The sequence below is a fragment of the Urocitellus parryii genome, chromosome 3, assembly GCF_045843805.1.
Source record: "Urocitellus parryii isolate mUroPar1 chromosome 3, mUroPar1.hap1, whole genome shotgun sequence".
Classification (NCBI taxonomy): Eukaryota; Metazoa; Chordata; class Mammalia; order Rodentia; family Sciuridae; genus Urocitellus; species Urocitellus parryii.
In genome coordinates this window covers 117,692,621-117,836,799 of record NC_135533.1, presented here as the reverse complement: position 1 = coordinate 117,836,799, position 144,179 = coordinate 117,692,621, and the positions used below count along the sequence as shown (strand labels likewise).

At 36.7% G+C, this 144,179-nt stretch overlaps 2 protein-coding genes and 3 pseudogenes across 3 annotated transcripts; 3 read left to right on the top strand and 2 right to left on the bottom strand.

Moving 5' to 3' along the window:
• Positions 1-28,317: 28,317 nt before the first annotated feature.
• LOC113177522 (protein phosphatase inhibitor 2-like) lies at positions 28,318-32,751 on the bottom strand. Its single transcript, XM_077796449.1, has 3 exons — positions 32,747-32,751; positions 29,455-29,555; positions 28,318-28,958 (listed from the first exon to the last, which is right to left on the bottom strand). Exons 1-3 carry the CDS (start codon positions 32,749-32,751, stop codon positions 28,318-28,320), a joined length of 747 nt encoding a protein of 248 aa, XP_077652575.1.
• An 8,359-nt stretch (positions 32,752-41,110) lies between these two features.
• LOC144248986 (zinc finger BED domain-containing protein 4-like) lies at positions 41,111-42,183 on the top strand (annotated as a pseudogene).
• Positions 42,184-42,960: 777 nt separating this feature from the next.
• Positions 42,961-44,523, top strand: LOC113177523 (zinc finger BED domain-containing protein 4-like; annotated as a pseudogene).
• Positions 44,524-74,196: 29,673 nt separating this feature from the next.
• LOC113177524 (solute carrier family 5 member 4-like) lies at positions 74,197-132,587 on the bottom strand. 2 transcript variants are annotated; one of them, XM_026382073.1, is made up of 15 exons: positions 132,423-132,587; positions 131,651-131,722; positions 129,990-130,094; positions 127,968-128,027; positions 124,864-124,968; positions 104,257-104,362; positions 98,711-98,791; positions 92,908-93,128; positions 87,196-87,331; positions 85,528-85,635; positions 84,426-84,576; positions 79,787-79,955; positions 79,342-79,557; positions 76,744-76,843; positions 74,197-74,411 (listed from the first exon to the last, which is right to left on the bottom strand). In XM_026382073.1, the coding sequence occupies exons 1-15, from the start codon at positions 132,558-132,560 to the stop codon at positions 74,197-74,199; spliced, it is 1,983 nt and encodes a 660-aa protein (XP_026237858.1). In that variant the 5' UTR covers positions 132,561-132,587. The 2 variants fall into 2 exon arrangements, with proteins under 2 accessions (XP_026237858.1, XP_026237857.1); XM_026382072.1 differs by having other exon boundaries at positions 76,723-76,843; positions 132,423-132,560.
• LOC113177525 (cell division control protein 42 homolog pseudogene) lies at positions 99,513-100,071 on the top strand (annotated as a pseudogene).
• Positions 132,588-144,179: the final 11,592 nt, after the last annotated feature.

The following is a 144,179-nucleotide window of genomic DNA, read 5'->3' as shown; positions in this document are numbered from 1 at the left end:
AAGGGGGGAAAGTAGTCAAAGAGGATAACAAATCAGGTTTAGTAACATCAATAAATAAATATGGCTAGAAGAACAAACCATATCTCAATAATAACTCTAAATGTTAATGGCTTAAACTCACCAATCAAGAGACACAGGCTAGCAGAATGGATCACAAAACAAGACCCAACAATATGCTGCCTACAGGAGACGCATCTGATAGGAAAAGATATTCATAGACTGAAGGTGAAAGGTTGGGAAAAATCATACCACTCATATGGACTGCGGAAACAAGCAGGAGTGGCCATACTCATATCTAATAAAATAGATTTCAAACCAAAGTTAATCAAAAGGGATAAAGAAGGACACGTCATACTGCTCAAGGGAACCATACACCAACAAGACATAACAATCATAAATATATATGCCCCAAATAATGGCGCAGCTGTGTTCATCAAGCAAACTCTTCTCAAGTTTAAGAGTCTAATAGACCACCATACAATAATCATGGGAGACTTCAACACACCTCTCTCACCACTGGACAGATCTTCCAAACAAAAGTTAAATAAGGAAACTATAGAACTCAATAACACAATTAACAATCTAGACTTAATTGACATATATAGACTATACCACCCAACATCAAGTAGTTACACTTTTTTCTCAGCAGCACATGGAACCTTCTCAAAAATAGACCATATATTATGTCACAGGGCAACTCTTAGACAATATAAAGGGGTAGAGATAATACCATGCATCTTATCTGATCACAATGGAATGAAACTGAAATTCAATGATAAAAGTAGGAAGGAAAAATCAAGCATCACTTGGAGAATGAACAATAGGTTGCTGAATGATCAATGGGTTTTAGAAGACATCAAGGAGGAAATTAAAAACTTCCTAGAGTTAAATGAAAACACAGACACAACATATAGGAACCTATGGGACACATTGAAAGCAGTTCTAAGAGGAAAATTCATTGCTTGGAGTTCATTCCTCAAAAAAAGAAAAAACCAACAAATAAATGATCTCATACTTCATCTCAAAATCCTAGAAAAAGAAGAGCAAAACAACAGCAAAAGAAGTAGAAGGCAAGAAATTATTAAAATCAGAGCTGAAATTAATGAAATTGAAACAAAAGAAACAATTGAAAAAATTGACAAAACTAAAAGTTGGTTCTTTGAAAAAATAAATAAAATTGACAGACCCTTAGCCATGCTAACAAAGAGAAGAAGAGAGAGTACCCAAATTACTAGTATACGGGATGAAAAAGGCAATATCACAACAGACACTTCAGAAATACAGAAGATAATCAGAAATTATTTTGAATCCTTATACTCCAATAAAATAGAAGATAGTGAAGGCATAGATAAATTCCTTAAGTCTTATGATCTGCCCAGATTGAGTCAGGAGGATATAGACAACCTAAACAGACCAATAACAATAGAGGAAATAGAAGAAACCATCAAAAGATTACGATCTAACAAAAGCCCAGGACAACTACTCCATTCACAATATCCCCCCAAAAAATAAAATACTTGGGAATCAACCTAACAAAAGAGGTGAAAGACTTATACAATGAAAATTACAGAACCCTAAAGAAAGACATAGAAGAAGACCTTAGAAGATGGAAAAATATACCCTGCTCATGGATAGGCAGAACTAACATCATCAAAATGGCGATATTACCAAAAGTCCTATATAAGTTCAATGCAATGCCAATCAAAATCCCAACAGCATATCTTGTAGAAATTGATAAAAGAATCATGAAATTCATATGGAATAATAAAAGACCCAGAATAGCAAAAACAATACTAAGCAGGAAGTGTGAATCAGGCGGTATAGCGATACCAGACTTCAAACTATACTACAGAGCAATAGTAACAAAAACAGCATGGTACTGGTACCAAAACAGGAGGGTGGACCAATGGTACAGAATAGAGGACACAGTAACCAATCCACAAAACTACAACTATCTTATTTTTGATAAAGGGGCTAAAAGCATGCAATGGAGGAAGGATAGCATCTTCAACAAATGGTGCTGGGAAAACTGGAAATCCATTTGCACCAAAATGAATCTGAATCCATATCTCTCGCCGTGCACAAAAGTTAACTCAAAATGGATCAAGGAGCTTGATATTAAATCAGAGACACGGCATCTGATAGAAGAAAAAGTTGGCTATGATCTACACGCTGTGGGATCGGGCTCCAAATTCCTCAATAGGACACTCATAGCGCTAGAGTTAACAAATAGAATCAACAAATGGGACTTACTCAAACTAAAAAGTTTTTTCTCAGCAAAAGAAACAATAAGAGAGATAAACAGGGAGCCTACATCCTGGGAACAAATCTTTACTCCACACACTTCAGATAGAGCCCTAATAACCAGAATATACAAAGAACTCAAAAAATTAGACAATAAGATAACAAATAACCCAATCAATAAATGGGCCAAGGACCTGAACAGACACTTCTCAGAGGAGGACATACAATCAATCAACAAGTACATGAAAAAATGCTCACCATCGCTAGCAGTCAGAGAAATGCAAATCAAAACTACCCTAAGATACCATCTCACTCCAGTAAGACTGGCAGCCATTAGGAAGTCAAACAACAATAAGTGCTGGAGAGGATGCGGGGAAAAGGGCACTCTTGTTCATTGCTGGTGGGACTGCAAATTGGTGCAGCCAATCTGGAAAGCAGTATGGAGATTTCTCGGAAAGCTGGGAATGGAACCACCATTTGACCCAGCTATTCCCCTTCTCGGTCTATTCCCTAAAGCCCTAACAAGAGCATGCTACAGGGACACTGCTACATCGATGTTCATAGCAGCTCAATTCACGATAGCAAGACTGTGGAACCAGCCTAGATGCCCTTCAATAGATGAATGGATAAAAAAAATGTGGCATTTATATACTATGGAGTATTATTCTGCATTAAAAAATGACAAAATCATAGAATTTGGAGGGAAATGGATGGCATTAGAGCAGATTATGCTAAGTGAAGCTAGTCAATCTTTAAAAAACAAATACCAAATGACTCCTTTGATATAAGGGGAGTAAACAAGGACAGGGTAGGGACGAAGAGCTTGAGAAGAAGATTTACATTAAACAGGGATGAGAGGTGGGAGGGAAAGGGAGTGAGAAGGGAAATTGCATGGAAATGGAAGGCGATCCTCAGGGTTATACAAAATGACATATAAGAGGAAAGGAGGGGTAAGACAAGTTAATACAAATGGAAGAAATGATTTACAGTAGAAGGGGTAGAGAGAGAAAAGGGGAGGGGAGGGGAGGGGAGGGGAGGGGGGATAGTAGAGAATAGGACAGACAGCAGAATACATCAGGCACTAGAAAGGCAATATGTCAATCAATGGAAGGGAAACTGATGTGATACAGCAATCTGTATACGGGGTAAAAGCGGGAGTTCATAATCCACTTGAATCAAACCGTGTAATATGATGTATTAAGAACTATGTAATGTTATGAACGACCAATAAAAAATTTAAAAAAATAAAAAAAGAAGGAGCAGAAGGAAACCACAAAAAATTGAAAACAAGTCATTGATTTGTTTTGAACTTATGGCCATTATTTTCAGCATGTCAGGAGATTTCTAATGATTTGTGGCAATATCAGCAATTTTTTTTCTTTTGGTTTGATTTTCTTTCTTTTCTTTTTTTTTTTTAATTTGCCCCCCTCTCCTTTGTTTTGGACCCTTAAGAATTTTATTTTTAAAGGAGATTGAAGCCATAGAACTCATATTGACACTCAGCTGTTTTACAAAAGCTTTTCATTATCCAACGACAAAACCGAGAAAAAGCCAAAATTACCATTGCTTCCTGCAGCTTGTCAGAAACACGTGGCTTGAACCCACAGGGATGTCAACGTTAATGCCACATTTGGAGTACACATTTGGCACCTAAAAGGCACGTGTGCAAAGTAATCGTCATTCAGGCCCAACCCTTAGGTTTAAAAAGAATGTCTTTCCATTTGGGTTCACTGAATGGAGAAGCACATACAGTAATGGGAGAAAAGGAAGAACCCCGCGTGTCCTTAGGCACAGACCCAGGCCTGTGCACCCAGCTTCCCACTGGGAAAGGAATGCCCTGGGCATTGCCATACAGCAAGCACGGGCTCTGCCACCAGTCCTCTGTGCCCCAAACCTTGAGGCTTGGTGATGTCTTACAAGCTGAGCACCAGACTGTTGAGATAAGTCAGGTGTCAGTGACCAAGAAGTGGGGTAAACTGTAGTGACATTGGTGATTACTCTGTTCTGTAGCAATCAAGTCTGAAAAGTGACATTAGCTGTTAAGGAAGGAAATAATGGTACAGATTCGTTTTCTGTCTATCAAAACTATTTGATCCAAGTGAAATTTTTAAAAAAAGCTATCAAACCTGTCAGTAGTGTGGCATATAAAGGCACATTGATGGACACACTTCAAAAGTAAAACATGGCAAAAAGAAGAAGAAGAAGAAGAAGAAGAAGAAGAAGAAGAAGAAGAAGAAGAAGAAGAAGAAGAAGCTCCTATACTGCCCTCAAAAAGGAGCCTGCAATTAATGTCAGTCAATATTCATCTTTGCAAAAAAATCTTATTTCCACATTCAGCCAGTGTAGCCAGCAGAAATTTCTGATCCACAATGCATGGATTCCTTTAAAGAAAAAAAGAAAAGAAAAAATCATAAAAACAAACTTTTTATTCAAAAATAACAAAGTTCTTGTAAATAATGTATTTAGCATGAAGCATGAATTATTTTCATATAAATATAGAAAATAGAGAAAAGGCTATGCCTCTAATTTTTAAGTCTTAAGCTTAGAGGTTCTTTGTTTTCCTCCTTTTTTTCTTTATTTCTCTTCCTTGTTTCTTTTTCTTTCTTTCTTTTTTTCTTTTTTTCTGGGTTTTTGTTTTGTTTTGGTTTGGTTTTTTGAAGCAGGTGTTTACAGTTTAATCTTCTTCAGGGACAAATTCTGACTGTTGGGGAACTTACTCTGCAATATAAAAATCTCTTCATGCTCTGGTAGGGCTTGGATGGTTGACTCTGCACTGCCTTGTCTGCACTCAGCCCGACCCCTCTGATTCTCTACTGGAGAGCATGTGCTTTCTCTTTGCCTGTACATGTTTAACATGACGCAATAATTCGAGGGCAAACTTCGTAGTGAGTGTATATGATAGAATCAAGAGAATTATGGGATGCTTCCTTGAGAAAACCATGACCATGAGTTGGTTCTAGGAAAAATCAGTGAATATATGCAAATTCACCAGAAGGGGAAACATGCTAATGGGCCTTATTGGGTGAGGGAGGAAGTGATAGAGGGTGAGAAAGGCCAGCCCCAGGTGTTTCATTGGGACAATGCCATTTCAAAGTAAGAGAGGGGGCCTCTACCACCTCAGCACACTAACAACCTGGAATTGGACCACCTAGATTGTGAGAGCTGAATTTTGACAACCAGACGATATCACAAAGACCAGAAACTTATCTTTGCCTAAAAAATGTGTGTGTGTGTGTGTGTGTGTGTGTGTGTGTGTGTGTGTGTGTTGGAGATCCAAAGAAAAAAATCTGAAGAATATCATCTTCCATCCAAATGGAGGGAAGTGTTTAAAACAAAAGCACCTACTATCATGGCTCAGGATCTGGTGGTCGGGGACAGGGAGGGGACTAAGGGGATCTTGAATTTTTACACCAGGACTCTTGTGAGCCAAAGTCCAAGCCCCTGGGCCAGCACAGGCTACCGTCAGGAACTCTATCAGCCAGAATGCTCCCATCCCTGCCTTTCTCTAGGATGCTGATGAGAGAACCTGGAAGACATGTCCATGTCGTGGCCCAGGCTCCTTCCCCTGCACTGAGCCTGAGTGCGTGCCCGGTGCTTGTTCAGGATTAGGTGGGGACACAGATCTATCTTTGCAGTGCTCCGTCCCCTCGTTCTCCCCAGACATCAAACACCCTAAAAGCCATGCACAGCTATGGAACCTGAGCCACACTTCAATTTGTGTTGTCACCTGATCACACCCAAAAGACCACCACCTCGATCCCCCAAACCCAAGACGATACAATTCAGACTTCTCTCTGGAAAGGCAGAGGTAAACATCAGCACTGTTTCTGGCAGGGGACTTCTTCCAAGGAAAACCCCACAGTGGGCTGTCTCCCCTCATTTCATTTTTCTAAGGGGGCAGATGCCTTTCTTAGAAAATAATAAAATGCAATGTGTGTGATTTACTTTTCTGATCTCTTTTGAGAAATAGATAAATATAAGTGTGTTCTTAACTCCAGAACCACTCTTTTTGCATAAGTGTTATTTTCCTGAGTCTCTCTCGGCACCTTCATTGGATCTTCTGGAAGACTTGTTGGGGAAACTTTAGTTAGGGTACTTTTTTCTATTTTTCTTCTGTTTTTGGAGGCATACACATTATGCATAACCAAAACAATGGCTCAATTGTGTTTAACTTTGTATTTTGATTGTTGAGGGAAAAAAATATATTGATGTGTATGTGGCTGTTTGTAGTGAATTCACGAGGTTGTCCGTGTCCTTAACAAGCCAAGGGGCAGGAGTGCGGCACGCTCTCTTAACCTCTCCTCCAAGAGCAGTAGAGAATTTAAGCACAAGCCTATTTGTGAAAGAATATTTTGCTTAAATGCCAGTCACTATTTAGTCTTGGAATTCCTTCCCAAATGTCAGATGTTCTTTTAGCTTCCAAACTAGCATATGTATCCATTAGTCTGACCGATCGCCTGAGCACCATCATGGGATGTGGTGGTGCGCTTTCATTTCTCCTGCTGGGAAAAGTGGCGGTTTGTGTGTCATTTCAGTATCTCACATACTCACTGGGCGGGGGGAGGGGGAGATGGGGAACTATAGCAATATTTAAGATGCTTTGGAGAACAACCTTGAACCCATCAGCACCGTGACATCTGCAAGTGCTTGCTATTGGCCCTCGGACACATTTAAGAGAAAGAGATCAGATCGTAGCTCTTTTTTCTTAAATGATATGCACATAGACAGTTATTTTTATCCTACTGTAATTGTTTGCATCATAGGTTTTTTTCCCAGCCTTCCAATATACCACAAGCTCCTACTTCCCCCACCCCAGTGAATATAGTTCTTTGGCAAGGCCATCTATCTGAAACTCAAAATGAACCAAACCCGTCCTTAGATGGTGGTTTGAGAAAACCATAGCCAACACAACTGTCAGGGGTTTCAGTCTCGGATCTCAGTGTTTAAGAAGGAATGTGTCAGAGGCCTTTCCCAAGAATGGATTTTTTCTCCCAAGAGGCAGTCTGCATGTCTAGTGCTTGCTGGTCACAGTAGTCACTACCACAAGGCATTCTGGAAGAGACCATTATGTTGAATGGTGCCCCTCCCTGGGGGACAGCGTCAGGCAGTGGACTCGAGTGAAAACCGTGTACAGATGGCTGTTGGGCCCAGCTTGGAGTCCAGCATACCAGGTCTGCTCAGCGACAAGTGCAGGTGATCAGCATCAATGCCTCCACTCTTCAGGGCCCTCTGGCGAAAGGGCTCTGACAGAAACCGGAGATCTGTGCAAGCGATGGACATGGGAGGGTTTTCCACATGGGATCCAGTTCAGTTTGATGTGTTTCTCTTTCCCTTTCAACTGTACTCAGGTTGGGACTGGTTTCTTTCTGGTGGATCACAGCTGCCCAGATGTTGCAATTTATTTTTATGTTTCTATAGAGAAGTCTTTCTTTTCATCTTCAGAATTTTTTTTATTTTTATTTTTTGCCACCAAAAGAAAACATCAGAACTCTGTGTCCCCTCTAGATTGTGACTTACCAGTGTTGACAGTTAAGTCTTTAGTGTTGTAGCTCCCGGCCCACCAATACTATATCAGACACTTATGCCTATGGTGCAGCACTGTGATCTAATTTAAATAATACTTTTTTATTATTTATACTACTATATATAATATACATCAACACTTTTGCTATATAACCTAAATGATAAACCCCTTTTAGTTACCTGCCAAACTCTGGACTTTGGTTTATATTGCAGTTAACACAGTTACAAAGTTGTAATGGCGTCTCTCTCTCTTTCTCTCTCCGTCTTCCTCTGTGTAATGGAATGTGTAAATCAAAAGTGTGTACATTGTGTGGTGTTCCTGTTTCCTGGAATCTCATGAGGATTTACACATGGCGATCAGTGTTCTGTATAGACCTGCCTCTCTTTGGGAACTCCTCTGTGACCTTTGGTCTTGGCGGCTAACCCCATGTATCTTCTCTCCTGCTGGTTACTCTTGAATTAAGCACAGACTCCTCAGCTTTATCATGAATAATGTATGTGACCTTGGCATTCTTCCACAGTTCAGCAAACAAGTGCTAGCTTCACTGACCAAAAAAATTAAGGAAGGAAAACACCATTTTGAAAATGATCCATCTTTTAACGGCCGAAAAACCGATGTGTCTATGGTGCTGCATCTCTGTTGTGCTTCTGAAATCATACCGGTGTGAAAGATCCTGACTTCCTCACAAGTACCCTTCCTGTTGTTTTGTTAGTGTTGAAATTTAAGACTATTTATTTGGAATATATACAGCAGTGTTTTTCCACTGTATTTCATTTGCAAAAGCGGAGAAATGCCTTCTCTACCTTTTGGCAAATTGTTGATATTCCATATTGGATTCTCACAGACTTCGAAATGGTGAATCTGTCAAACTTAGAAATTGTATTTTATCCTTCCTTTCATGACTGTGGCCTGAGTTCCCCATGCCCCCTTTTTTAGAAGAAACCAAATTAATTTAAAAAAGTAATAATTTTTCAGAAGCCAACTTTTTTTTTTCTTTATTTTCTGTCTGAAACTGCCAATATCAAGAATAGAAAGGGAGAACTGTAAAGGAGGAAGAAATCGATGTTCAGTTGTGTTTGTGTCAACCTAAAGAAGCAGTGTGGAGACAGGCGCAGTTAGCCGAACTCTAGGGGTGTGGTGGTGTTGCTTTGGGGGCGTATCATATTCGAATTTTGCATTCTTCATATGTAATCATATTGCCAAAGACAAACTATTTCATCATTTATTGTAAATAACACTTTTCCCCAGACCTATCATAAAGTTTCTATGATGTATTGTCTTCCAGTTGCAATAAAAATTACTGAGTTGCATCAATTGAAAAAAATAGCCAAAAAAGGAGAAACCATATATTTGCTTATCAACTATTGAATAAATGAACAAGTTTGGAATATTCATATAAAACAATACTTTATAGAAAACAAAATGAATAACCACATAAATATTATAGGTGAAATTTACAAACAATGCTTTGCAGAAAATTTTCAGCCCCAAGTATAATAAGACAAATAAACTTCTGTTTTAAAGCAACAGAGAATTGATTGAGAAACTCCCTTCCTTTTGAATGTACCTCAATTGAACAACATCTTTTGAGAACTAAAAACAACATTGCAATATGCATGAATAGTATTGAAAAGTTTAGGATTATTGCTCCCTTGCTTTAAGCTGCATATCTCTACTTATGCAGTTTTGAATGGCTTGATTAATAAAGAAATATAAGAAGATTTTTAAAAAGATAAGAAAAGACTTTATAATCTTTGGTTCACTTATATTAGAGAGGTGAAGCTAAATTAAAGTGGTTGACATTAAGATAGTACTAATCTTTCATAGAAAGAGAGAAAAATATTTCTTAGGAAATTTGATTGTGTGGATTTATATTGTGATCATTGATTGAACTTTTCCTGTATGTTGGGAGCACTTTACATTGTGTGTAATACTATGCTAACAAAAAATAAAAACTTGGGAAGGTGGTCCCCGATTTCAGTGCAGTCAGCACAGATGGAAGGTGGAGCAGAAAGCAGAGGCCTTGCTCCTGGGTCACCAGACCGAGCTCTGAACACAGCACAAGAAATGGCAAAATAGAGCCTGGGAAGCCACCGCAGATGGGTGGAGTTGAGCACCAGGGAGATCTGGCAGAGTAGAGACGTAGGCTAACAGATCCTTTAAGATTAGAGCACACCAGACTGCAACCCATGTCACTGCAGGGCACCAAACTTAAGGCCATACTGGAGACATAGCGGATGAACAGCCTAGCCCCTCTCCCACCTCACCAGACACCCCGGCGTGGAAACGAGTGGTCACCATCCTGGAAAATCTGCCACATCAGCTTTTGGTGGATGTAGCAGACAGCAAGATTGGGGTCTGAACAGGTGTGTGAGTCCCAGCCTCCCAGTCCCAGCTGCGATAACTCAAAACCTTTCTCACCAGCTCTCTCTCAGTGGGTGTGAATAGCAGAGCCAAGAAAAAACTGAAAAGGTGCCTGATCTCCAACTCCCCCTCCCCCAGCTGTGACACCTAAAACTTTTCTCGCCAGCTCTCGGTGGGCGTGGCTATCAGAGGAAATAGGACAAAACAGGTTTCCGGTTTCCAACTCCCCCTCTCCACAGCTGGGGATGACTTGGAGACTACCCAACACAGAGGTAGCGCTCAGTTGATCAGGAGCGCAGAGCCGCCAGGGTGCTGCAAGCCCAGAGTGAACCCAGGGCTGTGGAGAAGAGTAATTGGGGCCTGATGGGCAGGAGAAGTGAGGGAGATAGAGACCAGGAGCAACCCAAAGAGACCAGGATTGGAGAGGCACCCAGCAGGGGAGGGAGAGCCACCTCACAGGGATTGCTTCCCCCACCCTGAGGGCAGTGATTCAGCCTGGAATGCACAACGCCACCTACTGGAAGAGAAGAAAATAGAATTCTAAGAGTGAATTTTTTTCTTTTACCTTCTTTCCTTTTTTCTTTTAATCTTTCTCTTCTCTTTTCCTTTCTCTTTTTTCACTCCTTTTTCTCTACCTCTTCCCCCTGTTTTTTCTTCTTCTTTTGTTTTTACTTTTCTTCCTCCTTCTCTTCCTCTCCAATCTCCCAAGTGCTACTATTTCTACTATGTGTAAATTACTAAATGCAAATAGATGATTGTTTCTATGCTTCTTATTGTCCTCCCATGTACTTAGCCACCCTAAAATACCTCCTGTCTATTCTCCTATTAATAACCCCCTTCATTAGAATTTTCCTCCAAAATAGCTAAGATATATTAACACCCGTACCCTCACATCTTTCCCCCTAAACATAAAGTCCTATACCCGATCCTCAGTTCTCTATATGCCACGAGAATCTGTATGCCTTTGATAAAGCTAATGAATATATTTTAAACTATAATTGAACCCAACATCTCTAGACAATGTCTCCCATCACAAAGGAGAGTTCTTGGAACTATACAAGAGCAATATAAATATATAGGAGAAAAATAATAACACAACAGTCACACAGAGCTGGAAAGAAATGTGAGAAACATGAAGAAACAAGGAAAGAAAGGGCCACAAACAATGCAGGACAACTCAAAAATAGAGGAGATAATAGCTATAGCATTAAAAAATGTCAGATAAAGATTTTAAGATATACATGGTTCAGATGATCTGGAGTCTTAAGGAGGACTTTAGACAGCAAATGCATACAATGAAAGATCACTTTGACAATAATTACATAAACAAATCCAAGAAGCAAAAGATTACAGGGAGATAGAGGTTATACAAAAAAAAAAAAAACAGAAATCCTGGAAATGAAGAAAATAATAAATCAAATTAAAACTTAAATGAGAGCATCACCACCAGAATAGAACACTTAGAAGCCATAACATGAGACAATGAAGACAAAGTATATCATCTTGAATAAAGTCTATACAGCTCAGAAAGGATGATAAGAAACCACGAGCAGAACATCCAAGAAATATGGGATAATTAAGAGATCAAATTTAAGAGTTATTGGGATAGAGGAAGGTATAGAGGTCCAAACCAAAGGAATGAGCAACCTCTTCAATGAAATAATTTTAGAAAACCTTCCAGACATGAAGAATGAAATGGAAATCCAAATCCTACAAGCCTACAGGACGCCGAATGTACAAAACCACAAGAGACCCACACCAACACACATTACAATGAAAATGCCCAACATACAGAACAAGGAAAGAATTTTAAAATCCACAAGAGAAAGGAAGCAGATTACATTTAAGGGTAAAACAATTACGTTAACAGCGGATTTTTCAACACAGACTCTGAAAGCTAGAAGATCCTGGAACAACGTATTTCAAACGCTGAAAGATAATGGATTCCAATCAAGAATCTTGTATCCAGCAAAATTAAGTTACAGGTTTGAAGATGAAATAAAATCCTTCCACAATAAACAAAAGGTAAAAGAATTTGCAGCTACAAAACTGGTGCTTCAAAGCATCATTGGCAAAACATTACATGAAGAGGAAAATAAAAATAACAATGAAAATCAACAGTGGGAGGTAGTACAGTAAAGGAAAAACTAATCAAAGAGGAAAAACAAATCAAGTTAAATAACAAAAATAAACAAACATGGCTGGAAGTACAAACCATATCTCAATAGTAACCTTAAATGTTAATGGCTTAAACTCATCAATCAAAACACATAGGCTAGAAGACTGGATTTTTTCAAAAAGATCTAAAAATATGCTGCCACAGGAGACTCATCTGATAAGAAAAGACATACACAGACTGAAGGTGAAAGGTTGGGAAAAATCATACCACTCACATGGACCTCAGAAGCAAGCAGGGGTGTCCATACTCATATCAAATAAAATAGACTTCAAGCCAAAGGTAATCAAAAGGGATAAGAAGGACACTACATACTGCTAAAGGGAGCCATTCACCAACAAGACCTAACAATCATTAATAGATATGCCCCAAACAATGGTGCAGCTATGTTCATCAATCAAACTCTTCTCAAGTTCAACAGAAAATAGACCACAACACAATAATCATGGGTGATTTTAACACACCTCTATCACCACTGGACAGATCTTCCAAACAAAAGTTAAATAAATTAATAACTTAGACTTAATTGACATATATAGAATATATCAACCAACATCAAGCGGATACACTTTTTTCTCAGAAGCACATAGATCCTTCTCAAAAATACACCACATATTATGTCATAGGGCAACACTAGCAAATACAAAGGAGTAGAGGTATTACCATGCATTTTATCTGATCATAATGGAATGAAATTGGAAATCAATGATAAAATAAGGAATAAAAATTCCTACATCACATGGAGAATAAACAATATGCTACTGAATGAACAATGGGTTACAGAAGACATCAAGGAGGAAATTAAAAAATTCTTAGAGGTAAATGAAAACAGACACAACATATCGAAATCTCTGGGACACTATGAAAGCACTACTAAGAAGAAACTTCATTGCATGGAGTTCATTCCTTAAAAGAAGAAAACCCAACAAATAAATGACCTCACCCTACATCTTAAAGCCCTAGAAAAAGAACAAATCATCAGCAAATGCAGAAGAAGGAAAGAAAAAATTAAAATCAGAGCTGAAATCAAGAAAATTGAAACAAAAGAAATAATTGAAAAAACTGACAAAACTAAAAGTTGGTTCTTTGAAAAAATAAATAAGATTGACAGACCCTTAGCCATAATAATAAAGAGAAGAAGAGAGAGAACCCAAATTACTAGCATACAGGATGAAAAAGATAATATCAAAACAGACACTACAGAAATACAGAAGATAATTAGAAATTATTTTGAAACCTTATACTCTAATAAAATAGAAGATAGTGAAGGCATCAATAAATTCCTTAAGTTATGTGATCTTCCCAGATTGAGTCAGGAAGATATACACAACTTAAACAGACCAATATCAAGTGAGAAAACAGAAGAAGCCAACAAAAGATTACCAACCAAGAAAAGCCCAGGATCAGACAGATATATAGCCGAGTTTTATAAGACCTTTAAAGAAGAACAAATACCAATACTCTTCAATCTATTTCAGGAAATAGAAAAAGAAGGAGTATTTCCAAATACATTCTATGAGGCCAATATCACCCTGATTCCAAAACCAGACAAAGATACCTCAAAGAAAACTTCAGGCCAATATCTCTAATGAATATAGATGCAAAAATCCTCAATAATTCTGGCAAATTGGACACCAAAACATATCAAAAAGATCATGCTCCATGATCAAGTGGGATCCATCCCTGGGATGCAAGGTTGGTTCAACATACAGAAATCAATAAATGCAATTCATCATATCAATAGACTTAAAGACAAGAACCACATGATCATCTCGATAGATGTAGAAAAAGCATTTGACAAAATAAAGCACCCCTTTATGCTCAAAACACTAGAAAAACTAAGGATAACAGGAACTTACCTCAACATTGTAAAAGCTATCCACACTAAACCTCAGGCCAGCATCATTCTAAATGGAGAAAAACTGAAGGCATTCCCTCTAAAATCTGGAACAAGTCAGGGATGCCCTCTCTCACCACTTCAATTCAACATAGTTCTTGAAACGCTGGCCAGAGCAATTAGACAGCCGAAATAAATTAAAGGAATAACTATCGGAAAAGAACTTAAACTAGCACTATTTGCTGATGATATGATTCTATACCTAGAAGACCCAAGAAACTCTACCAAGGAACTTCTAGAACTAGTAAATGAATTCAGCAAAATGGCAGGATATAAAATCAATACCCATAAATCAAAGGCATTCCTGTATATCAGTGACAAATTCTCTGAAATGGAAATGAGGAAAACTACCCCATTCACAATATCCTCAAAAACAAATAAAATACTTGGGAATCAACTTAACAAAAGAGGTGAAAGATCTATACAATGAAAACTATAGAACCCTAAAGAGAGAAATAGAAGAAGACCTTAGAAGATGGAAAGATTTACCTTGCTCATGGAGAGGCAGAATTAATATCATTAAAATGACCATATTACCAAAAGCACTTTACAGATTCAATGTAATTCCAATCAAAATCCCAATGGCATTCCTCACAGAAATAGAAAAAGCAATTATGAAATTCATTTTGAAAAATAAGAGACCCATAATAGCTAAAACAATTCTAAGCAAGAAGAGTGAAACAGGTGGTATCACTGTACCAGATCTTAAACTACAGAGCAATAGTAACAAAAACAGCATGGTACTGGCCCAAAACAGGCTGGTGGACCAATGGTACAGGACAGAGGACACAGAGACTAACCCACAAAACTACAACTACCTTATATTAGACAAAGGTGCTAAAAGCATGCACTGGAGAAAGGATAGCATCTTCAACAAATGGTGCTGGGAAAACTAGAAGTCCATATGCAACAAAATGAAATCGAATCCCTATCTCTCACCATGCACAAAAGTTAACTCAAAATGGATCAAGGATCTAGGAATTAAACCAGAGACTCTGTGTCTAATAGAAGAAAAAGTAGGCCCTAATCTCCATCATGGGGGTTAGGCCACAATTTCCTTAATAAGACACCTATAGCACAAGAATTAAAACCAAAATCAACAAATGGGATGAATTCAAACTAAAAAGTTTTTTCTCAGCAAGAGAAATAATATGTGAAGTGAATAGGAAGTCTACATCCTGGGAACAAATTTTTACCCTTCACACATCAGAAAGAGCTCTAATCTCTAGGGTATACAAAGAACTCAAAAAGCTAAACACCAAAAAATAAATAAATACCCCAATCAAAAAATGGGCCAAGAACCTGAACAGACACTTCTCAGAAGAGGATAAACAATCAATTAACAAATATACAAAAAAAAAATGCTCACCATCTCTAGCAATCAGAGAAATGCAAATGAAAACTACTCTAAGATATTATCTCACTCCAGTAAGAATATCAGCCCTGATGAAGACAAACAACAACAAGTGCTGGTGAGGATGCAGGGGAAAAAGGTACACTCATACACTGCTGGTGGGACTGCAAATTGGTGCAGCCAATTTGGAAAGCAGTATGGAGTTTCCTTGGAAAGCTAGGAATGGAACTGCCATTTGACCCAGCTATTCCTCTTCTCAGACTATACCCAAAGGACCTAAAAACAGCATACCACAGAGACACAGCCACATTAAAGTTTATAGCATCAAAATTCATAATAGATAGACTGTGTAGCCAACCTAGATGCCCTTCAATGGATGAATGGATTGAAAAAATGTGGCATATATACGCAATGTAATATTACTCAGCACTAAAAAATAATAAGGTCATGGCATTTGCAGGGAAATGGATGGCATTACAGCAGATTATGCTAAGTGAAGTTATCCAATCCCAAAAAAACAAATGCCAAATGTCTTCTCTGATATAAGGGGGGGTGACTCAAAATTAAGAAGAGAGGAAGAACATGGGAAGAAGATTACCTCTACTTAGGGAAGAGGGGTGGGAGGGAAAGGGAGGGAGAAAGGGAATTGCATGGATGGTGGAAGGAGACTCACATTATTATACAAAATACATGTATGAAGATGTGAGGGAAAAAAGAATAGCATTACCCTAGATTAGATAGAGAAAAGTGATGGAAGGGGAGGGGAGGGGTTGGGGAGATAGGAAGGATAGTAGAATGAAACAGATCTTATTATTACTATATATATGAATGCATGACCAACGTGATTCTGCAACCTGTATACTCAGAAAATTGAGATTGTATATCCCATCTGATTCAAATGTATGATATGTCAAGGTCATTGTACTGTCATGTGTAACCAATTAAAACAAATTAAAAAATAAATAAAACCAATTTTCAGATTAAAAAAATTCACTGAGATTTCGTCTAACTCCAGTCAGAATAGAAATTGTCAAGAGTACAAGTAACAATAAATATTGGTGGGGATATCGGGAGAAAGGTACTCTCATACATTCTTGGTGAGACTGAAAATTGGTGCAACCACTCTGGAAAGCAGTATGGAGATTCTTCAGAACACTTGGAATGAAACCACCATTTGACTCAGTTATCCCACTCCTCAGTCTATGACCAAAAGACTTTAAAACATTCTACAGTGATGCAGCCACATCTATGTTTATACCAGCTCAACTCACAATAGCCAAGCTATGGAAACAACCCAGGTGGCCTTCAACATATGAATTGATAAAGTAACTGTGGTATATATACACAATGGAATATTAGCCATAAAGAGGAATGAAATTATAGCATCTACTGGTAAATGAATGGAGTTGGAAAATATGCTAAGTGAAATAAGTATATCTCAAAAAAATAAGGGCCAAATTTTTTCTCTGATTTGTGGATGATAACCCCAAACAATTCATTGGATTAGACAAAGGGAAATGAAGGGAAATGAGTGGGGAGGGGAATAGGAAAGACAGTAGAATTAACTGGTCCTAACTTTTCTAGCCTTGTATTTTATACATAACCAGAGTAACTCCATATTATGTAAGACCACAAGAGTGGGAACTTAAATAGAATAAGTTATACTCTACATATATATACTCTGCCAAAATACAGTCTACTGTCATGTATAACTGAAAATAATTTTTTTAAAATTAGGAACTTTAAATGACTGGACAGGAAAACTTGACTCAGTACCAGTTTTGACACTAATTTATGATGTAAATTCAGCTAAGTCATTTTCAATAACTTGAGTTCTAGGTTGATGAGCTATAAAATGGTTTGGGCCAAACCAACCTTAGGTCTCTATATATTTATGTAGGGTTAGAATTATAACACCAGTGAAGGACAATGGAGTGGGTGGAGGTCTGCCAGACCCTGTCTGGGATCCTGGTTTTCTACCGTATACTGAGTTTCACATGCTTTGGGGTGGGAGGTGAGGGGGGAAAAGGGAAGTATTGGGGATTTAAGTGGAGCAAGTTATATTCCATGCTTGTATAATTTCATCAAAATGAACCCAAATATTATGTATAACTATAACACACTAAAAAGTTTAACACAGGAGCTCTTTACCACTGAGCATATCCCAGCTCTTTTCTATTTGTTTTATCTTGAGACAAGTTCTCACTGAGTTGATTAGAGCCTTGCTAAGTTGCTGAAGCTGTCCTTGAACTTGAGATCCTTCTATGCATGAGCTCTCTCTCATCCAGCAAGGAGGTCCATGGAACAGGGCAGAGGAGAGTGTGGCTGCACAGTCAAGAATCAAGACCTCTGGAGAGGTCTAATCTAATCTAAGCAGATTACAGGCAGCTACCAATGCAATTTCTGGCCAACTGTCCTTGCAGCAACCAATGGATGATCAGGCTATCGAGCAAGCACTGGGACTGCAATATGTGGCCTCACACCCAGGGTTGTGCCTATGAGGTAAGTGGTTTGCTGCTCATGCACCTAGCACAAGGAGAGTGGTTTGCCACTCAGGCACCCTTAATGTATGCCATGAATGCAGGACTCCATGTACTTGTCCCCACACTCCTAACTCAGCCTCCTAAGTCACTGGAATTACAAACATGTGTCACCATGTCCAGCTCCAAGTATTGTTGAATAGAAAAAAAAATGTCTACAAAAAAATCACTAGAGAACAGCACAACCACATCTACATTTACAACATGACAAAGTCCACAATATAACAATGACTCAATTCTTTTTTAAAATACATAGTTATAACTCTGGGTCTTGTCCATGTTGTTTCCACACCTATATTGTCCTATCCTTCATCCCAAATCTATATCTGACTAAACCCACGTCCAAGAACTTCTTTGGGTATAATGTCACCCGCCTGTGATCCTAGTGTCTCAGGAGGCTGAGGCAGGAGGATCACAAGTTCAAAGTCAGCCTCAGCAACTTGGAAAAGCCCTGAGAAACTTATTGAGATCCTGTCTCAAAATATTTTTTTTAAAAAAAGGACTGGGATATAGCTCAGTGGTTAAGCACCCTAGGGTTCAATCCCTGGTATCAAAAAAGAAAAAAAATAACTTCTTTGGCTGCAGGATATTTGGCGGGGGGGTGTAAGGTAGTTCATACCTAATTCTGCCCAGCACTGTTTACATACCTAACTAATCCTCCCACTAATTAGTTCCACATGTTACTTCTGCAATTCAACTATAAATTCCTTAAAAGCCAGATCTCAGAGAATCTATTATTGGATAAACCTTATGGAGGAATGGCAGTTCGTGAATAGAAAGTGAGAAATATCTACATTATAGTTTGTATAGAATATTTTTTAATTATCAGCAGAGAGATAACAAAAAACAGAATACTAAGTAGAGACAAAGCAAAGCAATATTATTTTTAGGAGGTAGATATTTGAACATGGTGGCGGGGTGTTAATAGAATGGAAGGGATAAAAGATGATGGAATATTAATGAAGCAATAGCTATAAACACTGAGAAGAGATAGGATCAGAGCAGACACTGTAGAGGGTTGCACTTTGACTAAAAGCAATATTTCACCATTATAGTGGTGGAAAGAAGAAAGAAATGGAGATTGTTGGCCAATGGAAATGAGTGGTTTATGCTCAAATTCTCTTAAGAATTGGGTTTTCAAATAAGAATCAGGAACATAGTGACTTTAAAAAAAGGTAGACAGTTTAGAATAGTCACTGAAAGGACCAGAGTAAAATTTTTAAAAATGAAGAATTGTTGACTGTAGTTTAGAGCCCAGCAGCTAAAATATAATCAGACCTGCAGTGGGACCCTCCCCATGTGCAAGATCTTACATAACCCATTTTTTCTATAGCCTTGGAGCCCCAACGTGAATAGGACTATAAATAAGATAGTAATTTGTATCAATGTTAATTTCCTGATTTTAAAATTTGCTGTTTCCCTGATCTTTTTTTAACACAAACTTGTGCTGGCCCCACTTTGATCTGTGCCCTTCTTGTCAGATTCCTCCAGGATCCATTAAAAAATAATGGAGAAACAGCATATTAAGCACATTAAAAATGTAGAAGTAAATTCCCAGAGACACACTGCTTTGACCAAACTTTTCTGTGTACATATGTAAATATACCACAGTGAATTTCATCTTTATGTATATCTATAAAGCACTAATTTTAAAAAAAACTGTAAATAAAATAGAAGGAAGACCAGTAAGGTAGAGGAAAAAGAACAAGAGGAGAGAAGGAGAGGAAAAAGGGAAGTACTGGGGACTAAAGTGGAGTAAATTATACTCCATGCTTGTATAATTTCATCAAAATGAACCCAAATATCATATATAACTATAACACACTAAAAAAATCTATGAAAGAAATATCAGTTCTTATATACAAAGGAAGCTGATTTTGTTTTCAAAAACTAAAAAACACTCTTAAAAATTAATTAAAATTTAGAGCTGGGTTACATGGAACTATGGAATTGTTTTTCCCATAAGCACTTAAGTGAATTAATATGCCACCATGACACTATCACACATCAAGATGGCTCAGGACCACATGATGAACTGCAAAACTTGGGGTGACTGGTAGATAATCACAATGTATATGTTGTGACCCTCAGTGCTCAGTATGGCCCTCTGTCCCCACAGTGACACCTAAGTGCCTCAGGGCGGGAAGAGAGAAGGCCAAGGCAGTATCCCTTGGCCTTAATCCTGAGGACCAGAGATCACAGCCTGTGACCAAGTCTTGGTGCTGGCAAGGCCTTTTTCTGTCCCAAGGAGGCAGCCTACAGAAGGACATCTGCAGTGTTTGTTTTGTTGTTAATCAGATCTCTGACTGTGCCACAGTTTCTGGAGGGCAGGTATAGTGAAGGCTTGTCCACAGCATTGGGCTTTGCCATCATTGACGGTCAAGTTGTTTGAGGACCAAACTACCTAAAAGCTGTGCTTATTCAACCACATGCACAAATCAAGAAAAGGACAGTTAAAATTTACATGTAGTGTCGATGATGAAATATTTATAATAAAGAAGCACAATTATCCAGGATTTTCTTTTGGTACAAAGGACTACAGTGGAACAATCGTTGATATGTGATTAGGACTGTAGATAAGATAGTAATTTGTATTAATGTTAACTTTCTGATTTTAAAATTTGCAATGTGGTTTTCTAAAAGAATATCAGTGTTTTAGGAGATACAAACTAGAGATTAAGTGACATTATGCCTACAAGTGATTCTCAGTATATATGTTATTTGAGGTTGATAATTTGTGAGCAAGATGATCTCTTTCCAACCTAGACAGGGGAGCACTTTTTCCAACCAAGGTATAATAATTTGTTTAATAAGTAACCAGTATGAAATTGTTCATCAGAGTATAAAAGTACACATAATAAGTAACCAGTATGAAATTGTTCATCAGAGTATAAAAGTACACAATCATGTCTAAGATTAATCATTATTAATGACATTCAAAATATAATCTGGCAGGCAAGAATGGACTCCTGCTGCATTATCTTTCCAGCTGACCATAGACCCTGAACTGTAAAATACACGTGCTCATCTTTCTTCCATAGTTCACATACATTCCATCCCTCTACTACAACCAGGAACCCTTCACTCCAGAAGGCCAAATCCCTCAAAGACCACTTTACCTTCTGTCATTCTGCCTCAATCCCTGTTCGTGCTCTCTAGAACCATAAAGCTGTAAATGTCAAGACCAGAGGAGAAATGGGAGATTACCAAGACCAAGACCAAGCCTTTTGTGGAACTTATGAGCACAAAGCCCATGACACTCAAGGCCTCTTCTGTTTTTTTAACCTTCCCATCCTGGGGACCTGCTCAAGTGACCCCTTAAGAGGACCATCTCCAATTCCACTCATCAGGATAAAATCCACACATATGACCCTTTTTTGGGTGTACACAGAATGCCTGCTGTATTTGTTCACATACTTTATTCCAGGTTTTATTTTAGTTCATTTGCATGTATTGTCATAAAAGGCTAATAATTTCACGTGTAGAATACTTATCTCCTTAACTGCATGGTGATCTTCCATCAATTAGGAATCTTTGTTATCTTAACACAGAGCTTAATAATATGCAGAAAGTGCTGTAAAATGCTTGTGTTCCTTTAGGAAGGTTCCTGGCATATAATCTATGTAGTTGATTTACTTGCAACAATGACTCAGCCTAACAGAAGAGTAATAATGAAGGTCAACTTTTTCCCTCATGTACATTGAGTCAAACACCTGGAATGTAAACCTGATGAGATTATTTTAGTCACTGAGGATAAATAAATTACTCATGTTTGTTTTTATTGGGCTTATTCTTTTAATTTTTGTTGATTTTTAAGTATATGACAGAGGAATGCATTGCAATTCATATTACCCATATAGAGAATTTTTTTATATCTCTGGTTGTATATAAAGTATATTCACACCAATTCATGGCTTTTTGTTTGCTGTTAAAACTTCAAATTCCTCTTTTCTTTCATCATTGAGTATCTCCAAGGAATGCAACTTTTAAGAACTTTTAAATTCCTTTAACGTTTATCACACCCACTCTGCAGGGGCAGTCTTCGGCCAAATAGGGTAAATTTAAGAAAAGCCAGCATAATAATAAAAAGTACTTTCTTTTTCATTCAGGTATCTGATAACAAAACTGAAAATGAAAATATACACCTGGACTGGCTCTGAGAAAGGATATGCAGTGGGAAAAAAAGCAGAAGAAAAGAGATATTATTTTTACTACTAATTACCTATTATTTTAATGATTGACGCTTTTTTTTCTTTCTGCACATCTGCCCTTTCATATCCTTAATGACAGGGTGGATTTGCACTCCAGAGGCTCTCATGACTCAAAAGTCTACTACTCTATGAATGCAGGGTCTCAATGTTCCTTTTTCCCCATTAAAACTTGGTAGATGCCCTTCAATAGATAAATGGATAAAAAATGTGGCATAGATACATAATGGAATATTACTCAGCAATAAAAGAGAATAAAATCATGGCATTGCAGGTAAATGGATGGAGTTAGAGAAGATAATGCTAAGTGAAATTAGCCAATCCCCCCCAAAAAATGCTGAATGTTTTCTTTGATTTAAGGAGGCTGATTCACAGTGGGAAAGGGAGCAGGAGCACAGGAGGAATAGACGAACTCTAGATAGTGCAGAATTGTTGGAGGTGAAGGTAGGGGGTATGGGTTATTAATGATGGTGGAATGTGATGATCATTATTATGCAAAGTACAGGTATGAAGACACGAATTGGTGTGAATATACTATGTATACAACCAGAGATATGAAAAATTGTACTCTATATATGTAATAAGAATTGCAATGCATTCCGCTGTCATATATAAAAAAAAAAAAAACTTGGTAGAAACACCCCAGGGAGTTTAGACGACCAACTATGTTACTGCTGTGTAGTCTGCATGTGCCAATTAGCATTCTGTCTCCCTGACAAATGCTTGAGGCTACATTTACATATACACACATACACAAAATTCTATCATACTTTTTCCTGAAGACTTAACTATTTAATGATGCATTAAATACATTCAAGGGGACATTTGTGAGAAGGAGATAAATGGAAGGAAGGAAGGGAAAAGAGAAAGATTTTTTTTTCAATTATATAAAAGAGATGCTTTATGAAGCTGTCAAATAACACTAGGCCAGAAACTGAAGAGGGAGATTAATTCAGCTGTGTGAGGCTAAAGATGGATAATGACCCAAAAAGTGCACATGCTGTTGTTTAAATATAGCTTGTCCCCCAAAGTGTCCTGTGCTGGAAGCCTGGGTCCTCAGTGTAATAATAGCAGTGTGACCTTTAAGACATGATAATTAAATCTTTAGAAGAGATCAATGCTTTTCTTGAGGCAGTTAATTAAGTCTCCTGGGAGTGTGTTCTTGCTCTTACAGGACTGAATTAGTTACCATGAGAATGGAAGGTTATAAAGCATGTTTGGATTCCTTTCTTATGACATCTCTCTGCTGCACATGACCCTACCATGTGATGCCATCCTCTATCATACCCTCACCAGAGCTGAGCAGACGCTCTTGAACCTCTAGAACTTTGAGTTGAATAAAATCTCTTTATTAAATATTCAGCCTTAGTTGAACACAAAAGGGACCAAGAGCCACTGAGAACTTTCTAGAATTAAGAAAAACATAAGACTTCATATTGAGGGGCCCATGAATATATCCCAAGCCTCTGTTGGTCTGGCCCGTCAGGCTCTCATTCAATATCTCTCCAGTCCAAAATCTGTTGACAGCCTCCTGCTATAATCCTAGCTTTTGTGCTTCAGTCATATTGATCCACTCCAGGTGCCCACAGGGCCCTATGCTCTTGCATTCTGGGCTTTGCACAGACTATTCCCTGTGCTCAGTCACCCTTTCTCAACAAGTCTCCACCCAGATGGCCTTTCTTCAGGGATGCTCTCCCATCACTCCACCCAGATGGCCTTTCTAACACCCAGACTGTATTAGAAACTCCCCCATTGCCACCTGGGACAGTACTTATTCATGAGATTCCAAATTTATTTGTTCCATCTCTTCTTGGTGATGGAGCAATGGCTTCTCATAGATATATCCCTGAAAATGCATACCATGACTAGTATAAGGCAGGTGCTCAATAAGAGGATGCCCATGTTGATAATTTCAGCCCAGCTCTCCCCTCCTGACCAGCCTGAAACTCTCATGCTCCCACTGCCTGTTGGGCATCTCCATATTAGTGTCTTACAGGTACCAAACACTCACCCAGTACCAATGTTAACTCGCTGTTCTCCTTATCACCCATCATCTAGCTCCGCTCTGGGATCCCCTAAATCCACTAATAAAGACCTCATGCATCCAGATCTCTGAGCCTCAAGACTGAGTTGCTCATAATACTTCCCTCTCCACTTCCTTCACCTGTAACCTGGCATCAAACCTGCCATTGATAATGAGAAAGCAGTTTCCCTTTTTTTTTCTATATCCTTCCTAGAACCTCATGGGGGCACTGTGTGAACTTCTGCTCAAGTCCATTCTCTTTTCAGTCTAAATGGAACTTCTTAAAATGGAACTTCTTAAATGACCTGAAAGCCTACATTTCCTATTTCCAGGAGGATATAGGACACACTTTTAAAATCCAGCATACATGTGAGCCTTTCACAATTAAACTGTACTTACACTTGCAGACCCATCTCCATTTCCCATCACTCTACCCCACATACTCCCTATTTTGACCATAATTTTATCTGACCTCGAATAATCCAAATAAGTTTTTTTCAACTTCCTTCTTTTAAAGTTTTTATTTGTTCTTTTTAGTTACACATGACAGTATAATCCATGTATTTTTGACCCTCTATGATATGATTTTTCTACCAACAGATGTAACCTTTATTCCTAAGGGCTTCAGGTTCTCTCTAATAAGCTTTTCTTGAAGCACATGAGTGACCCCAGATTCAGTGTTCCTGCACCCAGTTGACCTCACCATAATGATTGCTATGCAGGACCACTACTGATTTCTCACAGGGCTGCAGCCACAGTCTACACTGGGAGACTCTCTGGGCAAGGAATTTGATTTTTTTGTCACCTGTATATTTTTAACAATAGTGAGACTGGGTATCCAGGTGAGCCTGGGTATCCAGGTTTTATGATTGAACAAAATGAGTGAATAAATGAATGCCTGAGGGATATGCCTTAAAGATTTTCTCAGAACACCTGTAAATAATCACCCCTGTCTTGATGTGTATGGTGACACAGAACCAGCAAGAGCAGCAAGGTCACAAGAAATCAAGAAGAATGTAAAGTTAAAGAGGGTTGGCTTATGGGCCTTATAATTTTTTGCCTGTAAAGAAAAAGGTTTGCTTTGATCTATCCCATGAAACAATTATGATTCCCAAACAACTTCAACTTCCTTTTCTTTGTTTCTATGATGCAAAGTCCACCAGTTTCTGGGGCTTAGGATGTAACCTAATGTGAGGTTAAAAAAAAATGTCAGAATACAAAGTGATCTGAGTCCCACTGGACTGCTGGAAGATCATACAAACTTTGCCAAAACAAATAATCTTGAATGATAGAAATTATATGTGGGTGATAAAATAATGAGAAAGAAACAGAAGTATATACTCAGTACCCTCTAAATTTTGTCAAATATAATAATAATGATAACAAAATAATCTAGCATTAAAATGCAAGTCTTACAAAAAATCTCCACATATATCATTTATGTTGTTTTTGCCAAAAAACAGCAATTATTTTGGATTTTACTGTCATGTCTAACAATTATTATTTTCTTATGGAAATAGAACTTGAACCTCATAGAGATTAAGGAAGCCTGAGGACAAAGACTAAATGAAAAACAGTTATCTGCAGATTGATAATCACTGATTGGGTCATAGGCCATTCTGTCCATGCCTTTGGAGTCTGACTTATTCTGGTGTTCATGGCACTCTCTAAACAAATCTCTGGCCATAGTGCATATCTGAGGCTGTATGTGTTCTGTACTCCACGATACTTCTAAGCAAAAGCAGTAGCAAAATTTTCAACTCAGAAGGGGATTAGCATTTGTGATGTTTCAAGATCACTTCTTGAGTCCACCCAGAAATGGTCTGCTTAAACTTTCTTTTTAAAAACGTTTTCAATTTGTGATTTAAACTTTCAATATGATCCAACATTTTTTCACACAAGCTTCTGACTCTGACCAATATGCACATGCAATGTACATGAAAACTCTAAAAAGGATAAGAAAAAAGAACAGAAAAAACACAGGCTACACTAGATTTATGACACCACATTCCCAGTTATGTGCTAGATGTAGGGTACTATGAGTGAAAGAGAGGACATGTCCTTGTCCTTAACAAGGGTCTGATTAAGAGGACACAAATTCTACTGAACAATTAGGAACTCTATCACAGCCTTGCAGATTCTACCTACAATCTCTCAAATGATTCACTCCTTACTCTACTGTCCTTTTCCAGGACAGGCCCCACTTGGACAATATCTACTCATCCTTTGGATATCAGCACTGAGGAAGCCATGTACCAAGTGCTACCCATCATCTATGATTGATGTGCTTCCTTGGAGAACCCTCAGTATTTGATGAATACCCTTTTCCTCGTACTTTTACACTATAGTGAGTACATGTTTGTCTTTTCCACTGTAAATGAGATTCTCGATTTTTCTTTTTCTTTTTTAATTTCCTTGATTCTAGTTTAGTGCTGAGCACATCATGTTATAGTTCAGAGAGAAGAGATAAAAGTGAGGTCAAGTAAAGAGGTCAAGTAAAAGTTGAGATTGAATCATATAGAAATGAGATTCTTTTTTTTTTTAACAGCAAAAATCCTCCCACTCTTATTTATTTCAGCATACTGATATTTCCATAAATCTGCAAGTGGAAGAGAAGCTGTTTGATAAAAGCCATTTCATATATATAATATACAGAAATAATTTTAAGTCTGTTTATATAATGGATTCTTTTGGTACTTACCAAAAAATTAAGATATAAATAAGTAACTGGAAATGAAACCATCCATCACTGTGTAGTGATACACAGGAACTGCACTTCATTTCAGGAAAAAAAATCCAAATAATTCCTACTGAGTTAGAAGAATAAAGTACATTTGTCATGGCATACATTATCATATTCCATTAAATCACAACTATTTAAAAATTTTTAAATAAAAATGTTCAGGCTTAATTCTGTCTTTACATTCAGAAATAATTATATCACTGGCTACATACAATTCTCTCATCATGCAAAAAAGTCTCAGTTGTTTTCTAAGATCTAATTAAGTCAAATGAACTAATAATAGCAATTTAATTATCACACTGTAAATAAGAGATGTGTAGAAATTGAATAGTTGAATGTTATTTCCTGCCTGCCTATAGTATTGCTACCACTCAATTCACTTTCTTTATCTATCAGAAGAATTAATAAGCACTCATGGCCAAAATGAGGGTTTCATTATTGTAGCAGTTTTGTTATCCTTTTATAAAATCCTTACAATCGTGTGCTTATGTGTAGAAAGGAGTAGGAAACAGAAGCAGGAGGTTAAGACAGGTTTGTAAATCGAATACTGATAGCTACAATTATATTTATTGAAAATATTGATCTGGTCTGCTCAATGTACCAAAACAAGCAGTTACAGCAGACGTTAGCACAAGTTTAACCTAGTAATTTATTTGTGGGGAAAAAAAGCTAGTTCTGAGTAGAAAAAACTTCAGTTCTTTCCTTATAAACACAACAAGAATTTTAAAGATAGTAAGCCAGAAAATGCAACAGTAATGCTTACAATCCTTCTCAATTAGACAGAAAAGTCAATTGAAGACAACTGTTAAAATACTTTTCAACCTGAAAATATATATATATTCAGCCTATATATCTTCTTGTTCCAAGAAGGCTTTTGATTAAAAAAAACTTTTTATAAGAGGTATCACATCTAGAAGTGATGAAAATAAATTAGTTCCCCTTCCCCCTCCTCCTAGATGTTGTTTAACTTCTAAAGCATAAAAAGTTATATAATGTCCTATACAAATTAATTAGTGCTCTTAAAAGTAAAGCAGTTTTAGACTGATGACATTACACTGTATATGCATTAATTAGGCATCTTTAGTCTAATCAGTCTCTAAGGTTATCATTTAATTCTTGGCAATATAAAATAACTGGAATGCATTTTGGTACTTAAGTCATGAATTGTGGAGAACAAGAAGCGACATGTTATAGTGAACAGGGTTTGTATTTGACAAACAATTGCAATGTTGAACAAATCTCTTCTACAAATTTTGTGATTGGTTTTGCTGTTGGCCACTTGTAGTAGATCCTTGCTTTGATTGTTCAGTGTCTGCCTCTAACATTTCATCTTCATCATCGTGTAGATCTTTTGCAATTAGTTGTCTAGCTAATTTAATATTCAGTCCTTCGTTGTAGTGAAGCTTCCTCCTCAATTCAAATTGTCGCTTTTTTTCTTGTTCTTCAAGTGAGAAGTCATTTTTCTCCTCGACTCTGCCTTTTTTTTCCCGAGTCCGATACTTTGGTTCTGAGCCTTCAACAGCAGTTAATTTCTTAGCTAGAACATCTGGAGTCATGGCTTCAGTGGTTTCTGTATCACTATATGCATCTTCATCATCACTCATCATACTATGGTAAGGAGTGCTTGGTTCATCTATTTTCATTAAACCATAGTCTTTGCCTGCTGGGTGATATGTTGCCAGGATGTTCATTTCATCCCACTTCTGGGATTTTTTACTCAACTCCTCTTCAACACTCCGGTGGGGCTGCTCCACCGAGGACACCACCGAGGAAGTTGCAGACGTCTTGTTCTTCAGGATCCCCTTGATGGGTGGGTGTGAGGCGGTGGAGGCCACTATTGCCGGTCTTTCTGGGTGTCGGCTCAGGGTTGCTGCTGGTGTGGGGTCTGGGAAGAGAAGGTCAAACGCTAGCAGAACTCACCAGATACCCAAGGAGCCCCTTCAGAACTGAGTGACACAACAACCCCAAGGCCACAGCCCTCTACCACCGGCCCTTCACCTCAGAAATTAGATTTGGGGGGGGTGGTACCAGGGAGTGAACTCAGGGACACTCAACCAATAAACCACATCCCCAGCCCTATTTTGTGTTTTATTTAGAGACAGGGTCTCACTGAGTTGCTTAGCACCTCACTTTTGCTGAGGCTGGCTTTGAACTCACCATCCTCCTGCCTAATGGGAATAACTGCTTGAGAAAACTCACATTAGGTGAATAATAATATGACTGGAATGGAGGTGTTGAAGTTAAAAGAGAAAGCTTACTAGGATAAGGAAAAATAAAAGTCAAACCAAAGAGAAATACAGAGTCCCAGAAAAACCTGAGAAATGGTTTTATGAAATTTCTGGATATGGGTTTGATTTAAAGGCAACAGTATATGTTGTCACTTACATTCCATTCAAATGCTGCCAAAGCACTTATTGAAGCTGCTACTGTACCAACCAGGCCACTGTTGTTGTTGTTACTGGCAAAAAGGGGATGCACCCATCTGGAATGCAAGCAAACAGACTAAGGTTAGAGTTAAAAGATCCAAATCAGACTTTTTGAAAACAGAATAATGTTAAGTAAGGTGGTCCATTTGCTACTTCTTAAGAGAAATAATCAGTAAACTATATTTGGTGAGCTAAATTCAGCCTGTCACCACTTTTTCATGACCCATAAGCCAAGAACATTTTTCCCACGTTTTTGAATGATTAAAAATGGTTTAAAATTCTAAAGAATGACACTATTTTTCGAAATGTTAAATTAAATGAAATTTAAATTTCAGTGTCCATAAATAGTTTTCTTGGAACATAGCCATGCTCATGGGTTTAATATAAGGGAGTCTGGGTGTTTTTGTGCTACAACAGCAATGTCATGTGGCTGCAATAAACTCTAAGGCTTTTAATAGGAAACCTACAGAACTTTGCTCTGGGGAACATTGCATATCCACTTATATGCTCTGAGTTGAACCTGTCTTTGGACCCAAACTGCCAGACCTCCTATCAACCCTTGCCCCTTGAATCAGCCACATAGACCCCAAAGCTGGATAGGAAGAAGTTCTTTTCTATTTTTCCAGACATAGAATCCTGTTCTCAGTCATCTCCCTTTTCCATCGCATTGCCTGCTATGCTTAAGACTCAAAGATGAAGAGAGATCCCTTGAATGGACAAGCACCAATTCTGACAGAATAGAACTGGAGTATAAGACCCTGGAGTACTTCTTCAGTCTCCGCCTTTTTAACCCTCTGTAAAAACACTTTTTTCTAATCAGCTATTTCAGTACAGGGTAGGGACTGAACTGGTTTGTGGCTTTGGAATTTGGTTGAGACTTCCATGTTTTACAAAAGAAGGCAATTTCAGACTGGATGCCCCAAATAAAAATCCATTTTGAACTTATAATTGGTCTGGCTCCAATCACCCTAGCTGTCATTTGCCAGTCTCCATTTCCTTTCATGCTATTTAGGTGGTCACAAGTTTTGTAAAGAAAGCATTTACTGAGTACCTATTATATCCCCCATTATATACAGTCTCCATACCCATAGAGGAAGATGCAGTCTCTACTGCAATATAATTGTGGTCAAAGATGCCACACAACAAAACCCATATGATCAGTCCCTGGACAAGGACCACTTTTAGCACTATCATAGGAAATAGAATACACTTTCAGTAACTGCACAGAACATATGAAATAGACAGATGTAGTACCCAGATATTCAGGGTAGGGTTGGAATAATTTGGGAGTAAGCTAGCCATTGGAGGAGAACAGAGAGGGGAGATTAATTTAGATAAGAGAAACAGTATTAACTCAGGTTTGGGAGCAAAGAAGGAATATGCTCTGAGTTGAACCTGTCTTTGGACCCAAACAGTCAGACCTCCTATCAACCCTTGCCACAGCTCAAGTAGAACTGAAGGGAGATTCAAGCAGTACAGACACCCAGTATGGACTGGAAGCAGCCAGGTTTCAGAGGGGTGCTTATTTAAAAGCATCTTCACCAAACATCATTCCACAAAGCACTGTGCAGTAGTAAGAAGCCAAGGCAGAATATTTTTGATGAAGATTATGGGAAAAGCACACAAGATATGACTGAACTTGTAGGTTCTCAAATGCCAGAAGAAAACCTCTCATAATTGGTGACACTATGTTTTTTTCTGGAATTACAGGTCACAATTATAAGTAGATTTATGAAGAGCCACCAGCAAATGGGCAACCAAAGTACATCAAATAAGACCAACATGGCCAACTTTTTCTTTATTCACATATAAACACACACACACACACAAGGAAAATTGTCTCAGGAAACTCTGGCCTACTCATTTCTCAACAAATTGGTCTTCAGCATTGCCTGAGCAGAAAAGGAGCCATGTGATGGTAAAAGAACTGCAAATGCACCCAATATACCATGCTGCTAACATTAGTAAGTTTTCCAGCACTCCTAAAAAGAGAGAAATGTTTTTCTCTAGACTATGTTATGACAACAGTTTTTTAATTTTTTTTTTAATTCTGAAAGGTCAAGATGGTGGAGTAGAGAAGGTTACTTTCCAAATTACTCCATGGCTTGGGACCAGGAAAGAGTACAAACAGCTTCTCTTTGAGATCAGTTGAAAGAAAGAAAAGAAAAGAAGGAAGGAAGAAAAAAAGAAAGAAATCCTACTGGAATTTAATACTGGACTCATAGAATGGCCTAGGGACACAGAAGGTTTTTTGTTTGTTTTTTGAGAGAGAGAGAGAGAATTTTAATATTTATTTTTCAGTTTTCAGGGGACACAACATCTTTGTTTGTATGTGGTGCTGAGGATCGAACCCAGACGAGCGCGCTACCTCTTGAGCCACATCCCCAGCCCAGGACACAGAAGTTTTGATAGAATAAAGCAAAAGAAAATAATACAACACCAGCACCACTGGCTGCCAATGCAGATCCACTGCAGGCAGGTCAGAGAGACTAAGAGAGCCCACATTCCAAGTGGCACTGAGGTGTGTCTTAAAACACAGGATGATAATCCAGTACATTGTTGAGCTGATCCAGTGGATGACTGCACTTTGCTTTCATGTGAGAGGGATGCTGCACATCTCCCAGTGACCTGCAGAGAGTGGGATCAGCCATCATCTTTTTTCATTGAGCTTTGGTGGCTGGCTAGTGTGGGTCGAAACCCAAGTGCCTAGACCTGTGTAATTCCAGATGGGTCCAAAAACCTGACCTGACAAAGTCCTATCAAAGGACCCAGAGTTTGACTAGAAAAACAGGTGAAATTCTGGCATGAACAGTGTTGTACTCAGAGGAATTTGAGACACTCAGACCTGAGAGATCCTGGGTGTCTGTTACACTTTGAGTCTCGCAGTTCACAGGACCAGCTGGGATGACTAGGGACTTGATCTAGTGAGAGAGGAAATGTGCACTTGGGACTCAACCGAATGGCCAAGATACAGGAGCCATGGGAGGTAGAGGAGGGCAAAGGACTGGCTCCTCCACTGCTTAGGTAGGACCCAAGGGGGAGTCAAGCAGTACAGACACCTGTGTAGACTAGAAGCAGCCAGGTTCCGGAACGGTGCTGATTTAAAAGCTTCACCAAATATCACTCCACAAAGCACTGGGGATCTAGCTAGACCCAAACAGCACCACCTCTGGGAACTCCTTTCACAGAACTCTATGCTTGCACCTCACTATGAGTGGAGTAGATGATACCCTCCAACACAACATACCTCATACTGCTGAGAAGGGAAGCTGAGAACAGGAAACAATAAGAAGTTCCACAAAAAGGAAAAAACTGACAGCCTGCAACTACTACTTTTGTGCACAATGCATACCTCCAGAAAAAAAATGGAAAGACAGGCAATTGGGAACTGACAAGCAACATATAATATTATAGACAACTTTTTACCATCACTGCAGAAACAATAAATTAATCTTCCATAAAGAACATTTTTAACTTTTGTGTGCTAAGTGGTCATGGACATTTAAATATATACATATTTGTCTCACTCTTATTTCTAGCATTTCTTGAAGATAGTTATTTTCTTGACTCTGTATTTTGGGGACTAGTGTTTTTTTATAGGTATACCTTGGTTTTGCTTTATATTTTTTGTCTTATATTCTTTTTCTCTTATTTCCCTTGATTCTCTTCCTCTCTTGTCTTTTGCTAACAGCCAAATTTTATTGTTCTCTTTTTCACTGATCTTTTAATTCTTTACTTACTCTCTCTCTCTCTCTCTCTCTCTCTCTCTCTCTCTCTTCATGCTCTCTATCAATTATTACATCCTAAATCTCCTCTGCATTCTCCCTCTTCACCTTTTTTAAATGGAAAATTTTTTTATGAACACAATATTTATACTGTCAGCAACTGCCTACATACCCTTTCTCTTTATACTGCCAATTAACATTGGAGATGCCAAATAGGAACTAAGTATTTAGTTCAATGTTGAATATTGATTGCATTGGTTGTTATATTTGTTTACCACTAAAGCATTAGGTACTAGAAAACTTCAAAAACAATGTAAATTCATATAATAGAAGCTCTGCCACCTCAAGATTCTTACTGATAAATGGGTAAACATACAAACAACATAAAAAAGCAAAGGGAACAAACTATCCTAAAGAAGTCAAAATACCTCATAATAGAATCCAATGACATTAAAGTGGAGGAAATGACATAGAAGGAATTGAGAAAGTTCATAGTTAAACTGATCTGTGAATTAAAAGACAATGTAAGGAATGAAATTAGAAAGAAAATCCAAGACGTGAAAGACCATCTAAATAAGTAGATAAAAATCCTGAAGAATCAATCAGAAATTCTTAAAAGAAGGAATCAAATAAACAAAATTTAAAACTCAATGGAAAGCATCACCAGGCAAACAGAGTTCCAGGCAAAGAAGATAAAATATATAATCTTGAAAATAAAGTTGACCACGGAGAAAAGAAGTCAAGAGTACACAAACAGAACTTACAAGAAAGATGGGATAACATGAAAAGACCAAATTTAAGATTTTATAGGGATAGATGAAGGCTCTGAGATACAAACCAAAGGAACGTACAATCTTTTCAATGAAATAATATCTGAAAATTTCCCCAAAGTTAATAATGAAGTGGAAATCAAATACAGTACTCCAAATATACAACAAAATTACAACAGACCTACACCAAGGTATATTTTAATGGAATGCCAGAACAGAATAATGATAAAATTTTAAAGGCTGCTAGAGAAAACTGACAGGACACATTTAGAAGGAAACCAGTTCTAATAGAAGCTGAATTCTCAACCCAAACCCTCAAAGCTAGGAGGCCTTAGATAATATATACCAAGCCCTGAAAGAAAAAGAATGCCAAGCAAAATTACTATATCCAACAAAACTAAGCTTCAGATTTGATAATGAAATAAAAACCTTCAATAATAAACATGTTAAAAGAATTCATAACTAGAAACCCAGCACTACAAAACATATTCAATAAGATATTTCATGAAGAAGAAATGAACAATGAAAGTGAAAACCAGTAAAGGGAGGAACTACACTCAAACAATAAGCAATCAAAGGAGAAACTAATTCAAATTATAAACCAAAAATAAATCAAAATGACAGGAAATAGGGGCTAAGGTTGTTGCTCAACAGTAGAGTGCTCATCTAGCATGTGTGAGGTCCTGGGTTCAATCCTCAGCACTAAATAATTTTTTAAAAAATTTAATGACAGGAAATAAAAATCAATTCTCATAATAACACTGAATGTAAATGGCCTAAACTCATCAAAGACACAGAGGGGCTGGGATTGTGGCTCAGCGGTGGAGTGCTCACCTAGCACGTGCAAGGTGCTGGGTTTGATCCTCAGCAATATATAACAATAAATAAAATAAAGGAATCCTGTCCAACTACAACTAAAAAAGTATTTTTAAAAAGACGCAGACTATATTAAAAAATAAGACTCAACAACATGCTATCTCCAAAAAGACTCACCTCATAAGCAAAGACATCCACAGTCTGAAGGTAAAAGCATGGGGAAAATATTATAATTCATATGGATCTCATAAATGAGCAGGGGTTTCTATACTTATATCAGATAAAGTGGACTTCATACCCAAGTTTATCAGAAAGGACGAAGAAATCAATTTCATACTGCTTAAAGGAATGATACATCAACAAGATATAACAATCAGAAACATTTCTGTCCCTAATGATGGAGTACCTACATACATCAAACAAACCCTTCTCAATTTCAAAATCAAATAGACCACAACACAATAATACTGGATGCCTTTACCATCATCACTGGATAGCTCCTCCAAACAAAAACTAAACAAAGAAACTAAAACTAATAAGTTAGCAAACATATATAGAATATTTCATCCCTCAATGACTAAATACACTTTCTTATCAGCAGCACACAGATCATTTTCTAAAATAGACCACAATTAGGCCACAAAGCAATGCTTAGTAAATACAAAATATAGAGATAATACCTTGCATTATATCAGATAATAACAGAATGAAATTAGAAATCAATGGCATAGATAAAAATAGAAGCTTATCTAGTATCTAAAGACTAAATAATATGCTAATGAATGATGAGTGGATAGCTGAAGAAATCAGGATGAAATTTAAAAAAAAATACTTATAGGTAAATGACAAGAGCAACACAATATATCAAAATCTTCTAAGCCACTATGAAGATGGTTCTAAGAGGAAAATTCATAGCACTGAGCTCATTCATTAAAAGAATAGAAATTAACCAAATATATATATATATATATATATATATATATAACTACACCTCGAAGTCCTAAAAAAAAAGAACAAATCAATACTAAAGGCAGTATAAGACTGTAAATAATTAAAATCAGAACAAAAATCAATGAAATTGAAATCCACACCACCACCCCCCCCAAAAAAAAAACTCAAAAAAATCAATGAAACAAAAGGATGGTTCTTTTTTATTTTTAATTGAATGGCTAAATACTTTTTATTGAATTTGATTTTTTAATTTTTTATTTCTTTTAATGAATTATATATGACAGTAGAATGCATTTATGCACTTTGATATATCATACATAGATGGGATATAATTTCATTTTTCTGAGTGTACATATTGCAGAATCATATTGGTCATGTAGTCACATGTATACACACAGTAATAATGTCGGCTTCATTCTACTATCTTTTCTAACCCCACAGCACCTCCCCTACCCTCCCATGGCTTCCCTCTACCTAATCTAAGGTAACACTATTCTTCCCTAGGGCCCCCATACTTATTGTGAATTATCATCAGCATATTAAGAAAAAACATTCAGCCTTTGGTTTTGTCTTTGAAAAAAATCAATAAGATTGATAAACCCTTAGCCTGCTAAACAAGAAAAAAAGGAAAAACATCAAATTTCTAAAATTTGTGATGAAAAAGGAACCATTGCCATAGACACACTGGATTATGGACAATAATCAGAAACTATTTTGAAAATTTATGCTACAATAAAGTAGAAATCTTGAAGACATGGACATATTTCTAGAGAAATGTGACCTTCCAAGATTGAACCAGGAGGACATACAAAATTTAAATAGATCAATTTGAAGCAATGAATTTGAAGATTCCATCAAAATCCTGCCAACAAAAAGTCCCGGACCAGATGGATTCTCAACCAAGTTCTACCTTCAAATAAAAACTAACCCCAGTAGTCTTCTTACTATTACAACAGAAAAGGAGGGAACACTCCCAAACTCATTCAGTGAAGCTAGTATCACCCTGATACCCAAAGCAGACAAAAACACAACAAGGAAAGAAAACTCAGACCAATATCCCTAATGAACATAGATGCAAAAATTCTTAATAAAAATACTGGCAAATCACATACAAAACCATACTAAAAATATAGTGCACAGTGATCCAGTGGGGTTCATCCCAGGGATGCAAGATTGGTTGAACATATGGAAATCCAAATAAATATAATTAAGCACATTAATAGACTTTAAGAGAAGAATCACATGGTTATCTAAATATATACAGAAAAAAAATTTGACAAAATACAGCATCCATTCATGTTCAAAACACTAGAAAAAATTAGGGATAGTAGGAATATACCTCAACATTGTAAAAGGGATATATGCTAAAATCAAGGCCAACATCATTCTAAGTGAAGAAAATTGAAAGCATTCACTCTAAAAATAGGAATAAGACAGTGATGCCCTCTTTCACCAATTCTACTCAACATAGTCCTTGAAGCTCTAGCCAGAGCAATGAGGCAAAAATAAAAAATGAAAGGGATACATATAGGAAAAGCAGAACCAAACTATTTGCTGACGACATAATCCTATAATCAAATGCCCAAAAAACTCCACCAGAAAATGTTTAGAGCTCATAAACAAATTCAGCAAAGTAGCAGGATATAAAATTAACAGCAATAAATTAATTGTGTTCCAATACACCAATGATGAATCAGCCAAAAGAGAAATTAAGAAACCTATCCCATTCACAATACCCTCAAAAATATAAAATAAAGTATATGGGAATAAATCTAACAAAAGAAGTGAAGAACTTTTCTACTAAAATGAAACCTACAGAACACTAAAAAATGAATTGAAGAAGACCTTAGAAGATAGAAATATCTCACAATGTTCTTGGATAGGGAGAATTATTATTGTCAAAATGTCCATACTACCAAATGCACTATACAGATTTAATGCAATTCCTATTAAAATCCCAATGACATCTTTTGTAGAAATAGAAAAAGCAGACATGAAATTCATTTGGAAAATAAGAGGCCCAGAATAGCCAAAGCAATCCTTACCAAAAGAAGTGAAGCAGGAGGCATCACAATACCAGACATTAAAATATACTACATAACAACAGTGACAAAAACAGCATGCTTGGGCTGGGATTGTGGCTCAGTGGCAGAGCGCTTGCCTAGCATGTGTGAGGCACTGGATTTGATTCTCAGCACCACATGTAAACAAATAAAGATCCATTGACAATTAATAAAATATTTTTAAAACTTAAAAAAATAGCATGTTATTGGTACCAAAACAGACATAACTTCCTCAACAAGACTCCTAAAGTGCAAGTAGTAAAATCAAGAATCAATAAATGGGATGATATCAAACTAAAAAGCTTCTTCACAGCAAAGGAAACAATCCAGAAAGTGATGAGAGAACCTTCAGAACAGAAGAAAATCTTTCTCACCTGTGCTTCAGAGCATTAATCACCAGGATATACAAAGAACTCAAAAAACTTAACAAAAAAACAATAACCTAATCAATAAATGGGCAAAGGACCTGAACAAACACTTCACAGAAGAAGAAATATGAATGGTCAACAAACATATGAAAAAATGTTTAATATCTCTAGCAATTAGAGAAATACAAATTAAAACTACACTGAGTCTAACTCAAGTAAGAATGGCAATTATCAAGAACACAAGTAACAATAAATGTTGGCAAGGTTGTGGGGAGAAAGGTACTCTTATACATTGTTGGTGGGACTGCAAATTGGTACAACCACTCTGGAAAGCAGTATGGACATTCCTTAGAATACTTGGAATAGAATCATCCTTTGACCTAGCTATCCTACTCTTCAGTTTATACCAAAAGGACTTAAAAATAGCATTCTACAGTGACATACCCACATCTAAACTATGGAACCAAACTAAGTGCCCTTCAACCAACCTAGGCTAACAAAATTTGGTATATATACACAATAGAGTATTACTCAGCCATCAAGAAGAATGACTTTATGACATTTGCCAGTAAATGGATGGATCTGGAGACTATTATGCTAATTGAAATAAACTAATCCCAAAAAAACAAAGGTCAAATGCTCTCTGATATGTAGATGCTAGCACACAACAATAGAAAGAGTGGAAGAATCAAAGTTTAGTAGATTAGACAAAGGGGAATGAATGGAAGGAGGTAAGAATAGGAAAGACAATGGAATGATTATGACATAATTTCCTATGTACATGTAGAGATATATCACAGTGAATCTCTATGTCACATACAATCATGAGCCTGTGATCCTAAATGACAGTACTATATACACTCCATGTTTGTATAAATGAGTCAAATTATACTCTACTATCATATGTAACTAAAAAGAACAAAAATTAAGAAAAAAAATGCAGAACTATTAAATATGTAGATATATATGAGGTAATTTTCTTCTGAAATTCAGCAAAGGATTTCACTGTTCAAAGTAAAAATTCAAGTATTATATATTGAAATTTATAAAGTTTAAATAAAATATATGACAATAAATTTATAAATAATTTTAAGAAGTATATACAACTATAATTTTGTGAGATTAATATACCATATGTATAACATTATTTAAAGTTAGAAAGTTAGATAGTAAATAACACATACTGAAAGCCCTGAAGAAATCACTGAAATATTGGAACAAATATTAATAACTATCAAGATAAAACAAATATGAATGCTCAACTAGTCCAAAATGAAACAAGAATGGAAAATATTATTTATTTGTAAGTATCTTTTAAAAGGTTAAGTGATTTAAATGCTATTTTATTAAAGAATTGTATGCATAAAACAAGACAAATAAATGTAGATTATAACAATTCACGTTTATAAATGTCCAAAAAAATTTAATATTTTCAGCACTGGGAATTGAACCTAGGGCCTTGCACACATCAGGAAAGGCTCTAGGTTTATATAAGCACTGGATTAATGATCAGCCTCAGGCAGGTGGGGCAAGATGTCAAAGCCAGCTCCTGGACATGGGGATCTTTAAACCTCTCCTTTGAATCCAGGCTCTGAGACCCTGGTCCTGCAGTGGTCAGTGTTTGTCTGGGTAGAGTCTGAGAATCTGGGAGAGGGACCACAAATAGGGTGAGAAGTTAAAAATGAACAACAAGGTGTTCGTTAAGTGGAAAAATCAGATATTTTAAGAGGTTTTACTAGTTTTACTAAGAAAGAGCAGCAGGGAACCAAGGATTTGAGAAAGATGAAGGTGAAAAGGCCAGAACAGAATTAGGGGGGACAAAGGTGATGGTTCATTGCACAATATTTAAGATTCTTGACCAAAAAAAATATTATTAAAGATCAGCAAAGTAGAGGTAGGGAATCAAGAAGAGAAAGGGGGTGGGAAAAAGAAAAGGGGGATAAAATAAATCAAAATTATTCTATACCTATTGATGTATCATAATAAATTCCACTTTTTTGAAAAATTATAATGCACCAATGGGGGAAAAATACATGTAAATAAATAGAAGACCAGAGAATAAAGGAGATGAATAGGGGAAGGGAGAAGGGGAGGAAGAATGGGAAGTGTATTGGAGCAAATTATGTGCATATACAAACATGTCACAGTGAGCATAACAATAAAAGAAAAAGAAAAGACAAAATTACCTCTTGTAATTGAAATTAATTAAGCATTTCAAGAATTACAAATTCCCATATTTCTCTGGAGCAGGTAATATGAGTGGACTTCATATAACACATCAGGACGCTGGCAGCTCAAGCAGAAAATGTAAACTGGTAGGCAGTGCTATGGAGTGAGCTGGGTCAAAGGTTTTAATAATGAGTGAAACGATCTAAAAAAATCAATGGAGCCAACCCTCACCACATGCAGCCCTGGGGAGTGGGTTACAATTTCAGGTAGCCCAGTGCATAGTTGGCAAACAAAGCAACTGATGAGTGGGTGCTCCTGCAGTACAGTTGTAGGTCCTCAGCTTGTGGACTGCACTGAGCCAGATCCCAGATGGACCTGGAGTTTGGATTGTGAGGAAAACTGGAAAATGGAGCTCAGAAAGCATGAAGACAGAAATGCAAAATGACCATGTTTGTGCTGTCAAGTGGTGAGTATCCTGGCTTTAATACCAAAAGTGAGTCTCCACTGTATATATGTGTGTCCACACTGTGAAGTATTTAGCAGAACTCCTGCAACACATATGCTCAGGCATGCTACCTTCTGCTTTCCAATGATAATCGTGATCAGTCATAGAAACATCCTCAAAGATTGAGTAGTTATGAAAAGATGAAGATAATATACATTTGGTTGCCCAGATGAGCATTTGGACCAGTTTTTTATTTACCTAAGACATTAGCATGATGAAGGAGTCAGGATAGTTATGGACAGTCATGGAGAATAACCAGAACACTTGTTCCAAAGGGGACTATGATTTTGTCTCAAAATAGAAGACAGTGATTTTGAATCAAATAGAGGAGGAAAACGGTGATCTAGTTCCTGGCCACTGTTCAAAAGGAATGGACTTCCAGCATGAACAGGAGGACATGAAGCACAGAGAGATTGATGCCAAGGAGGCAGAAGTCAGGGCAGCAGTGAGCTGTATCTGTCAACCTCCTGAAAAGTACTTCCCTGCTGAAAGGGAGGACGACCATGGGTCTCCGTTCTCCCACTTAAACAGCAAACTGTATTGTGTCGCTATGGAAGCAGTGACCCAGAGCCTTGTTTCCAGCTGACACAAAAACTCCAGGAAGTAATTTCCAGCTTGGAAGCATTTCTCTAACTCGTTCTCAAGATAGCACTAAAACAACCTGTAAGTAACGTATGAATAGTTCTCCGGAGGGGGAAAATGAAAAATAATTGAGTACAAATTGCCTCATGAGACACTTCAGGTAAGTGCACTGCACTAAGCTCATTTAAAGGAACAGAAGTGTCTCTGGGAGGTCCTCCTTAACCACCTCTGATTCCTGCTTTCATACAACCTGCAAAAGCGTGAGACCTCAGTTCCACACTCTCACCCATCAGATTTATCCAGAAAATGGCGCCTACGATCCCGTTACCTGAGCCGGTGTCAGTAGTCTCTTCTGAAATCTCCTCTGATGTGCCAGTCACTGAGAAGAAGTACAGCAGAGAGGAGGACCTGGTGTGGGGGTACCACCACATCACTGCATTCCATTATGACGGAACTATAGAGGGCGTGGTGCAAAGAAACTGTCCCCTTCCCGAGAGCAAGTTTGGTTCCAGGAGCAGATCTGGAGTCTGGGAGCAATTCTGGTCACTCCTGGACTGCTCGAATCCAACGCGTTGACTTCATGAATGAGTTGAGCAGAGGGAAGAACCGGAAGAACCTGGACACCAGCTGCTCTTTCTGCACAATTGAAAAACGCAACGCTCCAATGTGCTGCAAGAGAATGGGGGCGGCACCAACGTCCTGTGTGCAGGTGCGGTCCCCCATCTCATACCCTGAGTCCAAACCCCCTGCCTCCAGAGGAGAACCAAATTCGGTGTCATCTCTTTCTAGCAACATTGGTCAAAGTGTGCCCTTCTGCCTCCTCATCCCTGGGCAGGCTCGCCAGGGATCTGCAGTTGTGCTCTGGGAATTTATGTCAGTGCTGTTGTGTTATAAGGATGTTGGTGAGGCCCTGGTGGTATCCTCCCCTGAGAAGAAGCAGACTGGGGAACTGAGTTCTAGAATGTTTGAATCTGGTGCTGTCTTCCAACAGAATAAGAAGGTCATGAAAAGACTGAAGTAGGAAGTCTGGCACCATTTTTTCACTGGGTCCCTGTGAACAGTTTTGAGGCAGTATGTCTACACTGCAGCTGGGTCATCATGCCCAGGGAAGAAAGGGAGCTTAAGCACCGGCCATTTGTGCTACAGATGCCACCATGAAAATGTTAGAATTAAAAAGGGCTTTCTGGGTACAGATTTGGCAAAGTCCATGGAAAATTCCTCCTCCAAATTAACTGGCTGTTTCTAATGATTTTTGTTTGTTTCTTCTTTTTATTCTTGTTGTTTGTTTTGGTACCAGGGATTGAACCCAGAGGCACTGAACCATTGAGCCACATCCCCAGCCCCCCTTTTTTTTTAAATTTTGAGACAGGGTCTCCCTTAATTGCTTGGGCCTCGCTAAATTGATAAGGCTGGTTTCAAACTCACAATACTCCTGCACTGGAATTAAAGGCATGCAAAAAAATAATAAACTGGCTTGCCAGAGAGGCCAGAAAAAAATAATGTATTATATTTCCCATTAATAGCAAGAAGAGCTCAAAGCTGTAGTCATTTCTCTATTTGCTCTGCAGAGTCCCTAAAGTGGTATGCTTACACTGTGGCTGGACCAGCAGCAGCAGCAAGAATCCCACCAACCAGGGCACCAGCTGCCTCCTAACATCTGAAGAGGTTCCATGGCCACCTGCTCAAGACCCATGTCTCAGAGACCACCTTGACCCACTCTTCAGGCATCCAAGGGCCAGATCATGGAGTTATCTGGCACTTACTCCTTTGACGACCTCAGTGAGAAGTTTTATGACCCTCACTCAGCACCCCCACACACACACAAAAATCATGTTTCATTGCTGAAATGATTGCATTTGGCCTTCAGCCATATTCTTTTGTAGACAATGTTGGCTTTAAAAGTTTGCTCAAATGCTTGAAACCTCAATACTCTTTGCCTTCTCTTTCTTAATTGTCCAGGACAGCTATCCTGGGTATAAATGTCAATGTAAAAGAGTATGTCACAGCTGAAGGACAGTGATGTGGTCATTCCAGAATATGGATGAGTAACCAGACCCATGAGTACCTGACCCTTATGACTCAATGTAGTGTCCTACCACATTGTGAGGACCACTGTTGTTTGGCATTTTTGGTTGTGTCACATATCAATTGTGACCACAGTGGCAAGAGCATGCAGAAGCCTGAATGACCTTCAGATTGGCACCAGAGTCACTGATGACCTGAGCATAGGGAAGAAACTGAATGAGGGGAACATTGAGCATGCAATGCTTCAGCTACATAGTGAAACTGATCACAAACTAGGCCATTAAAAGTCAAAGAATGGTGCAGAACCTACTGAGCATTGCAGTAGTTCTCCAGCTGTGAGAATGGGTTTTCCAGTGACTCTTAAGTAAAAAACTAGGAGACCTAGAAGGACCTATTTCATAACCACCTTATCTAGGACATGCCTTGCAAGTGTAACACATTGTTCCATGTGCTTGGGTTATTCATTGTGCAAAAAAATAACAATTAACATAATGACCACTGAGTCTAACTTCAGAGAACTGAACAGCTATAACCAGTGGAAGGTCATGCAGTCTGTTTGTGACACATTGAGACCCTTGGATAAGCACCCACATGTCCACTTTGAGCCAGGTTAACCCCTAGATCCACATTTTCAGCAGGAAGGTTGAGATGCTGTTTGGGGAGATTATGGGCATTGACACCATGCTGAAGTTGCTGAAGGAAGCCCTGGTGAAGTATCTGTCTACCATCCTCCACCATCCCATGTTCATCTTTGTCATTCTGTTGGATTCTCACTACAAATCCTCCCTATTTACAGAGGAGATGGTAGAGAGCACAGGCAGGACTAGAAATAATGAATTCTACCTCAGAGGACACGGCCACCTCCAATAACTGTGACTCAGGGTCCAGTTGAGATACTGTGATAGAGGGTAGAACCTGTGGTTGTTTATGATCAAGATGAAGAGAAGAGACCAGATGAGGAAAATACCTGAAGACATGGTACTTGTGTATTTCAAGGAGGAGGTGCTAGAGCACAGCTGTGAGCCATCACCTACTCTCACCATTAGATAGATCATGCAGACATAAACTAAGTAAAAATTTTTCTGAACTAAAAAAAAATAATCAAATGGACCTAACAGACATCTGGAGAATATTTCATCTATCATCAATACATAGAACATTTTCTAAAGTAGACCATAATTTACAACAGAAACCAAATTTTAGTAAATTCAACCACTAGGGATAATTTCTTATATCCTATCAGAATACCATGCCATTTTTGTTACTGTCTCCACAGTATAGTTTTAGGTCTGGTATTGCGATGCCTCCTGCTTTACTCTTCTTGCTAAGGATTGCTTTAGATACTCTGGGTCTCTTGTTTTTCCAAATTAATTTAATGATTGCTTTTTCTGTTTCTATAAGGAATGACGTTGGTATTTTAATTAGAATTCTGTTGAATCTGCATAGCTTTTTGGGTAGTATGGCCATTTGACAATATTAATTTTGCCTATCCAAGAGTAGGGAGATTTTTCCATCTTCCAAGGTTGTCTTCAATTTCTTTCTTTGGTGTTCGGTAGTTTTCCTTCTACAGGTCTTTCACCTCTTTTGTTAAATTGATTTATTGATTGGAGTGTATTTTTTTAGGTTATTGTGAATGAGGTGGTTTTCCTAATTTCTCCTTCAGAGGATTCATTAATGATGCAAAAAAAATACATTTGATTTATGGGTATTGGCTTTATATCCTGCTACTTTGTTAAATTTACTTATTAAATCTAGAAGCTTTCTGGTGGAATTTTTTGGATCTTCTAAGTATAAAATCATGTCATTGGCAAATAGTGATAATTTGAGTTCTCCTTTTCTTATTTGTATTCCTTTAATTTCTTTCATCTGTATAATTACTCTGGCTAGACTTTCAAGGACAAGGTTGAATAGAAGTAGTCAAAGAGGGCATCACTGTCTTGTTCCAGTTTTTAGAGAGAATGCTTCCAATTTTTGTCCATTAAGAATGATATTGCCCTTGGATTTAGCATCGACAGCTTTTACAATGTTGAGGTATGTTTCTACTATCCCTAGAATTTTTTAGTGTTTTGCACATAAAATGATGCTGAATTTTGTCAAATGCTTTCTATGCATCTATTGATATAATCATATGATTCTTTTCTGTAAGTCTATTGATGTGGTGAAATAACCTTTATTTATTTCCATATGTTGAACCAACCTTGCATCCCTGGGATGAACCCCACTTGATCAGGTGCTCTATCTTTTTACTGTGTTTTTGTATGTAATTTGCCAGAATTTTATAGAGAATTTTTGCGTCTATGTTCTTCAGGGGTATTGGTCTGAAGTTTTCTTTCCTTGATGAGTCTTTGTCTGGCTTTGATATTAGGGTGATACTAGCTTCATAGAATGAGTTTGGAAGAATTCCCTCCTTTTCTATTTCATGAAATAATTTGAGGAGTATTGATATTAATTTTCACTGAAGGTCTTGTAGAACTTGGCTGAGAATTTTTCTGGCCCTGGGCTTTTCTTTGTTGGTAAACTTTTGATGGTGTCTTCTATTTACTTGCTTGAAATTAATCTGTTTAAATTTTGTATGTCCTCCTGATTTAGTTTGGGCAGATCATATGCCTCTAGAAATTTGTTGGTGTCTTTGAGATTTTTTTGTTTTATTGGAGTATAAATTTTCAAAATAATTTCTAATTGTCTTCTGTATCTCAGTAGTGCCTGACATAATGTTTCCTTTTTCATCACGGATTTTAGTAATTTGAGTTTTCTATCCCCTTATTTTTATTAGGGTTGCTAAGGGTTTGTTTATTTATCTTTTCAAAGAACCAGTTTTTTGTTTTTATAATTTTTTCAGTTGTTTACCTTTTTTCAATTTCATTTATTTCAGCCCTAATTTTAATTATTTTCTGTCTTCTACTGCTTTTGGTGTTGATTTGTTCTTTTTTTTAGGACTTTGAGATGTAATGTCAGGTCATTTATTCGTTGAGTTTTTCTTCTTTTAATGAAAGAGCTTAATGCAATGAACTTTCCTCTTAGCACTGCCTTCATAGTGTCCCAGAGATTTTGATGTTCTATCAGAGTTCTCATCTACCTCTAAGAATTTCTTTTTATTTCCTCCCTGATATCTTCAGTTATCCATGCATCATTCAATAGCATGTTACTTAGTCTCCAGATGTTAGAGTAGCTTCTATTTTTTATTTCATCATTGATTTCTAATGTCCTTACATTATGGTCAGATAAAATGCAAGGTAGTATCTCTATTTTTTTCCTGTTTGATAAGACTTGCTTTGTGGCATAACACATGGTCTTTTTTGGAGAAGGATCCCTGAGCTTCTGAGAAAAAAGTATATTTGCTCACTGATGGATGGAATATTCTATATATGTCTGTTAAGTCTAAATTATTGATCATATTATTGAGTTTTATAGTTCCTTTGTTTAGTTTTTGTTTGGAGGATCTATCCAATGGTGAGAGAAGTGTGTTAAAGGCACACAGTGTTATTGTGGTCCATTTGATTCTTGAAGATGAGAAGGGTTTGTTTGATATACATAGATGCACCATTGTTTGAGGCATAAATATTTATGATTGTTATGTCTTGTTGAAGTAGGATTACCTCAAGCAGTATGAAATAACCTTTTTTTCCCTCTTTACTAACTTTGGCTTGAAGTCCACTTTGTCTGATATGAGTATGTAAATCCCTGTTTATTTACATAATCCATGTCAGTGATATATTTTTCCCCATCCTTTCACCTTCAGTCTGTAGATGTCTTTTCCTATGAGTTTCTTGAAGGCAGCTGATTTTGGGGTCTTTTTTTAATCCATTCTGCTAGTCTACATCTTTTTATTGATGAGTTTAGGCCACTAACATTTAGGGTTATTATTGAAATATCATTTGTATCCCCAGTCATTTTGGTTTATTTTCGGTTTTTAACTTGACTTGGTTTCTCCTTTGATTGACTTTTCCTTTAATGTAATTCCTCCCTTTGCTGATTTTCATTGTTGTTTTTCATTTCCTCCTATGGAATATTTTGCTGAGGATGTTCTGTAGATGAGGTTTTCTCTGTAAATCCTTTTAACTTTTGTTTATCGTGGAAGGTTTTTATTTCACCCTCAAATCTGAAGCTTAATTTTGCTAGATGTAAGAGTCTTTGTTGGCATTCGTTTTCTTTCAGAGTGTGGTATGTGTTGTTCCAGGCTCTCCTAGCTCTGGGGGTCTGAGTTGAAAAATCTGCTGAGACCCTAATTGGTCTTCTCCTCCTATATGGTCTGATTTCTTTCTCTTGCAGCCTTTAAAATTCTATCCTTAATCTGTATGCTAGGAATTTTCATTATAATGGGCCTTGGGGTAGATCTGTTGTAATTTTATACATTTTGTGTCCTGTTAGCCTCTTGTGTTTGATTTTTCAATTCATTGTTACTGTTTGGGAAATTTTCTGATATTAATTCATTGAAGAGATTGTGCATTCCTTTGGTTTGAATCTCTGTACCTTCCTCTATCACGATAAATCTTTGATTTAGTCTTTTAACATTATCTCATAATTCTTGGATGTTCTGTTCATGTTTTCTTACCATCTTCACTGTGTGGTCAATTTTATTTCAAGACTAGATATTTTGTCTTCACTGTCTGAGGTTCTGTTTTCCAAATGATCTAGTCTGTTGGAGATGCTTTCTATTGATCTTTTTATCTGCTTTATTGTTTTTTTTTTATTTCAAGGATTTCTGTTTTGTGGGAGTTTTTTGTTTGTTTTGTTTTTGTTTTTCAGAATCTCTATTTCTTCAAGTAATCTTTGCTACTTCTATTTGCTCTCTTATCCATATGTTGGAGTGATCAATTGTTGCCTGTACTTGCTCTCTTATGTTACTGTTTGATTCACCAATCATTTTAATTATGTACATTCTGAACTCCTTCTCTGACATTTCATCTACTATGCTGTCAATGGATTCTATTATTGTCTTATGTCAATGGATTTTATTATTCTATGATTGGTTTGTATGGGGCAATTTTTTCTCTTGTTTTTTCATGTTTTCCATGTGTCTTTTTCTCTCTTGCAATGTGGATCTAAGGTATTACAGTTCTACCCCATAAACTTGTAGTGTCCCTGCAGGTTACCAAGGTCTTGCCTTTATGGGGGAACTCAATGTTTACAATACCCAATGTATGCAATATGCATCCATAAATCTAATAGATCCTGTTTAGACAATTACAGATTTTTTGCTATAAACAGTGATGATGATTGTCATCAACCATAAAGTCAGTAGGTTTGCATAAGGCTTTACAGTTTCTAATTGTGGACAGGAAGAGAAAGGGGGTTTAGAATGAGATGTTCATGAGGTAGAATGTGAGAATATAGTGGTATTAGATTATAGAAAGAGTGAAAGGGGAACCAAACAATGTGGGCTGTTAGAAGAAAAATTAGAAAGGGGTGCCCCCATGCAGGGCTCTCTTTTACCTCTCCAACAAGATGGTGTCTATTAGCACACCTAGTAGGGATACCTTTGGTGTAACCAGGCCCACAGGAACCTTGGTGATGGTCTTTCAGGTCTTCTTAGTTTCCCCTAGATAGAAGTGGTCACATCCCTAGTTGGTGGCAGCAGTAGTGTCAAACCTATAAATACCTTGCTGTTGGGCTTCCAGGCCCCAGTTGGTGTCCCAAGATGCAAGCTGCCCCAACTAAAGATGGCAGAGTTGGCAGTGGAGGCAACCCAAGATGGCAGCAGTGGTGTCTGAATATGGAAGTAACTGCTTTCAGAGATGGGGATGGAATGATGCCCCCATGTGATGGCACTGGGTGGCCTGTGTGGTGATGCAGTGCTGCAGCAGGCAGCTACCTCTAAGCCCTTTCCATTATCTTATGGTGGAAGCTACCATGTGGGAAGGACTATGGCTCTGGCTGCTGTGTCTCAAGATTGAGGCGGTCTGGGGGACCCACAGCTTGGTTGAGTCATTTCTCCATGTGGGCCTGATCAGGTCCAGAAAAATCTTAAAGCATAACAGTAACGGAAATCTCTTAAAATAGCACAAAAAGCTTAAAACCAAATTGTGAAAAGAAAGCTGAGCTGGGGTCTGCAGCCATCTTATGTAGCTGTCAGCTGACCCATTTTCTTCTTAAAGCATGTCTTCCCATGCCCAGTCAGCTGCAAACTGAGCCAGAGGAAAGTACAAAGAGATCTCTTAAAAATCCAGACAGAATGAACTTCTAGAAGGACCACTATTAGCTCTAAATCACCAAAATTGTTCCCCCCTCCACACTCACTATGAACTAGGATAATCAAGCAGGCTGGAGGGGTCTGGTGCCAGGGAAGTGCGACAAGCCCCACTATGCATCTGTGCCCCAAGCAAGGGCAACAAAGAAGCACCTTTGGAACTGAACAAAAGAAGGCAGATTTACCAGGACACCAAATACCAACTCTTGGGTAAGGCACCGTAGGGAGACAAGGAATAGTCCCCAGGATCCAAATAGCAGGAATGAGATTGAAGGGCCTACCAGAGGGAAGCTGCCTGAATATCCAGTGGCATAGAGACCCAGCATGGAAGTTCCTGAGTCTCTGCAGCCAATAAGAGCTGATGCCAGTGCAATCATAACTGGCAAGTCACAGGGCATTACATGGGATACTTGAAGGTCCTTGCATCAAGAATCAATAGAAGAAATATGTGATGCATGCCATTCACAACCTGGGGCAGTAGAAAATAGAGTCTAGGTGAACGACTGGAGTCCCTTTACTACCATACCTCAGAAAGCTGTGTTGGCCAGGGGAATACTTCTTCACCACATATCACCTGCAGAAAGTTCACAACCAACATTTCTGCACCCACAGACAGCCACCAGGATCTTCACTTCTGCAAAATGGAATGAATAGAGGAGAACAGGCACACACAGTGATCACAGGGACACTCTAGAACCTAAATCCTGAAATACTACATGCAACAGAAACAATGTGCCAATTGAGCACTTACCTACAGGCCCCAGAGCTGACAAACCAGAAGCTGCTGGTAGGAATACCATAGCAAAATGAAATTGTCCCCTGTCTCCCAGCAACTCAGGAGAGAACCATGATTTAAGACTGATGGACATCTACTAAATGTCCATACCATGATGAAATCCAAACCAAGATCCAACAAGAATTTTCTTCATCGGGACATGGTATACTATATACAACTCTAACATCAACTTTGATTATATAAATAATGACTTAATTTGAATATAATTGTTAACCTAATTGCCAACACTGTACATTCAACACATTTGATTGTATTTTGCCTAATTGTTTGAAGCATTAAATGGAATCAATCTTCCTATCTTTGTTTTCCTAGCTCTAGTTTATATCTGCCTCTCTCATTCCCTACTCAACCCCTGATACAACATCAAATAACACCCATCTTTGTCTTTCTACCTTTGTATAAATTACCCTTTTACAGCCTCTTCCTCTCCCCCTTTCTTTCTTTCTGTCTTTTTCCTTTCTTATTTGTCCAATCTTATTCCTTCCTCCTTTTAGCCCTCAAGGGTATAGGAAATTTACTGAATTTAAACAATAATTTTTTACTTCCTTCCAGAACTTTACTATAGTTATATATCTGAATGTAAGGAACAGCATAGATCAACTGCAAGAAGTTTTTGTTCTTATAAGGTTGAATGGAATAAGGCTTGGCCACGAAATGACTATAGTAAATAGGGCTAAGTGTCATCATTTAAAGTGGGCCTGATATCAGAATCAACAGAGTCACACAGTGAATTAAAATATCATCTGGATATTCACCCAACACAGAACTCTTAAGAAAAAAGCTCACAAATTGTTCCTTCACATAAAAGAACTCAGAAACATACTGATAGATGGGTAGACATAGAAATATGAAAAGGCAAGAGAACAAGCCATCCCAAAACACCCAAAATGCCTCAAAAACAGACCTCACTGAAATCACCATGGAGGAAATGTCAGAGAAGAAATTTAGAAAGTTCATACTTAAACTGTTCAATGAGATAAATGACAACGATGTATGGAGTGAAATCAGAGGAAGTGCAAGAAGTGAATGATCAACTCAATAAGGAGATAAAAGTTTTGAAAAAGAACCAATCAGAGATCATCAAAATGAAGGAATCAATAAACCAAATTAAAAATTCAATGGAAAGCATCACCAATAGATTAGACAATTTTTAAGATAGATTTTCCGACCTTAAAGACAAAGTATGTTGAAAATAAAGTTGACCATAAAGAAAAGATGTTAAGAGACTGTGAATAGAATGTTCAAGAAATATTGGATAACATTAAAATGCCAAATTTAAGATTCATTAGGATAGATGAAAGCTCTGAAGGAGAAAATAAAAGAAAGCACCATTTTTTCTATGAAATATTAAAATATTTTTCAAACCTAAAGAATAAAATGAAAATTCTAATGCAGGAGGCATATAGGACTCCAAATATACAAAATCACAACAGATTCTCTCCAAGACACATTACTATGGAAATGCCTAACATACAGAATAAGAGTAGATTTTTAAAGCTGCTAGGGAAAAACATCAGGTCACATTTAGTCGTAAACCAATCGCAGAATTGAATATAGATAAAAAACCTTCCATGATGAACAAATGCTAAAAGAATTCATAACTAAAAGCAAACTCAATAAAATATTTCATGAAGAAGAAATGGAGAATAAAAATGAAAAAACAGCTGAAGGAGAAATGGCAATAGAATAATTAATTGAATAAATCAAATTTAAACACTAGAAATTAATCAAAATGACAAGAAATAAAAACTATATATATATAAATATATATATATATATATATATATATATATATATATATATATATATATATTCTCCTTCAGTCTAAAGACATGTTTGGCAGAATGGATTTAGAAACAAGAACTTGCCTGATGTGGTGGCACACACCTGTAATCCCAGTGACTTGGGAGGTGAAGGCAGGAGGATTGCAAGTTCAAAGCCAGCCTCAGCAATTTAGCAAGGTGCTAAGCAACTCAGTGAGATCCTATCTCTAATAAAATACAAAATATGGCTAGGGATGTGGCTCAGTGGTCAAGTGCCCCTGAGTTCAATCCCTGGTAAATCCCACCCCCAAAAAAGAAAAAAAAGAAACAAGATCTGATAATATGCTGTCTCTAAGAGACTCTCCTCACAGGCAAACACATTCACAGACTGAAGGTAAAAGGATGGGGGAAAAACATACCATTCACATGGATCTTGTAAACAAGCAGGGGTTTCTCTCCTTATATTAGATAAAGTAGACTTCAAGCCAAAAATAATCAGAAGAGACAAAGAAGGTCATTTCATTCTACTTTAGGGAAAGATACATCAACAAAAATCACAGTGGTAAAAATTTATGCCCCAAACAACACAGCATATTCATACAATAAACACTTCTCAATTTCAAGAATTAAAGAGACCATAACACAATGATACTGGGTGATTTTATACCCATTTATCATCACTGGATAGATCTTTCAAACAAAAACAAACTAAAAAAGCAGCAAAACTAAAAAATACAATAATTAAGACTTAATGGACATATGTAGAATATTTCATCTAACAATAACTGAATATATTTTCTTCTCAGCAGCACATGGATTCTTCTCTAAAATAGACCATATCCTAGGCCACAAACAAACTCTTAGCAAATTTTTTAAAAAGTAGAAAAAAGTGCCTTCTATACTAGCAGATCATAATGGAATGAAATTAGAAATCAATAATGAGATAAAAAAAATAGAGACCACTTTAACACCTGAAGATTAAATAATACACTTTTGAATGATGAATGGATAGCAGAATAAATTGAGAGAAATAAAAAGTACTTACGGTAAATGAGAATAATGGTACAACATATCAAAATCTCTAGGACACTAGGAACAGTTCTTTTTCCTTTTTTGTTTGTTCTTTTTAGGTATACATAAAAATAGAGTATATTTTGACATATTATACATACGTGAAGTATGATTTACTCTAAGTAAGATTCCATTCATGTGAATGTACATGATGTGAAGTTTCACTGTGGTGTATTCATATATGAACATAGTAAATTTATGTCTGATTCATTCCACTGTCTTTCCTATTCCTATCTTTTGCTGCTGATTTCTAGTTTCACTTCATTGTGGTCTAATAGGATACATTGGATAATATCATTTCCATATTTGCTAAAACTTAGGTTGTGACCTAGAATATTGTCTATTTTGAAAAAGTTCCAAGAGCTGTTGAGAAAAAGGTAAATTCAGCTGTTTAGGGGTGAAATATTCTGTAGATGTTGATGAAAGATACATCAACAAAAACAGCAGTGGTAAAAATTTGATCTATAGTGTTATTTGTATTGCATATATCTTTATAGATCTTTTGAAGTCCAACAAACAGTATAAATGTGTTTATTTTCCCCCATATCCCCATGAGCATTTGTTATTATTTGTATTCTTGATAATTCTCATTCTGACTATAGTGAGATGAGTTCTCAGCATAGTCTGTTGTTGTTGTTCTTTTTAGACTTACATGACAGAAGAATGTATTTTGACCTACTAAACATGCTAAGAGCCACAGCCGAAGCAGCCCCAGCAAACTTCCAGCTGATTGGCTCTCAGCAGCCCCAGCAAACTTCCAGCTGCCAACTGATTGGCTCCTCTACGGTGATGCTCATTGGGCTGTTTCCCGGCCCTTTCAGACCACGGAGCTGCTCATTGGGGGACTCTTTTGGCTCTGCCCACACGACCCAGCCAATCTGCCTCAAGAGCAGGAGGACAGGGGGTTGAGAGGCTCGAAGGAAGCCGGTGGTGGCAGTTGGGCTCTGAGGGAATTCCTGAAGAGCTCTTGTGGTGCTGCATGTGTGTTCTAAAAATAAAGTTCGTTTCTGCTTGACAAGTGGCTTGTGAATTGTACCCAGCCAGACTGCAGCATAAACATACATGAAATATAACTTACTCTAATTAGGATTCTATTCCTGTGGTTGTATATGATGTAAATTTACCCTGGTTGTATATTCAAACACAAGGATAGAAAAGTTATGACTGATTAATTCTATTCCCTTTCTATCTCCCTTGCTCCCCTTCCCTTCCTTTCATTCCCCTTTGTCTGATCCAATGGGTTTGTATTCTTCTATTTCACACCCTCCCCCATTGCAGGCTAGCATCCACACTTCAGAGAAACATTCAGCCTTTTTTTTTTTTTTTTGGTACTAGCTTATTTTACTTAACATTATGTTCTCCAGTTTGATCACCTTACTGGAAAAAGCCATAATTTTATTCCTCTTTATGGCTGAGTAATATTCTATTGTGTATATATACCATATTTTCTTTATTAATTCATCTGTTGAAGGGCACCTAAGTTGGTTCCATAGCTTGATTATTGTAAATTGAGCTGCTGTAAACATTAATATTGACTCATCACCATAATATGCTGATTTTAAGTCCTTTGGGTATAAGACAGAGTGGGATAACTGGGTCAAATTGTGGTTCCATTTCAAGATTGCTAAGGAATCTCCATACTGCTTTCCAGAGTGGTTGCACCAATTTGCAGTCCCACCAATAATGCATGAGAGAAGATTTTTCCCCACATACTTGTCAGCATTTATTGTTTTGTACTCTTTGATATTCTATCTACTGGTGATAGGGGTGTGTTTAATTCACCCACAATCATATTGGGGTCTCTCAGATATTTAATGTCAAGGAGTATTTTTTAATTTAATTAGATACATTTTGGACATAGATATTTACTATCATTATATCTTCTTGTTGGATTTTTTTCCCTTTACCAGGATGTATTGGTGTTTTTTGTCTTTTTTGATCAATTTTGCCTAAAGTCAACTTTATCAGGTATGATAATAGCTGTTCCATCTTATTTACAAACCCCATTTGCATGTAATATTTTTTCCATCTTTTATCTTTCAGCCAGTGAGTGTATTTGCTTATGAGATGTGTCTCATGCAGAGAGAATACAGTTAGATTTTGTTTTGATGCTTTCAGCTAATCTATATCTTAATTGGAGAGCTGAGACCATTTATATTCAGTGTTATTGTGAATATGTTTGTGATTTACTGCAATTTTGATTTTTTTGTTGTTTAACTCAGTCTTGATTCTCAATTAGCTTATTTTATTGATATTCATCTATTTGGGAGTTTTAGGATTTGTTTTGGGGATCCTCTGTGTGCAGTTTATCTTTGATAATTCTTCAGAGTGATGGCTTTTTGTCATGAATTCCTTTAGTTTACACTTGTCATAGAAATTTTTTATTTCTGTATTGAATATGAAGGAAAGCTTTTCTGGGTATAGCAATCAGATGGAATATGTCACTATAAGCACTCCTTTATTGTAGTGTCTGAGTTTGGAAGTCAAAAGTGAGCCTTATTTATTTGCTTCTTAATGTGGCCTGAGGTTTCTCTCTTACAGTTTTTAATATTATTTTCTTATTTTCTGTGTTAGGCAGTTTATTATGATGTATCTTGGAGACCTTCTCTTCTGGCTATATCTATTTAGGGTCCTGTATGTTTCCTGTACATGAATGTCTATTTCTTCTCTGATATTGGAAAAGTTTTCTGTAACATTCTCATTGAAAAAGTTCTTAATGCCTTTAGCTTGTATCTCTATATTCTCTTTTATCCCAATGATTCTTAAATTTGGTCTCTTGATGTTGTCCCAGAGTTCTTTTATATTCTTATCTATTCCATTATTTTTTCCTTTATTGTAGGTTGTGTACTCAATTCATGTATTCTGACTTTAAGACCTGAGGTTCAGTCTTCAAGTGCTGAAGTTCTATTTCAATAATCTGTTTGTGATGCTTTTAAGTGATTTAGAAAATGGGGTTGAATGGAGTTGAACCCAGAGGCACTTAACCACTGAGCTACATACCCCAGATCCAGCCCTTTTTTATATTTTATTTTGAGAGGGTATCTTGCTAAGTTGCTTAGGGCCTCACTAAGTTGCTGAGATTGTCTTTAAACTTGTGATCCTCCTGCCTCAGCCTCCTGAGCTGCTCGGATTACAGGCATATGCTAACATGCCCAGCTCAAGTGAATTTAATTTAATTCATAATGTCTTTTATTTTCAGAAATTCTAATTGGTTTATTTTCAATACTTATATTTCTTTATTGAAATATTCTTTCATCTCTTTATTTGTTCTCTTAATTCATTTTTTAGAGCTTTTATTAGTTCACTGAACATTCTAATAAAGATTTTATAATATTTTTTTGGAAATTTATCCTCTTCTATATCTTGTGGAATCTTTCAATGAGGGATTATAAATTTGAGGGGATATTTATTTACCTCTTTCTTCATATTTTTCAGAGGTACTGGACTTACACACCCATTAAGATAGATTCCCTTTCTCTTTTATACATGCGTTCTTATGTATGTAAGGGTTTTTTAAATTTTTCTAGAATTTCTCTGTTTTTTAATATTTTTTTAGTTGTAAATGGACGTAACTTTATTTATTTATTTATTTATGTAGTGCTGGAGATCAAACTCAGTGCCTCACATGTGCTAGACAAGCATTCTACCACTGAGCCACAACCTCAGCCCCTAGAATTTCTGTATTTGATATACAATTGGATGTCAAGGGATGGGACCTGAAGTTCTCCTCTAGTTGTTCCTCCTTGGGGCCTGGTTTTTTGTTTGGGGTTTTTGTCTGCTCAATTCTATGATTTGAAGTAATATTAAGATGCAGGTGGAGCTAGAACGTGTGTGCAGGATGAGAGTCACTGTTGCTCGGCTGAGTTGTGTTTCTTGGCAACAGTATTTCTACTCTGTGATCTTGAATCATCCCAATCATTTTCAGCCTCTCTTAGAGAAAGGGGTAGCTGGAATAACACTGATGTCAGATGCAGATGTATAATTTTAAGATAAATGTCCAGTGTTTACATATGTAACATTATTGCCACCTATATAGGAATGCTAGGGTAAGCATTCATCATCAGTAACAGCAATAAAATTTTGGACAAGATCAGGCATTCAAACATGAGGTGTCTACCATGTCGTCACTATATTAATAAACACAGTATGAAAGGGGTATGATTTACATCTATATAATTCTATATTTAGAGGAATTAGTTACTTAAACACGGAGAAAAATAAGGTATAACTATGAGGGAAAGTCTAAAACATTTAAGTGATAAAGGAGAGGCCAGTGGTAGGTAGCAGATGTCAGCTGTAAAGAAGAAATAAAAGTTTTATAAAAAATAAAGAGAGGACATAGAACAGAAAAATTTGGCTGTTGGTGAAGAGGATAGTGATTGAAGGGGAGATAAAAGGGATGAGGATCAAAGTATGGACAAACTTGCAACTGTAAGATCAAAAAAACTCAAACCCCTATATAAATGAACCCCACCCAAGACAAATCAGGCTATAAAATAAATAGGTGCAGAAGGGAGCAATTAATGTGAAAGTAAAATTATATAAACACAGAGATATGATAAATTGTGGTATAAAGGTGTATTAAGAATTGTAGTGCAAAAAATAAATTTAAAATTTTTTTAAAAAATTATATAAACATACTAGTACTTTTTCAAGCCTATCTGCATAGTGAGTACATATACACACACAAACACAAAAACATACATAATGGGAAAAAGAAATAAAATATGATGAAATTATGTTTGAAAAATTTAAAACAGTCTTTTTAAAAGTAAAAAGTCAATTAAAATGGCAATATGAAGAAAAGAAAAAAGAAATGAGGAACAAAAAAAACAAACATAATATAAAATGAAAACTCTTACTGAGAAATAAAGGGCTTATTTCCACCAATTCTCTGATAGCATGATCACTTGTTTTCTTGGCTGCAGGGAAGCAGCAGATGGTCACCCTCTCTGGTAGTATGAATGCAAGTGTGAACATGATCATGAGTGCATTTCCCTCACCAACAGGAACTCAGCACGTGTGGCTGAGTTCTCTAGTAGCAGATGGCTGGCTGCTTTCTCTGGTACAGCAAGCACAGCAAGCAGCCACCTTATCTGGTAGGACAAGTTCATGCTTCCCCCCACCCGACCCCCAAGCCCAGCAGCCAGTTTGCCTTGCCTAAAAATGCTTCCCCTCACATGAGAGTTACTTTTGAAATTGCTTCCACTTATTCACTTCCTAGATGGCTATTAAACTCAACTATTAAAATAATCAGGCTATTAAAATAATGATATTACAATCAGCCTTCCCTCTCTAATCCAACAGGTTACACCAAGTCAATTCTTCTTTATTTTTTCAATGTCTTTATCAGCCGGTCACGCTGTCTCTTTTCTCTGCACTGTCCCTCCCCTTTGCTACAGCTGCTGGCAGCCACACTGGAGCCCAAACTGGCACTTCTCTGATGTGTTATTTCTTATGTTTGCATTTCTGACTTCTTTGACTCTATAGATAATTTTTTTACAGTTCCATGTTCAGTTTCAGTGAGTTCCCCAGTTGACAACCTTGCTGAGAAGCCACTTCCTGCTTTGTAAGTTCAGTGCTGAGGAGCTATTAGAATGTGCACCCTTCCTCTAATCTCATTTTGGGGTGTGGGGGGTACTGGGGATTGAACTCAGGGGTACTGGATCTCTGAGCCACATCTCCAGCCCTATTTTGTATTTTATTTAGAGACAAGAACTCACCGAGTTGCTTAGTGCCTCACAGTTGCTGAGGCTGGCTTTGAACTCAAGATCCTCATGTCTCAGCCTTCCAAGCCGCTGAGATTACAGGCATGCACCATCATGCCCTGCCCTTTAATCTCATTTTAATAGTACTTTTTAGTTATGCATACATTAGGATTCATTTTGACATAATTATAAAATTGGAATACAACTTGCTCTAATTTAATTCCCACTACTTCACCTTTCTCTCCCTTACTTCCTTCCCTTTTTCCCTTCTTTCTACTCTATGATCTTTCTGCTATTTATTTAGTTTTTTTTTTTTTTTGGTTGTTGTTATCAGTTTCTTTCTTGTGTGTTTACATAAAGATGAGATTTATTGTGATATATATATGAGATTTATTGTGATATATATCAATAAATCTCATCTTTATATACACACACACACACACACACACACACACACACACACGGGAAAGTAAGATCATAATCATCTCACTGTTATTCCCTTATTCTGTCCCTATCACTCCTCTCCCTCTACTCCACTGATCTTTCTTCTGCTTTGATGGAATTCTCCCCTTTGATTTTACTTTCTTTTTTCTTCTTCTTTTGGACCAGGTTCCATGTATAAGAGAAAACATTTGAAATTTGACATTCTGCATCTGACTTATTTCACTTAGTATAATGGTCTCCAGTTCCATCCATTTGTTGGCAAATGCCATAATATCATTCGTTTTTTAATTAGGAATACTTTTTTAATCATTGGTTGACAGGACCTAGATTGGTTCCATACCTTGGTTAATGTGAATTGTGCTTCTATAAATGTTGATATGGCTACATACTAATTCTTGATAATTGCCATTCTGACTGGAGTGAGATGAAATCTCAATGTAGTTTTTATTTGCTTTTCCCTAATTGCTGTGGAACATTTATTTTATGTATTTCTTGGCCATTTGTATTTCTTATTTTGGGAAGAGTCTCTTTAGTTCTTTTGGCCACATATTAATTTGGGTATTTTTAGATATTATGCTTTTTAGTTCTTCGTATATTCTGAAAATTTATCCCCTGCCTGAGGAAGAGGTGGCCAAGATCTCCCATTCTTCGGGCTCTCACTCTTGTGAGAGACAAGTGACAGAAACAATACAAAACAAAATCAAAATATGCTAATCAAAAACTGTAACCCTCAAAATACAGAGCACGGGAAAATAACCCATTCAAAAAAGAAAAACAAGTCCAGAAATGAGGAAAGAAAAGCAAATGTGTATATGTATTGGAGTCTTTGAATCAATCAGTACATATTTCAATAAAACAAAAACCCAATATAGAAAAACAAAACAAAACCCAAATAAAAGGAAAATCTTGGTGAATTGTTAAGAAATTAAGGAGTCATTTCCACTGTGGTGGACAAAAATAGTAAATATATGTGTTCTCTGTCTGTGCCCAACTGGTTTTCTTTTCATTTCTTTTTGAAGTGTGAACTAAGTGTGGGACTATGGGCCTTGGACTGTGAGTCCTTCATTTTTATTGTATTGCCCACCTCGTTGAAGGTTGGGTTTTAAGACTTCCCAAATTCCCTTCTTGGAGGATTATTGTGGACAGAATGGGATGCTGGCCAGGTGATGAAGCTGGTGGCTGGGGCAGCAAACTGGCATGACAGACAAGCTGGACTGTGGCCAAATGATGATGAAGTGGTTGGGCCAGGCGGGCCAGCCACAAAGTAGTGGGTCAGCAGGCTGGGCTGTGGCTGGATGGCAAAGTGGATGGCCACATCTAGCAGGCCTAGCTGACCTCAGCCAGGCAGATCAGGGCTGGGTGATGGCCCTGTAACCATTGGTAAAGCTATGTGCTGGGCCAGGGAGGCCTAGCAGTGAAACAGTGGCCTGGCAGGCTGGGCTGTGAGCCAGCAGCAGAGCTCCTGTTTGAGTAAGCAGAGCAGTGGTCCAGGTCAATGTCCAGGGGGCCCGGGAACTGGGAGCTACGGGTCCCAGATGCCCAGGCAGTTGCCAGTCTGTTACTGGCACTGGGGACCTGAGAACCCAATGGGTGCCAGACAAGAGAGGATGCTGGGGACCATGGTGATGGGACAGGGGATTAGCCCAGGTGTGCCCCAGGAAACCAGTGGGTGCCAGACTGGGAAGGGCACCAGGGATCAGGCTAATGTTGGGACCTGGGGTGGGGAACTGGCCTAGGTGGGCCCTGGGAACTGGTGGGTGCCTGGGACTGTGTGGTTGCTGGGATCAGCCAGCTAGGCATGCAGAAAGCCAAGTGCTCTCATACCCGCCTTTCCAACCTCCTGACCACTGTCAGCCCCCATAAGCCTCAGGATTCACAGGGCTGGGGACAGCCTCTCCAAACTGTGCTCCTCCAAGCAAAATGGCCCCAGTTTCTGACTTTCCATAGGTTTGCTAAACCCAGCCAAGTCCTTGCTATGCTCAGACAGGCCCACATAGACCTAGCCAAACTCACAAATCTGTATTTCCAGTTCCTGTTGGTGCAGCTGCATTGCAGTCCCAAGATGGCTCCTGGATTGGCTCTTCACTGGATGATTAATAAATTCAGGATGACTTTCTTAGGTCCACTTAATGAGTCAAACAATCTCTGGTTCAGCTAGGACAGACTGCCCCTCCAGTCTCAGGATTTTTCTCTCAGCCTTGGGGAGAAGAAGTATTCCTATTGCTTGAATTCTGGGTAGCCAAGCTAGGCGAAATGCTGCCTCACTCTAATCGGCAATCTTGTCCCTCCTAATTCACTATTCTTCTAATTAGATTTATTCATACACTGACTCTAATTTCTTTATTTGTTTTAATTATACATGACATTATAATGCATTTATGCACTTTGATAATATCATACATAGATGGGATATTATTTCACTTTTTTCTGAATGTATATGTTGCAGAATCATATTGGTCATGTAGTCACATATATACATACAGTAATAATGTCTATTTCATTCTACTATCTTTTCTATCCCCAATCCCCTCCCTTACCTTCCCATCACTTCCCTCCACCCAATATAAGGTAACACTATTCTTCTCTAGTGCCCCCAACTTATTATGAATTAGCATCCGCATATTAGAGAAAACATTTAACCTTTGGTTTTGTGGGATTGGCTTATTTTGCTTAGCATAATATTCTCCTTGCATTTACTGTTAAATGCCATAATTTCACTCTTTTTAAAGCTAAGTAATATTTCATTGAGTATATATACCACATTGTCTTTATCTCTGATTTTTTAAATTTCTTCTGCAAGAAATATTTCATTGAGTATGTTTTGTGATGGTTTAGTGGTTATGGATTCTTTTAGTTCCTGCTTGTCACAGAAAAATTTTTATTTCATCATGGTATGCTGCCTTCTTAATGTTTTGAAAGTTGTTTGCTAATATTTTATTAATAATTTTTGTGTCTATGATCATCAGAGATATTGGTATGAAGTTTTCTTTCCTTGATGTCAAGGGTCAATGCTTTTGCTCACAAGTGGAAACTAGAGAAAAATAAGCCAAAAATGATGTACATCCCTTGAAAATAGAAGGGAGATCAGTGGAATAGAAGGGGATAGAAGGGCAGCCAGGAAGGATGGGAAATGGGAGAAAATGCAGAATAAAATTTACCAAATGATCCTATGTACACGTAAGAATATAGTGCACTGAATTTCAACTGTATGTATGTCTATAGAGCATCACTTTAAAAAAAACTATGATAAATGGAAGGAAGACCAGCAGGGAGAAGTAGGAGGAGCAGGGGAGAGAGGAGTGAACACATACCTGGGACTGAAGTGAAGCAAATTATATTTCATGCATGTTTGATTTTTTTCAAGATGAGCCCTAATGTTGGTATAATTATAATGTGCTCATAAAATTATTTAAAATTTACAAAAAAACCCTAAGTATACATAGGTGCTACATGGATAACAACTTAAAGATGTGGACTCAGTGGCATTCACACTTTTATTCCTCACAGCTCCTAGCCTAGTGTCTTGAGCATGTGGATGCTCCAGATAACAATGTACTACAAACATGGCCAGTGTAATCATAGAGTTTTGGGTTCAAATTCTAGTTCTGCCATTTATTTAGAAGTGGAATCCTTGAGTAAAAATTCAATTCTCTGAGAACAATTTCCCCCTTCCAAAAGCTGGAGATTGGTAATAGTATCTTCATTTTAAGATCCTTTTTAATGTTTTTATTAGTACATTTATAGTTATATATAATAGTGGGATTATTTGATGATTATATATGCATAGAATGTAGTTTAATCCATTTCAGTCCCTATTGCTTCTCCTGCCCCCTTCCCTCCGCCCTCCCCCCATTCCCCTTCCTCTATTCTACTGATTATTCTTCCACTTATTAAAAAAAAACATTTTATTAAACATAAGAATTGAAAATGTTTTGATGGAACATGAGAAAATAGAAACTTTAAAGATGATAAAAAGATTGTGGCTTAAGCATCATATAAATATAATTATCATTCTCAATGATGAGGAAAGGTTGTTAAATGAACAGTTTTGCAGGAATATCAGGAATTCAATTGATCTAAAATAGTAATTACCATACCACATAATATGGAACAATTCATTATTGTTTATATTACACAAATTTTGAAAATTAATTATGATATATTATTAGTACTAATTTAAATGTTTTAAATATACATTTTCTAAAGATCAAATGAGCAGAGAAAATGTAGTTTTATTATGCATGAATATGTATTATTCATAACCCTGAATCTATAAAAATGGAAAAAGTTACCAAACATGATTCTAACACTAAAAGCACTGAAACATAAAAATAACTTATATATTTATATATAATTTATTTATATTTATATTTAATTTATATATAACATAGTTTAATTTTTCTAGCTTTTTCTGACAAGTTTGAGATTAGCTTTGTTTATGTACAATGTATCTCACCTGTTCTATATGAAAATTTAAAAATAAATTAATAGAAAAGATAAAACAAAAAAAGAATTGAAAATAACAAACATAATAAGAAGCACTTTAAAAGTTAAGAATTTCTCATTGGGGTTGGGGATGTGGCTCAAGTGGTAGCGCACTAGCCTGGCATGCATGCGGCCCGGGTTCGATCCTCAGCACCACATACAAACAAAGATGTTGTGTCCGCCGAAAATTAAAAAATAAATATTAAAATTCTCTCTCTCTCTCTCTCTCTCTCTCTCTCTCTCTCTCTCTCATCTATCTATCTTTAAAAAAAGAATTTCTCATTGGTTACATATTAGATATGATAGAGCTTTTCTAAATAGATTTAATTCAGGGAGAAAATACAAAAGTAAACTCAAAGTAGAGGAAAGACTTAAGTATAAAGAACAGAAATTTTGCAACTGTTAGAAGAAAAAAGTAGGAGAAATACTTCAAAATGTAGGAACAGGCAATAACTTCCTAAACAAGTTTCCTGAAACTCAGGAAATAAGGGCAAGAATCAATGAATGATGACCATAAAAGACTGAATTCCCTTTTCTCTTAGCATTACATTAAACTTTTTTAAATAGAGCATATTTTAAGTCACAAAGAAAATCTTATCAAATAAAAAAATAGAGATAATACTTTGCATTCTATCAGACCATAGTGGAATGAAATGAGAAGTCAACAATAAGATTAAAAAAAGAAACCATTCTAGCACATTAAATAATAAAGGAGATTAAATAATACACTTTTGAATGATGAATGAATAGCAGAAGAAATCAGGGCAGAAATATTTAAAGTTCTTAGAAATAAATAAGGACTTCAACATATCAAAATCTCTGGGAAAGTATGAAGGCAGTTCTAAGAGGAAAGTTTATAGCACTGAGTTCATATATCAAAAAAAATAGAAAGATACAAAATAAATAATTTAACATTATGCCTCAAGGTCCTATAAAAAGAACAAACTACCAATAATCAGTAGAAGACAGGAAATAATTAAAAGCCAAAATCAATGAAATTGAGAATTGAAAACAACACAAAAGATTAACAAAGAGTAGATTTTTTGGAAAGGATAAATAAGATTGATAAGTTAGTTAGTAAAACTAAACAAAAAAAAAAAGAAAGAAAACACTCAAATTACCAATATTAGACACAACTTAAACCCTGAAGATAATCACAAATGATTTTGAAAATTTATATTTAAGCAAATGAATATCAAGTAATGATATTAAACATCTATCAAAAGCCTTTCAACAAAAGCAGTATGGAGACTTCTCAGAAAACTTGGAATGGAACCACCATTTTGACCCAGTTATCACACTCCTTGAGTTTTACCCAAAGGACTTAAAATCAGCATACTATTATGATTTCAATGTTTATAGTAGCTCGTTCACAATAGCTAAACTATGGAACCAACCTAGATGCCCTTCAACAGATAAATAGATAAAGAAAATATGGTATACATATACACAATAAAATATTACTCAGCCTTAAAGAAGAATGAAGTTGTGGCATTTGCAGATAAATGGATGGAGCTGGAGAATGTCATGCTAAGTGAATTAAGCCAAACCCAAAAAACCAAAGGCCAAATGTTTTCTCTGATAAGTGGATGTTAATCCATAATTGAGGCAGGGATGAAGGAACTTCAGATTGTGCAGAGGGGAGTGAGTGGGGAGGAGGTGTGGGTATGGGAAGTATGATGAAATGAGATGTGCATTATTACCTTATATACATATATGATTACCTTACTGGTGTGAATCTAGCCCAAGCTCAGCCAGAGGAAGAAGTTGTGCTCCATTATGTACTATGTATCAAAATGTATTCAGCTGTCATGTATAATTAATTAAGACAAAAACGTTTTTAAAAAGCCTTCCAACAGGCCAACCTCGCGCCTGCAAGGTAGGCGGACCTGCGACCCACCGGCAGGACAGGCCAAGCAACCCGCCAGTGTGGTAGACACATCGCCCCAGTTGGGGGGGGGGCAGAGCCACCGCCCGCACCTGCGAGGGAGACTTTGCAACTATACAAGAGCAATATAAATATATAAGGGGAAAATTCAATAACACAACAGTTTCACCAAGCAGAAAGAAACGCGAACAGTATGAAAAGACAAGAAAAGAAAGGACCACAAGCAATGCAGGTCAACTCAACGTTAGAAGAGGTAATATCTGCAGCAAATGGAATGTCAGATAAAGAATTCAGGATATACATGCTTCAGATGATCTGGAGTCTCAAGGAAGACATTAGACAGCAAAATCAGACAATGAAAGATCACTTCGACAATGAATTACATAAAAAAAAATCCAAGAAGCAAAAGATCAACTATACAGGGAGATAGGGGTTATAAAAAACAAACAAACAGAAATCCCAGAAATGCAGGAAGCAATAAACCAACTTAAAAACTCAATTGAGAATACTACCAGAAGAGTAGAACACTTAGAAGATAGAACATCAGACAATGAAGACAAACTATTTCAACTGGAAAAGAACATAGACAGCTCAGCAAAACTGTTAAAAAACCATGAGCAGAACATCCAAGAAATATGGGATAACATAAAGAGACCAAACTTAAGAGTCATTGGGATACAGGAAGGTATAGAGGTCCAAACCAAAGGAATGAGCAATCTATTCAATGAAATAATACGATAAAACTTCCGAGACTTGAAGAATGAGACAGAATCCCAAAGCCTAGAAGCCTACAGGACACCAAATGTGCAAAATCATAAGAGATCCACACCTAGACACATTATAATGAAGATGCCCAACATACAGAATAAGGAGAGAATTTTAAAAGCTACAAGAGAAAGGAAGAAGATTACATTTAGGGGTAAACCAATCAGGATAACAGCTGATCTTTCAACACAGACTCTGAAAGCTAGAAGATCCTGGAATAACATATTTCCAACACTGAAAGAAAATGAGTTCCAACCAAGAATTGTGTATCCAGCGAAATTAAGCTTCAGGATGGAAGATGAAATTAAAACCTTCCACGATAAACAAAAGTTAAAAGAATTTGCAGCTAGAAAACCATCTCTCCAAAAAATCCTCAGCAAAACATTACAGGAAGAGGAAATGGAAAATAACAATGAAAACCAACAGTGGGGGGTAGTACAGTAAAGGGGGGAAAATAATCAAAGAGGAAAACAAACCATGTTTAGTAACATAAATAAACAAATATAGCTGGAAGAACAACCCATATCTCAATAATAACCCTAAATGTTAATGGCTTAAACTCACCAATTAAGAGACACAGGCTAGTAGAATGGATCACAAAACAAGACCCAACAATATGCTGCCTACAGGAGACGCATTTGATAGGAAAAGACATACATAGACTGAAGGTGAAAGGTTGGGAAAAATCATATCACTCATATGGACTTCGGAAACAAGCAGGAGTGTCCATACTCATATCAAATAAAATAGATTTCAAGCCAAAGTTAATCAAAAGGGATAAAGAGGGACACTACATACTGCTCAAGGGAACCATACACCAACAAGACATAACAATCATAAATATATATGCTCCAAACAATGGTGCAGCTATGTTCATCAAACAAACTCTTCTCAAGTTCAAGAGTCTAATAGACCACCACACAATAATCATGGGAGACTTCAACACACCTCTCTCACCACTGGACAGATCTTCCAAACAAAAGTTGAATAAGGAAACTATACAACTCAATAACAGAATTAATAACCTAGACTTAATTGAAATATATAGAATATACCAGCCAACATCAAGCAGTTACACTTTTTTCTCAGCAGCACATGGATCCTTCTCAAAAATAGATCATATATTATGTCACAGGGCAACTCTTAGACAATATAAAGGAGTAGAGATAATACCATGCAAATCAAAACCACCCTAAGATACCATCTCACTCCAGTAAGATTGGCAGCCATTATGAAGTCTAACAACAACAAGTGCTGGCGACGATGTGGAGAAAAGGGTACACTTGTACATTGCTGGTGGGACTGCAAATTGGTGCAGCCAATTTGGAAAGCAGTATGGAGATTCCTGGGAAAGCTGGGAATGGAACCACCATTTGACCCAGCTATTGCCCTTCTCGGTCTATTCCCTAAAGACCTAAAAAGAGCATGCTACAGGGACACTGCTACATCGATGTTCATAGCAGCACAATTCACAATAGCAAGACTATGGAACCAACCTAGATGCCCTTCAATAGATGAATGGATAAAAAATGTGGCATTTATACACAATGGAGTATTACTCTGCATTATAAAATGACAAAATCATAGAATTTGCAGGGAAATAGATGGCATTAGAACAGATTATGCTAAGTGAAGCTAGCCAATCCCTAAAAAACAAATGCCAAATGTTTTCTTTGATATAAGGAGAGTAACTAAGAACAGAGTTGGGAGGAAGAGCATGAGAAGAAGATTAACATTAAACAGGAGTGAGAGGTGGGAGGGAAAAGGAAAGAGAAGGGAAATTGCATGGAAATGGAAGGAGACCCTCATGTTTATACAAAATTACATACAAGAGGAAGTGAGGGGAAAGGGGGAAAAAAACAAGGGAGATAAATTAATTACAGTAGATGGGGTAGAGGGAGAAGATGGGAGGGGAGGGGATGGGGGATAGTAGAGGATAGGAAAGGCAGCAGAATACAACAGACACTAGTATAGCAATATGTAAAACAGTGGATGTGTAACCGATGTGATGCTGCAATCTGTATATGGGGTAAAAATGGGAGTTCATAACCCACTTGAATCAAAGTGTGAAATATGATATGTCAAGAACTATGTAATGTTTTGAACAACCAACAATAAAAATTAAAGAAAAAAATAAATAAATAAAAAATCACACACAAAAAAAAGCCTTCCAACAAAGAAAAGTCCAGAATCAGATTTTTTGTTTATTTGTTTGGTTTGGTTTTTGGTTTTTTGTGTGGTTCTGGGGATTGAACCCAGGGGCACTTAACCACTAAACCACAGGCACAGCCCTTTTTTGTATTTTACTTAGAGACAGAGTCTCACTGAGTAACTTAGGGCCTCCCTAATTTGCTGAGGTTGGCTTTGAACCCACGAATCCTCCTGCCTCAGCCTCCCATGCCACTGGGATTATAAGCATGAACCACAGCACCCAATGAACCAGATGGATTCTTAGCCAAGTTCTACAGACCTTAAAGAACTAATACAATCCTCCTCAAATTATTCCATAAAATAGAAAAGGAGGGAACACTGACACATGCATTCTATAAAGCCAGTATCACTTTGATACCAAAACCAAAGACATATCAAGGAAAGAAAACTTCAGTCCAATATCCTTGATGATCATAGATGCATAAAATCTCTTAATAAAAATTTGGCAAACCACATACAAAAACACATTTAAAAGATGTGTATCATGATCAAGTTGGTTTTATCCCAGGGGTGAAAGTTTAGTTTGACATATGGAGATCAATACATGTAACTCAGCACATAAATAGAGTTAAGTATGAGAATCACATGATTATCTCCATATATGTAGTAAAAGCATTTGACAAAGTCTAGGACCCATTCATATTTAAAATATTAGAGAAATTCAGGTTATAAAAAACTCATCTCAACATTGTAAAGGTTATATATGACAAACCCAAGGAGAATATCATACTGAATGAAGAAAAACTGAAAGCATTTCCTCTAAAAACAGGAACTAGATAAGGATATCCACTCTCACCACTCCTATTCAAGATAGTCCTTGAAACTCTAGACAGAGCAATCAGGCAAGAAAAGGAAATTAAAGGGAAATAAATAGAAAAAAGAATAGGGAAAGCTATTTCTGATTGCTGAAAACATAATCCAATATTTAGAAGACCATAAAACTCCACCAGAAGATTCCTAGAGCTGATAAACAAATTTGGAAAAGTAGCAAGATACAAGATCAGCATAGAAAATCTATTCTAACTCCAACAATGAATCTGCTGAAAAAGAAGTTAGGAAAACTATCGAATTCACAATAATCTAAAAAACGTTTTAATAATCAACATAACAAAAGAGGTGAAGGAACTCTACAATGAAAACCATAGAATAATAAAGGAAGAAATTAAATACCTTACAAGCTAGAAAGACTGCCCATGTTCTTAGGTAAGCAGAATTAAAATGGTCAAAATGGTCATACAACCGAAAGTGCTACACAAAGAGATCCAATGGAACCCCATCAAAATACCAATGACATTCTTCACAGAACCAGCAATAGCAGATCTGAAATTAATTTGGCAAAATAAGAGACTCAGAATAGCCATAGAAATCTTGAGTAAAAAGAGTGATACCAGACCTTGAATTATGCTACAGAGCTACAGTACAAAAACAGCATGGTACTGTCACCAAAATAGAACTGAAGACCAAAGGACTAGAATAGAAGACACAAAGGCAAACATGAATAAATATAGTTATCTGATAACTTGGCAAAGGTGCCAAAAACATATTTGGAGAATAGATAACATTTGAAAAAATGGTACTGGGAAAATTAAAAATCCACATGAAGAATGAAATTGGACCCCCAGCTCTCATTCTGCACAAAAGTCAACTCAAAGTGGATCATAGACCTAGGAGTTAGATCAAAAACTTTGTAATTTCTAGAAGAAAATGTAGGACCAACACTTCAGCATGTCAGCACAGGAACCAACTTCCTTAAGAAGACTCCTAAAGTGCAAGAAATAAAATCAAAATAAATGGTATGGCATAAAAATTAGAAGCATCTGCACAGCAAACAAAATAAGTGAGAACATGAAGAGAGAAGTGACGGAATGGAAGAACCATGCCACCTGCTCCTCAGATGGGGCATTATAATATCCAGAATATATGAGTAACCTAAAAAACTTAAAACCAGAAAAACAAATAACTCAATAAATGTCAAAATAACTAGACAGACACTTCTCAAAAGAAGAAATACAAATGGCCAACAAATATATTTTAAAAATCTTCAACATCTCTAGCAAATAAGGAAATGCAAATCAAAACTACATGGAGATTTCATCTCCTTCCTGTCAGAATGGCAAATATCAAGAATACAGATAACAATAAATGTTGGTAAGGATGTGTAGGAAAAGGGACACTCGTACATTTTTGGTGGTACTGCAAATTAGAGTAACCACTGTGGAAAAGATTATGGAGATTCCTCACAAAAATAGGAATGAAACTACCATATGACCCAGTTATCCCACTCTTTGGTTTATATTCAAAAGATTTAGAATCAGTATACTACAATGATGCAGCCACTTCAATGGTTGTAGCAGCATAATTCACAGTGGCCAAGTTATGAAACAAAGCTAGATTCCCTTCAACACATGAATAGAAAAAAAATGTAGTCTATATATACACAATGGAGTATTATTTCAGTCATAAAGAAGAATGATATTATGACATTTGCAGGTAAATGAATGGAACTGGAGACTACGATGCTAAGTGAAATAAGGCAGTCCCCAAAAGTCAAATGTCAAATGTTTTCTCTGATATATAGAAGCTAATACAACATAAGGGGAAAAATAGAGAAAGGTGAGGGACAAATTCCTTCAAAATAAAGGAAATATCAGGTGAAGGAGATTGAGGAAGGAAAGAATGACAGGATAAGAAAAGAATAGTGGAATGAATCTGACTGAACTTTCAACATGAATATACCTCAACAAATCTCAAAATCAAATATATCCACAAGACACTAATTTTAAAAAAACTATAAGTAAATTGTAGAAATATCAGTGGAGTGGAAGGCAGGGGAAGCGGAGAGTGGAGATGGGGAGGGGGAAGCAAGTGGAGAGTGGAGATGGGGAGGGGGAAGCATTGGGGACTGAATTAGAGTGAATTATATTCCATGCTATTGTGATTATTTTAAAATGTACCCTTATTATACATAACTAAAAAGAATCATAAAAATAAGTGGGGAGACATCAATTTAAAAAGCTCCTTCATAGAAAAGGATATAATAGAGTGAAGAGAAAATCTACAGAATAGGAAAAAATCTTTGCCAGCTACTCTTCTGGCCAGATTAATATCCAGAATACATAAGAAACTAAAATAACTCAACAATAACAAAAACACAAAACAATAAATGAGCAAATGAACTAAACAGACATTTCTCAAAAGAAGTACAAATTGCCAACAATTACATGAAAAATGTTCAACATCTCTAACTTCCCAGAGAAATTCAAATCAATAGTACACTGAGATTCTATTTCATTCCAGTCACACTGACAATCATCAAGAATACAAATAATAAATGCTGGTGATGATAAGAAGCTTCAGGGGAAAATAAATCCTTATGCACTGTTGGTAAGGATGTAAATTAGGACAATCGCTATGGAAATCAGTTTGACTGTGCCTCAAAAGGCTAAAAATAAAATTGCTATATGATCCAGTTATACTAGCCTCATAATTTATCCAAAAGAAATGAAGTCAGTATACTATAGAGATACATGCATCACCATGTTTATCCCAGCACAATTCACATTAGCCAAGTTAGGGAATCAGCTTGGGTATCCATCAACAGATGAATGGACAAAGAAAATGTGATTATATATATACACACACACACACACACACACACACACACACACACACACACAATGGAGTTTTACTCTGCCATAAAGAACAAAATTACGTAATTTGCATAAATGGAACTAGAGATCGTGTTGTGTTAAATAAGTCAAACTCAGAATGACAAGAATCAAATTTTTTTCTCTCATATGTGAAAGCTAGAGGGGAAGGAAAGGGAATAAAGGGGCATCATGGAATAGAAGAAAGACTATTAGGGTAAATAAAGGGGATCGGGGGAGAGAGGTAAAGTGTATGATGGAGATACTGAGGAGTGAAATTGATCAAATTATGTTTCTATGCCCAAATTTGCCACAGTGAACCCTGCCTTTCTTTTTTTTTATTGGTTATTCAAAACATTACAAAGATTGCAGAATCACATCGGTTACACATCCACATTTTTACATAATGCCATAATAGTAACTGTTGTATTCTGCTACCTTTCCTATCCTCTACTATCCCCCCTCCCCCCCCCATCTTCTCTCTCTACCCCATCTACTGTAATTCATTTCTCTCCTTGTTTTTCCCATTCCCCTCAAGGGAAATTGCATGGAAATGGAAGGAGACCCTCATTGTTATACAAAATTACATATAAGAGGTTGTGAGGGGAATGAACCCTGCCTTTCAATATAATTAATATGTAGCAATTAAAATCTGTTAAAAATGGTATATCAGGGATAAAATAAGCATTATGTAAGAAAAGAAACAAATTCAATTTTAATTTTTTGTTCTTTCTCTTTTTTAATTAAAAAAGCAGGATTCTGTGGCTTATCGATTACATAGTAATTCCACAGACATTTTTAAACCTAAATATGACATACCCAGCCCAATCCATTTGTCTCAGAGTTAAATACTGGAACCCACACAATACAAAATAGGCTGTTAGATTTTGTGGAAAGTCACCTGATGTCAAAATTGGGAAAGTGGAGCTCTGGCTAAGCTCTACTACTATCAGGCTGTGTGAATGTAGGTGAATTACACAACATTTCTAGAAGTGAGATTGTTCCTATGTTTTAAAAAGACAATTTGGAAATATATAGAGTTCCAATAAAGACAAGGTCAAACTTTTTAGTTCATCTACTATTGTCATATTTATGTTCATTTCCTCTGTGGGGGAACATTACAACTACATTACAAATGTTTATAAATGCAGACACATATGGCAGATTGACCCTCCTAGTTAAATAGTAAGAAGGAGAAATTGTCCTGGACTATACACATATGGGAAAAGGTTGGCTTATTTATGCAGATGTATGACCTAATTTATTGGTGATTTACCTGCAGTCCAATGGACACAGAATGTTAAAGTCTGCAGGGCAAGAAAACTCTTGAAATAAGGAGTTGTTCATCAAAGTTCTCAAGCTTTCAGAAGTAAGATGAATAAATTCAAAGTATTGAAGATACAACACGTTGACCATATTTAAAAATACTCTGGTGTACTGGAAGTTGCTGAATAGCTCTTCATTGTTAATCGCTACAAATGCACAATAGATGACTCTCGACTGGTACCGTAATTAACTTGACTTGGTAATCATTTGAAGATAAGTATGTATATTACATATATATCAAATTCTGAGTTGAAAAAAAGAATTTAGACCTAATCAATACAAAGGAATAATAAAAGCAAAAAAATCTGGTCTATAATTATCTAATTAGATAAATGTCCAACTGCTTTCCATTTTGCAACACAACAAACTTAGAAGTGAAAATCAATAAAATTATCCTTTGCCTAGCCAATATTCTAGTGGCTCAGCAAGAGGTCAGGCAAAATAACCATGGATAAAGACCGCTGCAGCTAGCAGGAGGATGGCATTAATGTTCAGTACAGTCCTCCACAAGGGCTTCTCTGATGTGTCTGTCAATTTCCTCTTTAAGGCTTCTTCCTCCTCTTTGGTCAGTTTGGGCCCTGCCTTCTGCAAACCACAGAATAAGTCATATGTCTTCCTGAGACATCCACGGGATTGCTCAGGATGATCTGAAACAACAAAAAAAGATGAAGAAATCATCATAAAACATGGAAAACAGAAATCCTTGTCAATGCTCTACATATGACCATAAAAAATCATAACAACATATGAATGTTGGAAGAAATCATAGAGAAAGTAGCTAAATTTGGTTATGTGAAAACAAAAAATTTGCATGGTAAAAGCCCAATAAACAAAATAAGAACATTGGGGAAAGCATTGGCATGTTGTTTTAGAAAGGTACGAATATCCATAGTATAAAATGAGTTTCTAAAAATCGGAAAAGTCCATCAACTTTCTCATGTAAACATTCTAAAGAGATGAAGAAACAGTTCAAAAAATAAAAATAAAAAATGGCTCTTAAGCTCACTCAAAAAAGAGAAATTTAAATGAAAACTTGCTGAAATGCCACTTCCCATCAATCAAAGGCAAAATTTTAAAGTTACATGTTAAGTCTACATAGAAACAGGAATTGTCTTATGTAAAATACCAATGAATTAGTATCACACAACTGCATAAATAAGTCTACTTTCTCCCTCTGTGCACATGGTCCAGGACAATTTTTCCTTCCTACTATTTCATTGTGAGGGGAAAGCTTCCTTATAATTTATTTGTGATATTTTTAAATCAGGTAAGAAAAATACTGTTTAAGTCCAAAGAAGTAGAAATTGGAGAATATAGCAAAATTACATTGGCTTTTTGACCTCACAAATCTCTTAAAACCTATCCCAACAATATATTGGCAGATTTACAAAAATACTTATTTACAAAGCTATCTTGCAGCATTGGGAAATTTAAAAATCATAATGAAAGTAAGACTATAATTCCTATACTTAGAAATAAGTGATAATGAAAAGTATACAAAATAAATCCATTAGATGCAACAAAAGTATCTTTGAGGGAAATTTATACATCTTCCAATGTTTTTACATTAGAAAATAAGATAGCCTAAAAATTAATGAAATAATATTCAACTGAAGTCAGCAAGTATAGTTAATAGAGTAAATTCAAATAATATAGATGGAAAAATACACAAATGAGATCAGAATGTAATGAAATATGAAAGAAGAAGAATAGAAATATATATAAAATTTGTTCTTTGATTAAAGTAAAATAGGCTAGTCTTTAGTAGGATTTATCATGAAAAAAACCACAGAAATTATATTAGGATTTAAAAGGAAATATAAGTACAGAGGCAGAATAAATGAAAACAACAATATATAGAATAACTTTATGCCAATATATTTAAGATGTGTACTAAACAGACACAATCTTAAAAGTATGTAACTTTCCAGAATAGATTAATGAAGAAATGAAAATTCTATAGCCATTATATAAAGTTAATAAGTAGTTCAGAAGTTTCTCTCTTTTTTCCATTTGTCTCTGTTCATGTCTCTCTCTCTCTTTCTCTCTCTCTCTCTCTCTCTCTCTCTCTCTCACACACACACACACACACACACACACACACACACAGAAATCCCTAATTTTATTTCTGGCAGAATATTAAAATTTCAATGTGGATACCACTCCAATTTTATTAAAATATTTTCATAAAATTAAAAAATGTTACTTTTTATTTATTCTGAGAACACTGATCTTAACACTAAAACCAAGTACAATACAGGAAAATTACAGGTGAGTCTTATCACAGGAGTACTGATATAAACAGCCAAAAGAAATAGAAGACATTGGTCCTTTCTTAAATTGAAAGAAACTAAATCAAAACTAAAGAATTAGTGTACAGTTCAAGACAATATATCTTGACATGATAAATCTTGTCAGTAGTTTTAAAAAGCATGAGGTAATCAAAGCCATAGTGAAGGATTCTTCCTTCATATTCCTAAAGGAAGTGCAATTAGAACTTAGATTTTAGGAATACTTTTTTCTTTTGTACAGGAGGTAGAAATATTCTAGGGCGACATGATGCATGTGGGGAAAGTGAGGTAACCTGCCTACTTGGGTTGAAGAAAACAGTGAGAGGTAAGGTTGGGGAGCAGGTAGGTTTAGATACGTAAGCAAAATCAATCAAAATGAATTTGTTGAAAACAACATGTAACTAAAAACAGAAAAGTTTGTAATTATCATTTTAGCAACTGCCATGCATTATTATGGATGGACAGATAGATGGACAGGCAGATGAATGAATAGATTACATATGTAACAACTAGTTGTATTGTTTGCTGAAAAGATGAAATTGTAAAGTTTCAGTTTGCCACAAATTGAATAGCTTTTTCAGAAGCTGAATTTCATGGCATTTAAAAAAAAATCTCACCCTAAACCAAGCCATGCACGCAGACATTTCTTTGGTAAACTAATAAAAACCAAGTGTAAGCCAGACATTACCTTCCTCCTCAGTGTCAGATTCTTCATGCCTTATTTCTTCTGCATCTAAATCAATTCGTTCCTCTGTACTGTTCCGAAGAGCCCAGCACAGGCGATACAACTGACCAGAGATACCCAAGTAAGTTAGTGATGGTAAAATGTTCCCAATAATCCATTTGTACCCTTATTTAGTGTATGGTTTAAAAAATCAAACTTAACAAGAGTGTATGTCATAAAATAAAAAAGGCCTCCTACCAAGTTCACTCACTAAAACATTTTTACTTATAATTATTCTAGCAGATTTTCAAAACTCCAAAATATATTCTTAGAGCTCCCACTTCTGAATTTGTGATTCCAAAAAAATAAAAGATTTAGCTAACATATACCATGCCCCTTGTTCATTCATTGTCCTATCATCCAACTTCTAATAGCTATATCATAGTTTATAATTTTAAAAATATTTTCTGACATTGTATTTCTGATCCATTGGATTTAGATAGCATCTATGTGTTGTTCTTAAGTTCTAATTGCAATTAATATCCTTGTTAGCCTTTGGTAACTCACCTGCAAACTTCTGTCAACTATACCAGTACTCTAAACTGTTTTGTAGAATTTAATTTAATTTATTTCTGTAATATAAGTAAGATACCTACACTTATTCTGTTATGTTGATTAAGAAATTGAAAATAAATAACATATGTGCTATCATTTTTTATTGGTCACAGATCCAAGTTATGTGATTAGATACAAAGAATAAACACCAACCTTGTGTCATGCTAAGGAAATTGTTCCAATTATCAATAGGTTTTTAAATTTAAAGTCATATTCTCAAAATAATGCATCATTTAATATAATTCACAACTTTCTTGTACCAATTTACAAAATTTTTGTAATTGGCTTTCTAACCTATTATTGACACAGAAATATATGCTTTCACCTTATCACAATGATTTCTCATCATAGCTTTATAAGCTCTTATTCATAGCATTTCTTTTATTAGATTAAATCCACTTTCTTTGTAAAGCTCTTTTCCTTGGACTCCTTGAATTCTTCTTAGTTGCATCAATTTTATTCTAGATTTCTCCTCCAAAACTGGAATATCTCACTACTGCTCTAACAGGTTAGGTACATAACAACACATTTCATGGCTGTCTATGAAAACATTTAATGCCCAATATTCAGTGTAAATATTGGTGATGAATTCTGGTGACATTTCTTTGGTAAACTAATTTCACCTACTCTGTGCTTAAGTTTACCTATCCACATAGCATCTACTGGTCACTTCTCAAGGAAATATAAAATATATATTATTTAAGATAAATGTTGATTAATTGATGATGCAAAATAAAAATATACATGTTAGTAATAAATTCAATCAACATTAGTATTTAAATTATTCATATTTTTAAGTGATTAATATTTTCTGTGTCCCTATAGTGCCCCCCTTCCAGAGATAATTGCTAAAAACTTCAGATGTGAGCATGTCAAGATTTTTTCTATGCATAGATGAAGACATTTATTCCTATGTGTGTTTTATTACAAGTATGATATTAGACAGTAGTATAATACTCTGTATATGTTTTTCCCATTTAGCCATAATACAGACATTTTTTTAAATCCCTGTTCATTTTATTAAGTTCCTGAGTCCAGCACTTTTTTAATATATTTTAGTTGTAGATGGACACAATACCTTTATTTTGTTTATTTTTTTTTATGTGGTGCTGAAGATCAAACCCAGTGCCTCACATGTGCCTGGCAAATGTTCTACCACTGAGTTACAACCACAGCCCCTTACAAACATTTTTTAAAGCAAATAACAAAGCTCCCTCATCTTGTATCGATTCCTTTAGTGGTGGAAATATGGATTGTCTTCACTTTTTCTATTAGAAAACATTTGCAGAGAAAATCCTTTTACAAAAAGCTTCCTACCTTTATACATTTTTCTACATAAGCTACTAAAAATGAAATTCTTAACTCATAAGGTTAGAAATCTAAAAATTGACAAATGTTGCCCAATTGCAAATTATAAAATGCACACCCTCAGCAATTCTGGACTGCGGGCATTCTTTCACATCCCATCAACATTGTACAATATTCATATTAGGTACTTTCATCTATTTGAAAGGCAAAAGATGAATGCCATTCTATTTTTCCTTTTCTTGCCCCCTGCTACCATGTGCTTTTTCTTTTTCATCTCTGTTGTCAGTGTTTGTTTATATTGTATATGAGATTCAACTTGCCCCCAAACTGGCTCCTCTCAGATGAGAGTTCTGCTGTTAGGTGTCACAGTCTTTTAGGCAACAGATCCCTGACTCTTAAGCAACACTAAGTGTTTCTCCCTGGTATGCTTTAACAATGGTGTAGATTTACCTACCAATAATAGCATTCTGAAGTTTAGGGATTCTCTAGCCCATTTCCTAATCTCTTAATTCTTAATCACTGGTGCTTTTTACATACTAAGGCAGAAAATTGTTGTTTAGTTGAATGACAGGATGACAATACTCTCTTTTTTTCTACTTTATGTGGTGCAATGATTTCATCGACCTGAGACTTGTGAACCAGTTGTCACTTAAGAAGGCAAAGAACTCTTATTTTACAATGCCATTACCCAATACTCACATGTACATCAGGAATGGGTTTCGTTAGAAAGGAAATCCCCAGGATGGCCAGTAAGGATGAGCAGAAGAGAATGATGGAAAAATACATATAGTGCACTCCACAGATGATCTTGGGACAGTCACTGGCAACCAAGCAGGTCCCTGTTCCATAGGCAAACTCTGCGATCATACGAATAAGGCCTATCACAAGTCCAATTATTAGACCCCAGAATGCTCCCTGCAAAGGAAATAATGATAAATCAATGTTTAGAAAAGATGACGAATCAATCAAGTAAATCATGATTATCATTCAGCCTACTTTCTCAACTAATGACAAATAAAGGGCTAATCATGAGCACAAGTTTATGAAAGCAGTTTTATGAAAGTTGCAATGTATTTTGCTATCTCAGCCAAAGAAACAATAATTCTCACTCTGGCAGGAAAATTTTTTCCCAGTTTTTGCTTACTTGTTCGTTGACTCTTTTACAAAAGATGGCAAGCAGGAAGACAGCTGCAATTGGAGGCCCAAGGTAGCTGGAAATTGATGATAGGTAATGGAACAGCTGTCCTTTTTGAGATACTTGTACTAATGGAACCCATGCAATGCTGATGACAAGTAATATGATGACAAATATCCTGGTAGGAGAAAAAAATGTTTTGGATATTAAGCAAAAGTATCATAAGCACCTCCATTTCACTTTAGCTCTCCTCTTTAATATTTTTTAATTGTCAGTGGACCTTTTTTTTAATGTGGTGCTGAGAATCAAACCCAGTGCTTCACACATGCTAAGCAAGTGCTGTGCTACTGAGCCACAACCCCAGCCTCTCACTTTAGATCTTTAATTCATTCTTCTGGCCTTCCATTAATTTTTCTAACAAAATTTATGTCCTAGACTCGACATGAATCCCTGCCATGCTTAACACTTGTGATTAGTAAAATGTCAATAAATTGCTTATTTATAACTCATCATGATATGTTTATCTATGAGACTAAGCATCCATTCATAAGACAGTTCAAATGTCAGCAATTGACTAATAATTCCTTCATGCAATGTATACATCAGTTAGAAATTCCACTTTTATATATCAGTTAGTAATTATAATGTACCAATTAAAAAACAATAAATAGAAGGAGGACCAATAAAAGAAGGGGATCAGGGTGAGAAAGGAGGGAAGAGAAATGGGAAATATTGGGGATTAAAATGGAGCAAATTATGTTATATGCATCATGAATGTGTCAAAATGAACCACATTGTTATGCATAACTATAATGACCTAATAAAATGAAATAAACTACGGGAAGTCAACATTATGCATAACAAACAGTATGGTCAATAAACTACACCCAATGACTTTATTGTTATTAATTAGAAAGTCATGTGCCTCTCCTGCTCTTAGCTTTAATTCCTTTCTATCACATGAAAAGTGAAATCCGGTTTCCTTATGACTTTAATATCTGTGCAGACATCACCTCTGGCACCTTCCTAAGCTTGTTTCTTATCATCTTGTGCAAGTCTCACTCTTTGTTATTAACCGAAACACCATTAATTCTGTCTTAATTTTCTTCGTAGTACATCTTGCTACCTAATGGAGCATACATTTGTTGTGTTTTCTTCACAAAAATCTAAGTCCCATGAAGCAGGAATTTTTAAATAGGGGTATGGGTTTCTTTTCATATTTGTATTCTGGGAGAATGTAGGCATTAAAGAGAGAGGAAAACCAAAACTTGTTAATATTTATATTCCATGATTTTATAATTGTCAAAGTGAATTCTAATGTTGTATATAACTAAAAAGAACCAATAAAATTTTTAAAACTAGGTAGGATATCATTAGATTTAAAAGAGGTATTGTCTATTTGCGGATGATATGATACTATATCTAACAGACCCAAAAAGGTCTACAAAGAAACTACTAGAACTAATAAATGAATTCAGCAAAGTGGCAGGATATAAAATCAACACACATAAATCAAAGGCATTCCTGTATATCAGCGACAAATCTTCTGAAATGGAAATGAGGACAACCACCCCATTCACAATATCCTCAAAAAAAATAAAAACTTGGGAATCAACCTAACAAAAGAGGTGAAAGACTTATACAATGAAAACTACAGAAACCTAAAGAGAGAAATAGAAGAAGACCTTAGAAGATGGAAAAATATACCCTGTTCATGGATAGGAAGAACTAACATCAACAAAATGGCAATATTACCAAAAGTTCTCTATAGGTTTAATGCAATGGCAATCAAAATCCCAAGGGCATTTCTTGTAGAAATAGATAAAGCAATTATGAAATTCATATGGAAAAACAAAAGACCCAGAATATCAAAAGCAATTCTAAGTAGGAAGTGTGAGTCAGGCAGTATAGTGATACCAGATTTCAAACTATACTACAGAGCAATAGTAACAAAAACAGCATGGTACTGGTACCAAAACAGGCGGGTGGACCAATGGTACAGAATAGAGAACACAGAGACCAATCCACAAAATTACAACTTTCTTATATTTGATAAAGGGGCTAAAAGCATGCAATGGAGGAAGGATAGTATCTTCAACAAATGGTGCTGGGAAAACTGGAAATCCGTATGCAACAAAATGAAACTAAATCCCTTTCTCTCACCATGCACAAAAGTTAACTCAAAATGGATCAAAGAGCTTGATATCAAATCAGAGACTCTGCCCCTGATAGAAGAAAAAGTTGGCTCCGATCTACATATTGTTGGGTTGGGCTCCAAATTCCTCAATAGGACACCCATAGCACAAGAGTTAATAATTAGAATCAACAAATGGGACTTACTCAAACTAAAAAGTTTTTTTCTCAGCAAGAGCAACAATAAGAGAGGTAAATAGGGAGCCTACATCCTGGGAACAAATTTTTACTCCTCACACTTCAGATAGAGCCCTAATATCCAGAGTATACAAAGAACTCAAAAAATTAAACAATAAGAAAACAAGTAACCCAATCAACAAATGGGCCAAAGACCTGAACAGATACTTCTCAGAGGAGGACATACAATCAATCAACAAGTACATGAAAAAATGCTCACCATCTCTAGCAATCAGAGAAATGCAAATCAAAACCACCCTAAGATACCATCTCACTCCAGTAAGATTGGCAGCCATTTTGAAGTCTAACAACAACAAGTGCTGGCGAGGATGTGGGGAAAAGGGTACTCTTATACATTGCTGGTGGGACTGCAAATTGGTGCGGCCAATTTGGAAAGAAGTATGGAGATTCCTGGGAAAGCTGGGAATGGAACCACCATTTGACCCAGCTATTGCCCTTCTCGGACTATTCCCTGAAGACCTTAAAAGAGCGTACTACAGGGATACTGCCACATCGATGTTCATAGCAGCACAATTCACAATAGCTAGACTGTGGAACCAACCCAGATGCCCTTCAATAGATGAATGGATAAAAAAATGTGGCATTTATACACAATGGAGTATTACGCAGCACTAAAACATGACAAAATCATGGAATTTGCAGGAAAATGGATGGCACTAGAGCAGATTATGCTAAGTGAAACTAGCCAATCCCTAAAAAACAAATGCCAAATGTCTTCTTTGATATAATGAGAGCAACTAAGAACAGAGCAGGGAGGAAGAGCAGGAGGAAAAGACTAACATTAAACAGAGAAATGAGGTGGGAGGGAAAGGGAGAGAAAAGGGAAATTGCATGGAAAAGGAAGGAGACCCTCATTGTTACACAAAAGTACATATAAGAGGTTGTGAGGGGAATGGGGAAAAAACAAGGAGAGAAATGAATTGTAGTAGATGGGGTAGAGAGAGAAGATGGGAGGGGAGGGGAGGGGGGATAATAGAGGATAGGAAAGGTAACAGAATACAATAGTCACTAATATGGCATCATGTAAAAATGTGGATGTATAACCGATGTGATTCTGCAATCTGTAATTGGGGTAAAAATGGGAGTTCATAACCCACTTGAATCTAATGTATGAAATATGATATGTCAAGAGCTTTGTAATGTTTTGAACAACCAATAAAAAAAAGATAAATTTTGACCTTTTGGAGAGGTCTGAAAAATAAATAAATAAATAAATAAATAAAAGAGGTGTTGTGCTCAATATTGCATACCAATTAATGAACCTACTGCATCCTAGGACTGCTGGATTCCAGTCCCACACATTCTCTCCCATGAGAACATCAAGGTCTGACTGTTCCTTCTCTACCGTAAAGAATTATGTGTCCATGAGTACCAAGAGATGTTGACAAAAATCTTCAATCCAGATGTCCATGAAAAATAAATTCAAGTATATTATGATAATGGAATATCATATAGAAAGAGACTGAATGAACTAGAGCTACAAATAACAGTATGGCTGAATGTCACAAATAGCCAGGATATATACCATTGATAATAGTGTAAAACTGGAAAAAACTAAACTACAGCATTGGAGGTTACAGTGATATCTTTGGAAAGATGGGGCCCAACAGGAAGTTTGGGTGATGGTAATGGAAACTTCCCGTTGGGAATTTTTAAAACATTTTATAAAATGCTATGACTGTATAGAATCCACTTACAAATTGTGAAGGGGGAAAAGAAGACTATACTATCTAATATTTCTCAACCTCACTGTGTGCAAGGCCCTCAGACTGCTTTGGGTCCCCTGGATTGACAAAAGTATCCAAACAGCCTCTTGTATTTAGTCACTTTGCTGAGTCTGTCCCTTCTAACATGACCCAGTCATTAATCAATGCAGTTGAGTGGATAACTTACCCTATTAATTCTGTGACATACAAGGACACTTCTAGAGAGAACACATAAAACTATGAGAGTTGATGGTACTACATCCCATTACAACATTGATGGGGTTTTTTGAAGATGTGGTTGAAGGGGTACTTAGGAGAAGAAGAAATAAGAGACAAATATGCTTGAAAGTCTGAAAAAACAACTATTTGATCTTAAAGTCTGGCCTCAATTTTTATGTCTAGAAAGAGCAAAGTTGAATTAAATGCCCTCTACTTTCCTCACTTTAGAACTGTTTGATTACTTTCATTGAAGCCAAAGGCTAAGAGTTGCAGTTCACTTCCACATCTGCCTCTCCCTAGAGAAATTCTAAATAGAAACCAGGTTCCCTTACCGTCCAACTATCAGGAGCTCTTTCTCTGATGCCTGCTTTCGAATATTGGTATAGATGTCAATGGAGAAGAGAGTGCTGGCACTATTGAAGATGGATGTCAAGGAGCTCATGAGAGAGGCCAGCATGACAGACAGCATCAGACCTCTTAGTCCTAAGGCCAAGAGAAAGTACAAACATCATTTAGCAATTGGATGTCATGGTCTACAAGGTTTTTGCTAAAAACAGAGAGCCATATAAAGATAAAAATGTCACCTGGAACATTGATTAACTACTGTAGTTGTAGTTTCTTTTTACTTATTTATACACAATAGCAGAATGCATTAAATTCTTATTACACATATAGAGCACAATTTTTCATATCTCTGGTTGTATACAAACTATATTCACACCAATTCGTGTCTTCATACATATACTTTGGATAATAATTACCATTACATTCCACCATCATTTCTAACCCCATGCCCCCTCCCTGCCCTTCCAACCCCTCTGCCCTCTCTAGAGTTTGTCTATTCTGCCCATGTTCCCTCTCCCTATCCCACTATGTATCAGCCTCCTCATATAGAGAAAACATTTGGCATTTGGTTTTTTGGGATTGGGTGACATTTTAATAATGATCCAGTACATAATTTTAGTACTAATTATAAGCATATTTATAAGCTAAAAACTAATTTTGGAAAAGAGTGAAGAATCCAGTATCATATTTCTTTGGAAAAGAAGGTCTTGGTTTCCTGAAGAGTTTGAGAACCAGAGAAGTAGAGGCCCAGTAGATAGCACTGCTGAAAAGCCCTTTGGTTTGGAAAAGTTGAGGGTTTTGAAACACAATGGAAGGTCCATACTTCTCACTTCAGTTCCTTCTGCCCCTTAGTAATGGACCTAAATCTGCTAGGACAGAGTAGAAGATGGTCTTGATCCTGAAAGAGCAAAGGTTCTAACAGAACCTGCATCTGGTTCACTCTTTATCTCCAGGCTCATCATATGGTTGGCAGCATGTGGAAGGGGCTCATGAAATATCTGAATAGAAATGAATTAATGGAAGTAAGAATACTAAGGTTTATTCTACAACCCTTCCTGATGGCCTGTGTAAGCAAGGACATTCACTTACCAGCAGGCATCAGTACCAGCACCAGCATTGGGTAGGCATAGTTAGTGCAGCCGACTTCAACACCACAGTGCTTCACACATTCAGAAGGTACAACACAGGCAACTATATCTGCAGAGATGTGTGGAGGTTAGTGCAGTGAGCAGGCAAAACCCACAAACATTGAACAAAGAGATAATGTATAAGACCATTAATGGGAGGAAATATATTTTCCTCAAAATTGGAGATTCTGCTTTGAACTTCATACAATGGATCCTGTCCTTCTTTGACCAGAACACAGCAACCAAGTATCTCATCTCCAAAACTCCCTTGCACTGACCATGGGGCAGGGCTCTACTTTGGGAGATAATGTGGCCAGATCATTAATGCAAATAGAAAGAGCTGATCCCATCTTCCAGAAAATGGCAAGAGAACCAGTTCTCCCAGGAGAATGATGCTCCAGAAGTATGAAAACACCCAGGAAGCTAGGCCCAGTGTCCAGTCACATTTTTCTCAGTGTCATTTGCCTACATCTAGGAAGATGTCACTGTGATGGTTAATTGGGTGACTATCCCATGAGGTATGAAGCCTCACTTCTGTGGCAGGTGATGAAATTTTGCTTAAGCAATATTAGGACAACAGATATGAAAAAGTGTTGCATATCCACCCAGAATAATAATACACTAGCACAGCATCTTCTTTTCATTTTGTTCTTTTCTAATACTTTTCCACAGAGAAACCAATATCTTTCAGTGGGTAGATCATCTTTGAGATAATACTTTGCAGTATTCTTTCTACAATAACATAATAACCTCAACAGTTTCCACATTTTTGAGATAATCTTTTGCCCCTAGTGTAGAATTTTCCATAAATGAGGTAAACAATAATTATTTGGCTATATTCTGCTAGGTGAGTATTGATACATTTTTTACTGTTATAAATAGTAAGAATTTCACAATAAGAAGTGATGTTTACCACTTGATGGTCATCTTGAGATTTCAGTGAGGTAAATTAATATTTATTTGAAAAAATACAGAGTGGATTTAGTGTTAGCTAACAGATTGTTCCTAATAAAAAATGAAACCCCAATTAGCCAAAAAAAGATCAGCTATATTTTCTTTGCTTTTCACAGTAAAGAAAAAAATGCTGATTTTTTAGGGATATTATCTACATTAATAGCTAGCCTCTCCTGAATCAGAAATGAATGGTCCCCCCCAAAAAAAATCTGATTCTGATAGCAAAAATTGATTCAATTCTATAGTTATCTCAGAGACCAAGAAATATGAATTTATCTCAAGACCTTTTCAGTCAGAGATGTGATTAAACTCCATGACTACAGATCACTCAAGTCATCTTTGCCCAATTCTACCTCAACCTTCAGTGCTCTTCTGTCATATTCTCTAGATTTCCTTAAATTCAAGCCACTCATGAAAATAGTACTCACTGTCTCAAATGTATATTAAGAGACAGGCAGGCATCATTAAAAACAATAATAAAACAGTGTCAAATTGCCAAATTTTCCTGCTTTTCATCCCCTTCACAAATCTTGAATTCTTCTTTTACTTCCATCCAGAATTGGGGGGGTTTTGGTGGGGTGGGGGGGACGGGGCATTGATCATGGGTTTATACTAAAATTTTAAAATATTTCTTAGGATTCATAATAAAAAGAGGATATATGGATTCATGGCTTGCCTGTATATAGGATACGACTGATCATTCCTGGCATCACCATGAAGAATATGGGCAGAATCTTCAAATAGCCACACATGATGCAGGCAGCCTTCACGTGAGACATGTTCTTGCCGCACAGGCAGCGTTGTACCATAATCTGCCAGGAAAAATACAACATATTAGTAAAATAACCAGGTAATGATTTCCAAGGAGGTTAGTGTCTTTGTTCAGGGTTTAATGTTGCAATAAGTAATTACATCATGGTTAGTGGAAAATAATGGGCATTAGAATAAGGCCAAGATTTGAATTACTACTCATTTTGCACATATGTGATCCCTGTGAGTCTGAGGTTTCTCATAAAATAGGGTTCTCTCTTGCAGGGCATTCTGAATAATTATTATGATGCATAGTAATAACTTTGTTACATAGAAATCAATACACATTAAACTACAATTAAAGTATTTTTAAAGCTCCAAGATTGCAGATCAACAATCATAATGTGCTCCATTAGTTGCAAAGAAGTTATATTGATGCTACCACAAGTTGTGTAAATTGCGTCTTTAATATTGTAGGCATTAGCAGCAGCTCCCTACTTTAATTATGTAATGGCACCCTTGGGAAATAGACATTTGCCATAGAAACACCATAGTCAGACAATCATCAGAACTGAGCACTGAAACATTAATTTTCAGATTTCTTCAAAACATTCTGAGACTCTCATCTAGTTACAAATCAAATATGATAGCACTGGGGAAAATAATGCATGTGGTTTTGTAATTTCTACTTAATTTGTTCAGTCTTTTAACTGAGAATTTTCTAGCAAAGGAGTGTTTATACCTATAATGTCAAGACTTCTCAATATTTTTTAAAGGACCATCAAAATAGGGATGTCCTTTAGATAATCAATTTATTAGTGTTAACACTGGTATCATTTAATAATGGGTAAGAATATGGCATTTTTTAGACAGGTGTAGAAATAATGGGTAAGAATATGGCATTTTTTAGACAGGTGTAGAAACAAACAGTGAGGACAGAAACCCTGTGAGCAGATAAGCAGGATCAGGTATCAGATCTAAACAAATGTGAGGCTGCTTGCAAAGCATAAGTCAAAGAGTCAGAAATGAAATAGATATAATAAAGAAGGTTCATAAAAAATTCATAAAGAAATTTTGCATTATTTGACAGATATTTTGAGAAAATCAGTTTATTACTTGGGTAGTACAGACATTTTAACTATATAATTCTTCCAACTTATGAACATGGGATATTTTTATTTATTTGTGTCCTCTATTTATTTAATCAGTATTTTAGAGTTTCCATTATAGAAATTTTTCACTTCCATGGGTAATTTATTCCTAGGTATTTTAATTTTTTATCTACTATAAATGGGATATTTTCTTTAATTCTTTTTCAGAAAATTTACTAGTAGCTTATAGAAGTACAACTGATTTTTGTATGTTGATTTTGTATCCTTCAAGTTTACTGAATTATTATATATAGTTCTAATAGTTTTTATTGTGGCCTTTAATGTGATATTAGACATATATATCAGAATATATATCTCAATATGCAAATGTAGTCCCCACAACAGAGATAATTTTATTTACTCCTTTCTAATTTTCTAATGTGGGTATTCTTTATCTCTTTCTCTTACCTAATTGCTCTGAATAGGACTTCCAGAAGTATGTTGGATAGAAGGGGTGAAAGTGGGCATACTTGTCTTGTTCAATATTTTAGAGGAAAAACTTTCACCTTTATCCTGCTCTATAAAATGTAAACTGTGGATTTGTAACCTTTAACCTATGACCTTTATTATGTTGAGGTACATTTCTTCTACACCTAATTTGTTGAGAGCTTTTAACACACAAAAAAAAAATGTGCTAAATTTATCAAATGACTTTTCTGAATCTATTGAAATACTTATGAGTTTTTTGGTCCTTGATTCTGTTAATCTGATGTTTCACATTTAACAATTTGCATACATTGAGCCATCCTTAAATCTATGGGATGAATTCTACATGATTATAGTGAATAAACTCGTTAATGCACCATAGAACTCAGTTACCTAGTTTGTTGAGGTTTTTCCAACTCTGTTCATTAGTTTACTTTTTGTTATTTTCTCATATAATTTTGATGTCAGGGTAAATCTGACTTCATAGAATGAGTTTTGAAGAATTTCTTCCTTCTAAACTTTTTGGAATAATTTGAGAAGAATGTTCTTTGAACATTTGTTAAGAGTTTGGCAGTGAAGAATCAGGCCTTGAACTTTGATGAAATTAATAAAGAACTTTTTATTACTGATTCATCTCATTACTCATTATTGTTCTGTTTAGATTTTCTATTGCTTCATGGTTGCATGTATATAGGAATTTATCCATTTCTCCTGGCCTTTAAATTTCTTCCTCAAACTTGGGAAGTTTTCTGCCATTATTTCTTTTTCTTTTTCTTTTTTTTCTTTTTTTGGTGGGGATACCAGGGATTGAACTCAGAGCATCGACCACTGAGCCACACCCCTAGTCCTATTTTGTATTTTATTTAGAGACAAAATCTCACTGAGTTTCTTAGCACCTCGATTTTGCTGAGTCTGGCTTTGAACTTTGAACTCTTGCTTCAGCTCTGCCATTATTTCTTTACATTTGTTTCTATCCCTTTCTCACTTCTCCCCTTCTGCTTTTCTCCTCTTCTGCCCTTCTCCTCTCTTTAACTTTTTTTAATCTTTTTTTTCCTTTTCTTTTCATTTAATAATTTCCAATGAGCTATCTTCAAGTCCATTCATCAGCCTTCTGCTAACTCTAGTTTGCCATTGAATCTCTCATATTTTGGCATTCACTTCTATAATTCTATTGTAATTATAGTCTTCTATTAGATATACCTATGGCAAACTCGTGCAGGGTGTCTACTTTTTAAAAATGTTTTTATAGTTATATGTAATGTAATTTTTTGATTTTTTTCAGTTCTGTTTTTGTATTATTCTTTGGCTTGGTGATTTCTGTTTGGTAATTAAAAATTCTTAAGAAAAAAAAGAAAAAAGAAAATAAAAATTCTTTGATTTGAATTAACATGTTTTAACTCTACATATTAGTGGAGTTCAGTGTGATATTTCAGTGTTTGATGATAAAATCCAACCTCTCTTTATCCACCTGTCTCAACCTTCCCAATTTCTAATAATCCCTAGTTTACATCAAGGTTGACTTTTTTAAATTTCCATACATGAGAGAAAACACACAATACTTGTTTTTAAGTGTCTGGCTTATTTTAGTTAATTTAATATCTTCCAGTTCTATCTATTTAGTTTAGTGCTCTTATATATTTCTCTCTCTGTTAAGTTCTCTGTTTATGTATTGCTCTTCTTACCTGAGTGAGCTTTAAAACTGTTCTTTCAAATTCTGTCAGGTAAATTGCATATCTCCATTGCATTAGATTTAGTTCCTTGAGATTAATCTTAGTCTTTTGTTTGTAATATATTTTGTAGTTTCTTTATCTTCCTTGGCTCTCTATCTAATTTTGTGAATTAGATAAAGAAACCACCTCTCCAGATCTTGGTAGACTATTCTTGTACAGGAACTATTTCTCTGCAATCATCCTGGCAAACGATTTCATGTAACTCTTTGTGCTTATCCTACCTGCTGTCTTTATTCTTAGTGACTCACAAGAAATTACAGAGTGTCAAGTCTTGCTATTGCCTTAAAGAAGGTAAGATAGAATTCAGTCTTTTGAGGCACAGCTCAAGAGATTGGGATGTTAGATGTTTGACCCGTTTCCTTCTTTCCTTAAAGAAAAGCTGAGGGCCAGAGTTCATCTCCCACTCATTCTTCCCTACACCAAGGAAAATATGTGAGGCAGATTCCTGTATTCTTGATCAGCCTTCAAACTTGAGAAGGTAATTGTTTAATGTTTGCAAGTTTATTTTATCTTTATCATAAGAATTGAACCCAAGGTCCTGTGTATACTAATCAAGTGGTCTGCCACTTAGCTATGCCTTCAGCCTATTCATGAGCTTAAAAGTCTTGTTTTTATTCACTGTAGTGAAAGAGACTCAGAAGTGCAGATCTCCACCAACTCTGAGTCTAGTGAATTTGGAGCTGTTTCTGTGGGAAAATATTGTAAAGGTTACTCTTCTCAATGTACCTAGAAACTACTTTGAGGAAGAATCTAAACATCTGGATTTACTGCTGTAGGGAAGAAGTGGCAAAGAGTGCTCACTCTCTCTTGTTTAAGCTAGAATGTTTCATGATCTCTTTGAAGGGGGAACCATCTGGTTTGAAGTTATCACTGAACAAATCCTGGAAACAAGGTGCAACCTCAGAATGGTCCCCTAGCCTCCCTTTAATGAGAATTTTCAGAAGTTTGTCTTAAGATAAAGTCAGAGGAGAAGATAGGTATAACCCCTCCATTCTTGCTGGTAAAGATTTCCAACCCTTTTCCCATGAGAGACTGTAGGACTGGAATTGTCACTGAGGCAAACTGGGGAAGAAAGCAGAGAGTGTTTTTATACTTGTTTGGGCTAGAAATGGTTCATTCTCTATTGATACATAGGATAGAGTCTCAGATACTAGCTTGGTAAAGGCCAGAACCATAGGGAGCTATTGGGAAAACACACAGTCAACTCATTCCAGGGGAATCTGGGCTGATCCCTAGGGCTACAGCAGCTAGAAGAACTCACATGGTTCAAAACATTCTTCTTTCTTTGTGATTGAAAGTCATGGTGCCATACACTGTGCTTGCTATTCTTCAAGCAGGATGACTCTAAAGCTAAGCCCTCTAGTAGTGACTTTAAAGTTCAGCACCACATATGTGGTGTAAGCCCTTTCCACCCCTTGGGAAGATGCTGGGAATTGACTAAGACTCTGTTCTCAGTGGGGTTAGTTGGAATTTTTTCTCTGTTTTGATGTATGTATTTTCTCAGTCATCTATTATATAGTAATTTTTTGGCAGGGCAGGTGGGATTCTGAATTTGTTTTCAAAAGAAGGAAACTTTCTGTAGATGTTTAGTCTGTGTTTCTGGGAGGGGGAATAGACAGGAGCTTCCTATTCTGACATATTACTGATTTCACTCCTCCATTTGGAGGTATAAAGAGAAGATTTCAGCAATTCACAGAGATTTTGGTATTTAATGAGTAATAATTTCCAAGAAAAATTAAAACAGTGTAAAAAATCAAAATATACCACATCTGATTGGAGTTATGAATTACTCTCATATAATCAGAAAAATAGAGGCATTGCATACTGATCTGTCCAAAATTATGATATAGACATACTGGGAGGATAGGAAAACAAGAAATATGATACAAGGAATTGAGAGTAGAAAGTTAAACCCTCATCTCTCATCATGGGAAGCCAACAGAAAAATATTAAAACTGGAAAACCTAGAGGGAGCAATATAACAATCATTTGAATAATGTGGGATCAAGTTACTGAGAAAATTTTGACTAATTGGATTTCAGTAAGGTGTGAGCTCCAAGGCAATGTCTATGCTGACAGATCACAGATCACACACTGAATATAATGATTAAGAATAGAAATAAACACAAAAAAAATCCTTAATTGAAAGAGCTAAAATTCTTTTCCTCTGAGGAGAAAGAAAAAGGGTATAGAGAAGAGAATCAGGTATATATTTTTATGAAAAGCCTTATGGCAGTGTTTGATACTTTAAAAGATATATGTGTAGGTAAAACTAGAAACTAGATGCTTTTTTACAACATAGAAAACAACAATACATACACACATGCTCACCTGATCTGTGCACCAGAACCACACAGCTAAGATATTCATTCCAATCATCAGTCCTGGCCATGGAATATCCCCAGTGATAGCATCTCGGAAAATGTGAAATGCATCCGCCTGGGGAGTGTAGCACTGGGGGCTGATTGTCAGGTTATCCCCCTCGATCACAGATGGGATGGCATTCATGTACTTCTCTGTAAAGCTGTCGTAGCCTCCAACTTCAGCAAAAGCTGAAAAGGCATCAGATAAAATAAAATTGTATGAAATTTCAAGACACCGGATGATTATGATTGCTCCTTTATAGTGGAGGTACTAGAGCACCTCCCTGCAGCTTGGTAAAATCCTCAGGGGCTTCCCACCATCATGTCTTTCTAGTTTCTCCACTGGCCTCCACCAAGGCTGAAGACTGGTCTTCACATAATACATAAAACAAATAATTCTCTTTTTTTCTCCTAGTGCTCTTTAAAGTTTTAATTTTGCATCTAGACTTGGGATAAAAAAATAAAACTGTTAGCTCACAGACAGATACTGATGTCTCACCACCACCCAGAGCAGAATCAAACAAGATGATAAGCTAAGAGATTCAGCCTAATGGAATTAGCCATCAGAAACTCCAACTCTTCTGAAAGGAAAAGAAAGAAATGCCTCTCTTACTCAAAATCTGGCCATTCTGACCTTATGTGCAATCTGATTTTCTGATGCAATATTTTATTCTGTTTATGTTACAATAAAAAAGTTGGAGATATGAGCAGAAATTGGAGGCAGCAGGTTAGATGTGATGAGGAAGAATGGTCAGACTAAGCCCACTGGAGGCTGGAAAGCCTAGTTAAGAGTAAACAAGAATTATAGTTAATCTTAGAAAGATGAATCTCGACCTCTAGGGCCACTTCTACAAGTTTAAATGATGCAAAATATACCCAAGTATTATATAATTGTAGAATTGTGGTTGGCATTAATTGTTCACTAATTAGTTGAACATTTACTATGTGACAAACATCATGCTATTGTGCAAAATAAATTTTTAAGGCAGCCTAGTGTAAGACACAGGCAATACAAAGAAATTGTTAAAAAGAAATATGAGCCAGGTTCAGAGGCACATGCCTGTAATCCCAGCGGCTTGGGAGGCTGACAGGAGGATGTTGAGTTCAAAGCCAACCTCAACAATGGTGGGGCACTTAGCAACTCAGTGAGACCCTGTCTCTAAATAAAATACAAAACAGGGCTGGGGATGTGGCTCAGTGGTCGAGTGCCCCTGAATTCAATCCCTGGTAGGTACCAAAAGAAAAAAGAAAGAAAGAAAGAAAAAAGAAAAGAAACAGAAAGAAAGAAATATGAGGGGTTGGGATTGTAGCTCAGTGGTATAGCACTTAACTGACAGGCACTGGGTTCAATCCTCAGCACCACATATAAATAAATAACTATATTGTGTCCATCTACAATTTAAAAAAAAAACATTTAGAGGAAAAATAAAGAAATATGAGCCAGGCACGGTGGCACATGCCTGTAATCCCAATGGCTCAGGAGGCTGAGGCAGGAGGTTGGGGGGCTCAAAGCCAGCCTCAATAAGAGTGAGGCACTAAGCAACTCAGTGAGACCCTGTAAATAAATAAAATACAAAATAGGGCTGGGGATGTGGCTCAGTGGTCAGCGTCCCTGAGTTCAATCCCCAGTACCAAAAAGAAAGAGAGGGAGAGAAAAATGATTTATAAAAACCACATGGGGTTACACATGCAATAAAACTAGAAATCATTAACATGAAAAGCTTTCAAAAATTCTACAAATACACGGAAATTAAACGAACTATTCAAACAACCAATGAATCAAGGAAGAAATCAAAAAGGAATTTTAAAAACATTTCTTAGGCTGGGCACGTAGCTCAGTGGCAAAGTGCTTGCCTTGTATGCATGAGGCACTGGGTTCCATCCTCAGCACCATATAAAAAAAATTAACAAATAAAATAAAAGGCATTCTATCCATCTACAACTACAAAATTTTTTTTAATAAAAATAAAGATAAAACATTTCTTGAAGCAAATGAAAATGGAAATCAATATACTAAAAGCAATGGTATATGGCAAAAACTGTACTGAGGGAAATTTATAGCAATCAGTGCCTATAGCAAAAGGCCAGAAAGATCTCATAGAAACAACCTATTCTTTCCTCTCAAAGAAGTAGGAAAAAAAACCAAATTCTAAATTAGTAGAAAGAAAGAAATATGAGAGCAGAAATAAATAAAACAATGACTAAAGTGAAAAAAAATAATAAAAATATCAGTGAAATGAATAATTGATTTTTTTGAAAGGATAACCAAAATTGGCAAACCCATAGCTAGGAAAGAGAGAGAAAGAAGACTCAGATAAATAAAATCAATGATAAAAGGTAGAAAGCACAACCAAAACCAAATAAATATAAAGGAATATTCAAAATTATTATGAAAACTAAATACTAATAAATTTGATAACCTAGAGTAAATGGACAAATTCTGGGACATATACATCTTGATAAGATTGAAACATGAAAAAATAGAAAACCTGAGCAGACCAATAACCAGTATGAATTAGTGATTTAAAAAAAAATCTTCTACCAAAGATATTATACCCTTACCTCTATCCAGTTTCAAAAATCAACTCAAATGGTCTAAAGATTTAAATATAAGGCCTAAAACTATGGAACTATTAGGAAAAAAACAGGGGAAATATTTTAGGATACTGAAAATGTTTTAGACAAGATCCAAAAATCATAGGAAACAAAAGCAAAAATGAACAAATGGAATTAAACAAAAAAGAGACTCCACACAACAGAGAAAAATCATCTGAGTATGAGAAAATTTACAGATTGTGAGAAAAATATTTGCAAACAATACATCTTGCAAGGGGTGGGCTGAGGATATAGCACAGTTGGTAGAGTGCTTGTCTTGCATGCACAAGGCCCTGGGTTCAATCCCCAGCACAACAACAAAAAGCCACATCTTGCAAGGGGTTAATATTTAGAATACATAAAGAACTTCAATAATTTGAAAGCATATACAAAACAATAAACTAAAAAAAACAAATCAAAACAAGCAACAACAACAACAAAAAAATAAAGCTTGATTTAAGAGGGGGCCACAGACCCAAATAGACAATTCTAAAAAGAAAACATACAAATGGTCAAAGGGTATATTTTAAAAAGCTCAAGAGCTTTAAGCATTAGGGAAATGAAAATCAAATCCATAATGAGATACCACCTCCCTCCGTTAAGAACAGCTTTGATCAAACAAAATGAAAGATAACATGTACCAATGAGGATGTGAAGAAAAAGGAAAATTTGCACACTGTTGGGTGCGAATGTAAATAGCCATGGTGGAAAATGGCAAGGAGGTTTCTCAAAAACTTAAAAATTGAACTACCATATGATCCACCAGTGCCACTACTGTATATACATGTAGAGGAAATGATGTCAGAATGTTGAAGCGATATCTGTACCCCCATGTTTATTACAGCACTACTAACTATAGCTAAGAAATGGAAACAATCAACTAACAAATAGATTAAAAAAATGTTATGGAATACTATTTATCTCATTTATACAAAAAAGGAATAACATCATGTCCTTTGTGGCAACATGGATGAATCTGGATATCGTTTCATTAAATGAAATAAACGGGGCACTGAAAGATATATACCACATGATCTTATGCATATGTGGGATGCACAATGTTTAATCAAACAGAAATCTAGAGGAGAATGCTGGTTACCAGAGGCTAGCGAAAGTAAGGCGTGGGGTGATGAGGAAAGGATGATCAATGGGTACTGTTACAATTAAGTAGGAGTAAGAAGATCTGGTGTACACAGTAGGGTCGCTGTAGGAAACAATCATCTATTCAATTTTGAATATTGTATATTTCAAAAGCTAATATTAATTATTTTTAATATTTCCATAAAAAGAAAAAAATTGAGGATATAGATTTAACATTTTTAGACATTACATAATGTATAAATGTATTGAAGCCTCACATGTTGTACTCCATTAATATATATGATGTTGTTTTTATGTAACAGTTGAAATAAAATTAAAATACATGAATTAAGCTGAGAGATAAGATAGGCTTCTTATTGTAAAAGGAGAAGTAAGATTTAGAGCTCCTGATAACAGGGAGTGCACCACTGGAGCCACAAAGCACAGAACTATGTTCAAAACAGCACAGAAGTTTCTGGCTAACTAATTAGACACTGAACAAGGAAGTGGTACTAGCAGTTGCCTCTTGTAGCATTACTGTACAAAAGAAACGTTACACATGGGTGAAACTGTTCTACATCTGTGCTGTTCCATCTGGTATGCATTTTCCAAGTATCTAGCACTAGGAATATGGCTTGACAAATGAGGAACTAAATTTTTATTTTATTTAACTTTAATATAAATAATCTCAAATATATAGTATTCAAATCATCAAGTATTATTGTAGACTTTATTTTCTTTGCATTTATATCAGTGTGTCATCCTTGGAGAAAAAGGAGATAGTGAAATACTATGTCGTTCAAGAATCCCTCTCTGTTCCCAACAACCTCGTCAAGTTAAAGAGTGAGTTTGGGCCATAATATCCAGATAAATATTACCTCAAAGGACTGATTTTCTCTCATGTGGACTGGGAATAATGGCAAGTTAGCATTATCTGTAGAAAACTGCTTTCTTCCATGCACACCAAGTTCCTTGAGATGCTGCTCATACAGTTGGACAAAGCTAGCTAAGCTAGTGATGTCACTGCTTATGTAGCCTAACTTATTAAAAACCCTCTCCCTGTGGAAACTGGTGGGAAATTGAGGACAATGTGAAGAGGCAAAGTGCTACTTATCTAGCTGTATGTCACTGGACAAGACATTATGAGGGATGAAGATGCTATTTTCCAGAGTAAGTGTAAGAAGGGATGGAAACAAAATACCAGGAGGGATGGAGGTGCTATGGTTTTACCTATTACCCTTGGACCTTCCCTATAAGCATTTTTCAAGAAACCTGAAGTCTCTCATGCTATCTACAGGTACTTTCTTTGATCTCTTAACAACCTATTACACTGTCCTTGCATAGCTAGGTATGAACAGTACAATCAGTTTTGAATCATGTATTTTCAGGCTCTGTGACAAGGTACATGCATATTGGCATTTTTCAGTATGTAGTGCAGCTTGACCAGTTGGAACATGGTGGCTTCAAGAACGGGAGTAAAAGAATAAGAATTCTTATTCTTTTACTATGTGCAGAGATAAATAAATATAATAAAAACCCAAAATGATCAAGCTTAAATTAGATTCATGAATATCATTAGTTTTCACTACTTTAGAGAACAAAGTGAAAGTAATCAAGGAAAACTCCAACCTTGGTTTACATCTTCCAATAATATATTAGGTAGTGCATTTTAATAGATTTATTCTAAAATAGCTGTAATGAGGATTAGATTCAGTTTGGTAATTTTTCCTACTACTTAATCTTTCATTTTATGAAAATTTTATGTAACTCAAAGGTTTATATGCTTTGAATGAAATGCACCAGTGTTTGTCAAATTCTGGAAATCTAATAGTATGGATTTTGTCTATTCTGCCCACAAAGAAATTAAGGTTAAATAATATAAGTTAGGTGATAATTTTATGAAGGAAATAAAGTTCTTGTCTCCATTTCCTCAGCAAGAATGAATTCAGGCATCTATTTCCATGGTGGGAATAACATAAATGATGGGGAAATGTAACCCAATAGAACTGGGAGGCAGTAGTAAAGATCAGACCAACAGAAATAAGTCCTATACCAAATCTACAGAGTCTAAGGCTGTGAATGCTGTGATCACTTACCAAACCCCATGAGAATAAAAGATCCAACCAACATGATGATAGCCTGGAGGGTGTCTGTGTAAATCACTGAGGCCAAGCCCCCTGTGAAGAGAAAAAAGAGGCCCAGGTCATTTTGTCCATGTCTACTCATCTATTTGCCTTTACTGCTGGGTTCTCAACTAATCAAACCATGGAAATGACTCACAGAAAACATATCCAAAGCTCTTGGCTGAGCCACAAGCTTGTCTTGACATCATTATCTCCTTAGTGTGCGAAACTTCCACTTATATCCTATCTCCCTTGTCCTGATTTAAAGTTTCTATAAATCAGAATGGAGTTCCATCTTCATGTGGATTTTTAAATTTTAAGTAGGGGAAATTTTTTATTATCTCAAAAGTTTCCCTGAACAATTTCTGAATTCCTCTCATTTGACAAAATACATGTGCTCTCAAAAAAAATATCTAAACTGTTTTTGCTCTTGTTTTATAACATATCATTGTTCTGTTAGTTGAATACCTGAAACACTCATTGACTTGTATTTTGCATCAATATTAACAACAACAACAAAACACATTTTTTTAGAATAAGGGGTTTTTGGTCCCTTTAGTGTTATACATGACAGTAGACTTCATTGTGACATAATTATAAACATAGAATGTCAGGAGGGACCAATGATTCTCTGGAAAACAGGAGAGTAAGGCCCTTATCTCTTATATAATCTGAACATACACTCAATCTATAAAAAGGGCCAACACCCCAGCAGTGAAGCTGAGATCAACATCAAATCAGAAATATTTAAAGTGGATACAAAACTATTTCCACAATGCAGACAATTAAGTATGTAGTGGGCAATGGTGCTGTTGGAAAAACATTCCTCCTTATATCCTACACAACAAACCAATTTCCATTGGAATATGTACCAACTGTTTTTGACATCTGTGCAGTCACAGTTATTATTGGTTTGCAGTCATGGACTCTGGAACATTTTGATACTTCAAGGCAAGAGGATTATGAGAGATTATAACTGCTGAATTATCCACAAACAGATGTATTTCTGTTTTTCAGTGGTCTCTCCATCTTCTTTCAAAATGTGGGGGAAAAAAGTGTGTGCCTAAAATAACTCACCATTGTCCAACAACTCCTGTCTTCTTGTTGGAACCCAAATTGATCTCAGAGATGAATCCTCTACTATTGAGAAACTTGCCAAAAACAAACAGAAGTGTATCACTCCAGAGACTACTGAAAAGCTGCCCCATGATCTGAAGGATGTGGAGTGTTCTGCACTCACACAGAAAGACCTAAAGAATGTGTTTGATGTAGCAATATTGGCTGCCCTGAAGCCTCTAGAACCAAAGAAGAGCTGCAAATATGTGCTGTTATGACCACCTCTCCAGACCCCTTTCTGCAAAGATGGTGTTGTCATTATACTAAGTAATATTTAAATCAAACTAAAAATTAAAAATTAAAATTTATTTCTGCCATGATGACAAATGCCCTACATCTATGCACATGCACTCATGTGAGACAAGGCCCATAGGTATGGCCCCTGCTTTCTCTCCCAATACTAGTTAATTCTGAGTAAATATGCATTGTCATAAAAATGATTAGCACTAGTTTTTGTTTTGTTACTTTAAAAACAGTTTTTTCTGTTGTTATTTTAAAGCAAGGCATGCTGTGATGACTATGTAACAGATTAATTTGTTGAAGGCATTCCCTGAATTGAACCTGTACAGTAACCTAAAACGTTTTAGTGGCTTTTTGTTCTTATTCTTGTTTAATGAAAATCATGGAGAGAGTCTTGTGGACACTCTTTAATAAGGTTAAATGGGATTTTTTTTTCAGCTTATTTAGGTTGCAATTTTCAGTTTTTAAAAATGTTTAGGTAATTTTTTCCACTTCCCCAAATCCTAAATCTTGTAGATTCATTAGTGTAAAAACTAAGGTTTTCTCATGTCTCAATTTTTTGAATATGCATTCTTTTCAAATGTATTAAACAAACAAAAAACCCTCAAAAATGGCTCTAGAACTGTGGGGGGGGTTCCAAATGAAATATAATTGTGCAAAATTGTAGAACTCATTGTGATTTGTTTATAAATAATTTGGCCAATTTCATTGCTTAGTATCTATTCTCCCTTTTTTCCCTATCATTTTCCCTTTCTGATTCCTATTCTTTCTGGTCCATTATGCTTTTGATATGAGGTTCCCCCAAAAGCTTCATTTCTGTAGGAGTATTCAAAAGTGAAATGATTAGATTGTGAATGCCATAATCTAATCAGTCCTTCCTAGTTTGAATGGACTGGGAAGTAAATATAGTCCAGTGGGTCACTGGAGGAATGCCCTGAAAGTGCATATCTTCCTTATGGTCCTTACCCCTCTGTTTCCTTATTGACATGAAGAGAGTAGCTTCTCTCTGCCATACCCTTCCTGCAAGACATTCTGCCTTACCTTGCCAAGAGCAATGCAGTTAACCACCTATAGACTGAGATTTCTGATTTTATGAGCCAAAATTAACTTTTCCTCCTCTAAAATGTTCTCTTTTTTTTGGACCTGGGATTGAACTCAGAGGTACTCAACCACCAAGCCATATCCCCAGCCCTATTTTGTATTTTATTTAGAGACAGGTGTCACTGAGTTGCTTAGTGCCTCGAAGTTGCTGAGGCTGGCTTTGAACTAGCGATTCTCCTGTCTCAGCCTCCCAAACCTCCCACACCACGCTCGGCCTAAGTTGTTCTTGTTGGGTATGTTGATCACAGTGAAGCAAAGCTGCCTAAAAGAGAAATTGGTACCGAAAAGTATGGTCATTTCTGTGACTAACCTGACCATGTGGCTCAGAAGATTTTGGAAATCATTTGAAGGAGGAATTTGGAAAAGTTTGGAAATGCAGGCTAGAAAAGCCTTAGAATGTTATGAGTAGAGCTTAATGAGTGATTCTGGTGGGAGCTCAGAAGAATATACTGCTGATTTGAATGCAGACTGAGCCCATGAAGTTTCAGAGGCAAATGAGAACTCTAATGGGAATTAGACTAGAGGCCACTCATGTTATCTTCCAGCAAAGACCTTGTTCACATTTTGCTCATGTCCTCACTTTTGTGAGGCTGAATATAAAAACAATGCACTAATTAAGATAGCAGAGGACATTACAAGGTACTATAGTAATCAGTTGGTGGCACAGATGTTGTTGGCAGCTTTATCCCTGTTTACTGGGGGAATCAGGAGCAGAAAGTAGCTAAAAGATTATAAAAACTAGCCAAAAACCCTTGAAGTTTAACCAGAAAAGTACTTGTAAAATTGGGGCCAAGGAAGGTGTGCATGTTGAAGAGACTGTAGCCCCTAAAGTGATGCTAATTACTTTGCAGAAACAATGGGAAATGCTTCAGAGGCATTTCAGAAATTTCAAGACCACACCACGGCAGACTTGAGGGTATAGAAGGGAAAATTCCTTCAAAAAGAGATCATGTGGGTAGCCTGATTGCACAGGATGGCCTAGGATATTTTTGCACCATGCTGAGCCATGCAGTCACTCAGAGGTACTTCAGCCATGGTTCCAGGAGGCTGCAGTATCACATGAACTGGCAGAGGAAATAAGCATCATCCACACGGTGCTGGTTCTGCAGGAATGCAGATTGCTACAGTTAAGGGATCATGGAGGATTCCACTGAAAATTCAAAGACAGACCTGGGAGACCAGGCAAAATGTAACAGAGTCAGAGTTCCTGCAGGCTGCCCTTGAGAGGGTGATGCATTAATCTGTGAAAGTGAGGCCAAAGCTGGAATGGAGACCCCAGGAATTAAGAGATGCAAGTTATATGGACAGTCTGTTGAGAAAAACTGTTAGCTCAAGAGGAAACTAGACTAAAAGAGAGGTTTTGTGCACTTGTTTCACCATAAAAGTGAAAGGGGCAGGGCTGCCTATGCCCTTTGGAGAAAACATCTTGCAACCATATGTCCTAGATGCTATGCATGGAGTTATGGGACCTGATGTATGTGGAATGATAGGATTAGTTTTCCTAGCCGGGTTTTAGTCTTGCTTTGGCCCTATCTCTTTTTATTATGCTTCTATTTCTCCCTTTGGAATGGGAATGTTCACTCTGTGCAACTACATATTGGATATGTAGCTTGCTTTTGGTTTTTATAGGAGCTCACAGGCAAGAGTTTGATTTGAATCTCAGAGATTTAGACTTGGTTTTTGGGATATGCTGGAACTATTAAGACTATGTAATTCTTGGAGATAGACTAAATGCATTTTGCATGGTGAGATAGACATGAACTTTTGGGGGGCAGGGGCAGAATGTTATGGTCTTGGTAGGAAGCATCCCCAAAAAGCTACTGTTGTTCTGTGGAAATATTCACAGGTAAAAATGATTGATTTGTGAAATCTGAAACCTAATCAAGTCCTTCCTAGTTTGAATAGGCTGAGTGGTAACTTTAAGCAGATAGGATGTGGCTAGAGGAGATGGATCACTGGGGGAATGCCCTGGAAGGGTATATCTCTCTTGTATCACCTTAACTCTCTCCTGTGCCATGAGGTGAGCAGCTTTCCTCCACCACAACCTTCCCCACAGTTTGTCTGCCTCACCATGGGCACAGAGCAACAGAGTTGGCTGTCTATACTGAGATCCCTGAAACCATGAGCCAAAATAAACTTTTCTTCCTCTAAGTTGTTCTTGTTGGGTATTTAGACACCTGATACAAAGCTAACTAAAATGTGGTCTTCTTTCTATTTCCATGAAAATTCTCTTTTTGCCCTTTTTTCTCTCTAGCTTCCACATATGACAGAAAATATACTATGCCTGACTCTCTGAAACTGGCTTATTTCACTTCACAGGATACAGAAATGTCTTTTTTTTTTGGCAGGGGTGGGGTGCAAGGATTGAACTCAGGGGCAGTTGACCACTGAGCCACATACCCACCCCTATTTTGTATTTTATTTAGAGACAGTGTCTCACTGAGTTGCTTAGTGCCTCATTTTTGCTGAGGCTGGATTTGAACTCGCTATCCTCCTGCCTCAGCCTCCCAAGCCACTGGTATTACAGGCCTGGCTCAGAAATGTCTTTTATTGTTCAAGTTATTAGCTATTTTTTTTTAATTTTGTCCAACTCAAGTGATAGTTTAATTTTCATAAATTTGTATGCATGAGACACTAAACCAAAAAACCTGATTGACAGCCTGCTTGAACTATTGCTGCACACCTTTTCTCCACAACCAACTTACTGCTCCAATTCTACTTTCCTAACCAATGATTGTATTCATTTAATATACTATGCCTGAGCTATGAGCTTCTTTTTCATCTCAACCTTCCATGTGTATGATATGCTGAATTCTAAATGATAATCTGGATACCAAACATAAAATGTCACTTTTCTTAATCAAAGTACTCATATATAATACTGAGGATTCTTTTTTATTTACTACTTTTACTATTCATGTTTCTGATCTTGTGCCTGACTCTCATAGAGGAAATGACATGGTATCCTTCCCTTGACAATGTCAAGGCTAACACTGGGTTACTAATTGCAGGGATAGGTTAAGCAGAAGGTAACATACTGTGTAAAACACTAGCAGACTCACCAGTTATTGTGTAAACAGCAGTGACAGCCAAGAGGATAAAGATTGCCAGGTAAATATCCAATCCCAAGGCCAGCTGGATGAATATGGCTCCAGAAAATATACTTGTCTAAAAAGGGAATGGAACAGTCGGGATGGGAAAGAAACATGCATTTCACTTCTATGGGTTCTTTGCTCCAATGTCCAGTCTCCCTCCCTTCTTTTCCTAGTAAACTCCTAATCATTCTTTAAGGCTCCCATTTAGATGTCTCTACAACAATATCTTCCATAAAGCTTCAAACAGCAATTTTCTCTCTCTCTCTTCTGTATTCTCATAGCACTTAATTCATTGCCCAATTAAGGTACTTATCAAATTATGGGACGAGTCCTGAGAACGTTTTCTGTACCATGATGCTTAAAGATACTGGTACTGAGTATTTGTTTATAAGAATACTCTTGATGTGATAGAGTAGATAGATAGATAGATAGATAGATAGACAGAGATTTATTTCACATAATATTCTTGTTTGATTTTTATTTATATGTGTGTTTTTATTTTGTAAAATCACATACAATATTGGGTTTGTTTCAAGAGATTAATGTGGAAATTTCTTCTCTATCTTGCAAAAGTTTAAGCTATCAAGGAATTACAGGTTGGGTCTATTCCAAGAGATGAATGGGGTAATTTTTCCTTCTGTTCTGGAGAACCTTAAGTTTTCGAGGATTTATTTCTTCCCCCAAGCCCAAAAGAATTTACTCCTATCATCTTTTATTTTCCAAACTCTATGTAAAGGAGATATCTTTATTACAATTATTGTGCATCTAAGGATTTATCTAAGTTCTGGGGATTTATCTAAGGTCACAGAGGTAGCTTGTGGCAAACACAGAATTTGAACACATGCAGCATTACTTCAATTTTTACATTTCTTAATATAGTGTTAGCAGCTGTCATGGGATTTTACTTAATGAAATATAATAGTAATATTCAGAAATTCAAAGAAATCATTATGATCATATGGGAATAATGGCTACATGGTTTTGAATCTCTAAAGGAGACGGAGTAATTATTTAGTCAAATCAACAAAATTAAGCATTTCCACAAAGTCTAAAATGCAATACAAGGGAACAGATCAATGTTATCCACAATATTTAAATGGTAGCAAGATTGGAAAGAAGTAGAAATATACAAAAATGTATTTGAAGAACCTTAGAATTAGACATTCTCACCTAGCAAATATTTATTCACTGGGATTGGAAAGAAGTAGAAATATACAAAAATGTATTTGAAGAACCTTAGAATTAGACATTCTCACCTAGCAAATAGTTATTCACTGGGATTGGAAAGAAGTAGAAATATACAAAAATGTATTTGAAGAACCTTAGAATTAGACATTCTCACCTAGCAAATAGTTATTCACTGGGAATCACAATAGGACAATTTTAGAACTTTAGCTTATAGTGAAAATAATTTTGCTCTAATGACTAGTGGGTGAGTATAAATATTCCTTGATAGGTCCAAATAGTCCAAATCATACAAAATCTCAAAAATAACTGCCCAAATTCTCTTTAAAAACAGGGACTTGAGGGGCTGGGGTTGTGGCTCAGTGGTAGAGTACTCATCTGGCATGCATGATGCACGAGGCACTGAGTTCAATCTTCAGCACCACTTAAAAATAAAATAAAGATTGTGTCCACCTAAAACTAAAAAATAAATTTAAAAAAAATAGAGCCTTGATGTTCTGCCCCAGATTAACCCTCCCACCATAGCAACCCCCACCATCCTGAGGGTGGAGCTAGCATCAAATTCCAGACAAACCCACCTTTTGAAATCCAATAAAAATAATTGGTCAAAATTTTGAGATTTTTTTTTCTCTCATATTTCTACTATTTTTGAAACCAAGTATTTTTCATCCATGAGTTTATTGGGACTGGGATGTCTGAAGAGTATGTTACAGTTTTGTTGTGTTCTTTTATTTTTACTTTTTTAAAATTTTTACTATATATATATATATATATATATATATATATATATATATATATTCCTCTCACTTATCTCTTTCCATATTTTTCCTCTCACTTATCTCTTTCTCTGGATTCTCTTTCTCTCTTTTCTCCTGCTAACAGCCAACCTCTATTAATTCCTATGTTACTCTCCCTATAATTTTTTACTTCTATCTTTTTTCCTCCTTCCTCATAACCTCACATCTTTCATCACTTCTGTTCATTCTTTGTCTATGATTTGAAATTGTAAACCCTTTGAAAATTTACTATTTATATTGTAGGCAATAGCTGAACATATTTATTGCAACAAGACTGTAGATACCTTAATTGGAGCTATGTGGTTTAAGTCTATATATGTTTGCATTGGGTACTGTTAATATTGGTCTCCCCCTTAAAGGCAAGGGACAGGAAACCTTCAGGAATATTATAAATCTACATGGTAGAAACTGTACTGCCTAAGATCTGCACCGCTATATGGGAAGACACGTGGACAACATAAAAGAGAGAGAGAACAAAGCACCCCCAAACAAACCAAGATGATCCAATAATAGAGCCCATTGACAACAAAATAGAAGAAATGTCAGATAAGGAGTTTAGAATGTGCATAAACTGATCCAGGACATAAAGGACAATGTAAGGAGTGAAATCTGAGATAAATTTCAGGAGGTGAAAGATCATTTTAATACAGAGATAGAAATTCTGAACAGAAATCCTCAAATTGAAAGAATCAATAAATCAAGTTAAAAATTCAATGGAAAGCATCCCCAATAGACTAGATCATTTGGAAGACAGAACCTCAGGCAATGAAGACAAAATACATAACCTTGAAAATAAAGTTGACCACACAGAGAAGGTGGTAAGAAACCAAGAAGAGAACTTCCAAGAATTGTGGGATAACATGAAAAGACTAAATTTAAGATTTATCAAGATAGATGAAAGTGTGGAGACACAGGCCAAAACAATGCACAATTTTCTCAATAAAATAATAACAGAAATTTTTCCAAACCTAAGAATAAAATAGAAAATCAAAAACAAAGGCTTATAGGACCATAAATGTACAAAATTACAACAGGCCAACATTATAATGAAAATGCCTAACATACCGAATAGAGATAGAATTTTAAAGGCTGAGAGAGAAAAATATCAGATTACCTATAGGGGGAAACCAATTTGGATCTCAGCTGATTTCTCAACCCATACCCTAAAAGCTAGGAGGTCCTGGAATAATATATATCAAGCTCTGAAAGAAAATGGATGGTAATCAAAAGTTCTACATTCAGCAAAATTAAGCTTCAGATTTGAAGATGAAATAAAAACCTTCCACCAAAAAAAAAGTTAAAATAATTCACTAGAAAGCCTGCACTATAGAACATTCTCAACAAAACATTTTATGAAGATGAAATGAAATTTAAAAGTGAAAACCAACAAAGGGAGGAACTACACTAAAGGAGTAGTCAATCAAAAAGAAACTAATTCAAATAAAAACCAGAAATAAACCAAATGACCAGGAATACAAATCATATCTCAATAATAACTTTGAAAATTAATGGCTTAAGTTATCAATCAAAAGACAAAGATGGTAAGATTTGATTTAAAAATAAAAGACCCTAAAATGAGCTGTCTCCAAGAGACTCACCTCATAGGCAAAAACAGCCACAGACTGAAGGTGAAAGGATGGGAATAAACATATCACTCATATGAATCACATGAACTAGCAGAGGGTTCTAACCTTGTATCAGATAAAGTGGACTTCAAGATAAAGTTAATCAGAATGGACAAAAAGGACATTTCAAACTGTGTAAGGGAAAGATATATCAACAAGACATGACAATCTTAAATATTTATGTCCCAAACAATAGGGCATCTATGTATATCAAACAAACCCTCTAAATTTCAAGAATCAAATAGATCACAATACAATAATACTGGGTAACTTTAACATACCTCTCTCACCACTGGATAGATCTTCCAAACAAAAAGTAAATGAAGAAACTATAGAACAAAATAATACTATCAATAATTTAGACAACAGACACATATGGAACATTTCATTCGTCAATGAGCAAATATACTTTTTTCTCAGCAGCACACAAATCCTTCTCTAAAATGGACCATATCTTAAGCCACAAAGAAACTCTTAGCAAATACAAAAAAATAGATATACTACCCTGCATTCTATCAGAACATAATGGAATTAAATTATAAATCAGTGATAAAATAAAAAATAGAAGCTACTCTACTACCTAGAGACTAAATAATAAACTAATGAATGATGAAGGTATAGCAGAAGAAATCAGAGATAAAATTAAAAAATACTTAGAGGTAAATGAAAACAGTGATACAACATATCAAAATTTCTGGAACAGTATGAAGGCAGTGCTAAGAAGAAAGTTCATTGCATTGAGCTCATTCATTAAAAGAATAGAAAGTTGGGCTGGGGCTATAGCCCAGTGGTAGGGCACCTGCCTCACACATGTGGGGCATTAGGTTCAATACTCAGCACTACATAAAAATAAATTTAAAAAGATATTGTGTTCATCTACAACTAAAAAAATTTTTTTTAAAGGATAGAAAGTCAATGAATAAATGACATTACATCTCAAGGCCCTGGAAAAGAACAAATAAACATCAAAAGCAGTAAAAGATAGGAAATAATTAAAGCCAGAGCTAAAGTCAATGAAATTAAAACAAAGGAAACAATTCAAAAATTTGACAAACCAAAAAGTTGGTTCTTTGAAAAAATAAAAAAATTGATACACCCTTAATCATGCTAATGAAGTCAAAGAGAGAAAAAACTCAAATTACTAAAATTCATGATGAAAAAAGGAAATATCACAACAAACACTACTGAAATAGAGAAGATAATTAGAACCTATTTTGAAAATTTATACTCCAATAAAATAGAAAATCTTGAAGACATCAAAAAATTTCTAAAGACATATGACCTACCTAAAATGAATCAGGAAAACATACACAATTTAAACAGATCAATTTTAAACAATGAACATGAAGACACCATTAAAAGCCTACCAATCAAGAAAAGACCAGGACCAGATAGATTCTTGAGTTATACAAGACCTTCAATGAAGAATTAATACCAGGTGTGACACTACATCATGTACAATCATAGAAATGTAAAGTTGTGCTGCAGTTGTATACAATGAATCAAAATGCATTCTGCTATCATATATACCCAGTTAAAATAAATTAATTAGTTTTTAAAAAGAATTAACACCAGTACTCCACAGATCAGTCCATGAAATAGAAAAGAAGGGAATCCTTCCAAACTTATTCTATGAAGCCGTCTCAATCTGATACCAAAACCAGACCAAGTCAAATCAAGGAAAGAAAATTTCATAACAATATCCCTGATGATAGATGAAAAAAATTTCAATAAAATTCTGGCAAATTGCATACAAAAACATATTTAAAAGATAATGTGGGCTGGGGTTGTGGCTCAGTGGTAGAGTGTTCACCTAGCACATTTGAGGCCCTGGATTTGATCCTTAGCATCACATAAAAATAAATAAATAAAATAAAGGTATCATGTCCAACCACAACTAAAAAATATTTTTTTTTTAAAAAAGTAATGCACCATGATCATGTGGGGTTCATCCCAGGAATGCAGGTTTGGTTCCACATATAGAAATCAATAAATGTAATTCATCCATAGACATAAAGACAGGAATCATATGATCATTTCAGTAGATGCAGAAGAAGCATTTGACAAAATACAGCATGGCTTCATTTTCTGCCTGCAAAAAACATTCAACTCAAAGTGGATCCAAGACCTAGGTTAGTATAGCATAGAGGATTGCTTCATTTTCAAAACACTAGAAAAACTAGAGACTGTAGGAACATACTCCTACATTGTAAAAGCTATATATGCTAAAGCCAAGGCCAACATCATTCTAAATGGAGAAAAATTAAAAGCATTCCTTCTAAAAACTGGAAAAAGACAGGGATGCCCTCTTTTACCACTTCTATTCAACATCATCATTGAAACTCTAGCCAGAGCAATTATACAGAAGAAAAAAATTAAAGGGATAATAATAGGAAAAAAGAAGGCTCAAACTATCCCTATTTGCCAACAACATGTACCTATATTTAGAAGACCCAAAAACTCCAGCAAAAAAACTTCTAGAACTTACAAATAAATTCATCAAAGTATCAGGATATAAAATTAATACCCCTAAATCAATTGCATTACTATATATGCCAATTAATCAGCTGAAAGAGTAATTAGGAAAATTATCCCACTCATAATAACTTCAGGAAAAATGAAATACAACCTAACAAAAGAGGTGAAAGACCTCTACAATGAAAACTATAGAAAACTAAAGAAAAAAAAGCATAAGAAATAAAACCAAGAATCAGTAAGTGGGATACCATCAAATTAAAAAGTTTCTGCACAGTAAAGGAAACAGAGCATGAAGAGGGAGCCTACAGAAAGGGAGGAAATCTTTGCCACCCAATTCTCAGGGGATGAATATCCAGAATATAAAGAACTCAAAAAATTTAAAACAAAAAAATTAAATTTAATTTAAAAACCCAATTAATATATGGCCAAAAGAACTATATAGGCACTTCTCCAAATAAGAAATACAAATGACTAATAAATTATGAAAAAAAATTCAACATATCTAGCAATTGGGGAAATGCAAATCAAAACTACATGAATGGGATACTAAAAGTTTTACTCCATTTATGTACAATGTGTCAAAATACACTCTACTGTCATGTATATCTAAAAAGAACAAAAATTTTTAAAGGCTTGGAAATTTTTAAATGAATAAATAAATACATGAAAATTTTATCTCTAGTCAGAATGGCAATTATCAAGAACACAAATAACAAATATTGGCAAGGATGTAGGGAAAAGTGTACACACATATATTGTTGGTAGGAGTACATATTAGTAAAACCACACTGGAAATCAGTAGTCCTTAAAAAATTAGGAATCAAATCACCATATGACTGGGCTATTCCACTCCTTGGCATATACCCAAAGATCTAAAATCAGCATAATTTAAGAATGCAGCCACATCAATGTTTACAACAGGACAATTCACAATAACAAAGCTATGTAACTAGTTTAGGTGCCCATCAACAGATTAATTAATTTTTTAAATGTGGTATATATACACAATGGAGTTTTACTTAAAGAAGAATGAAATCATTGCATTTTATGGTTAATGGATAAAACTGGAGAACATCATGCTAAGTGAAAGAAGCCCCCCAGAAAGCCAAGGGTCATAATTTCTCTGATGTGCATAAGCTAGACAGAAATAAGGGAGGGGAGGGAAAAGGAGTAAGGAATTCCCAAGAAAATAGAGGAGAGATCAATGGAGTAGAGGAAGGAAATTGAGGGGGAGGCAGGAGTGGTGGGAAAAGGGAGGAATGGTGGAATGAATCTGACCTAACTTTTCTGTGTATATTTATGAATATACCATGGTGAATTTCACCTCTTTGTTTATGCACAATGCAGTAATTTAAACAATTATAAATAAATAGAAGAAAGATTACTAAAGTAGAGGAAGAGGATCAAAGGGAGGGAATGGGGAGGGAAAGGGAAGTACTGGGGACTGAATTGGAGCAAGTTATATTACCTGCTTCTATAATTATGTCAAAATGAACACTAATATTATGTATAACTTAAATGAACAAATAAAACATAAAAAATAAGAAAAGCCAACAGGAAAAATCATATGGAGTTATGTAATAGGTAGATTGGAAGCCTAACTATTGGAAATGAAGACCTAACTATGCAGAATTGAACACATGAATTAGAGTAACAAATTGTGAAAATGTGAGATGGCAAAGAGACTTGGATATGGTAGTAAACTGTGTGGAGAAGTGACTGGAAAGATAAGTGAGTTTAACAAGGTTTGGAAATCTGTCCTTGACAATAAGAATGATGCTATTCTTCTAGTACAGGGAAGACTCTTTCACAAGAATGATCTTGCACCTGCTGTTTTCACATGCCTTTAAGTCAAAACAATCAATATACCAGAGCCACACATTTTGGGATAGGATCTTCTTAATTCCTTTTCCTCATTCTCAATAATAAAATAGTTTAAATTTTTCTTTAGACTCAGAACCAAGAATGACTACCATCAACTTTTCTATTCAAAATTGTTCTATCCAGGCACAGTGGTATATATTGTAATCTCAGTGGCTCAAGAGCCTGAGTCAGGAGTATCCCAAGTTCAAAGCCACCCTCAGCAACTTGATGAGGCCAAGTAAGAAATAATGATGGGCTGAGGATGTGGTTAAATGATTAAATGACCCTGGGATCAATCCCTGGTACCCCCAAAAAATTATTTTAGAAGTCTTAGTTTAAAACAAAGACAATAAAAATAAATAAATAGTAACAAAGTTGGAAAGAAAAGCCCTTCAAATATGTTAATCACCCCTTCATGATAAAAGCTCTAAACAAATGAGGTATATACAACAAACAGCAACCCACAAGCTAACTTCAACTTAGGAGAAAAGTTTAAAATTTTTCCTCTGAGATCTGGAATAAGAAAAAGACATCCACTTTTTTCACTCTTTTTGGCTGCAATTTTGTAGCCAAAGCAGTTTTAAAAGAGAAAGATATAAAGGGAATCCAAATTAGAAAGAAGAAAGTCAAATGATCACTATTTGCATATAATGTAATCTCCTTTATTGAAAACCAAACAGACTACACCAAAAAAAAAAAAACATTGAAACTAAAAACAGCATTAATTTGGATTGTAGTATACAAAACCAACATGCAAAAATTCGCACACAGAGGCCCCAGTGCCTGCTAGGTAGGTGGACCTGCGACTCACCGGCAGAACAGGCCCAGCAACCCGCGGAGGGGAAGAGCCGTCCCCCGCGCCTGCAAGGTAGACAGACCTGCTACCAACCGGTAGAACAGGCCCAGCAGCCTGCCGGCGTGGTAGGCACATTGTCCCAATTGGAGGAGGGGCAGAGCCACCACCCGCGCCTTTGAGGGAGACTTTGCAACAAGAGCAATATAAATATATAGGGGGAAAAGTCAATAACACAACAGTTTCACCAAGCAGAAAGAAACGCGAGCAGTATGAAAAGACAAGGAAAGAAAGGACCACAAGCAATGCAGGTCAGCTCAACGTTAGAAGAGGTAATATCTGCAGCAGATGGAATTTAAGATAAAGAATTCAGGATATACATGCTTCAGATGATCTGGAGTCTCAAGGAAGACATTAGACAGCAAAATCAGCCAATGAAAGATCACTTCAACAATGAATTACATAAACAAATCCAAGAAGCAAAAGATCAACTATACAGGGAGGTAGAGGTTATAAAAAACAAAAAGAAATCCTAGAAATGCAGGAAGCAATAAACCAACTTAAAAACTCAATTGAGAATACTACCAGCAGAGTAGGACACTTAGAAGACAGAACATCAGACAATGAAGAGAAAGTATTTCAACTTGAAAAGAACATAGACAGCTCAGCAAAACTGTTAAAAAAAAACCATGAGCAGAACATCCAAGAAATATGGGATAACATAAAGAGACCAAACCTAAGAGTCATTGGGATACAGGAAGGTATAGAGGTCCAAACCAAAGGAATGAGCAATCTATTCAATGAAATAATACGAGAAAACTTCTCAAACTTGAAGAATAATACAGAATCCCAAATCCTAGAAGCCTACAGGACGCCGAATGTGCAAAATCATAAGAGATCCACACCTAGACACATTATAATGAAGATGCCCAACATACAGAATAAGGAGAGAATTTTACTTATTTTTTTTAAAGTATCTTTCCTGTATTAAACTGCTTTTGTATTTTTTTTTAAAGAGAGAGTGAGAGAGGAGAGAGAGAGAGAGAATTTTTTTTTAATATTTATTTTTTAGTTCTCGGCTGACACAACATCTTTGTTGGTATGTGGTGCTGAGGATCGAACCCGGGCCGCACGCATGCCAGGCGAGCGCGCTACCGCTTGAGCCACATCCCCAGCCCTAGGAGAGAATTTTAAAAGCTACAAGAGAAAGGAAGAAGATTACATTTAGGGGTAAACCAATCAGGATAACAGCTGATCTTTCAACACAGACTCTGAAAGCTAGAAGATCCTGGAATAACATACTTCAAACACTGAAAGAAAATGGGTTCCAACCAAGAATTGTGTATCCAGCGAAATTAAGCTTCAGGATGGAAGATGAAATTAAAACCTTCCACGATAAACAAAAGTTAAAAGAATTTGTAGCTAGAAAACCATCTCTCCAAAAAAATCCTTGGCAAAACATTACAGGAAGAGGAAATGGAAAATAACAATGAAAACCAACAGTGGGAGGAAGTACAGTAAAGGGGGGAAAATAATCAAAGACGAAAAACAAACCATGTTAAGAAACATAAATAAACAAATATAGCTGGAAGAACAACCCATATCTCAATAATAACCCTAAATGTTAATGGCTTAAACTCACCAATTAAGAGACACAGGCTAGTAGAATGGATCACAAAACAAGACCCAACAATATGCTGCCTACAGGAGATGCATTTGATAGGAAAAGATATACATAGACTGAAGGTGAAAGGTTGGGAAAAATCATATCACTCATATGGACTTCGAAAACAAGCAGGAGTGTCCATACTCATATCAAATAAAATAGATTTCAAGCCAAAGTTAATCAAAAGCAATAAAGAGGGACACTACATACTGCTCAAGGGAACCATACACCAACAAGACATAACAATCATGAATATATATGCCCCAAACAATGGTGCAGCTATATTCATCAAACAAACTCTTCTCAAGTTCAAGAGTCTAATAGATCACCATACAATAATCATGGGAGACTTCAATACACCTCTCTCACCACTGGACAGATCTTCCAAACAAAAGTTGAATAAGGAAAATATAGAACTCAATAAAACAAATAATAACCTAGACTTAATTGACATATACAGAATATACCACCCAACATCAAGCAGTTATACTTTTTTCTCAGCAGCACATGGATCCTTCTCAAAAATAGATCATATATTATGTCACAGGGCAACTCTTAGCCAATATAAAGGAGTAGAGATAATACCATGCATCTTATCTGATCATAATGGAATGAAACTGAAAATCAACGATAAAAGAAGGAAGGAAAAATCATGCATCACTTGGAGAATGAACAATAGGTTACTGAATGATCAATGGGTTATAGAAGACATCAAGGAGGAAATTAAAAAATTCTTAGAGATAAATAAAAACACAGACACAACATATCTGAATCTATGGGACACATTGAAAGCAGTTCTAAGAGGAAAATTCATTGCTTGGAATTCTTTCCTTAAAAAAGGGAAAAACCAACAAATAAATGATCTCATACTTCATCTCAAAATCCTAGAAAAAGAAGAGCAAAACAACAGCAAAAGAAGAAGAAGGCAAGAGCTAATTAAAATCAGATCTGAAATTAATGAAATTGAAGCAAAAGAAACAATTGAAAAAACTGACAAAACTAAAAGTTGGTTCTTTGAAAAAATAAATAAGATCAACAGACCCTTAGCCATGCTAACAAAGAGAAGAAGAGAGAGAACTCAAATTACTAGCACACGGGACGAAAAAGGCAATATCACAACAGACACTTCAGAAATACAGAAGATAATCAGAAATTATTTTGAATCCTTATACTCCAATAAAATAGAAGATAGTGAAGGCATCTATAAATTTCTTAAGTCATATGATCTTCCCAGATTGAGTCAGGAGGATACAGACAACCTAAACAGACCAATATCAATTGAGGAAATAGAAGAAACCACCAAAAGACTACCAACTAAGAAAAGCCCAGGACTGGATGAGTATACAGCAGAGTTTTACAAAACCTTTAAAGAGGAACTAATACCAATACTTTTCAAGCTATTTCAGGAAATAGAAAAAGAGGGAGAACTTTCAAATTCATTCTACGAGGCCAACATCACCCTGATTCCTAAACCAGACAAAGACACTTCAAAGAAAGAAAACTACAGACCAATATCTCTAATGAACCTAGATGTAAAAATCCTCAATAAAATGCTGGCGAATCGGATACAAAAATGTATCAAAAAAATTGTGCACCATGATCAAGTAGGATTCATCCCTGGGATGCAAGGCTGGTTCAATATACAGAAATCAATAAATGTTATTCACCACATCAATAGACTTAAAGATAAGAACTATATGATCATCTCGATAGATGCAGAAAAAGCATTTGACAAAGTACAGCATCCCTTTATGTTCAAAACTCTAGAAAAACTAGGGATAACACGAATATACCTCAATATTGTAAAAGCAATCTATGCTAAACCTCAGGCTAGCATCATTCTGAATGGAGAAAAATTGAAGGCATTCCCTCTCAAATCTGGAACAAGACAGGGATGCCCTCTCTCACCACTTCTGTTCAACATAGTTCTGGAAACACTGGCCAGAGCAATTAGACAGACGAAAGAAATTAAAGGCATAAAAATAGGAAAAGAAGAACTTAAATTATCACTATTTGCAGATGACATGATTCTATACCTAGCAGACCCAAAAGGGTCTACAAAGAAGCTATTAGAGCTAATAAATGAATTCAGCAAAGTGGCAGGATATAAGATCAACACGCATAAATCAAAGGCATTCCTGTATATCAGCGGCAAATCCTCTGAAATGGAAATAAGGACAACCACTCCATTTACAATATCCTCAAAAAAAATAAAATACTTGGGAATCAACCTAACAAAAGAGGTGAAAGACTTATACAATGAAAACTACAGAACTCTAAAGAGAGAAATAGAAGAAGATCTTAGAAGATGGAAAAATATACCCTGTTCATGGATAGGCAGAACTAACATCATCAAAATGGCGATATTACCAAAAGTTCTCTATAGGTTTAATGCAATGCCAATCAAAATCCCAATGGCATTTCTTGTAGAAATAGATAAAGCAATCATGAAATTCATATGGAAAAATAAAAGACCCAGAATAGCAAAAACAACTCTAAGCAGGAAGTGTGAATCAGGCGGTATAGCGATACCAGACCTCAAACTATACTACAGAGCAATGGTAACAAAAACAGCATGGTACTGGTATCAAAACAGGCGGGTGGACCAATGGTACAGAATAGAGGACACAGAAACCAATCCACAAAACTACAACTATCTTATATTTGATAAAGGGGCTAAAAGCATGATATGGAGAAAGGATAGCATCTTCAACAAATGGTGCTGGGAAAACTGGAAATCCATATGCAACAAAATGAAACTGAATCCCTTTCTCTCACCATGCACAAAAGTTAACTCAAATGGATCAAGGAGCTTGATATCAAATCAGAGACACAGTGTCTGACAAAAGAAAAAGTTGGCTACGATCTACATACTGTGGGGTCGGGCTCCAAATTCCTCAATAGGACACCTATAGCACAAGAGTTAATAACTAGAATCAACAAATGGGACTTACTCAAACTAAAAAGTTTTTTCTCAGCAAAAGAAACAATAAGAGAGGTAAATAGGGAGCCTACATCCTGGGAACAAATCTTTACTCCTCACACTTCAGATAGAGCCCTAATATCCAGAGTATACAAAGAACTCAAAAAATTAAATGATAAGAAAATGAATAACCCAATCAACAAATGGGCCAAGGACCTGAACAGACACTTCTCAGAGGAGGACATACAATCAATCAATAAGTACATGAAAAAATGCTCACCATCTCTAGCAGTCAGAGAAATGCAAATCAAAACCACCCTAAGATACCATCTCACTCCAGTAAGATTGGCAGCCATTATGAAGTCAAACAACAAGTGCTGGCGAGGATGTGGGGAAAAGGGTACACTTGTACATTGCTGGTGGGACTGCAAATTGGGGCAGCCAATTTGGAAAGCAGTATGGAGATTTCTTGGAAAGCTGGGAATGGAACCACCATTTGACCCAGCTATTCCCCTTCTCGGTCTATTCCATAAAGATCTAAAAAGAGCATGCTATAGGGACACTGCTACATCGATGTTCATAGCAGCACAATTCACAATAGCAAGACTGTGGAACCAACCTAGATGCCCTTCAATAGATGAATGGATTAAAAAAAATGTGGCATTTATACACAATGGAGTATTACTCTGCATTATAAAATGACAAAATCATAGAATTTGCAGGGAAATGGATGGCATTAGAGCAGATTATGCTAAGTGAAGCTAGCCAATCCCTAAAAAACAAATGCCAAATTTTTTTTTATATAAATAGAGTAACTAAGAACAGAGTTGGGAGGAAGAGCATGAGAAGAAGATTAACATTAAACAGGGGTGACAGGTGGGATGGAAAAGGAAAGAGAAGGGAAATTGCATGGAAATGGAAGGAGACCCTCATGGTTATACAAAATTACATACAAGAGGAAGTGAGGGGAAAGGGGAAAAAACAAGGGGGAGAAATGAATTACAGTAGATGGGGTAGAGAGAGAAGATGGAAGGGGAGGGGATGGGGGATAGTAGAGGATAAGAAAGGCAGCAGAATACAACAGACACTATTATAGCAATATGTAAAACAGTGGGCGTGTACCCGATGTGATGCTGCAATCTGTATATGGGGTAAAAATGGGAGTTCATAACCCACTTGAATCAAAGTGTGAAATATGATATGTCAAGAACTATGTAATGTTTTGAACAAACAACAATACAAATTAAAGAAAAAAAAGAACATTAAAATTTTTTTAAAAAATTAGCGCACAGAGAATGAAACTAGTCCTCTATGACTCACCATAACAAAAATCAACTCAAAAAGGTTCAAAGCCTTAAATATAAGACTTGAAATTTTGCAAACTACATTAATGCAATTTACATACAAACTACCAATGCAAACTCCATTTCTCACTTGTAGGTTACATTTGGCAGGCATTCAATGCACACCGCACATTCCCCTGAGTTCTCTTCCTTTCACAATTCCCAGGTGCCATCTTTGAATTCTTCCCAGAATTCTTTGCATCTCAGTGATGCCTCTATAGAGCACAAAAATGGATTATGCATTTGTAGATTTTCTCTGTCAACCTACACTTGCACTTCCTTCCTGCCTTCAATAGCATCTGCTGATAGCAAGAGTGGGCTCTTCTAACTCTACCTTGAAGATTAAAGAGGAACAGTCATTTGTAATTTGTGTTCAGTTAATCTTTGAACACCGGGAAGGAGAGCTGGATTATAAATCAGATGACCAGATAATAGGGGAAAAGTGTAAAATACTGAAAAAAGAAGGGTGCTACCACATCTGCATTTGAATATTGACTCCATCACTTAGTATTTGTGAATTGCGTCAATTATATAACTTTGCTGTAATTTGATTTTTGATTTGTAATAAAAAGGTTAAAATATCCATCTCATAAAAAAAACACAACTACCTGAAAAAGAAATCAAGAAAGCAATACCATTTGCAACATCTATAAAAATATCTAAGGCCAGGTGCAGTGGTACACACCTGTAATCCCAGAGGCTCAGGAGGCTGAGGCAAGAGGATTTTGAGTTCAAAGCCAGCCTCAGCAAAAGCAAGGTGCTAAGCAATTCAGTGAGACCCGGTCTCTAAATAAAATACAAAAAAAGGATTGGGGATATGTCTTAGTGGTCGAATGCCCCTGAGTTCAATCCCTGGAACAATCAATCAATCAATTTAGGTATAAATTTAACCAAGAAAGTGAAAGATCTCTCCAATGAAAATCATGAAATGTCAATGAGGGAAATTATAGAGCACATAGAAAAATGGTAATGCGTCACACATTCATGGACTAGAAGAATTAATATTGGTAAAATGCCCATACTACTCAAAGTGATCTACAAATTCAATTCATTCTATATCAGTATATCAATGACATTCTTCACACAAATAGAAAAAAATTTTAAATTCCATGAGTATTACAAAGGCTTTGGTAACCAAAGAATTCTAAGCAAAAAGAACAAAGCTGGAGACATCACAATATATGACTTCAAAAGATACTACAAAGTTACAGTAACTCAAAGAGTGTGGTGCTGCCATAAAAGCAACACATAGACCAATGGAATAGAAGATAAAACCTAGAAATTACTCCAAATTTTTACAATAAACTGATTTTTGAAAAAGGAACCAATAGTACACATTGGATAGAGAATAGTTTCTTCAATAAATGGTGGAGAGAAAACTAGATATCCACACACAGAGAATGAAACTAGTTCTCTATGTCTCACCATAACAAAAATCAACTCAAAATGGTTCAAAGTCTCAAATATAAGACTTGAAATTTTGCAACAACTCTAATGAAAAAAATAGAAATACTTCAAAGCACTGGTATGGGCAAAGATTTTTTATATGATCTAAAAGCACCAGAAACAATAAGCAAGTTAGATAAATGGGATTATATCAAGGAAAAAATAAATGGTGTGAAGAGACAATCTGCAGAAAAGAAAAAAATATTTGCAAACTTCTTAACCAACAAGGGGTTAATATCTAAGTATATACAATATCTGAATATATATTTCTCAAAAAAAGACAAATAGCTCAAAAGTATATGAAAAATGCTGAATGTCAATAATCTTTGAGAAAATTAAGAACAAAACCACAATTATATACCATCTCACCCAAATTAGATTGGCTAGCATTAAAATTAAAAAAAAATACAAGATGTTTAAGATGAGAAGAAAGGGGAACTCTTATACACTGTTAGTTTCAATGTGAAGCAATACAGCCATTATGGAAGACAGTATGGTAATTTCTCAAAAAAATTAATAATATAACTACCATGCGAGTTAGCCAATCCCAAAAAACCAAATGCCGAATGTTTTCTCTGATTTAAGGATGCTGATTCATAATGGGCAGGGGGAGGAGGTTATGGGAGGATTAAATGAACTTTAGATAGGGCAAAGGGGAAAAGGGGAGGGAGAGGTAGGGAATGGGGAATGGGGGTAGGAGAGGTGGTGGAATGAGATGGACATAATTACCATAAGTACATATATGAAGACACAAATGGTGTGACTCTACCTTGTGTACAACCAGAGATATGAAAAATTGTGCTCTATATCTGTAATATGAATTATAATGCATTCTGCTGTCATATGTAACAAATTAAAATTTTAAAATTGAAAAAAAATAACTACCAGGTGATCCAGAAATTCTACTGCTGTGTATACATCCAAATGAAAGGAAATCAGTAGTTTAAAGATATTTGCAGGGCTGGGAATGTGGCTCAAGTGGTAGCGCGCTCGCCTGGCATGCATGCGTCCCGGGTTGGATCCTCAGCACCACATACAAAGATGTTGTGTCTGCCAAAAACTAAGAAATAAATATTAAAATTCTCTCTCTCTTCCTCCCTCTCTTTAAAAAAAAAAAAGATATTTGCACTCCCATGTTTATTGCAGCACTATCCCCAATAGCAAAGATATTGAGTAAACTTAAGTATCCAAGAATGGATGAATGGATAAAACACGAGGTACAGGGCTGAGATTGTAGTTCAGTGGGCTTAGTGATAGAGCACTCACCTAGCACGTGTAAGGTAATAGGTTCAATCCTCAGCACCACATAAAAGTAAATAAATAAAATAAAGATATTGTGTCCATCAAAAAAATGACATATATACATAATGGAATATTATCCAACTATAAAAAGACTAACATTCTGTCATTTGCAATAACCTGGATGAACCAGGAAGACATCAGGTTAAGCACAGTAAGCTAGGAATGGAATGACAAATACCAAATTTTCTTACTAATATGTGGAAGCTAAATAAGTTGATGTCATAGAAGTAGAGTGTAGAAGAGTGGTTACCAAAAACTTGCAAGGGTAGAGTGGTAGGAGGGTAGACAGAGACTGGTGATTAAGTACAAAAAATGCAGAAAGATAGGAAGGATAAGTTTTAGTATCCTATAGCACAGGAGAGTAATCATATTCAACAATAATTTATTGTATTTTTCAAATAAAGGTTTTTAAATTTTTGCAGCTCAAAGAAATAATACATGTTTTAAATGATGCCTATAATAATTATGCTATTACACATTATAAAAATATATCAAAATATCAGTGTGCCCCATAAACAGATAGAATTATTATATGTCAATTAAAATTTTTAAACCCAAATTATCTTATTAATAATGTCTTGATTTTTATTTCTATTTTACAGTTCCATGAAGTCTTTAGATTGGTGGTTTTGAAATTATATTATCATGGTAAAATATATGTGACATAAAATTTGCTATTTGAACTATTTTAAGGGTGCAATTCAAGGATATTAACTACATTCACATTGATCATAAAATATTTCTCACTATAAAGAGGAACTATGATGTTAAAGTTATAGAATTTTATTTTGCTAAAAAGGACAAGACTGGAACAACTGTCAACATCTGAATAGATCAACAGATTAGGTAATAGTTTGTATCAAAGTTAGGGTTCTGATTTGAAAATTCCCAGTGTAGTTCTCTAAAAGAAGATCAATGTTTTCAGTAAATGCAAACTGAAATACTTAGGAATTAAAACAGAGTATGCCTAAAACTTATTCTCAATTTATTTATGTTATTTATTTATGTTATTGGAGGTTGAGAATAAATAAACAAATGACCTTTTTTTCAATGTGGACTGTAGTGGTCTCTGAAAACTGCTTCAACTTAAGTCCTCATAGTGATGCATTTAATAAGTAACCAGTGTAAAATCTGTTATCAGAGTATGAAAGTACACAAATCATCATATTAAGATTAATAATTATTAATATTGCTTAAAATCTAATCTTGCAGGCAAGAATGAACTCCTGTTGTGGTTTCTTTGTAGCTCACCATAGACCTTGCACAATAAAATACACTTGTAGGCGCACGTGCACACACACACACACACACACACACACATTGCCTGCACCATACACAACATTCCATTTCTCCCCCACCACAAGGAACCCTCCACTCTAGGATGTGTATCCCTCAGAGACTCCTCTGGCTGCTGTCATTCTGCCTTAGTACCTGTTGCTGCTCTTCAGACCCATAAAGAAGTATATGCGACAGAGAAAAACTAAAAGATTAATAATTCAACCTACTTACAGAGCAAGCACCAAGCTCCCTGACACCTACAGGCTCCTCTGCTTCCCTCTGCTTCTTCTAACATCTTTGTTCTGTAGATTACTTAAATGGCCCCTCTATAAAATGACTTTCAATTCCACCCAGGAGGGACCATGCCATTTTCTGAATGTGAACAACATGATTCCTACACTCATCCACACACTTTTATTCAGCTTGTATTTTTTTATATTTATATGTATTATCATAAGAGACTATTGTGTGTATTGAATTCTTATCTCCTTAGCTATGTGATAAATTCACATTGCTCAGGAATCTTTGTTACCCTAACACTGAGTTCAATAATATGTACTAAATACTAGAAGATGCCCACATTTAACTAGTAAAAAAGGTGGGAGTTCTAATCTAAGCAATTTATTGCAACATTGATTTAACTTGAGTAATAGTGAGGGTCAGCATTTTCTCTCATGAATATTGGGATACATATTTAAATTGTAAACTTAATGAGATTATCTCTTTAGTTACTGATACATGAAGAGCAAAGGAATTATTCTTTCTTTGTTTTTTTATTTTTTTAATGTATTGGTTCTTTTCCTTGTTTTTTTTTTTTTTTACAAGTGCTACTGAATCCTCAAGTCTCTTCTTTATTTTCTGAGAATAACTCTGAGGAATGTAACTTTAAAAAGAAGTCTTAAATTATTTTAACATTTATTTGTGGCATCAGTTTTATAGCAGTTATCTTAGATAAAATAGGATAAATTTTAAAAGTCAGCATAATAATATAAAATACTTTTCTTCTGGTTCATGTGTGATAATCAAGGTTGAAAATGGGAATGTAAACCTGGCCTAACTCTGAGAAAGAATAAGTTTATTGTCAATAAAAGTCAGAATGGTCAAAAAGAAAGCAAAAATCCCTTTGGAGGCCTTAGTGCCTTACTGACAGGAATACGTTGCACACAAACACAGTAGTGAGAACTGGAAATGGAAAAACTGATACATCCTTAATATCCCCACAGACCTGGATAGTTCACAGAGTGACCAGTCTGTCCTTAGCATGAAAATGTCCACGGATCTGCAGAATTTTTCACCACCCTGATTTGAGTCAGTTTCCTACCACTGGGCTCACTCAGTCCTTGCTTATTTCCAAATGTGCTGAACTTCAGTTTCCCAAGAATGCTGAGCTATGAACTCACCGTTCCCCTTTTTGTTACAAAAGCCTCAGTTCTGCTTTACCCCAATAAAACATTTGTTCAATTTCCAAATTGAACTTGTATCTTTCATTTCCATTTAACTTCATTTGTGATTTTGTTTCAAATCATGTAGCATCAAAGGCAACAGACAAGAAAAGCCCTCTTCTTTATTGCTAGGTAGCAGTGTTACTTGAATCAGACATTTTGTTCTTTCTGTATAAAACTTTTTTCATATTTTTCTTGAGAGGGTATAAACTTTGGAGACATTCATGATTCAAAAATCTAGTAGTCTATAAATACAGGGAGTCTAAACCTCACTCTTTTCCTAATTAATTCTCTGTAGAGCGATCTAAGGGAATTGGGTCTGCCCCATAAAAAGTTATCAAAAGTCTATAACTCCCACTCTTTAATCTTAGCACTCTGGTCCCATCAGGCAAACTATTGAGGCTAAAATAATTCCCGAAGGCACTGAACTCACAGAGATTCTCACAGCCACAAAGATGAAGAGTGACAAGACAGAGAGGTAGATCTGGAGTCTCTTCCCTCCAAATCGCTTCTTGAGATATTCCGGCATGGTCATCACCTGCAGAGATAAACATCAACAGGAATTCATCTTCAGACCTATTGCATTCAGATTGTTCAACACTCAGTAAGCACCTATGGGCAGTTAAATACTGCACATTGTGCCTGGGAATACAGAGATAAGAAAGGCCCCTTTCCTTGGTAAGATGACAAAACCAGAATGAATACAGGCTCTGGTAGCAGACCATCTTGGGTGATCCTCCAGCCCCAACATTTACTGGATGTTATGATCTCTGACAAATGACAATATTTTTGAATCTCTATTTTCTCATCTGTAAAGGGTTTAATTAAGTACCTACAAGAACACCAAATGCCTGGTAGACCCTCAATTCAACAAGTAATTTTTATTTTTACCATATAAAGTTGCAATCCATTAAAAACAATATTACTTGCAAATAATGAATAATTATGATTATACAATGCACAAATAATTGAAATAATTGCAAATTTGCACTTGGGTATTTATTTTTAGGGATTTTTTAATCATAGAGAATACCATAAAATTGCTATTTAGAGAAATACTTGTGGTTTTCATTACTGAAATACAAGATTAAATATATAATCTCTTATCACATCAGTGGTATCACCTAAAGGCAGAATTTATAATTAAAAGGGAAGCAGGACTAAAAACCTGGCCAAAGAAAGAGTGAAGAAAAAGTGTGTAGGATGTATGCATGTGTGTAGCAACTGCTTGCTTAAGATATTAGCATGGATAAAAGAGAGCCAGGTGCTGTGTATCTGGCAATGGGGAAAAGGGCTCAGGAGTATTTCAGAAATCTTCAAGGCTGCCCCGTCCATCACAGGCCCAGAAGCTTAGGAGGACAGAATGTTTTAGGGACTAGACCTGGTGTCATCTCCATGGGTTTGTTACACCAGGGCCACCTCAGTAATCTGCTCCACACAGCCCGCTACATTGCTTTGCTGTCATATCAGTGGCTTAATTAGAACCAACACAGTTCATGCTGCCACTACAAGGAAGCAAACATTGGGTCTTGGTGGCAACCATATGGTGCTAATTCTGCAGGCATACAGAGTACAAGGACTATAGAGTAATGGGGACAGATTTCAAAGGAAAATCTGGGAAGCCGGGAAAAGTTTGGCCACAAGGATAGAGACACCAGAGTCTCCACTGGGACTATGACGGGTGGAGCCACACCAGTACGCTAGAACTGTAAAGAGAACAGCAAAATGTAATGCCATCCTAGAAATGCTGTAGAAACTCAACTCCGATCCCTAAGATACCTTATGGACAACAGAACCTAGCAAAATCACAGCAGCAGGGTTGTCCAAGTTCTCCTGAGGTCAATTTAGAGACTAAGTATTAATGTTTGACCTGCTGGATTTTATATTGCTGGGACCTGTGATTTCTTTCCTTTGGCCAATTTCTACCCTTTGGAATTTGAATACTTATCTTATCCCAGTCCCACTTTGTATCTTGGAAGTAAATGACTGTTTTATTTTACAAGCTTGCACTGGAAGAAGTTTGCCTTGAGTCTCAGATGAGACTTTGGACTTGCACTTTGAAGATGATGCTGGAATGAGTTGTCTTGGGGGCTATTCCCGTGGAATGAATGTACTTCACATTGTAAGACAGACAAAAACTTTGAGGGCTAGGGAGAGAAGTCTATGGTGTGATTATGATTTATCTCTCAAAGGTTCATGTGCTAGAAATTTTGTCCCCAATGTGGTAGTGTTAAAGTAGTAGAATCTTTAAGAGGTAGAACCTAGTAGATTGAAAATATGTTAAAGTTCCACTCTCATGAATGGATTAATTGATTTATCCTCATAAATGGATTGGGTTACTTCTTGAAGGAGTGAGTTGTTACAAAGCAAGCTCACCCCACAAGCTTAGTCCCTTCTGCTTGCAATCATTTCCATTTCTTCCTCTCCACCATGTTGTGACACATCAGAGATCTTCATTAGAGCCAAGCAGATGCCATCACCAAACTCTTGAACCCTAAGAATTGTTAACTAAATAAATTTCTTTTCTTTATAAAGTACCTAGCCTGAGGAATTTTGTTAAACAACACAAAATGAACCAAGATGGAATCCTAAAGGCACAAAACTCACCCATGTCCAAGAGAACGCATTGTTCTCCTCATCATCTACTATGTGGCTTCCCTCTGGAAAATATACCTGCTCCGTTAATGGTGTCCTCATGCATTCAGGTCCTTCAAGCTTCAAGCTTCAGAATTGTCCTTATGCTTCTCTAATAAACAACCTCTGCATAACTCTTATCTACAATCGCACCTGTCACCCCTACCCCCAAAGCAGTTTCCCTTCCTTTCTCCTTCCTTCCTACAGCCTCTGAAGCAGGTTTAAATATCTTCCTTTCGTGAATCCCCTCCTCAATTTTATTGTCAATTCAGATGTCCACTTAGTTGTGTGAACAGAAATTCTTAAAACATGAATCTGATCATGACCCTTGAATGCCTGAAACCTACATGGCCCATTTCTAGGAAGACACAGGGCACAGTTTTTAAGTCTAGAATACATATCAGCCTTTCACAATGGAATACCACCTACACCTTTAGACTGATCTCCATCTCCCACCACCCTCCCACATATACTCTATTTTAACCAAAAATTAACCTCACCTACAAATACTCCAAGCTTAGGAATTTTTAGCTTCCACGTATTGTTTTCTCTGACCATTCATGATCTGATTTTTCTACCTATAAAAGTTACTCTTATCCCTAAGTCTCAGGTCAGGTCACTTCTGAGAAGCTTTCCTTAAAGCACATGGGTGACCCCAGCTTCAGGACTCCTATACCAGGCTGACTTCTACCATGGTGGTCATTAGGCAGGGCCACTAAGGTTTCTTACTTGGTTGCAGTTGCATTCTACACTGGGAGCCCTGCTAGGCAAGGAATTTGGTTTTTGTCACCTGTGTGTTCTTAGCAGTAGACTGCCCAATTCATGATTGAAAAGAAACAATGAATAAAAGAATGTCTAAAAATACACCTGAGAGATTTACCTTGAACACGGGAGGATACTCACCCCTCCCTTGATGTAGATGGGGACAAAGATCCACCCTAGAACCAATACCATATACATGGCCTACAAGAAACAAAGAGTAAAGTTAAAAAGGCTTGACTTATGTAACTTATTTTCATGATTTCTGAGTCTGAAAAAAAAAGTTTGCTTAGATCCTGTCTCATTCAAATAATTATGATCCTCAGTAAACTGGGTGTTCCTTTCCTGTGTCTGTTTGGCTCAGAAGTTTCTTTTCTAAGGCTGAGAATGTGAAGATGAGTGGTGAAAAAAAAAAGAGAGAGAGAGAGAGAATAAGAGATCTGAGCCCAGATTGACTACTAGAAGATCATACACTTTTTGCCAAAATTTCTTATTCTTGCAAAATTATACATAATATATACATAATATATATTATGAGTGCATGCCTGTTTCTTTAACTGGAATGTAAGCCTTACAAAAAGGGATCATTGTTTTACAATATTTTTGTTCTTCGCATCCAGCTCGGGGCTTCATACATAGTGTCTAGAAAAGAGAGAAAAAAGTGACAGGGAAATTGTGGTGGTCAATAATAAGAAAGGAATTTGGAGATAGAAGAATATTCCTAGTGACTTTGACATTTTTCTATATGTATAATACTGATTGCAATATAATATAGCATTATATGCAATGTTCACAAAGAGTTTTTGCATATATAATTTATGCCACTCTCACAAATAGGTAAGGCAGGTATGATAAGCACAGTTATTCCTGTCTTACTGAGGTGAGAAGTGAGTATCATAGAGATTAGCAATGCCTAAGGTCACAGACTAATATTGGAAAACCTGAGTTATCTGCAGCCTAATAATCACACCCAGTTGGACGTAGGTCACTCTGAACAGGACTCCAGAGGCAGAGTCCACAGCACTATCAAAACAAAACTCTGTCCACAAAGTGTATCCGGATACTGGGTACATAATAGAGTCCCTGATATTACTAAAATAAAATTAGGGGCAGAATATTCAATAAGAGAGGGGCAAAGGCATTTGTGATGACTTAAGGTCACTTTCTGAGGCCATCAAGGGATGATCTGTTTTAACTTTCACTAGGATACAACTTTCTTCAACACAAGCACCTTTCTCTGGCCAATATGTAGGCACAAGTATATGTAAATACGAGAAAGGATAAAAGAACAAGAACAACAAAAACAAACTCAGTTCACTCAAGAAGTATTTATAGCACATTTACCACATATCCCAGCCATGGGATAGATGTAGGGTGGTGTGAGTGGAAGAGAGGACATTGTCTCTGTCTTTAAAGAACTTAGAGTCTGATTAAGAGGACATGGCTTATACCAGTGCAGCAACAATAGAACCATTCACAAAAGGAACTCAATCACAAAGACTTATAGATTCTGTCTACTGTCTTTCAAATCATTTGCCTCTCACTCTACTATTACTGCCTCCATCTAACCCCACTTGGACCATTTGTAATCATCCTTCTGGCATCTATGCCAAGAAGCTCCCTTGACATGTACGAATACTACCCATCTCCTATGAGGGATGTGCCCCTATGAGATCCCTCAATACACTGTCAATTCTTCTCTCCTAACACTTTCTACACTGTAGTGAGTGCATGTCTGTTTCTTCAACTGGAATGTAAGCCTTACAAAAAGGGATCATTGTTTTACAATATTTTTGTTCTTCACATCCAGCTCGGGGCTTCATACATAGTGTCTAGAAAAAAAGAGAGAAAAAAGTGACAGGGAAATTGCGGTGGTCAAGTGAAAGAAGGGATCCAATCATATAGAAATGACACGTGTGGTGGGAAGAGCTGCTTGACAAACATCTCAAAGGTGAGTGATAATGTGACTGGAATTCCCTTGGCAGAATGGGATTACAGAGGTGCTAAAAGTTAAATAAAACTTAAGGAGAGGAAAATTAAAACTTTTTCAAAACCAGAGAGAAGTACAATTTCTACAGACTCCCTGAAAAACCTGGGGTTTGGGTTTGATTAAAATATCTTGATAGGGGTTTGATTTAAAGAAAAAAAGCCAACGATGTCACTTACATTCCATTCATCTACTACAACAGCAATTCCTGAAGCTGCTGCTGACCCAGCCAGGCCCACAAAGTGGTCACTGCCAATGTTACTGGCAAAGAGAGAGGCACCCATCTGGAATGCAAGAGAACAGGGTAAGGTTGGGATGAAAAGATCCAAATCAGACTTCTTAAAAACAGATAGCTGTTGACATGTTTCTATCACTACTCCTTAGAGCAGGGGGTCAGCAATCTATGTTCCACAGGCACCATTTTTTGTATGACCCATAAATTGAAGAATTTTTTTTTCATTTTTGAGTGGTTAAAATAGTTAAAATAAAAAGAAATTTTTGCGAAAAGTGGAATAGGAAACTTAAGTTTCAGTGCCCATATATAATTTTATCAGAACGCCACCATGCTTACTGGTTTACACATTCCCCTTGGGCGCTTTTATGCTAAAATAGCAAATTTATATGAAATCAATATATAACCCATAAACAATAAAATACTTAAAATATGGCCTTTTTCAGAATAGCTTTTTTACTCCTGCCTGAAGGGATCATTAATCCATCTACTTAAAAGCTCTAAGTTGAAGATGCCCTTGGTTAAGAACTGCCAGACTTCCTGTCAATTCTTGCCTCTTGAATCAGCAACAAGGACCACAAAGTTTATTAGAAGGGAATTCCTCTCTATCCTTCCAGCCCCACATCCTTCTTTTTATACATCTATCTTTCCTTGGAATTATCTGCTGTTTTTAAGATTGACAGATGAAGAGAAATCCTCTGAGTGAGCATAGATTAACAGCCGTCAGATCCAAACAAAATGTATGTTCCCAACTTTTCAGACCTCTGTAAAATCACTTCTTCTATTCAGATATTCGGGATCAGAGAAGTGATTGAGCTGATTTATGATTAGGTAGTTGATTGAGATTTGAATGTTTCCTAAAACAATACTAAGAAGGCAATGTCTGATTGGACACCCCAAATAAAAACTGATTTTCAGCTTATAAATGATCTGTTTTGTTAATCCTGGGCAGGTCATTTCCCAATCTCTATTTCCTTTCATACTGTTTACATGAGTAAGCATATCTGTGAAAAATAATTCACTGAGCACTTGCTTACAACCAGTTCTGACACTCTCCAAGTTCGTAGGGAAAGATAAAGCCTCTGCTGAAATGGAAATCTGACTAAGGGGACGGGGGTCACATCAAAATGCAGAAAGAGTACCCAAAAGGTCAAGAGTCAAAGATGCATCACTATTGATACCATCACAGGGAACACAATCCACTATTAATAAGTGCATAGACATAAGGAGTAGGCAAGAGTGGATTAAACTGGGAGTAAGATAAGAATTGAAAGAGGAGAGGCTAATTCAGACAGGAAGAACATCATTAGCTCAGGATTGGGAGAAATGTAGGAATGTGTGGAACCAGTAAGAATGCAAGGCAGAAGATTTTTGATGAGGATCAGGGGTAAAGCACATGAGATAAAACTGAATTGGGGGTCCTTAAACTCCAGACTAAACCCATTCACATAAATGATGACACTATCTTCTTGCGCACAACCATGAGGCCAGAGATCTAAGAAAACAGCCAAAACACATCAGAAATGATCAATATTACTACTGTTTTCTTTATTCGATCTTAAACACAAATACAGGAAATTTATCTCCATGAAACTCTGCCCCACTTACCGGCCACCAGGACATATCTCGACCAGCCAGGAAAAAGCCTCCAACAGTTCCTCGGTTGGTCTTCAGCATCGCCTGAGCAGAAAAGAAGACATATGAAGGTAAAAGAACTGCAGAAGCACAAAAGACCCCAGAGATCCTCTTCTGGCCAGGGTGCTGACAACAGTGTTTTCAGCGTTCCTGCAGAGAAAAACAGTTCCATGGAACAGTTCCCTGTTAAAACAAAAATTTTTGGAGGACCTCAAAATATAGATTCATAAAGAGAATTGAGATGACTTTAGTAATTCATATTTCTCAACTCTATCCCAGCTGCTCTGTTTAATTTCATTTATGAAAACAATATGAGGTATTATTCCAACTGTGATTGAAAGGAAATTTGCAGCCTTAATCTCATTCCTAAAACAAAAGCATAAATGTACAGTAATTATTAAGTGTCCAACTCACTAAGCCAGAAAACGAAAAACATCAAATAATTATGATATAATAAAAATAACATCTTTGTTCATTATGCTAAATGTTGGAGATGCTAAACAAAATAAGTCTGAAATTCCAAGTGCTGATTGTTCAAATTACAGAGTTGCTAAGAAAAAAAAAATTTAGTAAAAGCATTATTTATGTCACACATCACATGCAAGAAGAATGATCCAAATAGAAAGAAATGACATTTGTGAAAACTGTTAATATTATCTCAGTTTTTTATGCCATACTCTCCTACCCTGAAACATTTTCCCCCAACCCTCGTGCCCAAACTGAAGCCCATTGGGATCCCACATACCCACAGCCCAACAGCCATCACCACAATGAAATAGACAACAATGACAGAGATATCCGCAGCATTTTGGATGCGCCCTGACAATGCAGGCAGTTCTGGATTTTCAGCCTTGGTAGTGGGGCTTAATGTGCTGCTGGCCATGGCTCCAGGCGATGCTGTCCTTATCCCAAAGATAGCCCCTTTCTTTATATAAGCACTGAGTTAATGATCAGCCTCAGCAGGTGGAGCAAGATATCAGAGTGAATTCCTGGGCATGGGGACCTTTAAACCTCTCCTTTGAATCCAGGCTGGGACCTTGGTCTTGTAGTGATCAGTGCTAGCCTAGGTAGTGACAGACCCAGGCTGATTTTCTCTTAAAATTGGGAGCCATTTCACCACAAAGCCATAGAAAGATAATTTCGGCTTTACTATAAATTACTGCAAATTTTAACTAGTTTAGAATGCCTGCCCATGCCTTCAACTCACCCATTCCTGGCTCTCTCTGACCAGATAACGGCCCTCTCTGAAACTTTAGTGATGCCTCACAAATCTTGGCCTTCCCTGGCCAGATAACAACCCTCTCTGAGGCTCTAATGACCTTCATAAATTCTGATGCTGGAGCCAGCAAAAATATAAACTAGCCTTTGTGTTATGCTCCTCAGAGTTTTATTATCTGTAACTCCACTTTGTATAACTTTCTGGGCTATAAAGCTGGGCTGCAAGAAAGCTGAGGGGCTATCTTGTTCCCGAAGTTTTGGGTGGGAGAGGCAGCCTAGCCAGTCGAAATAATAAGCTTGCTTTAATTTGATTTTAATTGGAGTCAGTGGTCTTTTCTTTGTGTCCTGGTCTAACAGAAGGAGGAATAGAAGTTCATTGGATTAGACAAAAGGGAATGAAGGGAAGAAAGGGATGGGAATAGAAAACACAATAGAATGAATGACTTTCCTATGTTCATATATGAGTATATAACCAGTGAAATTCCACATCATGTACAAGCACAAGAATGGGATCCTAATTAGAAAAGTTATACTCCATATATGTTTAATATATCAAAATATATATTATTGCCATGTATATCTAAAAAGAAGAAATAAAAAATAAATAAGTTTAAAATAAAGAAAGGGGGAAAATAATAAAGGTCTGGGAGCCGAGTGTGGTAGTGCAGGCCTATAATTCCAGCAGCTCAGGGGCTGAGGCAGGAAGATAACAAGCTCAAAGTCAGCTTCAGCAACTTAGCAAGGCCCTAAGCAATTTAACAAGACCCTGTCTCTAAATAAACAATAAAAAAGGGCTGGGGATGTGGGTCTGTGGTTAAGTGGCCCTGAGTTCAATTCCCAGTACAAAAAAAAAAAAAAAAAACTTATTTTGGACCATTTTGCAAAAGGAGGACATTGTTCCCAGGACACTGTATCTGTTTTTCACTCCACTCAGGGGAGGCTCTGGAATCTGCCAACTTTGAATTCTCTAGTTTTGGATTTTGTGGAGGGAAGTGGTTAGAAAAGAAGCCTGTAGTATTTGGATTTTGAAAAGAATGGAGACAAGTGAGGAGGCTGTTTAAAAGACTTTCTGCAGGTGAAAGTGTGTGCTTTTCTGTTGGTGTTTTTTTCTGGATACCTCACAAACCCTTGAATTGAACTTAGCTAACTAAGTTCAGTAATTAGAATAAATAACATTTAATGAGTGTTGTCTTTGGGTGGGTTCCCACCTTATCTAAGCAACTAACCCTCCCCCTCCAAAGTGATTGTCACTCCATTCCTTCAGCTCTGGAAAAAAAAAATTGGGGCTGAGAAATAGCAAATGACTTGCCTCAGATAACACAGCTTTCCAGCACAGAGCTGGGATGGTGCACAAGAAAGCCTTTGCAAGGCAGCATGGCTTGGATTGTTTGTTGAAAAATGCAGATTCCCAGTTCCATGCTTCTCATGCCTGACTTGGTCTATCCCAGGTGGGGCCCAGGAATCCATATTTTTCACAAGTTCCTGTGTGATTATAACGTGCACCCTTAATATCAACCCTTATAAGGAAACAGAACCATGCAAGCAGGCCAGTCTCCATGATTTGATATGCCCACTTCATGAGTGTCAACTGATGATGTTTGGAAATTTTGCTTGTGACAATTAGAAAAACATTAAAGGATAGGCTTTGCACAGCTGATGCTCCCTAACTGAGATACTGGTTGATGACTGGCATTTTCCAAAGGAACCAGCAAGAGGTTTGGTTACCAATGTTGTCTTAGTTGGAGCCCAGACATGTAATCAAAAGCAACTGGTCAGAATGGATCCATTTGTTCGTTGGTTGGTTGGTTGGTTGGTTGGTTGGTTGTACCAGGGATTGAACCCAGGAACTCATAACCACTGAGCAACATCCCCAATCCTTTTTATTCTTCTCTTTTGATACAGTGTCTACCTAATTTGCTGAGGCTAGTTTTGAACTTGCAATCCTCAGCCTACAGAGCCAGGGATTACAGGCATGTGCCACTACACCTGGATTGGATCCATTTTTTTCTGTGAACATCACCCTTACTCCACACTGAAGCAAGACAGACTTTCTAATTAACTCAGCCTTTCTGTCACAAAGCTAACTGAGAACATACATTTCATGTCATTTGTAAGGAGGCATAAAAATGGTTTTTTTTAACCAAAAAAAACTAAAATCAACATGCTATAGCAATACAGCCACTTCAATGTTATAGCAGCACAATTCACAATAGCTAAATTAAGAAATCAACCCTGATGCCTGTCAATAGATAATTGGATCAAGAAAATGTGGCATATATACCCAATGGAGTTTTACTCATCCATAAGGACGAATGAAATTATAGCATTTGCTAGTAAATGGATAGAAATGGAGACTATCAAGATTAGTGAAATAAGTCAGATCCAGAAAATCAAGAATTGAATGTTTTATCTCATATGTAGAAGCTAGAGAAAAAAATGGAAAAGAAGTCAGTTGGGGAGAAAATTGGATATCATAAAGATATAAGGAAGATCAGTGGAGCAGAAAAAGGAGACTAAAGGGAGGGAGGAAGGAAGAGAAAGAGGAAGAAATGTGGAATGAATTTAACAAAATCATGTTATATATAAATATACCAAAGAGAATTTCATCTTTATTTATATGTAGAAATTATCAATCAAAAAATAAATAAATAAAGGAGTGAACAGAGGATCAGTAGAGGAAGGAGAATAGGGAGAAGGAGGAGGGAAGGAAAAGGGGGAATGGGAATTGAAATCAAATTCCTTGAATGCAGGAATTTGTCTAAATGAACCCAAATACTATGTATAATTTTAATGCTCTAATAAAAAAATGCAAGGATAAAGAGGAAAGAAAAGAATGCTAAAGAAAGGAACTATACAAAAAAATTTAAATATGGAAAACAGATGATAATTAAAATGATGAAATACAATGGAAAGTAAAATAATTCTTGAGGACTTGTTTTTAATGTAAGATTAATTATAATCCAAATAGGTAATAACATTTTTTCATCTTTTTAATAAAGACATAACTACAATAAAAGAAACTCAATTAAAATCCAATCACTTTAACACTAAAAATTTAACAATGCTGAACATGGCAAATGAAGCTAGGAATGTTTCTCATGCTGGAAACATGAGAAACATGAGCTGGATTCAGCTTCCAGGATGGATTGGAAGGGCTCAGAGTCAGAGAGAGGGCCTGGAGCCTTCTAATGCATTCCTGTCTCCTGCGGCCCAACTGAGATCTGAGCTAGTGACCTCAGGAAACACTTTTCCATTACTGTAACAAAATGCTGCATAAAAACAACTTAAAAAGAGGAAAATTTTATTGTAGCATTTTGTCTCATAGTTTCAGAAGTTTCAGTCCATGGTTTCTTTGTTCTCTTGCTCAGGAGTCTGGTAGAAGTTAAATTTAAGATGTTCAAAACATCCATCTTGCTAGGTGCTTAAGAAAATTACTCTGATTGGAGAACTATTTGAGGGAGCAGGAACTCTACTGATGTATTCAGTGGGGAACTAGACTAAATTTTTAAGTATAGTTAATAAAACTTATGAACATCTATATCTTTTACAACTATTTAAAATAGTTTTAAATAGATACCTAGATAGTAGTCATTCAAAAATATGGCTGGGTCTGACCCAGGTAGTGTTTGGGAAGTAAGGACTTTGGAATCAAGGTGCAGAAGAGGATCTCATCAGAATGGCTCAACTTCCCTGAGCCTCAGTTTTCTTATCGGAAAAACAAAAACAAGAACACCCTGCCCCCATTGTGACCTTGATCTGACCTATGTCTGGCTTTCCACTTGTTACTGCTCCACACTGTGGTCACACACTCAGGCCTTCTTGAATCTCCATCTCTCTCATTAACGCCTAAGAACTATGTACTTTGTATTCCTTCTTCCTAGAACATGCTTCCCCAGATCTGGCCCGGGGTTGGATGCTCGTCCTCAGTTTAATAGAAAGCAGGTCAGATCCTGTTATGGTTCATTCTTTCACTCCCTGTAGTTTGATTGGAGTGTTCCCTATATTTTTATTGGAGTGTTAAAAGCATTTTCACCTCAAACAATTCCTGATAAGGGAAGACTGATTTGTATTATTTTTTGTTTGTTTCCTAGAATATCTTATAGCCCCTCCTTTCCTGCAAGATTATCTTCTTTCCTCTTTAGTTGATTTTTTTAATGAAACATTTTCATTCCCAGCCCTTTCATTTCTTTGTGGTTCCTACAGGGGTTCTATTTAATATGAGAGATACCATTCTGATGTGAATCTATAGCAGCCTAACTTGATAATGTACAAAACATTCCTCCCATACAGCTCCCACACCATTCCCCCTCAGTTACTGATGTCACAATGTTACATGTATACGCATTGTGTGTTCAGTAACACAGGTTACTGAAATTGGGAATTTTGCTAAATTGATCTTTTAAATCATGTGGAAAACAAGAGTAACCCTTGCTTAAATAATTGTCATGAATTTGCCTTTACCAAAAAGATCTTTCTGTCTTCAGCTCTGTTTTAGTCCATTTTTTCATTGCTATAAGAACAATTAGAGGAGGAAAAGTTTAATTGAGGGCTCATGATTTCAGAGGTCTCAGTCCATAGATGTTTGACTCTATTGCTCTGGGCCCAAAGTAAGGCAGAATATCTTGGTGAAAGGATGTGGCAGAAGAAAGTGGTTCAAGACTTCACACCAGGAAGCAGAGAGAAGGCTGTGCTCAACAAGGACAAAATTTGTATCCCCAAAGGCAAGGCCTCAAGAGTCCACCTCCTCCAGCCACATCCTACCTGCCACAAAGTTAATCCCTATTGGGATTAATTCACTGATTAAGTTAAGGCTTTTATAAACCAATCATTTCATCTGTAAACCTTATTTTTTCTCACACATGAACTTTTGGTGGACAAACTCTAAACCAAAATAAACTCTGAGTTCTTGTCTAAGGTCCTTCACTTCAATCTGAAGGACTCCCCTCATGTAGGGCATGTCCTAGCATTGACCAATTCCTTCGGCTTATTTTGTGCTATAGTTCTATGTGTGTATGTCCCTCTGAAATTCCTGTGGAAACTTCAATAGCACTGCAACAGTATTGAGAGGTGGGGCTGCAGGAGGTACTTTTAGGACATAATGAGATGTGCACCCTTAGAATACAGTGTTGGTCTATACTGCCAAGGCCCTGGTTCAATTCCAGCACCACAAACACACACACACATACACACACACACACACACACACACACACACTCACTCACACACACTACATTTATTAACCTGGATGTGATGGCATACACCTGTAATCCTAGCTACTCAAGTTACTCAGGAAGGAGGATTACATGTTTGAGGCTGTTCTGAGCAACTTAGTAAGACCCTGACTCAAAGTAGGAGAATCTGTGGATAGAGTTCAGTGGTAGAGTGCTCGTGTAGCATGCATGAAGCCCTACATTCAATAGTCCACTGCCACAAAAAAGGGAGAAAGAGAAAAGGCTTGAGATAGTGAATTCAACACTTCCCCCTCTTCCACAATGTGAGAACACAGCCACAGGGTGCCATGTTAGAAGGAGAAAGCCAGCCCTCCCCATACACTGAATATCCTAGAGCCTTGACCTTGACTTTATAGTCTTCAGAAGTCAATTTCTGTTATTAATAAATTACTCAGTCCAAAGCATTTTGTTATAGCAACACTAAGGAACTAAGGCATCTGGAAACACGTGTATTTCTCCTTCCTTTGGGACAGATACTTTCCTGACCATAGATTCTTGGCTGACAGGTTTTTCTCTTTTATCACTTTGAATATATCATCCCCCTGCCTTCTGGGTTCCAGGGCTTCTGATGAGAAATATGATGAGGACCTTATCGGGAAATTATGATGAAAAGTCCCTCCCTCTCAGTCCTATAAATATTATATTTCCAGTGTCTTAGGGAACAGAGCACACCAGTTACTCCAAATTATCAGAAAAAAAATGTCTTGAGTATATATATATATATATATATATATATATATATATAGAGAGAGAGAGAGAGAGAGAGAGATAGAGAGAGAGAGAGAGAGAGAGGCCTTTAAACCCTAAAAGTTATTACAGATTTTCAGACTCAAAATGAAAAGACCATTGAAGTATCCTACTATAAGGGTCTGGCGAAACGTCGGAGAAAGAGACCACAAGAGACTGTCTTATGCAAAAGCAGAAGGGAGGGTTTATTTGGAGACCAGCATGCTAGGGCCCAGAGCTCTCTATAGCAAAGAGAGATGGAGCCCTGAGAACAGCTTGAGCAGAGCTTATATACTTTTCTTGGAGAGGGCAGGGAGGGAAGTTCATTGACAGGTCAGGGCGAGTGAGCAGTTTGCCTGCAACCGAGTGAGGGAGTGTATCCTGCAGTTTGGCAGTTTGGAACAGCACATTCTGGGAACAAGATTAGCAAACAGTTCACAGTTGGGGACAACACATCCTGGGAACAAGATTTCAACAGTGTTTTGTTAAGCATATAGAAAAACAGAGTGACAAGTACCTATTTTATTAACCTTTCATTTTTCATTTCTTCTTCTGGCTACTTTTAATCATAAAAGTGATCATTGGGGGGTATCACATTCTGTGTCTGCTAGTGGGGTATATTGTTGTCTGATTACTATAAGTTTGACTTGTCCAATTTGGGATTGGAGAAAGGAAACTACACGATTGAGCAAACAGGGTCCTAGAGTTAGCAACAATATAAGAATTATTAGAGGACTGGCCAGGGCTGATAAAAGTGTAGTTAACCAGGGGGACTGTGTGAACCAAGACTCATATCACCCTTTTTGGGCCTCTCTCTCTCGCTGATGCTCTTTAAGGCATCTTTTTAATTTACTCATAGATTTTTTTTTTTATAACTCCAGTATGGTCGGCATAAAAATAACATTCTTCCCTTAATGCAGCACAAAGGTTTTCTTCTCTCAAGAAGAGGAGGTCCAACCCTTGCCTGTTCTGTAAAACAACTTCAGAGAGAGAGGTTAAAGATTCCTGCAAAGTTGTGATGGAGGTTTCTAATATTTTTAAGTTTTGGTCCATTGTTGTTTCTAATTGGGTCATTTGTTGTGTCCTATGGACCAGGGCAGTGGTCCCTGTGCCCACCCCTGCAGCAATTCCCATTCCTAATAAGATGGCTAAAGTGAGGGATACAGGTTCCCGGCGGAACCGGGTTGTATGCCCCCCTATTTGATCTTTAAATGAACCTGCGTCATGATAGAGCACTCTGGGAAACATCTGCACCATTACATAATTAATCACATCTGTTGACTATTTTATGAAAACATAAATAATGTTTAAGTATATAGAATTATACTGTTGTAGGGACGGACAAGGCAAGGCACCTAAGATAGCACTGAAGACAGGGAAACAGTCCTATTTGGTTGTAACCTTCTGTTGTAATCAATTAATCCCTTGAACCCCAAGTTTAGGTAGTTTCAGAATTTTGTACTCAACAAGTAATGGAAGGGACTCAGAAGTTCACAGTCTGCAGAAGTTCACAAAAAGCAGTTTTTGTTTCTGTTTTTTTTTTTTTTCTCTGTTCTGGGCAAGTTAACTTTTCAAGGACACCTGGGAGGGGGAGAATTTTTTTTTCCCTTGCCAGCTGTTACCATGGAGCCCAGTTGATAACTTTTTTTATCTTAGAAATGTAGCCATCTCTGTGAAGTCCCAGCTCAAGGCCAGAGGCCTTGTTCACATATTTTGTGAAAAACTAGTAAGGGGGTGTCTAGCTTAGGAGTGCTGATTTTTCCAGCCAGTGGCCAAGTAGAACAGGGCAACATGAAAAGAGGAGGTTTATCTATACTGAACTCTTTTATAGGGACTCTTTTGCTGAAGTCCTAAAGTCAGCCATAGTGAAGACTTCTGGAGAAGGTCAGTTAAGACTTTTCTGTGGACCTGGTACAGAGGGGGAGGACGGGGAAGGCGGTGCTGAGAGCAGCTCCGTGGATCTGAGAATGAGGAAGGAGAGATGTAAAAGAATAATGGGAAAGGGGTTTGGGATTTTCCTAGCAACAAAAACTTGAGTAGTAGAACAGGTAGAACAGATGGGAAGACTGGAGTGAGTATCCCAAAAAGCCTGTGAGGGACTTTAAATTTTTAGTAACCTGTTTTTAGTAATGATAAAGTAATTTTAAAGGCCATTTTCATTATATCTTGGATAGGGGTCTGAGGGCTCTCCTCAGCTGGTTTGAGCTTTGGGTTAGCTGGTAAGAGGACCTGGTGGGACCCGGTGTGGGCACTGACAGGAGAAGAGAGGAGTGAATGGGTGGAGAGATACCTCAGTACCTGTTACTTCAGTAAGGGGGCAATGGTCTGAGAACTGGCGGAGGTTTGGGTTCCATCAGGTAGCCCCTGTATGTTTACATCCTTATGACTTGCAGAAGAAGTTGGTTTTTCCCCCACACAGCGGTGACTGTTTGTGGCTTTGATAGTCTGCCGAGCAAACATAGTAATCTAGGTTAGCCAACCTGCATCTGGCTCTCGTGTCCCTACATCCATAATGTTTGTTTCTATTATCTATGGTACGGAAGGGATTTAATGGAATTTTAGTGGGATCCTCTTCATCAGGGATACCCAATAGAAAAGACCTATAGCCAATTGACAAATGTCTGGGTGGAGAGATGGCCATTAGGTCCCTAAGGGGGCTGTATGTGAGATAGACCATACTTCCTGTCCAGTAGGATTTATGATCAGCCATTGTTACTGAACGGGCTGATGAGGGTTAGGACTACTGGTGGTCAAGGGGAGAAACTATAGCCCTATCCACTCGGCGCAATTTGAGAGGGTTACCAGTCTTTTCCAATTTCCAGCCAGAGTCTGGATAGGGCACAGGCTTGAGATGAGAGGCATGGATCCAGGAAGTGATTCCATCTACCTTTACCACTGTAGGTGTTATAAGTAGCACCTGGTATGGTCCTTTCCAGCGGGGTTCTAGGGATGACACCTGATGTCGTCTTACGTAGACAAAGTCTCCTACTTGATATCAGTGTGGAGTCCCTTCGTCCCCAGGTTGGTAGGTAGTGGCCAGCTGTTTCCATAGGTATCTCTGGGTTCTTTCAAGAGCTTTAAGTCTGTCAAGCAAGGGGGTGTGGAAGGGATTGTTAGGTCTTAGAGTTGGGGTTAGGTCCCTTACTGGAGGAGGGGCACCATAGAGAATTTCATAGGGGGTGAGGTTACACAAAGAAACAGAGGGAGTAATTTTTTTTGTACAAAACAGTGCATAAGGCAGGAGCATAGTCCAATCTTTTATGCCGGTCTCCAAGCTTAATTTCGTCAAGGTCTCTTTAATGGTTTTATTCATTCTTTTTATCTGTCCTGAGCTCTGGGGTCTATAAGTGCAATGTAACCTCCAATTAATCCCCAGGGTCCTGGTTAACCCCTGACTTACCTGGGCCACGAATGCCAGTCCATTATCAGACCTTATTACCTTAGGCAGGCCGTATCTCGGAAAAATATCTTCTAGGATCTTCTTGACTACTATTTGCGCCGTTTCTTTTTTGTGGGGAAGGCTTCAATCCATCCTTAAAATGTATCTACAAAGATTAGGAGATATTTAAGTCCATACCTTGCTGGCTTAATTTTAGTAAAGTCCACTTCCCAAAATTGTCCTGGTCTGGTTCCTCGAAGGCGCCTTCCTACAGGAAGCTTGGAGGGGTAAGCATTAACCAATTGATAGACCCAACAGGCTTTTGTTACCCGTTCAGCTATTTCCTTTCACTGTGAGCCGGTTACTGGAAAACTCTGTTCTTGATCCTTCAGGAATGCCTGCAATTTCTTTGAACCAAGGTGAGTGAGTTGATGTACATTTTTAACGTAGTGTAGGGCTTTCTGAAATTGCAGGCTGGGCTCAGTAAAGTCGAGGAGTTCAGTGTCAGTGTCCTTATGTTCCCCCGGTGTGGAAAGTGTTAACATGGTTACTCCGTTTAGGGCTGCCAATTTAGCTTCTTCATTTGCCCTCTTGTTAGATGGGGGTGGTATCTGCACAACGGTTTGTTTTCTGGGCTCAGTGAGCCATTGTTTATCGCCCCTAAGGGAATAGCCCAGGAAGATTACTTCTTGCTGGCAAATTTGGGCCTTTTTGGCAGAAGTTCAGATAATAGTGCTTGGGTCCCAGACTCACAGTTTTCCTTGGTATTGGCTGTCAGTAGCAGGTCATCCACATATTGAAGCAGGGTGACTTCGGGGTGCGTAGTTCTGAAGTTGTTGAGCTCTCTGTGGAGGGCTTCATCAAAGAGAGTGGGGGAGTTTTTTAGTTGACCAGACATTCTGGTTTCTGGGTTTACCCACTCGAAAGCAAACAGCAACTGACTATCTTTATGCAGAGGCAAGCAAAAGAAAGCATCTTTTAAGTCCAGGACAGTGTACCATTTTTGCTCAGGGTTCAGGGTGCTAAGCAGATTGTACGGATTAGGTACTGTGGAGTGAATGTCCTACACTCTGTTGTTGGTTTCTCTTAGGTCTTGAATGGGGCGATAGTCCCCAGTTGTTAGCCTTTTTACTGGTAGCAGGGGAATGTTCCAGGCTGATTGACAGGGCCTTAGGACCCTTAAGGCCAGATATTTCTGAATATGGGGCCTTATCCCATTTTTAGCTTCTTTGCTCAGAGGATATTGTTTAATATTAATTGGGGAGGCTGAGGTTTTTAACTCCACTGTTATTGGAGGTTGTTTTATGGCTAGGCCTAATTTAGCAGTTTCTGCCCAGGCATCTGGGTAATCTGTTATCCATTTCTGGAATAGCTTGCCTGTTTGATCAGTCTTGGGGGGTGTGAAGAGTTGATGTTCATCTTTTACTGACATAGTTAAAGCCATGACTATAGAAGTTTTTACTGAAGGATTTAGAAATTTCATTTGGGGGCCTTCAGGGTTAAAAGTTATTCTGGCCCGGAGTTTGGTGAGCAGATCTTTGCCCATCAATGGGACTGGGCATTCTGAGATCATTAGGAAGGAGTGATGGACTTTTTTTTTTCCCCCAGGTCCATGGTCCTCCTAGTTGTCCAAGCCTGATATTTACTGCCGTTAGCCCCTTGAATTAGAGACCTTTTAGTTGATAGAGGGCTCAATGGGGCCTTAAGGGATGAGTATATTGCCCCTGAATCCTTTTCAAAGTTTACTTTTTTTAGTCATCCTCCAGAGTTAAAATGGCTGGCTGGCGTGGCTGTTTCTTTCTAGGGCATTCTTTGGCCTAGTGTCCTTTTTCTCTACAGTAGACATATTGATCTGAGGCCAGAGGTGGCTTTTGGCATGGACCCAGGTATCCCTTTCTGTCTCCCTGTTTCTTAACTTTTGGCCTATTTGTTGTTGTGACGAGGACCT

Excerpts from the sequence above, each read along its gene's own strand:
- LOC113177524 (XM_026382072.1), bottom strand. The coding sequence starts at position 132,560 with ATGGCCAGCAGCACATTAAGCCCCACTACCAAGGCTGAAAATCCAGAA. Across the intron at positions 130,095-131,650 it reads GAGATATGTCCTGGTGGCCG|ATGGGTGCCTCTCTCTTTGC; the intron begins GTAAGTGGGGCA and ends CTTGCATTCCAG. Across the intron at positions 74,412-76,722 it reads TAATGTCTGGCTTACACTTG|ATCATCCTGAGCAATCCCGT; the intron begins GTTTTTATTAGT and ends TTGTTGTTTCAG.
- LOC113177522 (XM_077796449.1), bottom strand. Across the intron at positions 28,959-29,454 it reads AGCATTTGAATGGAATGTAA|ACCCCACACCAGCAGCAACC; the intron begins GTGACAACATAT and ends TTCTCTTCCCAG.